Source organism: Haliotis rufescens, unplaced genomic scaffold (assembly GCF_023055435.1).
Source record: "Haliotis rufescens isolate VD_foot unplaced genomic scaffold, xgHalRufe1.0.p SCAF_4, whole genome shotgun sequence".
Classification (NCBI taxonomy): Eukaryota; Metazoa; Mollusca; class Gastropoda; order Lepetellida; family Haliotidae; genus Haliotis; species Haliotis rufescens.
Window position 1 is genome coordinate 64,702,115 of NW_025964112.1, and position 121,896 is coordinate 64,824,010.

General features: G+C 42.3%; 1 protein-coding gene across 1 annotated transcript; it reads left to right on the top strand.

Annotated features, from left to right (window-relative positions):
• The first annotated feature begins 79,615 nt into the window (after positions 1–79,615).
• LOC124152907 lies at positions 79,616–119,527 on the top strand. Its single transcript, XM_046525986.2, has 2 exons — positions 79,616–80,673; positions 118,490–119,527. The coding sequence occupies exon 1, from the start codon at positions 79,851–79,853 to the stop codon at positions 80,661–80,663; it is 813 nt and encodes a 270-aa protein (XP_046381942.1). The 5' UTR covers positions 79,616–79,850; the 3' UTR covers positions 80,664–80,673; positions 118,490–119,527.
• Positions 119,528–121,896: the final 2,369 nt, after the last annotated feature.

Genomic DNA, 121,896 nt, shown 5'->3' on the forward strand with positions numbered 1-121,896 from the left:
TACTGAAATATTTAATACCGCTTTTATTATTCTTCAGTTCTAGGAATAACTGTCAGCCAGACATCCGTATCCGTCCTCGGTGAGGCGAACTCCGCCGATGTCGTCACATTCTGTTCACTTCCAAAACCTTGGACGACCCATGTGAACTTGTGTTGACCAAGGTATTGTCTTGGTTAGCCTTGGTTGACCAATGCCAGCGCATGTTAACTGATTTACGTCATACTTCGGTTAACCAGAGTTGTCTTTACCCACTGATCCCCCGGGGTGCGATGTCTTCATCAACCCAAACTTGAAAGAGGGGTCGGGTGGACAGGCTCGCTGGCTTGGTTGATGCATGCAATCGTATCCGAATTACGTAGATCGATGCTCATGATGCTAATCACTGAATTGTCTGGTCCAGACTCGATTATTTACAGAACGCCGTCATATACATGTAGCTGGAATATTGCTGAGTCGTAGACACCACACAAACACACCTGTGCGATACTCTGGTTACAAGCATCCATTGACGTCATCGTTGAACCTTAAAAGTTTCATTTATTTAACCATGATTAAAAGCATTTTAATGAATATGAACTAGGTATATGTATTCTCTGATACGTGAGGGAAATTTAACTTACTGTTGTTTATAAAAATTAAACTTTATAATCATTTAATGCGACTTTGATCATTTTGCATACGATGTGTAGCCTACCCATTATTTCGAAATTTCTTATCGTTTTTAAATGTATTAAATAAAGGCAGCTCAGTCAAGCAATTATACGCTTGTCAAACAGTCATAGTTTGTGTTATATCAATACGCATGTCTGTTGTGTTTCCCCTTCTCATGGCAGTCAATTAGTTTATTAGTGGATTTTATTACGAGTGGTGCCCTTAATCATCCTTAATTAACAACTGGTTAACAGAAATATGGTAACCTCGGTTGACCCAGGTCCCTCAAACATTAATAATCAGAGGAATGTTGAAATAAAAGGTTACTCTGCTGACGTCGTCACTGAGAGCCGAGCGTTTGGTGTAAGGTGAACACCGCTGATGTCGTCACTGAGAGCCGAGCGTTTGGTGTAAGGTGTACACCGCTGATGTCGTCACTTGGAGCCGAGCGTTTGATGTAAGGTGAACACCGCTGATGTCGTCACTTGGAGCCGAATGTTTGGTGTAAGGTTTACACCGCTGATATCGTCACTGAGAGCCGAGTGTTTGGTGTAAGGTGAACACCGCTGATGTCGTCACATGGAGCCGAGCGTTTGGTGTAAGGTGTACACCGCTGATGTCGTCACTGAGAGCCGAGTGTTTGGTGTAAGGTGAACACCGCTGATGTCGTCACTTGGAGCCGAGTGTTTGGTGTAAGGTGTACACCGCTGATATCGTCACTGAGAGCCGAGCGTTTGGTGTAAGGTGTACACCGCTGATGTCGTCACTGGGAGCCGAGTGTTTGGTGTAAGGTGTACACCGCTGATATCGTCACTGGGAGCCGAGTGTTAGGTGTAAGGTGAACGCCGCTGATGTCGTCACTTGGAGCCGACCGTTTGGTGTAAGGTGAACACCGCTGATGTCGTCACTGGGAGCCGAGTGTTTTGTGTGAGGTGAACACCGCTGATGTCGTCACTTGGAGCCGAGTGTTTGGTGTAAGGTGAACACCGCTGATGTCGTCATTTGGAGCCGAGCGTTTGGTGTAAGGTGAACACCGCTGATGTCATCATTTGGAGCCGAATGTTTGGAGTAAGGTGTACATCGCTGATGTCGTCACTGAGAGCCGAGCGTTTGGTGTGAGGTGAACACCGCTGATGTCGTCACTGAGAGCCGAGTGTTTGGTGTAAGGTGAACACCGCTGATGTCGTCACTGAGAGCCCAGTGTTTGATGTAAGGTGTACACCGCTGATGTCGTCACTGAGAGCCGAGTGTCTGGTGTAAGGTGTACACCGCTGATGTCGTCACTGAGAGCCGAGTGTTTGGTGTAAGGTGAACACCGCTGATGTCGTCACTGAGAGCCGAGTGTTTGGAGTAAGGTGAACACCGCTGATGTCGTCATTGAGAGCAGAGCGTTTGGTGTAAGGTGTACACCGCTGATGTCGTCACTGAGAGCCGAGTGTTTGGAATAAGGTGTACACCGCTGATGTCGTCACTGAGAGCCGAGTGTTTGGTGTAAGGTGAACACCGCTGATGTCGTCACATGGAGCCGAGCGTTTGGTGTTAGGTGAACACCGCTGATGTCGTCACATGGAGCCGAGCGTTTGGTGTAAGGTGAACACCGCTGATGTAATCACTTGGAGCCGAGTGTTTGGTGCAAGGTGAAGACCGCTGATGTCGTCACTTGGAGCCGAGCGTTTGGTGTAAGGTGTACACCGCTGATGTCGTCACTTGGAGCCGAGCGTTTGGTGTAAGGTGAACGCCGCTGATGTCGTCATTTGGAGCCGAGTGTTTAATGTAAGGTGAACACCGCTGATGTCGTCACTGAGAGCCGAGTGTTTGGTGCAAGGTGAAGACCGCTGATGTCGTCACTTGGAGCCGAGCGTTTGGTGTAAGGTGAACACCGCTGATGTCGTCATTTGGAGCCGAGCGTTTGATGTAAGGTGAACACCGCTGATGTCGTCACTGAGAGCCGAGTGTTTGTTGTAAGGTGAAGACCGCTGATGTCGTCACATGGAGCTGAGCGTTTGGTGTAAGGTGAACACAGCTGATGTCGTCACTGAGAGCCGAGCGTTTGATGTAAGGTGAACACCGCTGATGTCCTTACTGAGAGCCGAGCGTTTGATGTAAGGTGAACACCGCTGATGTCGTCACATGGAGCCGAGCGTTTGATGTAAGGTGAACACCGCTGATGTCGTCATTTGGAGCCGAGTGTTTGAAGTAAGGTGAACACCGCTGATGTCGTCACTGAGAGCCCAGTGTTTGGTGTAAGGTGATCACCGCTGATGTCGTCACTTGGAGCCGAGTGTTTGGTGTAAGGTGAACACCGCTGATGTCGTCACTGAGAGCCGAGTGTTTGGTGTAAGGTGTACACCGCTGATGTCGTCACTGAGAGCCGAGTGTTTGATGTAAGGTGAACACCGCTGATGTCGTCACTTGGAGCCGAGTGTTTGTTGTAAGGTGAACACCGCTGATGTCGTCACTTGGAGCCGAGTGTTTGGTGTAAGGTGTACACCGCTGATATTGTCACTTGGACCCGAGTGTTTGGTGTAAGGTGAACACCGCTGATGTCATCACTTTGAGCCGAGTGTTTGGTGTAAGGTGAACACCGCTGATGTCGTCACTTGGACCCGAGTGTTTGGTGTAAGGTGTACACCGCTGATGTCGTCACTTGGACCCGAGTGTTTGGTGTAAGGTGTACACCGCTGATGTCGTCACTGAGAGCCGAGTGTTTGGAGTAAGGTGAACACCGCTGATGTCGTCACATGGAGCCGAGCGTTTGGTGTTAGGTGTACACCGCTGATGTCGTCACATGGAGCCGAGCGTTTGGTGTAAGGTGAACACCGCTGATGTAATCACTTGGAGCCGAGTGTTTGGTGTAAGGTGAAGACCGCTGATGTCGTCATTGAGAGCCGAGCGTTTGGTGTAAGGTGAACACCGCTGATGTCGTCACATAGAGCCGAGTGTTTGGTGTAAGGTGAACACCGCTGATGTCGTCATTTGGAGCCGAGTGTTTGATGTAAGGTGAACACCGCTGATGTCGTCACTGAGAGCCGAGTGTTTGGTGCAAGGTGAAGACCACTGATGTCGTCACTTGGAGCCGAGCGTTTGGTGTAAGGTGAACACCGCTGATGTCGTCATTTGGAGCCGAGCGTTTAATGTAAGGTGAACACCGCTGATGTCGTCACATAGAGCCGAGTGTTTGTTGTAAGGTGAAGACCGCTGATGTCGTCACTTGGAGCCGAGCGTTTGGTGTAAGGTGAACACCGCTGATGTCGTCATTTGGAGCCGAGCGTTTGATGTAAGGTGAACACAGCTGATTTCGTCACTGAGAGCCGAGCGTTTGATGTAAGGTGAACACCGCTGATGTCCTCACTGAGAGCCGAGCGTTTGATGTAAGGTGAACACCGCTGATGTCGTCACATGGAGCCGAGCGTTTGATGTAAGGTGAACACCGCTGATGTCGTCATTTGGAGCCGAGTGTTTGATGTAAGGTGAACACCGCTGATGTCGTCACTGAGAGCCCAGTGTTTGGTGTAAGGTGATAACTGCTGATGTCGTCACTTGGAGCCGAGTGTTTGGTGTAAGGTGAACACCGCTGATGTCGTCACTTGGAGCCGAGTGTTTGTTGTAAGGTGTACACCGCTGATGTCATCACTGAGAGCCGAGCGTTTGATGTAAGGTGAACACCGCTGATGTCGTCACATGGAGCCGAGCGTTTGGTGTAAGGTGAACACCGCTGATGTCGTCACTTGGAGCCGAGTGTTTGGTGTAAGGTGTACACCGCTGATGTCGTCACTTGGACCCGAGTGTTTGGTGTAAGGTGAACACCGCTGATGTCGTCACTGAGAGCCGAGTGTTTGGTGTAAGGTGTACACCGCTGATGTCGTCACTGAGAGCCGAGTGTTTGATGTAAGGTGAACACCGCTGATGTCGTCACTTGGAGCCGAGTGTTTGTTGTAAGGTGAACACCGCTGATGTCGTCACTTGGAGCCGAGTGTTTGGTGTAAGGTGTACACCGCTGATATTGTCACTTGGACCCGAGTGTTTGGTGTAAGGTGAACACCGCTGATGTCATCACTTGGAGCCGAGTGTTTGGTGTAAGGTGAACACCGCTGATGTCGTCACTTGGAGCCGAGTGTTTGGTGTAAGGTGTACACCGCTGATGTCGTCACTTGGACCCGAGTGTTTGGTGTAAGGTGTACACCGCTGATGTCGTCACTGAGAGCCGAGTGTTTGGAGTAAGGTGAACACCGCTGATGTCGTCACATGGAGCCGAGCGTTTGGTGTTAGGTGTACACCGCTGATGTCGTCACATGGAGCCGAGCGTTTGGTGTAAGGTGAACACCGCTGATGTAATCACTTGGAGCCGAGTGTTTGGTGTAAGGTGTACACCGCTGATGTCGTCACTGGAAGCCGAGTGTTTGGTGTAAGGTGAAGACCGCTGATGTCGTCACTGAGAGCCGAGCGTTTGGTGTAAGGTGAACACCGCTGATGTCGTCACATAGAGCCGAGTGTTTGGTGTAAGGTGAACACCGCTGATGTCGTCATTTGGAGCCGAGTGTTTGATGTAAGGTGAACACCGCTGATGTCGTCACTGAGAGCCGAGTGTTTGGTGCAAGGTGAAGACCACTGATGTCGTCACTTGGAGCCGAGCGTTTGGTGTAAGGTGAACACCGCTGATGTCGTCATTTGGAGCCGAGCGTTTAATGTAAGGTGAACACCGCTGATGTCGTCACATAGAGCCGAGTGTTTGTTGTAAGGTGAAGACCGCTGATGTCGTCACATGGAGCCGAGCGTTTGGTGTAAGGTGTACACCGCTGATGTCGTCATTTGGAGCCGAGCGTTTGATGTAAGGTGAACACAGCTGATTTCGTCACTGAGAGCCGAGCGTTTGATGTAAGGTGAACACCGCTGATGTCCTCACTGAGAGCCGAGCGTTTGATGTAAGGTGAACACCGCTGATGTCGTCACATGGAGCCGAGCGTTTGATGTAAGGTGAACACCGCTGATGTCGTCATTTGGAGCCGAGTGTTTGATGTAAGGTGAACACCGCTGATGTCGTCACTGAGAGCCCAGTGTTTGGTGTAAGGTGATAACTGCTGATGTCGTCACTTGGAGCCGAGTGTTTGGTGTAAGGTGAACACCGCTGATGTCGTCACTTGGAGCCGAGTGTTTGTTGTAAGGTGTACACCGCTGATGTCATCACTGAGAGCCGAGCGTTTGATGTAAGGTGAACACCGCTGATGTCGTCACATGGAGCCGAGCGTTTGGTGTAAGGTGAACACCGCTGATGTCGTCACTTGGAGCCGAGTGTTTGGTGTAAGGTGTACACCGCTGATGTCGTCACTTGGACCCGAGTGTTTGGTGTAAGGTGAACACCGCTGATGTCGTCACTGAGAGCCGAGTGTTTGGTGTAAGGTGTACACCGCTGATGTCGTCACTGAGAGCCGAGTGTTTGATGTAAGGTGAACACCGCTGATGTCGTCACTTGGAGCCGAGTGTTTGTTGTAAGGTGAACACCGCTGATGTCGTCACTGAGAGCCGAGTGTTTGGTGCAAGGTGAAGACCACTGATGTCGTCACTTGGAGCGGAGCGTTTGGTGTAAGGTGAACACCGCTGATGTCGTCATTTGGAGCCGAGCGTTTAATGTAAGGTGAACACCGCTGATGTCGTCACATAGAGCCGAGTGTTTGTTGTAAGGTGAAGACCGCTGATGTCGTCACATGGAGCCGAGCGTTTGGTGTAAGGTGAACACCGCTGATGTCGTCATTTGGAGCCGAGCGTTTGATGTAAGGTGAACACAGCTGATTTCGTCACTGAGAGCCGAGCGTTTGATGTAAGGTGAACACCGCTGATGTCCTCACTGAGAGCCGAGCGTTTGATGTAAGGTGAACACCGCTGATGTCGTCACATGGAGCCGAGCGTTTGATGTAAGGTGAACACCGCTGATGTCGTCATTTGGAGCCGAGTGTTTGATGTAAGGTGAACACCGCTGATGTCGTCACTGAGAGCCCAGTGTTTGGTGTAAGGTGATAACTGCTGATGTCGTCACTTGGAGCCGAGTGTTTGGTGTAAGGTGAACACCGCTGATGTCGTCACTTGGAGCCGAGTGTTTGTTGTAAGGTGTACACCGCTGATGTCATCACTGAGAGCCGAGCGTTTGATGTAAGGTGAACACCGCTGATGTCGTCACATGGAGCCGAGCGTTTGGTGTAAGGTGAACACCGCTGATGTCGTCACTTGGAGCCGAGTGTTTGGTGTAAGGTGTACACCGCTGATGTCGTCACTTGGACCCGAGTGTTTGGTGTAAGGTGAACACCGCTGATGTCATCACTTGGAGCCGAGTGTTTGGTGTAAGGTGAACACCGCTGATGTCGTCACTTGGAGCCGAGTGTTTGGTGTAAGGTGTACACCGCTGATGTCGTCACTTGGACCCGAGTGTTTGGTGTAAGGTGAACACCGCTGATGTCATCACTTGGAGCCGAGTGTTTGGTGTAAGGTGAACACCGCTGATGTCGTCACTGAGAGCCGAGTGTTTGGTGTAAGGTGAACACCGCTGATGTCGTCACTTGGAGCCGAGTGTTTGGTGTAAGGTGTACACCGCTGATGTCGTCACTTGGACCCGAGTGTTTGGTGTAAGGTGAACACCGCTGATGTCATCACTTGGAGCCGAGCGTTTGATGTAAGGTGAACACCGCTGATGTCGTCACTTGGAGCCGAATGTTTGGTGTAAGGTGTACACCGCTGATGTCGTCACTGAGAGCCCAGTGTTTGGTGTAAGGTGATAACTGCTGATGTCGTCACTTGGAGCCGAATGTTTGGTGTAAGGTGTACACCGCTGATGTCGTCACTTGGAGCCGAATGTTTGGTGTAAGGTGTACACCGCTGATGTCATTGACAGCTGCGTGTCTAGTTAAGGTGTACTCTGCTTACGTCGTCACTAATACCCGAGTGTTTTCTGAATGTCATCATTGACAGCCGAAATTACTGCACTTGTATATCGACGCAGTATACTGCCTCCGAGCCGACCAAGTACTTGTTTTATCCAATTAATGCTAGAGATAATTTTAAAGTAAACTATTTAAGTAAAACTAAATGTTGCACGGAACTTCAGTGGTTTATGATTGTGTATCTCTGATGATAATGATAAGAAGGATGATCATAATATATTTCAAATGATGCAGAATTACATTTACAACTGGCATTGATCTCTGTGAATGGCTGGCTTCTTTCTTTGTAGTTTCTTGCAGTTTCCTTTTGGAGAATCTTGGTTTGTTGCCAGCAAGTGAGTTGAGGTGAAATGGGGTTTAACGTCCTGTCCAAGATTATTACGCTTATAAAGTGACGTGCGTGTGTGCTTGTGTGCATAAGTGCGTGTGTGCGTGTGTTTGTGTGTGTTTGTGTGTGTTTGTGTGTGTTTGTGTGTGGTTTTGATTGTACTATACCAGACTAATGCCTATTTTATAGTGCTTCCCACTGAGGTACCATGTCGCAGTTTAACATGAATACCCCTCTCAGACACAGTATACTGACTCCGAGCCGACCAGTCCTTGTTTTAGCCCATTAATGCCTAGTGCCATTCAGGATCACAGCAAGTACCATCTTTTAACGTCTTTTGGTATGACGCGGATCGAATCCCCGACCTGCTGCTCTACGGGCAGGCGCTCTACCTCTAGACCATGGAGGCGGTCGGTTTCTAATAGACTCTATAGAAGACTCATGGAGTACACATCGGCGTCCATCATATTAGAACGGGGGCCCTTCAGCCAGGCATACAACGTGTTGATAACAACACAGTGACCGGTGATTATGTAATAGTACAGAACGATGCACAATCTCATTACAAAAAGATCTTTCTTAGTTCTCGCTGCGGATCTGAGAACATCGCATTAGGTGTGAGTGGCCTCAAAAGGTGGAGGACATTCTTACCCTCTCCGCGAACACCTTGTGTCAGCCTTGATTTTCAGTGATCCATTCATATAAATTTTACCTCTATTTTGCCTTTTACTCCGAATGGAATCTGTTTGGTCGGATAATCGAGGCTGGTTGACCTTTATATTTATCTGGTTTCATTGATAAGTATCTACCATATTAGATATGCACAACTACACCAGGAGCAAGTAAGCGTACATTTGCACCACCATCCGACAAACTTGCAAATTTACCCGATAGGCAAATATATGTATGTAGGTAAAACCTTTTTAAGTGTCCACTTTTGCATACCTTTGTAAATACACACGTTTGTGTTTAGAAAGGTATGCATATGAGTACAGATATTAATAGATCTTATGTCAATTATTTTACTGCACTTAGTTCAATACAACATGTCATTTTGTTTCATACACAATATCAAGTTAATTATTACACAATACACTATTTTAATGCAGCATTTTCATTGTTTAAGCTCACCTTGCCACTGTTAAGGAGTATACTATAACAGTTATGTTAATTGTCACTTCGTTTTCTTAACGCTGCTGCTCCCACAAGGTGTGATTCATAATAGTATCGACTGGCGTCAAGCCATCAATTCTGGCCTCTCTCGAAGATATTGTCATCCGACCATGTATCAATAGGTTCAGACACATATATTGATTGATTTCGAAGTGTTTCTGCCTACTACATAGCGTTGTAGGCAATACCGCACCAAGAAGCAATTCAAAGTCTTTGCCCTTCCTATACAAATCAAACTATATGTAAAAGCCTCATGGCTCACAACTTTGAGCACCTTAGTGACAGCTTGATTTGTATACTCCCCGGGGAGCTGAGAATTATTACTTTGTGAGTTCGGTATATTACACAGGGATAGTAATATGCGCATTTGGAATATGCACGTAGAATATAGTGTACTAATTAACCTTGCCACAAATTGCATGAGATATGCTTATAATGTCAGTAGTTCATCCTCATCAACATACAGTCCCAGGGGTTTCCGGGTTCGAAGAGGTGATGTTGATGCAGCGCTGGTCATGCTATGTGACTTCATGTATTGCGTGATATCGTATCCCCGAGGGGCGGGACGTTGCTCATGATGTCACTCACTGGTTGATCTGGTCCAGTTTCGATTATTTACGTCCGCGAGGATATAATGAGTGAGTGAGTGAGTGAGTTGGGTTTAACGCCGCTTTTAACAGTATTCCAGTTATATCATGGCGTGTCAGCTTAATGTGGGAGGAAAGCCCGACGTGATTCAGGTCTCAGACGTTTACTACTTCGGTGAAACCCACGAGCACGGGTATGGTGCTGACAAACCTAGAAACATAATTGGGGCTCACCAGGATTCGAACCGTCAATCATAGGTTTCTGGCGTGCCCAAGGGACGCAACTCTGCACAGCGAATCGCGGCGCCTTAGACGACTGGGACACCCGTGCAAAGAGAGGATTTATCAAATTTTAGCACATGTGGAATAAGTGTCAAAGATCGATAATTCATTTACTAACAAGGCTGATGGAGAGAAGATGGCTGCTCAAGTAACGTTGTCCTGTCGGCGTTTGTTTGTTTTCACGCCCAATCTCCCCTCGAGCGCGTTACACGATAACACCCTTCTTTAGGAGGGGAATGTCTACATAGATCGCCACTGATATGAGCCTTGGGTCATCATCATCCGTCTTCAAGTGACCTGCTGACTTGGTCAATGCATCCAGATTCCATCAATGGCGAAGGAATGCGACCCTGTAAAGCATAATGTTCTTCAGCAATTGTGGAACTGGAGACCAATTTCAAACTGGGTGTTAAGATTCCTCATCAGATCCATAACATGTGGAAAAATCAATAAGTTTAGAAAACATGGTGTTAAGACTTAGAGCACATCTTTCACTGAAGTAGCTTAGCAGGGGTAGAACGGTACTGATATAGCCAAGCCCCAGGAGCTGCAATAGATCTCCGATTTGAAAAGGCTATGTGTTTGATACGCAATATTAAAACTGGACGTGCAAGGGAGTATGCCGACCGCAAGAAGGACATTGGCACCTCTTCATAAGTATGATATTAACCTGGTAATGGATCGGAGAAATGTGACAGATTTTAGTTCTATTGGTTAAGCATAATTCGAAAAATAAGCTTCTGGTAAAACACGGTAAAAAGGCTCTTTTCTTAACACCATATGAAAAATATGATATTCGGTTCGACATGAATATTTTATCCTCGATGTATTCAATGTAACGGTAGCCTGTACAGGGTTCTGCTCTATGCTGACTATGTGGTGCTGTGGAAGATGATGACGTCAGCCAATGATAAGTGATGTCTTTCCTTCCCACAACGGTAGTTATCAGTGAATTCCGATAACTTATTAATACTATCACTAATATACCCTCGGAACATTGTGTTTAAATATCCTGCTAATGATAGTTTTATACGTATTTTCTGTTTTAAATACTTAGCAACAGACCTTTTATCTTTTATGGAGCAAACATCAATATGTACCGATTCATGAATATATTATTTAGAGCAGTAATTTCAAATGCAATATTTCATAGTCGAGTTTGAGTGATGCTTACACTATAAATCCAGATTTAAACATGTCTTGGATCAAACTGTTTTAGGGACTAGTACAATTTCAAATTTGAGTTGAATATCTAAACATGTCTAGTTCCACGCATATCAGGATTCTAAACACAAACCGAGACACGTTCCCTGTCACATAACGTTCACACCCTCAGAGTGGCTTCAAAGGGCGGTGGTTGCTTGATTCCCAACATCGGTACAATGAGTGAAGCCCATTTCTTGTGTCCCCCGCCGGGATATTGCCGGAACGTTGCTAAAAGCGGTGTAAAACTATACTCACTCACTCACTCACTCACTCACTCACTCACTCACTCACTCACTCACTCACTCACTCACTCACTCACTCACTTTCTCACTCACTCACTCACTCACTCACTCACTCACTCACTCAAATGTGTCGATATCCTTATGTTAAGATTTCTGTTTAAAATCTAAATATGTTTAGCTCTGAATATGTTTACATTCTAAATCAAACTCTCAACACGTTCCATAAGACCCCCGAATCGGTTACTTGACCAGCCAGAGCTGAAAAATTATCATGGTTCAGACTGTTCCAAACAAAATAATTTGTTTTTCAGGTGTTTTCAGGCCCATAGATTAAAAATGATAATCTGGTTTTGTAACTGTTGCTGAAAAAGTATCTCGATACAAAATACCAGCCGTATCCCCGGATGAATTCTATGTACATATTAGGTAAATGCATTTATTGCAGTATTTGGTAACGATTTCTATATAAACATTAGGCTAATGGATTTATTGCAGTATCTCGAGACGATTTCTATATACACATTAGGTTAATTCATTAATTGCAGTATCTGGAGACGATTTCTATATACACATTAGGTTAATGCATTTATTGCAGTATCTTGAGACGATTTCTATATATACATTAGGTTAATGCATTTATTGCAGTATCTTGAGACGATTTCTATATACACATTAGGTTAATGCATTTATTGCAGTATCTGGAGACGATTTCTATATACACATTAGGCTGATGCATTTATTGCAGTATCTGGAGACGATTCCTATATATACATTAGGCTGATGCATTTATTGCAGTATCTTGAGACGATTTCTATATATACATTAGGCTGATGCATTTATTGCAGTATCTGGAGACGATTTCTATATACACATTAGGTTAATGCATTTATTGCAGTATCTTGAGACGATTTCTATATACACATTAGGTTAATGCATTTATTGCAGTATCTTGAGACGATTTCTATATATACATTAGGTTAATGCATTTATTGCCGCATTTGGAAACGATTTCTATATACACATTAGGCTGATGCATTTATTGCAGTATCTGGAGACGATTTCTATATACACATTAGGTTAATGCATTTATTGCAGTATCTGGAGACGATTTCTATATACATATTAGGTTAATCCATTTATTGCAGTATCTGGAGACGATTTCTATATACACATTAGGTTAATGCATTTATTGCAGCATTTGGAGACGATTTCTATATACACATTAGGTTAATGCATTTATTGCAGTATCTGGAGACGATTTCTATATACACATTAGGTTAATGCATTTATTGCAGTATCTGGAGACGATTTCTATATACACATTAGGCTGATGCTTTTATTGCAGTATCTGGAGACGATTTCTATATACATATTAGGTTAATGCATTTATTGCCGCATTTGGAAACGATTTCTATATACACATTAGGCTGATGCATTTATTGCAGTATCTGGAGACGATTTCTATATACACATTAGGTTAATGCATTTATTGCAGTATCTGGAGACGATTTCTATATACACATTAGGTTAATGCATTTATTGCAGTATCTGGAGACGATTTCTATATACACATTAGGTTAATGCATTTATTGCAGTATCTGGAGACGATTTCTATATACACATTAGGCTGATGCTTTTATTGCAGTATCTTGAGACGATTTCTATATACATATTAGGTTAATGCATTTATTGCCGCATTTGGAAACGATTTCTATATACACATTAGGCTGATGCATTTATTGCAGTATCTGGAGACGATTTCTATATACACATTAGGTTAATGCATTTATTGCAGTATCTGGAGACGATTTCTATATACACATTAGGTTAATGCATTTATTGCAGTATCTGTATCTTTGTACACTTAAGGTTATTGCAAAGTATGCAAATGAACATGTGTCAATACAAAGCCTGATATTGTGAACTGAATTGTTTTAAGTTATGGATCTCTCTACCTGTCAAAACACGGGAAACATTTCTATACAACACAGGAACTTCTTTTCCATGAGCATTTTGTTAACTGTGTGCTGGAACATGCTTAACCATGGTTTTGGAAACACTTGTCTTTTTTATTTTGGACCATCCGTCTGAAAACAAATATACTACTTAAAAAAGGTTAAGAACCTCCCGATCCTTTCAGTTTACTATAATTAATCTGTGATGTCACCCGATTCTTTAGTATTACTATGGTTCATCCGTTATGCCATAACACATTAACTATAGTAATATGAAAAAATCGGGTTGTTCTTAACATTGATTGAGTAGTATACATGAATATGAATTCTCCGGGGTAAATTGTTGATGGGCTGACATTCTTGGCTTGGGAAAATTATTCGCGCTAACAAGAAAATTTATCTGCGTATGGAAGTTTTGTAACCAGCAACACTCAGAGGGTCCGCAGACCAATCATTCTGAGATAAAATAATGAGGCTACCTTTTGGAAGCAAAGCAAAGTTCAGCAATAATCCTGTTTCATTACACGCAGACATTTCATAAAATTTCATTCGTGTTTTCGAGTGGATAATTCCGCTTGTCATTACAGCCTATACTGTATGGCCTTGATGCTACCCTCGCAGACTTACGGCCTAACATAATATCCTTCACAGAGAAACTGCCTCATCATCAATTGGCACGCGAAGGGAGGCTTCTGTCTTTGCCAACTACATAGTAAAATACCCAAAGAACATAACGACCCAACATTAACTTTGGAGCCATTACGAATTGTTAGTATATCGTTTGTAATCGTGAGACTGGCAGACACGCTAGCTTACCATGATAAACCGGAGCTGAAAAGAACCGATTAAAACGCAGAGAACGCTATGCAGGGAAAGCAAACTCTTACAGAGAAACTGTTATTGTTAATTACTTCTGTCAATTTAACGTTAATGTATAGGTGTAAAATATAGAGTTTACATGTGACGTTCATTGTATTGACGTTTTAATGCAAATTGTCGATAAAACGGAGTTTTCCAGTGAACTAAATGCATTTGGTGTTGAGGAATAATTACTTCGAGGTATACTTTGTTGTCTCTTGAGTTATATCAGAGCCAACGGTGAATGGATCTTGCTGAAAACGATTTAAACCATTGTAGACTAGTTGATAGAGTAGAGGTTGGGTTGATTATAGAAAGGTTATACAGGGAATACGCGGGCAATCTGGTGGAATGATCAGTGCACGTTTGTCACCAATCGATTCTCATTTGTCACTTGGCAGATGAAACTGAAACCACTTGTATTATTAAACCAACATTGGCTCGACATGTGTAATGGAATGTGACATCATATGCTCATTACACGAGGATTCCATTATGAGAATAATTCTTCTGAAAAATTGAATAATTGTATGGACTGATTGTATACGAATTTGCTTTCAGAATGTTTTGGTTTAAAAATTTACAAAAACGCAGCCTTAATAAGTTAGTGATCGGTGCGAAATTCAATAGAATGATTTATTCATTGGTTCCGCCATAAGTGTACACATGAGGCGTCCGTAACGGAGCATGGTGTCGTTTGTACCTCCTCTCAAACACCGTATTAATTGTGCCAGGAATGTTCAACAGTTTGAATACACGTGTTTACCTAATGCAACCACTTGCGACATCAAAGACGATGGAGGAGCAGCGAGGCTCTCGGCGGCAAAATACTTTCTTCACGAGTTTAACGGAAGTTCAGCTTTGGCCTTATTTGTGCAACATACACGGGGTGCTTTGTGAGTGACACGTGCTGACATTTTCCTTGTCCATTTCACAACACTTTGATTACCTCAGACCCTACATTGATGATTTACACCAGGATATCAACAATTGAGTTCCATTAAATCCACCGTGAATACCTTGCTCAGCTATTCAGGGCATTGCCGGTATTGATCTGCACTAATGGCATATCAATATGTTCAAAGCATTCAATGTTGATTTCAGGTTTTTAGACGCGTGTTTTAATCTAGGCATCTCTATACAAACACAAATTAACTTTATCCTCTTTCAGTTTGTACAAGACCACCTATAGCCCAACACTTAGCAGTTTATGTGAAGCCGTTACCACGAGAATACGATACACCAATAGGAAGAGAAGGAAGTCTTGTCCCTGTTCAACAAAGATAAACCTGACACCAAGGTCACCTACACACGAACCATTTACCATGTATGTGTGTGTGTGTGTGTGTGTGTGTGTGTGTGTGTGTGTGTGTGTGTGTGTGTGTGTGTGTGTGTGTGTGTGTGTGTGTGTGTGTGTGTGTGTGTGTGTGCTCAGCCTGTTATTTAACTTCCTGTGAACCTTGCCGTCCATGCCCACATATCATCTAACCTCCCGTGAACCAGATCGTCTGCCGTTCTGTAACACATTCTTTGTAATGAATACGTGTCCTGTATAACCTAGACGCTATGAACACGTGTCATGTGACATCCTGCTATGTCTAATCGCCGAGGACACGTGTGGTCTTCCTGTTATGTCTACTCGCCGTGAACACGCGTGGTCTTCCTGTAGCGTCTAATCGTCATGAACACGTGTGGCCTTCCTGTAGAGTGTAATCGTTGTGAACACGTGTGGCCTTCCCATAAAGTCTCTTCGCGTGGACACGTGTGGCCTTCCTGTCAAGTCTAATCGTCATGAACACGTATGGCCTTCCTGTAAAGAGTAATCGTCATGAACACGTGTGGCCTTCCTGTAAAGTCTAATCGTCATGAGCACGTGTGTTCTTCCTGTAAAGTCTAATCGTCATGAACACGTGTAGCCTTTCTGTAACGTCTAATCGTCATGAACACGTGTGGCCTTATTGTAACGTCTAATCGTCGTGAACACATGTGGCCTTCCCGTAAAGTCTAATCGTCATGAACACGTCTGGCTTTCCTGTAACGTCTAATCGTCATGAACACGTGCGGCCTTCCTGTAAAGTCTCTTCGCCGTGAACACGTGTGGCCTTCCTGTAAAGTCTAATCGCCGTAAACACGTGTAGCCTTCCTGTAAAGTCTAATCGTCACGAGCACGTATGGCCTTCCTGTAAAGTGTCTTCGCCGTGGACATGTGTGGCCTTCCTGTAAAGTCTAATCGTAATGAACACGTGTGGCCTTCCTGTAAAGTCCAAATGTCATGAACACGTGTGGCATTTCGGTAACGTCTAATCGTCATGAGCACGTGTGGCCTTCCTGTAAAGTGTCTTCGCCGTGGACACGTGTGGCCTTTCTGTCAAGTCTAATCGCCGTGAACACGTGTGGCTTTCCTGAAATGTCTAATCGTCATGAACATGTGTGGCCTTCCTGTAAAGTGTATTGTTGTGAACACGTGTGGCCTTCCTGTACAGTCTAATCGTAGTGCACAGGTGTGGTCTTCCTGTAAAGTCTAATCGTCATGGACACGTGTGGCCTTCCTGTAAGGTCTAATCGTCATGAACACGTGTGGCCTTCCTGTAAAGTCAAAATGTCATGAACACGTGTGGCATTTCGGTAACGTCTAATCGTCATGAACACGTGTGGCCTTTCTGTAAATTGTAATCATCATGAACACGTGTGGCCTTTCTGTAAGGTCTAATCGTCATGAACACGTGTGGCCTTCCTGTAAAGTCTAATCGTCATGAGCACGTGTGGCCTTCTTGTAAGGTCTAATCGTCATGAACACGTGTGGCCTTCCTGTAAGGTCTCATCGTCATGAACACGTGTGGCCTTCCTGTAAAGTCCAAATGTCATGAACACGTGTGGCATTTCTGTAAAGTCTAATCGTCATGAACACGTGTGACCTTTCGGTAAGGTCTAATCGTCATGAACGCGTGTGGCCTTCCCGTAAAGTCTCTTCACCGTGGACACGTGTGGCCTTCCTGTAAAGTCTAATCATCATGAACACGTGTGGCCTTCCTGTAAAGTCCAAATGTCATGAACACGTGTGGCATTTCTGTAAAGTCTAATCATCATGAACACGTGTGGCCTTCCTGTAAGGTCTAATCATCATGAACACGTGTGGCCTTCCTGTCAAGTCTAATCGTTATGAACACGTGCGGCCTTCCTGTAAAGTCTCTTCGCCGTGGACACGCGTGGCCTTCCTGTAAAGTCTAATCGCCGTAAACACGTGTGGCCCTCCTGTAAGGTCTAATCGTCATGAACACGTGTGGCCTTCCTGTAAGGTCTAATCGTCATGAACACGTGTGGCCTTTCTGTAACGTCTAATCGTCATGAACACGTGTGGCCTTCCCATAAAGTATAAAAGTCGTGAACACGTGTGGCCTTCCTGTAACGTCTAACCAACTCAGAGCACCATCAGGTCATTACAACACCAACTCACGGCACCATCAGGTCATTACGCAACCAACTCACAGCACCATCAGTTCATTACATCACCAACTCACGGCACCATCAGGTCATTAAACCACCAACTCACGGCACCATCAGGCCATTCCACCACCAACTCAGAGCACCATCAGGTCATTACACCATCAACTCAGAGCACCATCAGGTCATTACACCACCAACTCAGAGCACCATCAGGTCATTACACCACCAACTCACGGCACCATCAGGTCATTAAACCACCAACTCACGGCACAATCAGGCCATTCCACCATCAACTCAGAGTACCATCAGGCCATTACACCACCAGCTCAGAGCACCATCAGTCATTACACCTCGAGCTCAGAGCACCATCAGGCCATTACACCATCAGATCATTACACCACAAGCTCAGAGCACCATAAGGCCATTACACTATCAGGTCATTACACCACCACCTCACAGCACCATCAGGCTATTACACCATCAGGTCATTACACCGCCAACTCACAACACCATCAGGCCATAACACCATCAGGTCATTACACCACCATCTCAGAGCACCATCAGGTCATTACACCACCAACTCACAGCACCATCAGGCCATTACACCACCAGCTCAGAGCACCATCAGTCATTACACCTCGAGCTCAGAGCACCATCAGGCCATTACACCATCAGATCATTACACCACCAGCTCAGAGCACCATAAGGCCATTACACTATCAGGTCATTACACCACCACCTCACAGCACCATCAGGCTATTACACCATCAGGTCATTACACCGCCAACTCACAACACCATCAGGCCATAACACCATCAGGTCATTACACCACCATCTCAGAGCACCATCAGGTCATTACCGCACCAACTCACAGCACCATCAGGCCATTACACCACCAACCCAGGGCACCATCAGGTCATTACACCATCAGGACTTTACACCACCAACTCAGTGCACCATCATGTCTTTACACCATCATCTCACGGCACCATCAGGTCATTACACCACCATCTCAGAGCACCATCAGGTCATTACATGACCAACTCACAGCACCATCAGGTCATTACACCACCAACTCAGGGCACATCAGGTCTTTACACCACCAACTCAGGGCACCATCAGGTCTTTACACCACCAACTCAGGGCACCATCAGGTCATTACACCACCAACTCAGGGCACCATCAGATCATTACACCGTCATCTCACAGCACCATCAGGTCATTACACCACCAACACAGTGCACCATCAGGTCTTTACACCACCAACTCAGGGCACCATCAGGTCATTACATCACCAACTCACAGCACCATCAGGTCATTACACCACCAACTCAGGGCACCATCAGGTCTTTACACCACCAACTCAGGGCACCATCAGGTCTTTACACCACCAACTCAGGGCACCATCAGGTCTTTACACCACCAACTCACAACACCATCAGGCCTTTACACCACCAACTCACAGCACCATCAGGTCTTTACACCACCAACTCAGGGCACCATCAGGTCTTTACACCACCAACTCAGGGCACCATCAGGTCTTTACATCACCAACTCACAGCACCATCAGGTCATTACACAGCCATCTCACAGCACCAACAGGTCATTAAACCGCCAACTCACTGAACCAACAGATCATTAAACTATCAGGTTGCTCTTACAACCAGTATTTTTAATAAGATGTTCATGATAGTGGACGTACACACTATCGTTTAGCCATGAACTGGTACAATACAACAATAGATATGCCCACGCCGATATTGCACATTTTGTCATATTCTAAGACATCATGAAACACGAATGAATTTGCTAAGTCCTGTTTTAAGTAAATTCAGTTTAACTGAATGGTCGCGAAGCGAGGGACCATCAAGTTTTTATCTTCCCAATATGGCGTGGAGCTAACTGATTGTAAATGACTGATGAAGGCGTACGTGTATGAAGCGTTCGAGAGAGACGATGACTGAATGTCGTCCACATTGGAACTTCACATGGAGCATGATTGAGTTAACACACAGTGAATTAGCACCGTCCTCCCAAATTGCTGCACATGCCAACACTTACTGGGTGTCCTTAACATTATATCTACAATATGTCAATATTTTTTATCTATGAAAAAGTAAAAGGATCTTTTTTATCTTCCCACATCAAACTTATTTTTATTTTTTTTATTTTTCATGTCATTCATAATTGTTGTTATGTCAGTAATGGACGAATCGTCTCGTCATTTCTAACTAACAGTGAAACTTAACTGCCACTACCTTCACAGATCGCGTCACCTTGACATTCATATCATAAAGAAGGTTTTCTAATTATAAATCAACTGGGAAAGGAAGCTATCTCATTGTACAAATTATCTGTCGCTAAAGGTACATTTCTTACGGCTAAGGTAATTATTCTATAATGCTCAAAGGAAATCTGCCTCGAGCTGAGTGTCTTCAGGTTTGTAAACTAAACGACAAGTATACTCCACAACAAAAGTTCCTGTGACACCAATATTTTTGTGTATTTTTCAAACAAGTAAAGATTGGTTTTCAATATTGTAGTACATGTATGGAATCAAGTCACAAAAACGCAACTGCTACAGAAAAGCATGCATTCCATGCAAAAGTTGACTTTTGTACAAGCCCCATGCATTTCACTACCCAAGAATGGGTATAAAAACGTGCGTTAACGGGATTCCATATGCATTGTTTAGCATTGTGCTGACAACAGCCACTCAGAAAAACAACAAAATTACGCAATTATTCAACATTACGAAATGCCACACTGTCCATTTTGACAGGAAACCACCGTCAAGCACGTCTACAGTGGTGCAGACAGCGTCTACGCTGGACGGCCATGCAGTGGGGACAAGTTCTATTCACTGACGAGTCTCGTTTTCATCTCAGCCACAGCCATGGACGGATTCGAGTGTACCGACGTCGAGGTGAACGTTACGTCAATCATTGTGTCATGGATGAAGATCGGTTCGGGGGCACCAGCGTTATGGTATGGGATGGGATTACATCAAGACAGAAGACCCATTTGATAGTGGTCGAGGGAAATCTCAATGGACAGCGCTAGAGCGACGAGATCATCGGCCCTTTTGTTCTGCCGCTTTTGCGACGTCATGGCCCAGGCATTACCTTCCAACATGACAACGCCCGGCCTCACATTGCTCGACTTGTTCAGGACTCCCTTCACCAAAACAACGTGATTGTCATCCCCTGGACGGCTCGCTCCCCTGATCTCTCACCAATCGAGCACATGTTGGATGAGATGGATCGGCACCTTTCACGTCAACCACGTGTTCCACAGACACTCCAGGAACTTCGAAACATGCTCCAGCAGATATGGACAGATATCCCACAGGACCTTGTGTGACGTCTGGTCCATTCCATGAGACGAAGACGTGTTGCTTGCGTCGCAACCAGAGGTGAACACACACGCTATTGATTTGTAAATTGACATTTTGGCATGTTCATGTTTTTTATTTTTATGAAATCACGCATTTTCTGAAGTCAGTATGGCAAATTAAACCATTTGAACACTTACAGGAGTCTTTTATCTGTTGCAAACCGAACTTATTTCAGATTTGGAAAAAAACATAACTTTGAATTAAATCTTATTCAATGTCACAGGAACTTTTGTTCTTCAGTATATATACATGACGAATTGCACGCAGGGCAACCTGCGCTGTTAAAAATGTGTTTTGATATTAAGCAGATGATAAGCGGTTCAGCTTTCTACGTGTTCAGAATTGAGAGGAAAATCTTAACGGAAGACTAACTCTGCGTGTTTTAGGGTATTGCAAATCTCTTAGGATCTAAAATTGGGGCATAAACTTAGTGGTTGTCGGTTGGTTTGTTGTTTTACGCCGCACTCAGCAATATAATCTAGCTATAAAACGGCGGTCTGTATCTAAATAATCGAGCCTGGACCAGACAATCCAGTGATTGATATCATGAGCATCGATCCACGCAATTGGGATCGATGACATGCTTCAACCAAGTCAGCGAGCCTGACCACCCGGTCCCGTTAGTTGCCTCTTACGACAAGCATAGTCGGCTTTTACGGCAAGCATGGGTTGCCGAAGACCTATTCTTCCACGGATCTTTACGATTCTATAAACTTAGTGTCGTTCCATAGTTATCTCCCTTTCGCGAGTCAACAGGATGTGCATATCTATGTTTCGAGCAGATCTTCTTGCGTATCAGTTGGTATGTCAAATTCATGCGCCTTTATTGGGTGAGTTGGCTTCAACGCCACTGAGAACAGTATTTGATATAGAAAGGTAATCATAGGACAATTGAAAGGAATGCTACGAAAGAAACTTGATATTGCGTGATAGCATTTTCAAGAAAAATATAAGCTGATACTGTCATTGAGTGATCAAACACACTGTGATATTATATGTTCTGACCATACAGGAAGCAGGATAGAGGAGGGTATCACATGTTTTGTTGTGCTCTTGGGAATTAGAGTTTTTCTATAAATAACTCGACTTTTCATTGTTTCGCCGGTACCACTTTTCATTTGTTCGTTCTTGATGAACTGCAAGTTGATGATAAATATTCCACATCCACCCATGCATCTTCATCCAGGGGTGGTGTGCAGGTCAAGCGGTGTTTAATATTCGAAAATATTAAAATGAGCTACTGAGCCATTCACGATGCCATTACTTCAAAATGTGTGCCATTATTTTGCACAATTTGATGTTCCCTGAAAAGCACACTTGTGTATAACTGGTTCCAGTGTTGGTACGTGCCACGAGCTTAGCGCTTTTAGCACTGGTTTAGGTAAACAGAAATCCAGTCAAAGTTATTTAACTGTTGCGTAGGGATACTTATCCTTTGGGTGACAGCTGCTAGAAATTTTAAAGGCGGTTAGAAATAAGATCTAGAGACGTTTGCACTAATTCCGATAATAATAATAATAATAATAATAATAATAATAATAATAACGCAGTGTTGATTGTACGATTCCGACGAGCTTGTGTTCATGAATCAATATCAAAGAGTAATGATACCAGGTGTTTGCGACCAGGTGTTTGCGAAAAGGTGAGCGAATCCTGCCTCGTCGGTGGCACCCGTCACAAACACATGCAAAGTCAAGCTAATTGAACACCTGAAAAACACGGCAACATATGGCACAAAAAGGGAATTGCATCGGACATCATATTTGTCACTGATGCCTCAAATTTGGAAATGTGCTCTACATGTCTACCATAAAACTTTTTGAAAGCTTTACTGACGCCTTGAATGTTGTAACATTGATTAAAGAACTTCTGTGCAAGAGCCATATGACACTCTTTGAAATCTTGGTAGAAGGAGCATGCTCGGTTGTATCTCAAAAGTTGTGAAATGTAAACACCAAAGGCTGGAGCTGCTGGAATATTGCTCTATATGAATGGAAAATTCACTATTGGAAAGTTGAAGTCATCCCTCTTGTCTTACAGTATTGCGGAGAGTGTTTTGTCACTCTGAATCTTTATGCATAGATCTAAATATGAAACAGAAGAGGCGGTCTCACTGGTCTCCTTTATTTCTAGTTCAGGTGGGTAAATCAGTGAAGGTGGGAATTGGCTGTTTGATTGTCATTGAACGATATCAGATCATCGACATACCTGAAGCTTAAGCTAAACTTCTCAGCCAAATTATCTTGTCTTGACTTTGCCAATCCGAGCAGAAATTCCAAGTCATCTGCATAAAGAAACAGATCCACAAGAAGGGGAGCACAATTGGTGCCCATGGGGATGCCTATTTCTTGCCTAAATGTCTTACCCCTTCATTTTACGTAGATGTTATCAATGAGGAAGTCCAGCATTTCACACATTGTTTTCTCAGTAAACTTCAGATGGCGTTTGCTTTCATTTTTCACAAATTGTCCCGAACCTCTGAAAACAGATACGTAACTGTATCTGTGTTCACAACGTTTTGTAACAAAAAACCCATGGATCAAGGAATGAAGTTTTTCCTGAAGTTTGTCATGTGGGTTAGTGGTGCACAAAGTTGAAAAATCAAATGTTTTGACAGAATGGAACTTGGTTCTTTTCTGAGATTGCGAAAGGTCAGGCAAATCCTTTTGGGGTTTTTAGAATCCACATGGTATTATTTCCACTTGTCTCAAATAGTTTCTGTGAATATAAAGAAAATCCTTCCTTGATTGTATTAAGGATTATCGTTAGCCTTTGAGACAGGGATTTGGTGGTACAGTGCTGGACCCAGCAATATATCTCTCTTTGTATGGAGCTTTGGAATCAAGTACAAGAGAGGAATGGACATGTCTTCAGATTTTTGAGTCAAGTCAAAAGTTGACTACTGATTGATGGCTTCCTCATTTAACAAACTGGCCTTATATGTCATTTATACCAACACTGCAAGTTGTTTGATCAAACAATTAATGTAGCGATGCTTACATATAATAGCTATGTTATTTGAGGCCTTGTCAGTGGGAACAACTTCAAACTTTTCATGTATGGCAGCCATACTTTGGATAACAGCTGGCTTGGACAGAATGGGTTTATTCCTATTCCGTTTCCTCTTTTAAAGATGTGCATTTTACCAATGACAACAGCACGCACTGACTTAACCCACACTGAAAGACATTCAACAGGTTTCTCTTCTCTTTTGGACCTTTTTTTGGCATATTCATCGACAGCATCCATAATGATTTTAAAGCTGTGATACCAATTGGTACGAGGTTGCTCACGGTATCTTAGTCCATAGTTGAATAACTGACGAAGGTTGTTATTGTTAAGAATAGAGAAGTCACCGGTGATTATATGACCTGCAGATTGATAGCAGTATGATGAGAGTCTTGGAAGACACAAGTAGTGGAATTTACATCATGAGCTGCCAAGTCCAAGTTTTGGCCTTCGTCCTTTCTTTGTGACCACGTCTTTGGGATGCCGGAAACAGACTCAATACATTGACTATAGCAGTTCCTTGGTTAAAAAGGCTACCAACGTCTTATATTTTGTCATTACATCCATATGGCATTGCTGTACACAACAGTCGAATCCAATAATTTTCTCTGGACATTCTATAAGGTCGACTGCATTTAAGGCTATTAGTGGCGTGGTATATTTTATCCAATATTCTAACTTTCATGTAAAAGATTAAGTGATTTCATACTTGAAATGTTGGTAGACACAATTGGATACATTTATGTTGATGCCTGACCTATGCTGGCTGACTCGTGTCGATAATTCCTGTTGTGTCTCTCCAACACAATTCAATCCACAATCGGTACATTCAATGCCATATATGACGTTTTAGTTTGGCATGATAGGTCTTCAAAAGGTTTTGTGCGGTATGTTTTAGCTGTAAAGGTAGATTTGAATTCAGGATCAGTTTTCAAAATAGGACAAGTTTGGAATGTTTTGTTCCACACGAATAGATACTGCATGGAGATGAGTTTTTGAAAGAAAAATGTCCTCCAATTTTACTGAACATTTTTTGATGATGTTTGTGAATGAATCTTCGTCTTTTAAATAGAAGTTGCCTTCATGTTGAACATATGTCGATTTCATGACGTCCAGAAGGACCAACCGAGGACTGCAATCTGAACCAAAGGGTAAGAAAGACATATCCAATTCGAAACTCGGAATATTACGGTTTATCTTTCCTTTGGGAAAAGAGTAACTGTATCCTAAAGTTGCGTAAATGTTATATCATTGAAAATAACAGCAACATATTTGGTCATTCGTCTGATCGATGTTTTTTCATAACAACTTCATGGACAAAATCCATACCTGGTAACAGGAGAGAGGGCGACACCCCTAAAAGGGGTGTGGTGTTACATCTTATTTAACAATGTCAATATTGTGTGTGACCACCATTTGCCTTGATACATCTGAGGCAGTGGCGGCAACAGATGATTGAAAACAGCCCGGCGGATGATGCCCACGTCATGAATCGATTCGATTACCAGTGTAAAAGTCTCAATACATGCGGTAATGTTTCAAGCGGAAATGTCGAAAATCAGGTATCACAAGATCAGTTAAATGTCATAAAAATATAGTAAGGAAAATATTCGGCAAAAACAACATCCGTAATCTAATAACAAAATGGTACTGCGCATGTACATATACAAATGGGTTAGTATTGGAAATCATTCGAATTGGAATATGGTTGTCGTTGCTGAAAACGTTAACGCCAGAGAATAATAAAGTCTCGAATATCTACGGAAAAAAAATCCATAGGGCGTAAAAGTTAAATATTGATGAGAAATATATGAATGGGTCGGTGAAAATAAGTGTTGACACCAGGTTTATGGGAAAAGGCTAAGCCAAGACGGTAGCATTAGCCGTGTCGTACATGTATACGCTTTTCACAAACAATGAGTGTTTGTTGGTTAATGCCGCACCCAGTAATTTCCTGCCATTGGAAGGCGGCCTGGAAACAATCGAGTTTGGACCAACCGATCCAGTCATCAGTATTATGATCCACGTTGTTGGGTATGATATCTGACTATCTTCTAAGTCACCAAGCCCGACACATACGTTTTAATGCTGCTTGTGCGGGTGCTACTGGTAGGGCAGGGCATGCGTACCCTTTCGCGAACAGCTGGTGTCATCACAGTGATCCATTCACATAGTTTTCCCTGTTAATTTGCCTTATGCAAATGTTGACAGTGGACAAACGAACACAGGGAAGACGGAAATACGCGTTATGACAAGGTGTGTTGTGGCGAGCTGAAAATACGAATTTCTTGCAAAGAAGTTATGGAAGATAGACACAATTTTATGGATAACAACTTCTTTAATACTGTAAAAAGCGACGTTTCGGTATAGATCCTTATACCTTTGTCAAGCAAGACTGAATGAGGGACATAGTGCAGAATATATATAGCAAGTGGAGGATTAACAGTAGAGGATTAACAGTAACAACAAGGGCATACATGAGTGGGATAACATAGTGGGTGTGACAACAAGGATGATGCTATCACAACACGATGGACAGAAAACACATAGCTAGTTGCTGTCGGATTTGATGGTGGAGGTTTTATGCTCTTTGATTCTAGTGTTGATTGGGCGGGAGGTTTCACCTACGTAAGATTGCCCGCAGTTGCTGTCAACTTTGTAGACTACACCTTTAACCTCTTGGGGTTTAGATGTGTTCCTGCCGTTGGCTCTTAGCAGGGTGTTGAGGGAGTTGGAGCTGGTGAAGTGGGTGTCGATGTTGGCTTGCTGTTTGAGGAGGCGGCTGATGATGTGGGAGGCTTTTCCTATGAACGGGAGGGCGATGCGGAGGGGCGCTGATTCGGGTTTAAGGGCCGCATGTCTGGGTGTGGGATAGAGTACAGAGGCGACCCCAAACCTGAGATCGTACACCTCCGCCAAGTCTTCACCCACCTCAACAATTATCCGGCCAAACTAGTCGACAAAGTCATCGCCTCTGTACTCTATCCCGACCCCAAACCTGAGATCGCACACCTCCGCCAAGTCTTCACCGACCTCAACAATTATCCGGCCAAACTAGTCGACAAAGTCATCGCCTCTGTACTCTATCCCACACCCAGACATGCGGCCCTTAAACCCGAATCAGCGCCCCTCCGCATCGCCCTCCCGTTCATAGGAAAAGCCTCCCACATCATCAGCCGCCTCCTCAAACAGCAAGCCAACATCGACACCCACTTCACCAGCTCCAACTCCCTCAACACCCTGCTAAGAGCCAACGGCAGGAACACATCTAAACCCCAAGAGGTTAAAGGTGTAGTCTACAAAGTTGACAGCAACTGCGGGCAATCTTACGTAGGTGAAACCTCCCGCCCAATCAACACTAGAATCAAAGAGCATAAAACCTCCACCATCAAATCCGACAGCAACTAGCTATGTGTTTTCTGTCCATCGTGTTGTGATAGCATCATCCTTGTTGTCACACCTACCTATGTTATCCCACTCATGTATGCCCTTGTTGTTACTGTTAATCCTCTACTGTTAATCCTCCACTTGCTATATATATTCTGCACTATGTCCCTCATTCAGTCTTGCTTGACAACGGTGTAAGGATCTATACCGAAACGTCGCTTTTTACAGTATTAAAGAAGTTGTTATCCATAAAATTGTGTCTATCTTGTCATCCGCCAACTTCTAAGTAATGCCTATCAAAGAAGTTATGGAAGAAAATGTATGATTGTTATTTCACACCCGTCCAACAGAACCGTCCTACGTCTGCGTGTCACGTGATCCTTACTGCATTATTAACCCCATCCCCAACTCCCCACCCCACCACCCCCTCACCCACACGCACCATCCCTGTCAAGAAAACACGCCCCATGGTCGTATGGTCGTGGGAACAGGAAGGTGAAGTCTACACAATTATAAAATATAAAAGAATTTCAAATGAGTTACCTTCATTCCATGTAAATAATAAAAGTCACATTTAACATTTCACGGAAGTTCTGGCTTAGACCTTTTAAATGGGTTTACGAGGGTCGGAAGTAATTACTTAATTTCCTACCACAAATCTCTCATTGTGGGGACAGAGCTGTTGATCGCGGTCAAAGTGGCGTGTTGTTTGACACGGGAAGCTTGCTAAAGGATCAATACCAGGATTACTTTTTGTGCTCTCGTCCATGCAAATATGTCTCCGAGCTGAGATGGCGATGTGTGCATCCTCCATTATAGTCCCCCAAACGAGTCGTAAAGAGCTGCAGATTTGGTAATGAACACGAATCCCACCTGACTTGTGACTTGTGACTGCCATAGGGGAGTATGTACGCTAGAATAGCCGACCTTTGTTGAAGATATGTATATCGTTCACAGCTTTAATTTGTTATTTTCTGAGCTGATTGTCCACGGACATTTAACACAGTAGGCTTGACATGAAGTAGGTGCTGTGGTTTCTATTTGAAAGGCACGGTGATGCATACCGTGAGATTTCCTAGGTACTTTTAGTTCTTTATTGATAACTGTTACTGTATGCTTGGGTGGACAGATGGCAACTCTTGGTTCATACACGTTAGTATTGTGCTCTTTAGCGGCCAGACGTATGCTGGGATTGATAAATGGTGCTTCTTGGATGAATGTGTCGTTGTCATAATTCCTTGTACAAGCTGCACTCGAGCATTTCACTCGTAATATAGCATCCCTTAAATGGAGAAGCAAGACTCCACTCTATTACACTCATCAATTCTGACCATAGTCCTTATTTAGATGCACACAATTACCTGGGCAATCTGGGTAAATCTGTCTACACTGTCTGGGTATTGTGTCCAGCCAAGGTTAACACCATGATGCACACACGTCAGTGTTCTTCTATTCATTGTAAAAACCTTGGTATTGTTCTAAAAGCCTTGTTTCACACACGTCAGTATTGTTCTATACCTTGTAAAAGCCTTGTTTTACACGTCAGTATTGTTCTATAACTTGTGAAAGCCTGGTTTCAAACACGTCAGTATTGTTCTATACCTTGTAAAAGCCTTGTCTCACACACACCAGTATTGTTCTATACATTGTAAAAGCCTTGTTTTACACGTCAGTATTGTTCTATACATTGTAAAAGCCTTGTTTCACACACGTCAGTATTGTTCTATACCTTGTGAAAGCCTGGTTTCAGACACGTCAGTATTGTTCTATACCCTGTGAAAGTCTTGTTTTACACGTCAGTATTGTTCTATACATTGTGAACGCCTGGTTTCACACATGTCAGTATTGTTCTATACCTTATAAAAGCTTTGTTTCACACACGTCAGTATTGTTGTGTTCATTGTAAAATCGTTTGGTCACACACATCAGTATTGTTCAATTGTACATTGTAAAAGCCTTGGTATTGTTCTATACCTTGTAAAAGCCTTGTTTCACATACGTCAGTATTGTTCTATACCTTATAAAAGCCTTGTTTCAAACACGTCATTATTGTTCTATACATTGTAAAAGCCTTGTTTCACAGACGTCAGGATGGTTCTATTCTATGTAAACGTCTTGTTTCACACACGTGAGTACTGTTCTATATCTTGCAAAAGCCTTGTTGCACACACGTCAGTATTGTTCTATACTTTGTAAAATCCTTGTTTCATACACGTCAGTATTGTTCTATACCTTGTGAAAGCATCGTTTCAGATACGTCAGTATTTTTCTATACCTTGTAAAAGCCTTGTTTTACACGTCAGTATTGTTATATACCTTGTGAAAGCCTTGTTTCAAACACGTCGGTATTGTTCTATACATTGTAATGGCCTTGTTTTACACGTCAGTATTGTTCTATACCTTGTGAAAGCCTGGTTTCAAACACGTCGGTATTGTTCTAAACATTGTAAAAGCCTTGTTTCACAGACGTCAGTAGTGTTCTATTCTTTGTAAATGTCTTTCACACACGTCAGTACTGTTCTATATCTTGCAAAAGCCTTGTTGCACACACGTAAGTATTGTCCTATACCTTGTAAAATCCTTGTTTCACACACGTCAGTTATGTTCTATACCTTGTAAAATGCTTGTTTAACACACGTCAATAATGTTGTGTTCATTGTAAAAGCCTTGTTTCACAGACGTCAGTATTGTTCTATTCTTTGTAAACGTCTTGTTTCACACACGTGAGTACTGTTCTATATCTTGCAAAAGCCTTGTTGCACACACGTCAGTATTGTTCTATACTTTGTAAAATCCTTGTTTCACACACGTCAGTATTGTTCTATACCTTGTGAAAGCCTGGTTTTACACGTCAGTGTTGTTATATACCTTGTGAAAGCCTTGTTTCAAACACGTCGGTATTGTTCTGTACATTGTAATGGCCTTGTTTTACACGTCGGTATTGTTCTATACCTTGTGAAAGCCTGGTTTCAAACACGTCGGTATTGTTCTAAACATTGTAAAAGCCTTGTTTCACAGACGTCAGTAGTGTTCTATTCTTTGTAAATGTCTTTCACACACGTCAGTACTGTTCTATATCTTGCAAAAGCCTTGTTGCACACACGTAAGTATTGTTCTATACCTTGTAAAATCCTTGTTTCACACACGTCAGTTATGTTCTATACCTTGTAAAATGCTTGTTTAACACACGTCAGTAATGTTGTGTTCATTGTAAAAGCCTTGTTTCACACACGTAAGTATTGTTGTGTTCATTGTACAAAACGTGTTTCACACACATCAGTATTGTTCTATACCTTGTAAAAACCTTGTTTCACACACGTAAGTATTGTTGTGTTCATTGTACAAAGCGTGTTTCACACACGTCAGTATTGTTCTGTTCATTGTAAAAGCCTTGTTTCACACAAGCTAGTACTTGTTGTGTTCATTGTACAAAACGTGTTTCACACACGTCAGTATTGTTCTATACCTTGTAAAGGCCTTGTTTAACACGAGTCAGTATTGTTGTGTTCATTGTAAAAGCCTTGTTTCACACACGTAAGTATTGCTGTGTTCATTGTACAAAACGTGTTTCACATACGTCAGTATTGTTCTATACCTTGTAAAGGCCTTGTTTCACACGCGTCAGTATTGTTGTGTTCATTGTAAAAGCCTTGTTTCACACACGTAAGTATTGCTGTGTTCATTGTACAAAACGTGTTTCACATACGTCAGTATTGTTCTATACCTTGTAAAAGCCTTGTTTCACACACGTTATTATTGTTGTGTTCATTGCTAAAACGTTGTTTCACACACGTAAGTATTGTTGTGTTCATTGTACAAAACGTGTTTCACACACGTCAGTATTGTTCTGTTCATTGTAAAAACCTTGTTTCACACACGTTAGTATTGTTGTGTTCATTGTACAAAACTTGTTTCACACACGTCAGCATTGTTCTATACCTTGTAAAAGCCTTGTTTCACACACGTTAGTATTGTTGTGTTCATTGCTAAAACGTTGTTTCAGACACGTAAGTATTGTTGTGCTCATTGTACAAAACGTGTTTCACACACGTCAGTATTGTTCTGTTCATTGTAAAAACCTTGTTTTACACACGTTAGTATTGTTGTGTTCATTGTACAAAACGTGTTTCACACACGTCAGTATTGTTGTGTTCATTGTACAAAACGTGTTTCACACAAGTCAGTATTGTTCTATACCTTGTAAAAACATTGTTTCACACACGTTAGTATTGTTGTGTTCATTGTACAAAACGTTGTTTCACACACGTCAGTATTGTTCTATACCTTGTAAAAGCCTTGTTTCACACGCGTCAGTATTGTTGTGTTCATTGTACAAAACTTGTTTCACACACATCAGTATTGTTCTATACCTTGTAGAAAGATTGTTTCACAAACAACAGTATTGTTCAGTTCATTGTAAAAGGCTTGTTTCACACACGTCAGTATTATTCTATACCTAGTAAAAACCTTGTTTCACACACGTTAGTATTGTTGTGTTCATTGCTAAAACGTTGTTTCACACACGTAAGTATTGTTGTGTTCATTGTACAAAACGTGTTTCACACACGTCAGTATTGTTCTATACCTTGTAAAAGCAGCCTTGTTTCACACGCGTCAGTATTGTTGTGTTCATTGTACAAAACTTGTTTCACACACATCAGTATTGTTCTATACCTTGTAGAAAGATTGTTTCACAAACAACAGTATTGTTCAGTTCATTGTAAAAGGCTTGTTTCACACACGTCAGTATTATTCTATACCTAGTAAAAACCTTGTTTCACACACGTTAGTATTGTTGTGTTCATTGCTAAAACGTTGTTTCACACACGTAAGTATTGTTGTGTTCATTGTACAAAACGTGTTTCACACACATCAGTATTGTTCTATACCTTGTAAAAGCAGCCTTGTTTCACACGCGTCAGTATTGTTGTGTTCATTGTACAAAACTTGTTTCACACACATCAGTATTGTTCTATACCTTGTAGAAAGATTGTTTCACAAACAACAGTATTGTTCAGTTCATTGTAAAAGGCTTGTTTCACACACGTCAGTATTATTCTATAGTCAGTAAAAGCCTTGTTTCACACACGTCAGCATTGTTCAGTTCATTGTAAAAGCCTTGTTTCACACACGTCAGTATTGTTCTATACCTTGTAAAGACCTTGTTTCACACACGTCAGTATTGTTTTATACCTTGTAAAGACCTTGGTTCACAAAGATCAGTGTTGAGATAAACATCGTTAGGGGTTTCATTCATTGATAAGTACTGTGCTATTCAAATTATTAAGTGCTTGGTTCACCGCCAGAGTGTCGTACAATTTAGTGTCTCGTATGTTACTACTGAGCTCAAAGACACATCTACGTATCGTACTATTCAGGGGAAGGCCTTAGCTCCTAATACAAGTGAACGCCATAATCCACATGTCTACGTGAACGCTTTGGGAAACATATCTCTGTAGGGTCTAAAGCACGCGAATGCCTTGCACACACATCTCTGTAGGGTCTAAAGCACGCGAATGCCTTGCAAACATATCTCTGTAGGGTCTAAAGCATGCGAATGCCTTGCACACATATCTCTGTAGGGTCTAAAGCACGCGAATGCCTTGCAAACATCTTTGTAGGGCCTAAAGCACGCGAAAGTCTTGCAAACATATCTCTGTAGGGTCTAAAGCACGCGAATGCATTAGCAAACATATCTCTGTAGGGTCTAAAGCACGCGAATGCCTTCCACACATATTTCTTCAGGGTCTAAAGCACGCAAACTTTGGCACACATATCTCTGGAAATATAAAATGTGATTTGTTCAAAATGTTATCAAAGAGAATCATATCGGTGGAGATGGTAAGACAAGAAGAAGTGTTTTGCTAAATGTCATTCTGGAGGTCTGCGAGGTAAGCAGAACAATAACATCTCCCCTTACCTAATATACAATAAACTTTTCTCAAACATGTCTTTGAACTTTAAAACAATTTGAAAACGTAGATTATTAGTTTCTGGTTTCAAACAATATGAACTGTTGGCATTTGTCTTGACAGTCGTATCACTTGCTTAAGTCCCATTTCTTCCACGAGGCGGCTCACACAGATTTTGGAGGTCAGTATACTTAGCAACTCATCACAATGTTTCTAAATCAAGAGACGTCAGAGAAGCAACAACCGGAAAATATATTGCATATAACAATAAAAAGTGATGTTTGGATATTCTGAAAAACGAAATGACGTTCTTAATATTCAAATAACAGTTGTCAAATATAATCGTTTCAAAATAAGAACGTTTACGGATAGTCCTCGATGGGAATTGTTACAAAGTGAAGTTATAAATGCATAGATAAATTTATAACATAGAAAAATTCATTTGCCCTTTCTACTTGTAATAACACTATGAAATTGTGGTATTTATGTCTTCTTCTATTTCAATAACTATTTCCTATTTGTGTTGTCCATGATACGAAGGTAAAGGTTACGCTTCTTTTGTTGCAACCAATAAAAGTAACCACTGACCCATTTCAAGACGTGCACTTACGAAGTCAACGGATATTTCTTAACATGCCCCTATTATCTACTACTTAGTACTTAGTCTACCCTTAGACTTGTTATGAACCTATTGTACAACGTGAGTATATATGTTTATGTACACCTGCACAGAATACCTAAAAACACAAAAAAACATACTTCATAACAAGGTCAAGATGGAATTCAGTTTTTTGGTTACATTGTGGTAACTCACCATACATAACGAAAACTAATGTCTCACAAAATATGCTATCATTTTCTTCATTGTAACTAATTCATATACAAGTTAAGATTAACGTGACCACTTATTTAATTAGCACTTGTTAACTATGTTAGTATGACAAATGTTATATCCTCAGCCACGTAATGACTAGGGGGCCTTGATGCATTGTAGTACTTTTGTATCATCATTGACTATATTTAACTCCTACTTGTTAAATTACAACATTACTGATCTCCTTGCTGTTTCGTCTTGATGAACTCAAATGACCTCGCACTATTTTATAGCTGTCAAACAGAATCTAAAATGAAATGAAACATTTTATGAACGTGCTCCAAAAGGGACAGAACCACCTTAATAACTCATAATTCATAATTCATAAATTATTCCAAAACAAATTGCAATGGCTTTGATGCAATGGAAGACTTCCGTGATAGCGACACACCTCTCCGTGCTTCCTTGTCAACAACACAGCCGCGGTATAAACGAGTGCGTGGCTTCTTCGTCACTGCGAAATCACCACGACGCTGTGAGGCTGCAGGCCGTGTGTCCTCCCAACGTCGCCGCCATAGATAGGTGTGTTGGGCAATTAGAAGCATTGTAGGTGACAGCGGGATGGTGTCAATATAGTACTACATCACTCAATAACATCGATGAATTACGCACCTGAATGAACCGGACTCAAAGTACCATGGAAGAGTAAAGACTAAGATTTCTTTTGATCTCCTCGCTCGTACGCTGAATGTTAAACCATTCTCGTGGTCTCTAATTCTGTACCCGGATCAATTATTAATTTGCGATTTAAAGAGCGTTGATGCCCAAGTTTCCATCAGCACTAATTCGGTGGTATTTTGTTGTAGTGAATGTGTTCTTGGTATAGGTAACTGAACGAGAAGCGTGATTGTAAGCAGCCCTATGGTTAGGCTGTGGGTCCTACTCCTTGAATCACTGCTGATTGACGGTTGGCAAAACAGTAATAGCTTCCATTCTAACGCAGCCATATTGTTAGAAATGTTGACTGCTGAAAGGGTTTTGCAACATTTCAAAACACCTTGTGATTAACAGACGAAAGATGTCAGAGATTAATGACCACGTCACATTCTAAATATTCTCGATAGCAGATTAAAGAATCAGGGGCGTGATTGACTTAAGGGAAGAAAGTGAAACAATTTGCCTCATGGAAAACAGTTTGTTTGCATCACATAACACCGGGTGGCTGTCTTTCTTTGGCCGTGGACACTGTGTCACATCGGTTAATAAAATAAAACCCAGGACAGACCTTAAGGTGTGTGGGGGCGATAGGCCGAAAAACCTAATAAAACAATAGCTTTTTCGATTAACTTGTTGATTTCATCTAAATATTAGGTAGGCGGGGAAAATTATATTCAATATAAATGTTCAACAGGTTTTAATTATAGTATCTTATAATAGTAACTACATTCTCTTTACCTACACTTATTCCTTGTCGGCGGAACAAAAAACAACTGCATATTCGTGAACCAAATGTGGGGCATGTGAGGCGTATTATCTTTTTGTCAATGTATGCTGAGAGATACCAGATGTAGCGTTTACTCTTTGTGGGGAAAATGCAGTGGGACTCGTGACGTGTTCCCTGCCGGCTCATACATACGTTGTGCTTGACCTTTATGCAGTAGTGTTTCACATGGCAGTACGTAGTCCTAGCGTACCGAGACCACAGATAATAGTGTTTCACATGGCAGTACGTAGTCCTAGCGTACCGAGACCACAGATAATAGTGTTTCACATGGCAGTACGTAGTCCTAGCGTACCCAGACCACAGATAATAGTGTTTCACACGGCAGTACGTAGTCCTAGCGTACCCAGACCACAGATAATAGTGTTTCACACGGCAGTACGTAGTCCTAGCGTACCCAGACCACAGATAATAGTGTTTCACATGGCAGTACGTAGTCCTAGCGTACCCAGATCACAGATAATAGTGTTTCACATGGCAGTACGTAGTCCTAGCGTACCCAGATCACAGATAATAGTGTTTCACATGGCAGTACGTAGTCCTAGCGTACCGAGATCACAGATAATAGTGTTTCACATGGCAGTACGTAGTCCTAGCGTACCCAGACCACAGATAATAGTGTTTCACACATGGCAGTACGTAGTCCTAGCGTACCCAGATCACAGATAATAGTGTTTCACACGGCAGTACGTAGTCCTAGCGTACCCAGACCACAGATAATAGTGTTTCACATGGCAGTACGTAGTCCTAGCGTACCCAGATCACAGATAATAGTGTTTCACACGGCAGTACGTAGCCCTAGCGTACCCAGATCACAGATAAAAGTGTTTCACATGGCAGTACGTAGTCCTAGCGTACCCAGACGACAGATAATAGTGTTTCACATGGCAGTACGTAGCCCTAGCGTACCCATATCACAGATAATAGTGTTTCACACGGCAGTACGTAGCCCTAGTGTACCCAGATCACAGATAATAGTGTTTCACATGGCAGTACGTAGCCCTAGCGTACCCAGATCTCAGATAATAGTGTTTCACACGGCAGTACGTAGCCCTAGTGTACCCAGATCACAGATAATAGTGTTTCACATGGCAGTACGTGGTCATAGCGTACCCAGATCACAGATAATAGTGTTTCACATGGCAGTACGTAGCCCTAGCGTACCAAGACCACAGATAATAGTGTTTCACATGTCAGTACGTAGTCCTAGCGTACCCAGATCACAGATAATAGTGTTTCACATGGCAGTACGTAGTCCTAGCGTACCCAGACCACAGATAATAGTGTTTCACACGGCAGTACGTAGTCCTAGCGTACCCAGACCACAGATAATAGTGTTTCACACGGCAGTACGTAGTCCTAGCGTACCCAGACCACAGATAATAGTGTTTCACACGGCAGTACGTAGTCCTAGCGTACCCAGACCACAGATAATAGTGTTTCACATGGCAGTACGTAGTCCTAGCGTACCCAGACCACAGATAATAGTGTTCCACATGGCAGTACGTAGTCCTAGCGTACCCAGACCACACATAATAGTGTTTCAAACGGGAGTACGTAGTCCTAGCGTACCCAGACCACAGATAATAGTGTTTCACACGGCAGTACGTAGTCCTAGCGTACCAAGATCACAGATAATAGTGTTTCACACGGCAGTACGTAGTCCTAGCGTACCAAGACCATAGATAATAGTGTTTCACATGGCAGTAGGTTGTCCTATGGTACGCCGCCAGCAGACGCCTGCAGTGTTTCACAAGACACTTTATTGAACAGTATTCCGGCGGGTGGCTTAACTTAAGATACAGTAGTGCGCTTTAAAGAACTTGATATTTTATATAGTTTAATTTCAACATTTGATACTGTAAAAAATATGACACTTTTTTGCCATTGAAAACGACTCTAAAGAGTCGCGTTAACATGGTTCGAGGTGGGCATTTGGTGCATGCGCATGTTGACACCAGGTGTCAAGCAACAATAACATGCATATATTTAAGCAAAATGCTTAAAACAAAATTACAATCTGGAAACAAGTATTTTTATCGTCCTGGGATACACTGACAACTGCTAGTTCGACGCATGGTGTTTGACTCGTTGTTGCCGTGGGTGGGGAAGTAACAGTTTCCCTGCCATGTGCTCGTCACTTGCAGGGCAGAAGAACAACACAAAAGAACTCTTTAGCAGCGGAGATAGAGTAAGGCACGAGCGGCCCTCAATGGCTCTTCGAGTGGGAACTAGATTGAATTAAATGCTAACGCAAACACTGGAGCCCCTCGGCTCGGTCCGGACAGCTCGGCAACTCCAGAGAAGTCTTGTTTAAGGGTCCTTCGACAACGCCAATTCCAGTCAACCAATTTCAGGCACTATTTTTTATGTACAAAGAGTAAATGGGTTCCTGGTGAATTTAACACGTGCGATTTCCCACTTTGATCAGTGATCGGTACATGTAAGAATATTCGCATTGCCCTCTACAAAGTCAGAATTGCATTCTATTCAATCTGTTGTCACTAATGTTTTCAAAGAAAAGAATGTCAGTTGACTTTGGAGTAGGGTTTGCTAAATCAATGTTCAGCATATGTCTACAAGCATAAAAAAGGATGTTATACCTCCTCATCATCCGCTGTAGTGTGCAGCACAGTCTCTGAACCACTTCAACTGTACTGTTCTCGTGATGCATTTTCCATTTAGAAGATAAAGTCATACACGTTCATACTTATGTTAAAGGACAAAGGAGAAACATAATTTGTTCAGGCCCTTCGTGTGTTTATATTTTGCTGAAAAAATATTTTTATGAAAAAGTATGTTTCTATATTGCGAGGATGGCGAAATTGTGACGGCTTTTGGACAGAGATCGGTGGAAAAAGGCAACGGTTGGAGATCAGGATTTGGGAAAGAGGATGAAAGTTATAGGGTATAGGGTGAACAGGTGGCGTATCGGGGCCAGTGGCTTGGTCACAAGATGACGACAAGGGGGAAGGATGGGAGACAGTAGGAAGGTGGAGACGGGGGCCAGTGGTTGGGTCACACGATGACGACAAGGGGAAGGATGGGAGACAGTAGAAGGGGTGGAGACGGGGGACAGTGACTGGGTCACAAGATGATGACATGGAGAAGGATGGGATACAGTAGGAGGATGGAGACGGGGGACAGTGGTTCGGTCACAAGATGACGACAGGGTGAAAGATGGGAGACAGTAGGAGGGTGGCGACGGGAGACAGTGATATGGTCACAAGATTATGACATGGGGAAGGATGGGAGACAGTAGGAGGATGGAGACGGGGGACAGTGGTTCGGTCACAAGATGATGACATGGGGAAGGATGGGAGACAGTAGGAGGGTGGAGACGGGGGACAGTGACTGGGTCACAAGATAATGACATGAGGAAGGCGGGGAGACAGAAGGAGGGTGGAGACGGGGGACAGTGGCTGGGTCACAAGATGACGACATTTGGAGGATGGGAGACAGTAGGAGGGGTGGAGACGGGGGACAGTGACTGGGTCACAAGATGACGACATGGGAAAGGATGGGAGACAGTAGGCGGGTGGAGACGGGGGACAGTGGTTCGGTCACAAGATGACGACAGGGTGAAGGATGGGAGACAGTAGGAGGGTGGCGACGGGGGACAGTGGCTCGGTCACAAGATGACGACATGGGGAAGGATGGGAGACAGTAGGAGGGGTGGAGACGGGAGACAGTGACATGGCCACAAGATGATGACATGGGGAAGACGGGGGACAGTGACTGGGTCACAAGATGGCGACATGGGGAAGGATGGGAGACAGTAGGCGGGTGGAGACGGGGGACAGTGGTTCGGTCACAAGATGACGACAGGGTGAAGGATGGGAGACAGTAGGAGGGTGGCGACGGGGGACAGTGGCTCGGTCACAAGATGACGACATGGGGAAGGATGGGAGACAGTAGGAGGGGTGGAGACGGGAGACAGTGACTGGGTGACAAGATGACGACATGGGGAAGGATGGGAGACAGTAGGCGGGTGGAGACGGGGGACAGTGGTTCGGTCACAAGATGACGCCAGGGGGAAGGATGGGAGACGGTATGAGGGATGGAGACAGGGGACAGTGGCTGGGTCACAAGATGACGACAGGGTGAAGGATGGTAGACAGTAGGAGGATGGAGACGGGGGACAGTGGTTCGGTCACAAGATGACGACAGGGGGAAGGATGGTAGACAGTAGGAGGGTGGAGACGGGGACAGGGGTTCGGTCACAAGATGATGACATGGGGAAGGCGGGGAGACAGTAGGAGGGTGGAGACGAGGGACAGTGGCTGGGTCACAAGATGACGACAGGGTGAAGGATGGGAGACAGTAGGCGGGTGGAGACGGGGGACAGTGGCTGGGTCACAAGATGGTGACATGGGGAAGGATGGAAGACAGTGGAAGGTAGTGGAGATGGGTGGCACACAATGAGGCCAGGGGGACAGTGAGGGGGGGGGGGGGGGGGGGGCACACAATGACGCCAGGGGGACAGTGATAGGGGCCACACAATGACGCCAGGGGGACAGTGATAGGGGGCAAGGTGAAGGACAGGAGACTGCGGTGGTGGGAATAGGGTGACGATAGGTGACAGTGGCAGGAACACACGACGACAGCAGGGGGACAAAGTTTGGGGGCACACATTGACGGTAGGGGGACAGGGTCAGAGGGCAAGGGAACGGATTGGACACATCGGTCGTACAGAACTCCGACAGATTATCAATATGTCAATTGTATTCGCGAGGCCTCATTTTAAAAAAGGCAACCTTACTTCACTTGTGCGGTGTCAGCACAATGCTCGTGTTGGTGTTATAATCTGTAAACATTGGCTCCTGGTGAGCTAAATATTGAATGCGGCTGAGAAACTCTGATATTGGTATGATGTTGTGTGATCACTTGATTGTTTTGCTTCTGTTGCTTCCTGAGTTACACTATCTCTTTCACCAATTATAGGCTGAAACGTATTTATCAATTTTGAAACAAATCCCATAAGACGGTAACATAATATGGATGCCCTTTCCATTTGATTTTAATGTCCGTTGGAAGGAGATTATATTGACTTCGTTGAGTAAAAAGAAACCATCTCATTTGTTCCGACGACAGAATACATTAAGATTGTGGGCACGTTTTTGTTGGTTATTCATATGAGCTATTCTTGGAATGCACGTGAACTATTTGTAGACAATCAAGGCCCCATTAAACAAAACAAGCTTAGCTAATGTTCACCTTTACCACAAAGGTCCGATTTAAGGTAAGTGGGTGAGTGATTGAGTGAGTTGTGTTTAACGCCGTTTTTAACAGTATTCCATATATACCAGTATATGGGTATTGTGCTGACAAACCTAGAAACATAATCGGGGCGAACCGGGATTCGAACCCACAATCATAGGTTTCTGGCGTGCCCAAGGGACGCAACTCTGCACAGCGAAGCGCGGCGCCTTAGACGACTTGGCCACCCGTGCCCACAGATTTATGACCTCGCGTGCTGAAACTAAGACTCGATATGATGTAAAATACACGTCAGTTTAGGATTTCTTTGCCTGTTCCTAACTCAGTTTGTGAGTTCACATTTTTTGACCGATTTACATAATCGTCAAATGCAATTTCTCAACATGAACGGTTTCGAAACGTCAACCACATTGTAACATACGTTTCTTAATAGCATGCATACGAGTTGTTCAGAATCCATGTGTTAGAGCTCTATTTAATTCATTCTTGGTAAAATCAAGAAGCACAACATACTCTTGATAGGCAAAATAGAGCAGTTCCTCCTCAGCTACCAAAAATGAATCCAATCGCGGAAAGAATCTCACGGCAAAAAGGACCAATGCCTCGACAGTTTATCTGAATGATGCATTTCGTGGGACAGGATACGGTCACCTTGTCGCGAACACCTGGTACATGTATCATCACCATGTAATAGTAATTCACAAACACATGCTCATGACATAGCCGGAATCGTACAATCGACTCTGACTTTGGCAGAGATTCCTTATGAATATGGAAAGTGTTTAATCTATTGATTGATTGTGTCAGTTTTCTTTGTACACAAGCGGAAACGAAGTAACTGTGCTTCATATAAAGTTCAATGAAAATAAAATCATTCTGAAATTAAATAAAGCATCTTTCAATACATATTAATGAAGGTATCGATTTGGTTTACACATGCATGTTCATGCACGGCGCATAACTTGGATGTTTGCGTGTTTGTTTGGATCATAATACTCACACGCATATTTTTTTAATGTGATCAGCACACAATGATTTTGTAGCTATCAGTTGCTCAGTTTGACTGTAAATAACGCTTGCGCAATGCCACGGCCTGCCGAAACTACGCACTGTGGCTATGCTGCAAACAGGAATGGCTTAAAACGAAGATGTGAAACATTTAATGTTCATAGAAACACAACATCATCTCTTTGGGGGGCAACACTCATGCCGTCCACATGACAACCGGCGTCACGTCAATAAGACAACCATATTCGGTTGGTGCATCTACGGAATCGACACCAAAATGTCACATCAACAGCTTGAACAATTCCTTGGTTGATACCAATCAGTGGCAGAACCGGATGCATCCGGTTGAGGAAGCACAACATATGGCCCCGACGTCCAGCGATACGCCCAATTGTCCTTTCACGTCACCGTCAATCACGCCCAGATTGGTGTAGACAGTATCTGAGGTTCAGGGACAGGACTAAAACAGTATACTGTTTACAGATGTGTCCAGGTTCCATCTGGACGCCTCTGATGGTCGTACAAGGGTCCACAGGTGTCCAGGAGAATGTTTTATTAACGCATTACTCAACGTCGTCAGTTTGCCAGTGGATTTGTCACGGACATATAATTCAGGAGAGGACAACTCTTCATTGTTAATGGCAATTTGAACTGCGTATCCTACCGGGAAGTCATCGTTTAAAATCATGTTTTACCCTTTGTGCAAATGCATGGGCTTAATGTCACGATGCAGCAGGATGAAGCCCGCCCACATGGTGCACGCGTTGTAACAGTCCGTTTGAAGCATCACAACATTGCCCTACTGCCATCGCCGGCTGTTTCTTCAGACCTCTTCCCCATAGAACATGTCTGGGATAAGATGGGAGGACTAAGAAATCAGTCTGAAACCAATTAACAACAAAGAAATGATATACAGTAAACACTTTCTTTATAAAACGAACAAGGTGTACAAATCAAAACAAATTACTGCACAGCAATTACAATGGCAGGAAACAATAAAGTGGTAGTACAAAATTCAATGGCAGTACAATTGCAATGACAGTATAAAATATAATAGCAGGTCATAATATTCACCTAGCAGCAACAAACAGTGGTCAAGCTTCCAAAATAGGCCCAGGCCGGATATCTAGGATGGACACAATGATCTTCACACAACGGCTGGTCTTGATGTAATGTTAGATGAAATGTGAGACGAGAGAGGCACGTACTTGCCCCTTATATAGTCTAAATACCTCATAGAAGTTTCTATACAGTGTTGGACGAGACAATCTGTTCCGGAATATTCTAGATTGCGCTTGACTCCAAAAAACATCTAAATGTCAACTGAATCTGGGCAGAAACAATCTAATATAATTACAACATCGTTTAACAACAAATTACTCTGACATATAACAATGGCGAGTACGTTATGGCCTTTGGACTGCGGGCAGAGATACTGTGGCCATCGAGACAGAGATGAAACGAAGTGGAAGATTTGTTTTTATTTTTGTTTCTCTTAAACCCACGTATTCGGTACAATATATCCGTGTGGCTTCAGTTGGCATGGACAGGCCTTGTTGGCTGTCTTGCTGATTTAGCCAGATTTGTAAATGTGACAATTTGGTTCATGTCTATATGTTCAGCAAATAAGTAATTTTATTCTGTTTAAACCTGGCTGTCTTTTGAGTGTGGTTTGAAAATCGCATAAATTGATGTATTGACTTAATATAGAACACCTATGGTGACCCATGAGGGACATTGAATTGTTTTCGCCCTACCTTTGTGTTTTTCGATCTATCTGCAGAAACTACAGAACTGTGAACCTGGATAAAAGTCAACCAGAATGAAAACTCTCTTGAAAAACCAAAACGTCTAAAAGTCAAATGAAAATCCCAGACTACAGGAACATTACAAAAGCAACTGAGTATCTGAAAACTCCATCAAATAGAAGCCAAACAGCAATAAATCAGCATAAAACACTCTCTTGACATGTCTTAAAGTCAATTGAAAATGACAGAAGAAAAGAATATTAAAATATTCAGAAAACCGGAAGCCATCTCGCGGTGATGTAATATATTTCTACGAATATATTACATCGTTGTGAGAATATTTACACCCCGGTGAGAATAACTTTTGATAGTTTTAAATTTCCTTAATACTTTGAGGTTTCATTTGATTTTTCGGTGTTTCAAACTTCAAAGTTCACTTTTCTGTTTCATGTTTGTTTGTCAGAGTTTCTGGGTATACTTCGGGTACGAAGGCACGCGATCAACCACATCACTGAGCATGATCATCGATACATTTGGTCGCCACGCAGATGACTGGGGACAGTCTTCTGTGGTGTGTTGTCTTGTCTTGATTCTTCTGAACCGGATCCATAAGCGGGTTCAAGATCTAAATGCGGTGGGATAGCCGAGCGGTTAAAGCATTAGCCCATCTCGCCAAAAGTCCGAGTTCGATGACCCATATGGTTTCAAAGTGTGGAGCCTATTTCTGGTGTTCCCCTTAGTGATATTGCTCGCTTAAGAACGGTGTACAATTATGAAACTCACTGGTGTGGGTGGTCATCGAAGCAATGAATAAAGTGGTAAACATGAGTCTATTGATTATGCGGCGTAAATGGTGATGGAATAATCATAGTGGCGTCAATAACGATATCATCACAATTGGGTTACTCGTGCATAACGTAAACTTATTCACTACTAAAATTTCATTCCTTACTTTCATGTAACCTTTCAGGGCAGTCTGGTTCCCTTGGTACGCTGCGCTGGCGCTAAACCAGCCTAGTTCCCTGGATATGCTGTGCTTGCGCTCAGTGTAGCGCCAGCGCAGCATACCCAGGGAACTAGACTGGTTTACTGGGGTGCCTTGGACCTATCACCTCGTCCTTGAGGAAATGAAGTGAGGTGAGGTGAGGTGAGGTGAGGTGAGGTGAGGTGAGGTGAGGTGAGGTGAGGCGAGGCGAGGTAAGGTGAGGTGAGGTGAGGCGAGGAGAGGTGATTTGTTTGTTGTTTAACGCCGCACTCAGAATATTCAAGCTGTATGACTATAAATAATCGAGTCTGATCCAGACAATACAGTGATTGACCTCATGAGCAGCGAGCCTGACCACTCGGTCCCGTAAGTCGCCTCCAACGACAAGCATAGTCGCCTTTTACGGCAAGTATGAGTTGCTGAAGACCTATTCTACACCCGGATCTTCACGGGTCGAGGTGAGGTGAGGTGGGGTGAGGTGAGGTGAGTATGCCTGTGCCAGGCAGGGTAAAAACAAGTGCCTGTTTGAATGACGCGGCCGGGGATCGAAGCACCGACCTTCCGTTCTCTGGGCAGACGTTCTATCCACTAAAACACGGAGGCGGCCGTTTGAGCTGAAAGCTCTGCTCGTCGTTGTGCCTGCGAAGCCAGAGAAGGTCTTCCCCATCGTGTATTTGTAGTTGTATTGTTTCAATGTTTGTTAAGTGTTCCAAAACAGAAATACTGATGTTTTGTCCTTCCTTTCTCCCCAAGAACTAATCCTCCGGAAAGAGTGAGGATTACTAACAACATTACAAAGAGTACAGGAAGTGTGGACAGAACTGCTGATGTGCTTTGCATTACGATTTACTGATTTAGTATTATCCTGGATTACGTAAGAGCGGTGTAGTGGCTTGAGTCTCACTCTCACTAAAGCTCAGTGACAAAAACACACAAGACTGTATAAAAAGAGGGATGACTTCAACTTTCCAACAGTCAACTTTCCCTTTATGTCGGGCAATATTCGAGAAGCTCAAGTGTTTGGTGTCTACGTTTCACAAAGTTTGACGTACGATTAAACATGCTCTTCCTACGAAGATTTCAAGGAGAGTCAATTGACTCTGGGTCAAAAGTTGTTTGATTTCATTTACAGCATTCAAGGCCTCAGTAAAGCTTTCAAGTTTTGTTTGTGGTAGAAAGGGGTCATTTCCAAATTTGACGCATCAGTGATCACAATGATGCCCGGTGAAATTACCTATTTAACATATGTTACCTAACGCGTGTTTCTTCAGATGAACAATTGACTTTCCCTTTCATGTGTTTGTGACGGGGGATTCATAAACACATCATTGCGATAATCGGAAACGTGCAAAGAGATGTCTAATGAATATGGAAATGTTTTTGTCACTTTTATTACTATGACTCTGTGAACATCAAAAAGGTATTTGCTGTTGAGAGTTGAGATTGTCTGTGTAAACATTGGAATGTTACTGAATCGTAGAATCTTCATGTGACGCCATTCTAAATTAGTAAAGCTGTTGTTTTGCACTTTGTTCTTCGTGTGTCTCTTCAATGACATTTAGCTTTCAAATTAAATTCTCTCCATTTCTCTACATATGATTATGTCGGATTTAGATTGTAATAATTTTGAACTGAATCAGATTTGAATAAGACACTGTGATGTTTGCAGTACACCCGCTAGTCATGATTAATAGACAATTCTAAATTAAGAAGTTGAGTAATTGCCTCACACAAACAGTTCATATTGCACAAGGTCTACTGCTTAAACTCTTTCGGGTTTAGTAAGATTGATGGTGTCGTTATCGGCAGGGTACTCCAGAAAGGTACCCCATGTACCTTTTTTGAATATACTAATACATATTTACCCAAGGTACTTTCTGTATCAGTTTACACGTACCCTTACAGTGCAAGTGAAGTGAAGAGAGTGATTGACGAAAGACGTCAGTTATCATGTTTTGTAAGTAAATATGTTTGTATAGGTGTACATTGTCCAAGTTCAGATCTAATCTGTTCCCTGACATTTATTTTCTAATCAAACGGAGAATCTGTCGAGGGTCCTGAAATACGAGCGTTGAGCAAAGTGGTATAAGACACCAATTAGTTGAGGCTTTTCCTGTTTACCCCTTTATACATCTCGACAACATATCGTCTACGTGTCTCTGTAGGTATAGGGTTTCTGTTATACAAATTGTAATTGAATATTATGTTTACGAAATTATCGGAACTGTTTTTTATCACTAAAAACTGGCTTTGCAGATTATTGTCACGTCATCGTCACCATGACGTCACAATCAAATGACATCAATAATTCCTCTGCCACTGATGCTGCATGGCTGTTCGTTCTGGACTCAAGACAGTGCTTATACTGTTTGTTTACAAGCTGAAAAAGTTGGAGAAATGACCTAAATCACACCCTCGTGTCTTTCGACCCTCGTGAGTGTGGAGTGTGTAAAATATACAGGGGTTTAAGGTTGGACTGTGAGAAACATGTAGGAGTTAATGAGTGAACTGTGAGAGCCATGCATGAGTTTAAGGTTGGACTGCGAGAGACATGCATGAGTTTAAGGTTGGACTGTGAGAGACATGCATGAGTTTAAGGTTGGACCGCGAGAGACATGAGTTTAAGGGTGAACTATGAGAGGCATGTAGGAGTTAAAGGGTAAACTGTGAGAGATATGTAGGATTTTAAGGGTGAACCGTGAGAGTCATGCATGAGTTTAAGGTTGGACTGCAAGAGACATAAATGAGTTTAATATTGAACTGTGAAAGACATGCATGAGTTTAAGGTTGGACTGCGAGAGACATGTAGGAGTTTAAGGTTGGACTGTTAGAGACATGCATGAGTTTAAGGTTGGACTGCGAGAGACATGCATGAGTTTAAGGTTGGACTGTGAGAGTCATGCATGAGTTTAAGGTTGGACTGCAAGAGACATAAATGAGTTTAATATTGAACTGTGAAAGACATGCATGAGTTTAAGGTTGGACTACGAGAGACATGCATGAGTTTAAGGTTGGACTGTGAGAGTCATGCATGAGTTTAAGGTTGGACTGCAAGAGACATACATGAGTTTAATATTGAACTGTGAGAGACATGCATGAATTTTAGGGTGGACTGCGAGAGACATGCACGAGTTTAAGGTTGGACTGTTAGAGGTTTGTATGAGTTTAAGGTTGGACTGCGAGAGACATGTAGGAGTTTAAGGTTGGACTGTGAGATACATACATGCGTTTAAGGTTGGACTGTGAGAGACAGGTATGAGTGTAAGGTTGGACTGCGAGAGACATGCATGAGTTTAAGGTTGGACTGTGAGAGACATGCAGGAGTTTAAGGTTGGACCGCGAGAGACATGCATGAGTTTAAGGGTGAACTATGAGAGGCATGTAGGAGTTAAAGGGTGAACTGTGAGAGACATGTAGGATTTTAAGGGTGAACCGTGAGAGTCATGCATGAGTTTAAGGTTGGACTGCAAGAGACATAAATGAGTTTAATATTGAACTGTGAAAGACATGCATGAGTTTACGGTTGGACTGCGAGAGACATGTAGGAGTTTAAGGTTGGACTGTTAGAGACATGCATGAGTTTAAGGTTGGACTGCGAGAGACATGTATGAGTGTAAGGTTGGACTGCGAGAGACATGCATGAGTTTAAGGTTGGACTGCGAGAGACATGCATGAGTTTAAGGTTGGACTGTGAGAGTCATGCATGAGTTTAAGGTTGGACTGCAAGAGACATAAATGAGTTTAATATTAAACTGTGAAAGACATGCATGAGTTTAAGGTTGGACTACAAGAGACATGCATGAGTTTAAGGTTGGACTGTGAGAGTCATGCATGAGTTTAAGGTTGGACTACGAGAGACATGCATGAGTTTAAGGTTAGACTATAGAGTCATGCATGAGTTTAAGGTTGGACTGCAAGAGACATACATGAGTTTAATATTGAACTGTGAGAGACATGCATGAATTGTAGGGTGGACTGCGAGAGACATGCACGAGTTTAAGGTTGGACTGTTAGAGGTTTGTATGAGTTTAAGGTTGGACTGCGAGAGACATGTAGGAGTTTAAGGTTGGACAGTGAGATACATACATGCGTTTAAGGTTGGACTGTGAGAGACAGGTATGAGTGTAAGGTTGGACTGCGAGAGACATGCATGAGTTTAAGGTTGGACTGTGAGAGACATGCAGGAGTTTAAGGTTGGACCGCGAGAGACATGCATGAGTTTAAGGGTGAACTATGAGAGGCATGTAGGAGTTAAAGGGTGAACTGTGAGAGTCATGCATGAGTTTAAGGTTGGACTGCAAGAGACATAAATGAGTTTAATATTGAACTGTGAAAGACATGCATGAGTTTAAGGTTGGACTGCGAGAGACATAAATGAGTTTAATATTGAACTGTGAAAGACATGCATGAGTTTAAGGTTGGACTGCGAGAGACATGTAGGAGTTTAAGGTTGGACTGTTAGAGACATGCATGAGTTTAAGGTTGGACTGCGAGAGACATGTATGAGTGTAAGGTTGGACTGCAAGGACATGCATGAGTTTAAGGTTGGACTGCGAGAGACATAAATGAGTTTAATATTGAACTGTGAAAGACATGCATGAGTTTAAGGTTGGACTGCGAGAGACATGTATGAGTGTAAGGTTGGACTGCAAGGACATGCATGAGTTTAAGGTTGGACTGCGAGAGGCATAAATGAGTTTAATATTGAACTGTGAAAGACATGCATGAGTTTAAGGTTGGACTGCGAGAGACATGTAGGAGTTTAAGGTTGGACTGTTAGAGACATGCATGAGTTTAAGGTTGGATTGCGAGAGACATGTATGAGTGTAAGGTTGGACTGCGAGAGACATGCATGAGTTTAAGGTTGGACTGCGAGAGACATGCATGAGTTTAAGGTTGGACTGTGAGAGTCATGCATGAGTTAAAGGTTGGACTGCAAGAGACATAAATGAGTTTAATATTGAACTGTGAAAGACATGCATGAGTTTAAGGTTGGACTACGAGAGACATGCATGAGTTTAAGGTTGGACTGTGAGAGTCATGCATGAGTTTAAGGTTGGACTGCAAGAGACATACATGAGTTTAATATTGAACTGTGAGAGACATGCATGAATTTTAGGGTGGACTGCGAGAGACATGCATGAGTTTAAGGTTGGACTGTTAGAGGTTTGCATGAGTTTAAGGTTGGACTGCGAGAGACATGTAGGAGTTTAAGGTTGGACTGTGAGATACATACATGAGTTTAAGGTTGGACTGTGAGAGACAGGTATGAGTGTAAGGTTGGACTGTGAGAGACATGTAGGAGTTTAAGGTTGGACTGTGAGAGACATGCATGAGTTTAAGGTTGGACTGCGAGAGACATAAATGAGATTAATATTTAACTGCGAGAGACATGCATGAGTTTCAGGTTGGACTGCGAGAGACATGCATGAGGTTATGGTTGGACTGCGAGAGACATAAATGAGATTAATATTTAACTGTGAGAGACATGCATGAGTTTCAGGTTGGACTGCGAGAGACATGCATGAGTTTAAGGTTGGACTGTGAGAGACATATAGGAGTTAAAGGGTTAAGTGTGAGAGACATGTAGGAGTCTAAGGGTTATTGTGAGAGACATGTAGTAGTTAAAGGGTTAATTGTGAGAGACATGTAGGAGTTAAAGGATGAACTGTGAGAGACATGTAGGAGTCTAAGGGTTAATTGTGAGAGACATGTAGTAGTTAAAGGGTTAATTGTGAGAGACATGTAGGAGTCTAAGGGTTAATTGTGAGAGACATGTAGTAGGTAAAGGGTTAATTGTGAGAGACATGTAGTAGTTAAAGGGTGAACTGTGAGAGACATGAAGGCGTTTAAGGGTGAACTATGAGATATATTCAGGAGTTAATGGGTGAACTGTGAGAGACATGTAGGAGTTAAAGGATGAACTGTGAGAGACATGTAGGAGTTTAAGGGTGAACTTTGAGAGGCATGTAGGAGTTAAAGGGTAAATCGTGAGAGACATGTAGGAGTTAAAGGGTGAAATGTGAGAGACATGTAGGAGTTATAGGGTGAACTGTGAGAGACATGTAGGAGTTAAAGGGTGAACTGTGGGAGACATGTTGGAGTTTAAGGGTGAACTGTGAGGAGTTAAAGGGTTAAGTGTGAGAGACATGTAGGAGGTTAAGGGTAATCTGTGAGAGACATGTAGGAGTTTAAGGGTGAACTGTAAGAGACATATAGGAGTTAAAGGGTGAACTGTCGGAGACATGTAGGAGTCTAAGGGTTAATTGCGAGAGACATGTAGTAGTTAAAGGGTTAATGGTGAGAGACATGTAGCAGTTAAAGGGCGAACCATGCGAGACACGTAGAAGATAAAGGGTGAACTGTGAGAGACATGTAGGAGTTATAGGGTGAACTGTGAGAGACATGTAGGAGTCTAAGGGTGAACTGTGGGAGACATGTTGGAGTTTAAGGGTGAACTGTGAGGAGTTAAAGGGTTAAGTGTGAGAGACATGTATGAGTTAAAGGGTAATCTGTGAGAGACATGTAGGAGTTTAAGGGTGAAATGTAAGGGACATATAGGAGTTAAAGGGTGAACTGTGGGAGACATGTAGGAGTTCGGCAGATATGAGAGACAGATTATTCTCCTGTTTTGCCGCTTGTAGTATATACTCCCAGGTGTTTCCCACATATATGCGTCCTCATTGTTTATCTAGTCTCCCTCTCCCTCCCCTCAGTCCGGTCCAACATGAGCTCTCTGTACCTTATGTAAAGGAGTCAACTTGTGTGTATCTACCGCGTGGGGCACTGCCGTCATTCACACCGCGCACCTGTCAAGAGGACACCTTTGATACAACGCCAATGTCTGATCTGCCGTACAATAGCGGCGTGCTGCCTTTTGACATTTGTACCGAGACACGTCTATTTAATATGCCTTTTATGTTTCCCATCAAGTTAGGCACCCCACATAATTCTCTCCTATTTCTAAATGAAAGTTGCCTAATTAGTTCTTATTGCCAAAGTTGTGATAAAGTTATTTATTCTGAGAATGAAACATTTCTCTACGAACGGCTTATTTCTGTCCTGAGCGTTTGATCATTGGCAACCTCGGGTATCGTAACACAGTCAAGGTAGGGAGTCGGCCTCGACAACACCATCAAACTACACTTAACGAGGACAGTTACTTCACTCATGTCATGTCTCTTACAGTCCAACCTTAAACACATGCATGTCTCTCGCAGTCCAACCTTAAACTCATACATGCCTCTCACAGTCCAACCTTACACTCATGCATGTCTCTCGCAGTCCAACCTTAAACTCATGCATGTCTCTCGCAGTCCAACCTTAAACTCATGCATGTCTCTCGCAGTCCAACATTAAACTCATTTATGTCTCTCGCAGTCCAACCTTAAACTCATGCATGTCTCTCACAGTCCAACCTTACACTCATGCATGTCTCTCGCAGTCCAACCTTAAACTCATGCATGTCTCTCGCAGTCCAACCTTAAACTCATGCATGTCTCTCGCAGTCCAACCTTAAACTCATGCATGTCTCTCACAGTCCAACCTTAAACTCAGGCATGTCTCTCACAGTCCAACCTTAAACTCATGCATGTCTCTCACAGTCCAACCTTAAACTCATGCATGTCTCTCGCAGTCTAACCTTAAACTCATAGATGTCTCTCGCAGTCCAACCTTAAACTCATGCATGTCTCTCACAGTCCAACCTTAAACTCATGCATGTCTCTCACAGTCCAACCTTACACTCATGCATGTCTCTCGCAGTCCAACCTTAAACTCATGCATGTCTCTCGCAGTCCAACCTTAAACTCATGCATGTCTCTCGCAGTCCAACCTTAAACTCATGCATGTCTCTCGCAGTCCAACCTTCAACTCATGCATGTCTCTCACAGTCCAACCTTACACTCATGCATGTCTCTCGCAGTCCAACCTTACACTCATACATGTCTCTCGCAGTCCAACCTTAAACTCCTACATGTCTCTCGCAGTCCAACCTTAAACTCATGCATGTCTCTCGCAGTGCAACCTTAAACTCATGCATGTCTCTCACAGTCCAACCTTAAACTCATGCATGTCTCTAACAGTCCAACCTGAAACTCATGGATGTCTCTCACAGTCCAACCTTAAACTCATGCATGTCTCTCGCAGTCCAACCTTAAACTCATGCATGTCTCTCACAGTCCAACCTTAAACTCATGCATGTCTCTCGCAGTCTAACCTTAAACTCATGCATGTCTCTCACAGTCCAACCTTAAACTCATGCATGTCTCTCGCAGTCCAACCTTAAACTCATGCATGTCTCTCACAGTCCAACCTTAAACTCATGCATGTCTCTCACAGTCCAACCTTAAACTCATGCATGTCTCTCACAGTCTAACCTTAAACTCATAGATGTCTCTCGCAGTCCAACCTTAAACTCATGCATGTCTCTCACAGTCCAACCTTAAACTCATGCATGTCTCTCGCAGTCCAACCTTTAACTCATGCATGTCTCTCACGGTTCAACATTAAACTCATTTATGTCTCTCGCAGTCCAACCTGAAACTCATGCATGTCTCTCACAGTCCAACCTTAAACTCATGCATGTCTCTCGCAGTCCAACCTTAAACTCATGCATGTCTCTCACAGTCCAACCTTAAACTCATGCATGTCTCTCGCAGTCTAACCTTAAACTCATGCATGTCTCTCACAGTCCAACCTTAAACTCATGCATGTCTCTCGCAGTCCAACCTTAAACTCATGCATGTCTCTCACAGTCCAACCTTAAACTCATGCATGTCTCTCACAGTCCAACCTTAAACTCATGCATGTCTCTCACAGTCTAACCTTAAACTCATAGATGTCTCTCGCAGTCCAACCTTAAACTCATGCATGTCTCTCACAGTCCAACCTTAAACTCATGCATGTCTCTCGCAGTCCAACCTTTAACTCATGCATGTCTCTCACGGTTCAACATTAAACTCATTTATGTCTCTCGCAGTCCAACCTTAAACTCATGCATGTCTCTCACAGTCCAACCTTACACTCATGCATGTCTCTCGCAGTCCAACCTTAAACTCATGCATGTCTCTCGCAGTCCAACCTTAAACTCATGCATGTCTCTCACAGTCTAACCTTAAACTCATAGATGTCTCTCGCAGTCCAACCTTAAACTCATGCATGTCTCTCGCAGTCCAACCTTAAACTCATGCATGTCTCTCACGGTTCAATATTAAACTCATGCATGTCTCTTGCAGTCCAACCTTAAACTCATGCATGTCTCTCACAGTCCAACCTTAAACTCATGCATGTCTCTCGCAGTCTAACCTTAAACTCATAGATGTCTCTCGCAGTCCAGCCTTAAACTCATGCATGTCTCTCACAGTCCAACCTTAAACTCATGCATGTCTCTCGCAGTCGAACCTTAAACTCCTACATGTCTCTCACAGTCCAACCTTAAACTCATACATGTCTCTTTTAGATCACGTTTCAGGCCGCATGGCAGGGTACTAAGGGTTATTTGGAACAAACTTGGTATGAACCTGCTCAAACCCCCTTTGGATGCAATGTGGTGGCCTTCTGATCCTAGGTCGGACGCCTTGGTCGGACGCCCTGTCCACATGGTCAGAAGGCTATCCCCGTCACCCAGCTGGCTTGGTAAGGATGTCATCTAAGGGATGACGCCACGTCCTAGTAAAATATGAAACTGAACATTGAGAGGAAACGCTTCCTATTGAACAAACAGTGAAAGAAACACGATATATGGCAAACTAATCTCAACCCCATATCTTGATGATTAACTTCATCTTTTCATTGTTAACATAAACACAACCTATAAGTCACACATTGGCTGTCAGATTTTGTCAAATCTCAAGATACAGAAAAAGCCAATTGCTGGTTATGGTGGGACCGGATTATTTAACCACAAATCATCACCAGCTCCAGGACCGCCTCAGCATTGCAACACACGGCTGTGCCAGACTCTTTTATATTATCTCTATGATCCTGACATACTCCATTAAAAAAAACATGGCACCCAAAATGGCCTGTAGCACCTGGCTACTTGATCTACATAATTGGCCTGTAGTTTGACAGAGCACATCCTTTCTTCCCTCTTGTGCTTTTAAGGTATCATGTTCCAGTCATCTGTGATAATGGTATACAAAATCAAAGAAGGATTTGTACAAACCGGATGATTTAATTTGTCCACAGTGCAACGATCTTGACACAGGGCTGTGATAGGGATCGATCTGAATCCGCTAGGCTGCGATATTAATAATCTTCCAAACAACCTATTTTCTAATCATTTTTAAATGGCCGTCTTAGAAGGAGGTAGAATGATTTACTCACCAAAATGCGCTTTGGCTAGCATTTGCTCAACACGAAAAATGTCTCGACTCTTAAGTCGCGTGTCATATCCGTGTAGGTATTGACGCGCCTACCTGGAAGTAAGTAGCTCCTTACAGTGATATGATGGATGATTACACTCCTATGACATTTGTGTAGACATCAATTAGAAATTCGATTTGTAAATGTTAAGCACCTTATTTCAGTCAAGTACAAATAGCAGCAAACTTGCCTGTCATTCCTAGTGATGCTGATTGATAAGTACAAGAAACTGTACATCGGTCTTAGTGAAACTGATTGATAGGTACACCAAACTGTATATCAGTCTTAGTGATGCTGATTGATAAGTACACCAAACTGTATATCGGTCTTAGTGATGTTGATTGATACGTACACCAAACTGTATATCGGTCTTAGTGATGCTGATTGATAAGTACACCAAACTGTATATCGGTCTTAGTGATGCTGATTGATAAGTACACCAAACTGTATATCGGTCTTAGTGATGTTGATTGATAAGTACACCAAACTGTATATCGGTCTTAGTGATGCTGATTGATAAGTACACCAAACTGTATATCGGTCTTAGTGATGCTGATTGATAAGTACACCAAACTGTATATCGGTCTTAGTGATGTTGATTGATAAGTACACCAAACTGTATATCGGTCTTAGTGATGCTGATTGATAAGTACACCAAACTGTATATCGGTCTTAGTGATGTTGATTGATAAGTACACCAAACTATATATCGGTCTTAGTGATGTTGATTGATAAGTACACCAAACTGTATATCGGTCTTAGTGATGTTGATTGATCAGTACACCAAACTATATATCGGTCTTAGTGATGTTGATTGATAAGTACACCAAACTGTATATCGGTCTTAGTGATGCTGATTGATAAGTACACCAAACTGTAAATCGGTCTTAGTGATGTTGATTGATAAGTACACCAAACTGTATATCGGTCTTAGTAATGTTGATTGATAAGTACACCAAACTGTATATCGGTCTTAGTGATGCTGATTGATAAGTACACCAAACTGTATATCGGTCTTAGTGATGTTGATTGATAAGTACACCAAACTGTATATCCTTCTTAGTAAAGCTGATTGATGGGTACATTAAACTGTAAACAATACCGAACTGTTATTACAAGGTGATTTCTAAACTGAAACGCCGAGTTACACTAAGGAACCGACGATCAATGATTCACAAATACAGCTATGCTGCCACTATATTGTTTCAACTGTAGATTGTCTGTATCGAATTGGGGGCACGGGCGGCCAAGTCGTCTAAAGTGCCGCAATTCGCTGTGCAGAGTTGCGTCCCTTGGGCAAGTCAGAAACCTATGATTGTGGGTTCGAATCCCTTTCACCCCGATTATGTTTCAAGATTTGTGAGCACCATACCCGTTCTCGTGTGTTTTACCAAAATGGTAATCGTCTTAGACCTGCATCACTTCTGGCTTTCCTCCCACATTAAGCTGGCATGCCGTGATATAACTGGAATACTGTTAAAAGCGGCGTTAAACCTAACTCACTCGCACACTCACTGTATCGAATTGACAATCTACTGACCAACTTTCGGCAATGCAAATGTTGAGCTCCTACTTAAACTCTAAGCACGTGTCTTACGTACTGACTACAATAATAACATCGCATAAAATACACGTGCATTACGAATATAAGGGCCAGTTGAAATGCTGTATATGAAGTCAGATAACGCACGTGTAACTGAACAAATGGCTGAATGTCAAGGTATGCGTGTGTCATCTGACTTGAAATAACCCAATACATAATACAGAAACACACAGTGTTAGGTTAACAATCATATAAGGCAACACACTGGGTTAATACATGGCAGCAGCAATACATATCTGGTCCTATAATGTATATGAGTACACTCACAAATGTCATCAATGTTGGAGTGGATCGAAACAGGTCGTGCTCCGTTCTTGAATACAGAACAGTGTCGGAAGCGTGCAAAATTCGGTGTTTACAACATGGCATCCAATACTTACTTACCAAGTAGATAAGACACAAGAGGCCTCGATTAGCCCTCTTGCCACCAGCCCGCCTTCCAGAAACTGTCCCATCGCGAAAATTCGAGAAACGACCAAGCCTGTCAATTTTCATAAAGAACAACCAAGGGCGGGTAACTCTAATCACTAGTTGCTGTCCACAGCACTCGAAATTTTACGAGCGCGTCAATCATTTGCTGCCACTGACAATTGCTACAAATCAACAAATACATTTACATCGGGCTCTGTTGCCACATAACACTGTCTAAGGCTATTGGTGGCGCTAATAGATAATGAAATACACTCAGCGAGTAATTGTTTATTTGTTGTTTAACGCCGCACTCAGCAATATTCAAGCTATATGACGGCAGTCTGTAAATAATCGAGTCTAATCAAGACAATCCAATGATTGATATCATGACCATCGATGGAGCATTGGGATACGATGACATGCATCAACCAAGTCAGCTAGCCTGACCACACGATCCCGTTGGTCGCCTCTTACGACAAGCATAGCGAGTTATTGAAAGCTTATACTTGGCATGCAGTAAAAAACTGCTGCAGCACAAAATTTGATCTGCTTTGTTGTCGCGTTAAACGTGTATTTTAAAGACATTAATTATGTCCTCGTGAATTCGAACTAACAGCCCCCTGAGGATACGTCAAAGAATAACACTGAAACCTCTGTGTACCGTATACATGTTAAACGAGGACACATCTGCCTGTGTATTTGTATATGTTACAGGTTATGACGTTCATAGGCAATGGTGGCACGTGGTCCCAGCCGCAGGTCACCAATCAGGTGAAGTTAGGCAACGTTGGTCGCCGAGAGCACTTGGGGATGTGTGACCGTGAGCGGCAGCGTGGCTCCTGATAGTTTCTTGGGATTCGGTATTATTATTAACGTTCCGAGCAGAGGCCAAACCTTCGCGTCAAAGACAAGGAACCAGGAACAATTTGTCTTTAGCAATGGGCAGTGGCACACGCGTCATGTTATTATTAAGATCAAAGCAGGAGGATAACCGGAAGAAACACATGTGTAATAAGTATTCTACTTGTCCTATATTATATGGTGGCTACTACATGCATGTCAAATATGATGTATATATAATAGAGCGGAGTGGACATATAGCGTCAGACTGTGCATCACCCAAGGAAATATACATCACACCATGAACTATTCATCACTCTTGGAAATATACATCAACCCCTGAAATATACATCAACCCAGGAAATATATAACACTCCCGAAAGTATACATCACTCTAGGAATTATGCATCATTCCAGGAATTATATATCACCCCATGAAATATACATCACTCTAGGAAATATACATCAACCTAGGAAATATACACCACCCCATGAAATATACATCACTCTAGGATATATACATGACCCTAAGAAATATACATCACTCCAGGAAGTATACATCACTCTAGGAAATATACATCACTCTGGGAAATATACATCACCCCAGGAAATATACATCAATCTAGGAACTATATAAAGTCCAGAAAGTATACATCATTTTAGGAAATATACACCGCCCCATGGAATATACATCACCCTAGGAAATATACATCACCCCACGAAATATACATCATCCTAGGAAATATACTTCACCCTTAGATGTATACATGACCCTAGGAAATATACATCATATTTGATGAAGTGCAGGAATAATCTATTTGATAGAATAATTCACGTTATCTTATTAGTTACGATACTCAGTGCAATATTCTGCTGGCGTTCTCACCGCGCTGAAACAATAAAGTAGCTATCACACCAGCTGATGAAGTAAAGTATTAGGACACTCGTATGTAGACCGGATCAGTCACTAGCATTGGTTGGTCGTCACTATTACGTTATGTACCTGCTGAAAACGTTTGCTTTGGCTGAGTCGATTTGTATGAGTTCAGTTAATGTGCCACATGGACGAGGTCTTTGTAGAAGGACAATAAATCCAACATAAATACCTGTATATATTTGACCAATCTTTCAAAGCATTTAAATGCAGCAACAGGTCTCCTGTTACTCGTTTCGGAGAAGGATGTGACCCGTAAAAAATGGAAACGATTATTGTTTTCTTTCTCAAATAACACCAATTAGTTATTGATTTGGTGTCAGTCATAGCCTCTTGGAAATGGAATTTCGATAACATGTGTTGAAATTTCCACATTTATAAAATGCCATTATTTTCAGTTCAACTAAAGGATAAACCGGCAGTCTTTGCAATTTTGGGGTTTCAAACGCAGATGCGATGCTTGTAAAGTTTGATTCAAATTTGAACCCTGTTGCTGAAGCGTTTGGTTTCAATTGAAAGTTACAGAAGAATCAGAAGAAGAAGCTTAAGGATGGTAAGCGATGAACATGACGTGGCAGTGGGGAGCCCCCCTCTTATTCAATAGGCTCTTTCAGTCGTTTTGTGTAAAACAGTTGTCATGATGTAACAGAGTTTGAATCAGAGCATTTATCAAATAGTATAATCTTTCAGAAGAACCTACCTGTGGGGTTTAAAGTTGGAGTGATTTCTTTCACGGTCATCAGCTACATGTTCATCCAAAGTAGACACTTTACCACTGGCTTCCCAATCATGAGACAGGGATCTACAACTTCAAGGTGAATCAATGATAGCCATAAGAAGAAGGATTACCATTAGTTCTGGCTTACATTATGTCCCACAGCAGATGGACGTATTAATCACACGGTCAATAAACTGCCGGGCAAAAGAAAGTAAACACATTTGAAAATGGATTGCACCAAAAAATTAAAAACGGTAACAAAACGTTACTAGACTGGAAACTGTCGCCGAAACACTGCAAACCTAGCGTCTACAACACAACTATGATACCGAATCGCATGCATCACCATCGAGTAACCATTTGCGTCATGCTTAGCCACCAACACACGTGGATGTATACATTCTTTTGCCCGGCAATTTAATAACAGTGTGATTAATACGTCCATCTCCTGTAGTAAATAAAGTAAGCTCAAACTTACTTAAGGAAAACTTTCTTCAAATGGCAATCATCTGTGGGATAATGGATGGCCAATATTTGTCTTTCATATATTTGCAAACGAATCAGACCTACATGGGACGCCTTCAACTGGTTCAATCCCGGTAGTTTTCGTAAACTCTCTGAAACCGACAGAGAATCAGTTGAGGTTTAATTTAATGATCGAAAGAATTTGAACTAGTTATCTGTAAACCATATAATACATTTTTTCGCCGATTAAGAATTAAAAAGATTTTGGCAGTTAAGAAACAGACATCATTATTACCCATTATAAAACAAAGCTTATACCTTATGACATATCTAAAAATATATCACATTTAACGACACATTCATTAAAAAGCATAACTCTAAAATCATCAGATAATGGGCAGTGAAATAAAACGTGGCATTCATCTTCAACACAATTTTTGCAATGGAAGCATGTTCTTTTATTGATTGGTACATTAATGTATCTACCAGTTTCTATTTTTAAAGGGGCAATACCACATCTGAAATTCGCTAAGGCGGATCTAAAACACCATGGAATATTAGATAAAACATAATTTTCTGTACAATAAAATTGTTTAAAGCAGCGATATGTTCCTTACTTATTAAAACCACTATTTCAATTTTCCCGTAAAAACATATCACTCTGCTTTCTCAAATAATCATTCATACACACATCTTCTACAAATGAACATAGAAACGACTTGTTAACAGGACAATTTGTATTTAAAACCTGAGATAAACCAAATTCACAAAATTGTATTCTTTTGTATTCTACAATTCCAATTTCTGCAATTATTTGCAGCACAATCATCAGCCCAAACCAATACATACTTATTAAGTCTACACCAATGTCTAGCAATACAAATCGAGTGTCTAACAATCACCTACATCACAATTAACGGCTACATTTGGAGCATATTTACCAATACCAAGATAAAATCTTATTGCCCTATGATGTACAGAATTGACCGCAGACACCTCGTAATTGCCCCCTACTTCAATACAGGCCATACCATAGTATCACACAACTTTGTATATGTATTGAAATGCATACCACCAATACTTTTAATTTTAGATATAAGCAAGCCCACCACCCTACCTGCTGACGTAGCTGCTGCACGTGCCATAGTGGTATAATCTATATGCGCTGTTAGCAGTAAACCAAGATAATTTTAACTACTAACAACTTCTAAACTATTGTTACCAACAGTAAAAACAGACTGCGTCTGCACCGGATTTCTAAAATGTACAACTTTCGATTTTTCAGGATTTATTTCTAGCTATATTTCGCAGCACCAATTGTGAAGTACATCTAAAAGTAGATTACGATTATCTTCATTTTCAGCCAGTATTGCAACGTCGTCCGCATATCCTAAAGCTGCACTATTCATGGCACCAACCTTTATACCAAGATTCAAATCTTTCAGTGAACATAACAAATCATTGATAAAGATATTAAACAAAACTGGGGATAATACACAACCTTGTTTCAATCCTCTATTGACATTAAACCACGATATTAAGAAACCATTCACTCTGACACAACACTTCACATCTTTTTCAAAGATTGTAGATTCAAACATTTTACTACCGATACCACACTCTGAGATTCTATTCCATAGGATATTACGATTTATGCAGTCATATGCTTTCTTGAAGTCTATGAAGGCAACATAAGAGGACAACTTTTTGGATTTTCTAGTTTCTATAATTGATGTCAGGGACGATGCATGGTCTACAGTTGATCTATACCTTATGAAACAATTTTGAACGTCGTTGAGAATATTGTTAGATTCTGTCCAAACTTGTAACCTCCGATTAAGAACACTGCAGTACAGTTTGTACAGTGCCGTTGTCAAAGTGATTCCTCCATAAGCCAAAGAATTTCTAGGGTCCAATGATGAACATTTTTTTATTGGATTAATGATACCACGTGGCCATATTTTTTTGAATTTTACCGGTTTTAAAACACACAAGTTAAAAACATAATGTCGAACTTTGATTACAGTCTCTGATTTAAGAACTTCCACTGAAATTTCATCCACACCCACAGCTTTACCTGTATTTACTTTAACAATGGCAGTCCGCACTTCAAACAGGCTTATAGCGTCGATGAATAAGACATGATTATTATTGTTACGTATATCCGTACTGATGGGTTCATTTTCACACACACCAGTTAAAAGTACATTTTAGTCAGATTTCCATGAAACGTCGCTTTTTACAGTATTAAAGAAGTAGTTATCCATAAAATTGTGACTATCTTGTTTTCTGAGATTGCAAAAACTCAAGCAAATCCTCAGTTTTGAGAATCCACGTGGTATGAATTCCATTGTCTCAAATAGTTTCTGTGAATATAAAGAAAGTCTTTCCTTGATTATATTAAAGATTATGGTTAATCTATTAGACGGGGATTTGGTGTTACATTTGCTGAACCCAGCAATATCTCTCTCTTTGTACTGATTTTTAGAGAGTTTTGGAATCTAGTACAAAAGAGCAATGGATATGTCTTTAGGTTTTAGAGTCAACGCAAAAGTCCATACAGCTGCTGAACAAAGGTTTGTTACATTGCTATGTTTACATGGCTATTAAGACTTTACACACATATTACAAGTATATTTATACTTTTATTGCAGCACTATTTGGTATCAGAAGAAAGTACATTCAATAAGGAGTATTACCCCCTTTTGCTTTTCGTAGTGCCTTTATTCGTTTAGGCATCTATTCCAAGAGACTGCGACCGGTATCTTTTGAGACAGAATACCAATATTTCTTTACCAAATTCCAGAGCTCCTGGCTTGATGTAGGCATTTCCCTAGCAACTCTCTTGCCAATAATGTCCCAGAGAGTCTCAATAGGGCTCATGTCAGGGGAATCACCAGGCCATTCCAATAACGGTATGTTTCTGACAGCCAAAAACATGAGTGCTCTTGGAAAAATGGGCAGGGGCTATATCTTGCTGAAATATGAATTTTTTACTCGGAAATACAAAGCTTTCACACTCTGTTTTGAGGTCATTGATGATCTCAGTCTGATATTTCTGGGAATTAAGAGTACCATGCACCTTTTAAAGAATTCCGGTACCATTTGCTGACATGAGTCCCCAAACATGAACCTGGGGTGGGTGTTTTACGGTCACCTGTGAACAATAACTGCGGTATCTCTCATTTTGGAGACGTCTTACTTTCATCCTACGCCTATTACTAAAACATCTGAAAATATATTCGTCGGAGAAAAGTACACGGTTCCAATCTGCCACTCTGAAATGTGCGTGTGCTCTTGCCCAGTCCCATCTCAGTTTTCTCTGCCTTGCATTCAGAAGGGGTTTTCTACAAGGGACGTAACATTTTAACCCAAATTGTTGTAGACGTCTTGAGATTGTCATGTGACTGATCCGCAAACCCAACATTTTTCCGCACAATACCCCTCAAAATGTTGAGAGTTGAGAATCTGTTTATCATACACTGTTTGCGTATCAATCAGGCTTCTCTTTCAGTTGTGCATCTTGGTATGCCAGACCTGGGAGCATCAATAACATCTCCTGTGGCATCAAATGTTTTCCTAAACTTAATCATACCATGTATTGTGACACTGCAATTGTATTTTTCGGCCATTACTTTCTGAATTTCCTTCCATTTCAGTCCAGTGTGCCTGAGGGTGACAATCCGGGTTCTTTCACTAAAAGTTAAATTTCTTTGCTTTGTCATATTTGCTGAAGCAGATATTGGAAAAATCCGTTATGTAAGACAATTCTGCAAAAGAAAACAGATACAATCTTTTTTGGTTATACCAATTTTTAATGACACCGGACATCAAGTCATGAAACCCTTTGTACAGTGTAGGAATATTGTAAGTATCTTTATATTAGATTTCATAATGAGTATATAACATGCAAAGGCAATTTATGTTTCGAAGAAATATGCAGTTTAATTGTTACATAAACATTTGAAAGTACATGTTAAAAAAAAAATGTACTCACCGAGACAGACTGGCGATACCTGTAGTATTTACCTCCGCAACTTGAGCAGTAATTGTAATGCATCCAGAATCTAACTTAATGTTCTGCATAATACCAACATTTTTTTACCTTATTTGCATGTACAATGTGTGGACTATCTTATTTTGACAAGAAAAGACCATCTTTAATACTTTTGGGGAAAACGAATGCAACAAATGTTACGAAATATGTGAATGTAACAAACTTTTGTTCAGCAGCTGTAGTACTGATGCATGATTTTGTCAGATTTCTTCTTCACTTAACATACTGGCCATTCATAAATTTTGATGTTCTAAATCATGTAATATTTTATAAATTGGTAGTGCTAATTAATAACTTAGATTGTTAGTGGCTGTAACCTCGAGGGGGGTTGAAGTGGCGTAAAATTATTGTTCCCCGACGATGTTATGTACGTTCCACATCATTGAAGTATTTTTATGCATGCAAGGCTTTAAAACGTAGTATATTCGTCATTTTAATCTTTGTCTTAATTGGTACACTGTCACCAGTGACTGAAGGAATGATATAAATCCTGCTGGGGTCCATGCAGGAAGCAAAAGTACTGTAAGTCCCCATGGTCCCTACTATGGTGATCTCCCTTCAGTTACTGACGATCTCAAGCCCATTTTCATATTGTGTTGTTAACTAATACGTTCTGCTTTAAATTGTCTTAACTAGTTTTAAATCGAAGCTGTGATCTTCTAGTTATTGTACCGTCCTTAATGACAGGTTTTTATTTAGTCTGAAGGGCTGAAATATTGCCAATGTGACGTTCAATATTAACTCACTCACTTACTTTAATGTGGTATTATTTGACATGTCTCTAAGTCCTTTGATCAAACAATTAATGTTTGTTTGTTGTTTAACGCCGCACTCAGCAATATTTCAGCTATATGACGGCGGTCTGTAAATAATTGAGTCTGGACCAGACAATCAAGTGATTGACATCATGAACATCGAACACTGGGATACGATGACATGCATCAACCAAGTCAGAGAGCCTGAACACCCGATCCCGTTAGTCGCCTCTTACGACAAGCATTGTCGCCTTTATCGGCAAGCATTGGTTACTGAAGACCTATTCTCTACCCGGATCTTCACGGGTCTAAAGTTAATGAACCACGATGTTGAACGGTTGGTTGGTTGGTTGGTTGGTTGGTTTGATGTTTAACGCCGCACTCAGCAATATTCCAGCTATATGACGGCGGTCTGTAAATAATCGAGTCTGGACCAGACAATCAAGTGATTAATATCATGAGCATCGATCCACGCAATTGGGATCGATGACATGCATCAACCAAGTCAGCGAGATTGACCACCCGATCCCGTTAGTCGCCTTTTACGACAAGCATAGTCACCTTTTACTGCAAGCATGGGTTGCTGAAGACCTAGTCTACCCCGGAATCTTCACGGGTCCGATGTTGAACGGATCTTCACGGGTACAATTGATGTAGAGATCCTTTCACGTTATGGTTGTGTTTTCTGAGGCCTTGCCAGTGGGAACAACTATATAATTTTCATGTAGGACAGCCAGACTTTGGATAACAGCTGGCTAGCACATAATGGGTCTATTTCAACTTTGTTTCTTCTGTTTCAGTTTGTGCATTTAACAGGTTCCTTTTCCCTTTCGGCCCATTTTAGCATATGCTTCAACTGCAACCATAATGGGAGGAAATCCCGAAGTTCAGTGTAAAGGGCATATCTGTTACTATCTGACTGAGCAGAATGGCTTCTTTTGAAAAGATACATGATTAATATTTATAATGTGAAAGAATTTACAAAAACAAAATCTGCTCTAGCAGTACACCCCATCCCTTGTTCTTGTCAAGCCGAATAGTTTACTACCTTTTGGTATTAAAACTGTAAAATGTTTTAAAAGAATAGCAACCTATATTTAACAATCATAATGTGAGGGCGTGGATTGATTAACGTGGCAATTCTTCATGATAGCATTGTATTGTGCACTTTTGCACACATTTATTTGTCTGATGATCCTCTTGTGACGCATGTCAAGACTTATGATGAAAACAAGGCATTCCACAGTTTTCTTAAACGAGCCAAGGATGTGGGACATAATCTCAATGTCAGTATTGTTTTTGTTGATGGTTGTGTACTGCTGGACGGTACAGAAATGAGTGTCAACCAAGCGAAGTGCCTTATCAAACCGGTCCAGAATCAGTTTTTTTAAGGAGAGGCTTCTTGAACGACCACTGCATCGAGTTAATGTGCAGTGTGTCGAGAAGATCAGCAGCCCAGCAGAGTCCTTCGCATGGATGAAGTCGGCTGGCCTGAAAAGTGAAACAGAAGGTTTTCTGTTTGCTGCTCAGGACCAGTCACTTTCGACTCGAACCCGTCCAGACCGTCGTTTGGTCAGTCCAAACCAGACCAACAAACCTGATCTTGTCCTTTTTGATAAATCCAATTAAATCATTTATATCATTGAATTTTCTGTCCGTTTGACACTAATGTGATTGACAAGATTGAGGAAAAACATGGCAAATATGCTGACCTCGCTTTCGAAATGTCACGCTTGCATCCCAAGTACAAACTTGTCCAACTGCCCATTGTTCTTGGTGCCTTCTGTTTGGTACCTCCCAATCTGTTGACTGATATTGGGAGAGTACCCGGGTTTGCTACCAGGAATACAGCCCTTCTGACAATCTGGGTAATGCAGAAGGCTGCACTGTTGGGGTCCCCTCGCATTTTCCGAAACATTCTCGGTGGGCTTGACGAGGCAGCGCTTCCTTGGAAGTCCCATTCGCTGTCTGGGCTGCGTGTAGAGGGGGCAAGGGCCCTGAGCTGATGATGAGCCTAACCAGCCTGACTGTGCCAGGATCACCCAAACCCACTTTGCTGCATTTTTTTTCATTTTCATCTGTAAATACTAATAAGAATAACTTATGTAACTAAGTCATAATATCAATACGCCAAGACTTTATGCACTATTTTTATGCTGTTTAATCCAAGTTTTATGCAGATCATTCCATTTACATATCTTTTGTACCGAGTTAATGACTTACATATTGAATTTATGGTTATATATACAGGCTAAAACAACATATATTAATTAGAATATAATCAGAATATTGGCAACGTAATCTGATACAACGTTATCGTTCATCTTCAGCATAGATATACTGAATGGACATACTTGTAACAAGCGTCCAACGTACAAGAACCTTTTCACAGAAATATGCTGTTTCTGCCTCGTGAAACTGCTGAAATAAATACGAAAGTACTTCAAGATGCTCGTTCTCTAAACCCAAATGCCATTATTCCCCATTAGTCTACTTTTATAAAAAAAACATAATAAGCATTAATATGTCACTTATATGTCACTGATCCAGATTCTTCCTCAAATCAGTATATACTCTCAGTGGTGGGTTATCGTGTGGGAATACAGTATGTCTACTAGAGTGTTCTAGTCTCACGTCATACGTTTCATAGACCATGTTTTAGCAAAAGTATTATTTGCCAGCGTTAACCTATCCGAGGAATGTCACCTTTCTATGCTCATGTTTGTACATTAATATGTTATAAGTTCGAAACTGTTTTAAAAATTGCAGACAGTCTGTGCATTTATTCACACGACGATCTCCATCGCGATTTGCATGCTATGCAGTGCTGTTGAAATAAATATTTGCAGTGGGACAAAGAACGTGGACCACTTGTACCAATTCCCTTTGTTGAACTACAATAAAATATGTTCAGACACATCTAGTAAACACTATTAACACACTACACGGATTGGTACACATTATAACAGGTGATAACAACGAACGCATTATAAAGATAGCAAATACAACACGCATGCGGTGTTAAAGGGGTACACACTCCACACACAACAGGTGTGGTAATGAGACGTAATATTGTCACAAAGGCGCGTTTCATTTATTTGTATGGCACATTGTAATATAGGTTCGTGTCAACTGTAATCTATTTCGTGGCTGCCATTCCTTGCGAATCAGCCAATTCTCACCCAATCCTTACTCTATAATAGCTTCAATCAATATGTTCCTCCTCTTCCGTGCCTACTCCCTGGTCGACCCGTGAAGATCAGGGGTAGAACATGTAGCAGATATGGACAAATATCCCACAGGACTTTGTGCGACGCATGGTCCATTCCATGAGACGAAGACGTGTTGCTTGCATCGCAACCAGAGGTGGACACACACGCTATTGATTTGTAAATTGACATTTTGGCATGTTCATGTTTTTTTTATGAAATCATTTTCTGAAGTCAGTATGGCAAATTAAACCATTTACTAACTTTGCGTGTTTTAGGGCATTACAAATCTCCCCGGATCTAAAAGTGGGGCATAAACGTAGTAATTGTCAGTTGGTTTGTTGTTTTACGCCGCACTCAGCAATATATTCCAGCTATATGACGGCGGTCTGTATATAATTGAGCATGGACCAGACAATCCAGTGATTGATATCATGAGCATCGATCCACGCAATTGGGATCGATGATATGCTTCAACCGTCTTCCATGAGACGAAGATGTGTTGCTTGCATCGCAACCGGAGGTGGACACACACGCTATTGATTTGTAAATTGACATGAAATCACGCATTTGAACACTTACAGGAGTCTTGTATCTGTTGCAAACCGAAATTGTTTTAGATTTAGTGAAAAACATAACTTTGCATTAAGTCTTATTTAATGTCAAAGGAACTTTTGTTATTCAGTATATGTCCATAGTTGCCCAAACTTCCTCAGCTGCAGAAAGGCCCAGTCACGCCCATTTTAGACAGATTTTCGGCATAATAGACTTTTATTGTGATAATGATAACAATTATCTTAATAATTTTTTCCGGGTTCCGCCTCGATCGCCGATACACAAGGTCGAGGGCATGTTTGTAAACACTAAAATTAGTATCTATCTGACCCATCATATTTATCATCCCAAAATGGCCCCAACGTATACCATTGTCTTAAGAACATTATTTGCTTGTACATATTATCAATAGTATTCGTATTGACACATCTGAAGTTTGAGCAGCGTTGGTATGCACCGTCAAGTAGCATCAATCCCGAGTTTGCTGATGTCTGTATGCTTCATTGATCTGGATGTAAATATGTCTTCAAAGTATATCGTACACAACAATGTCTTCCTACGTCATTCCTTCCATGTTCCGTACTGTTTATATTACCTCTATTTCTACAAAAGAGAACCTTCAAATTGTCTTTGGTAGCAGGACAACATATTCGTCATGATTCTTAAAAAATAACATTGGAGCCTTTATTTCACGATATTTTCTTTTATTCACAAGAAAGTACACAATATATTCGGCACAAGAACAGTCAAATTCAAATCATACATAATTTCAACAAGGCCACGACACAAGAAAAATACCAGTATGTAAATAATTACATTAGACCCTCTGAAACGCAAACGAACACACACATACACTCACACGCACGCACACACACACACACACACACACACACACACACACACACACACACACACACACACTCGCACTCGCACTCACACATATTCTGTTTTTGAGTATATAGTGTATACCTGGTGCGTTTAATTCCATAATACACTGACTAGAGAGTGTTCATCTTTTTCACTGTCTTTCCGCTAACCTGTCATGCCTGGAGAAATTGGAGATTGCTATGGTGTTAATAACGGATAATCTGATCATTAATATGGATAACTCCGACGTTCATACAGCATTACCCTCACTCTATGAAGATTATACTCCATTGAACTCATACAAAGTGAAAATATAATCTTAAATCTAATATAGCTTAATTTTCAACTTCTGAATTACACATTTTTCATATTCACACAATCAGGTTATAGGGGTTTAATATCTCCTACACACGCCGTTGGAACGGATACACTTATCAATGTTATGATATAAGCAGTGGAAACAGATCACTGCAATGGTGTAAGAACTGGATAATCAATTTCGTTTTCGGTTGAAACTAAATGATGTTTACATATTAAAATTAATGTATTCATCTTTAAGTTGTGGGTATTATAAGTGACAGGTTTTGTGCAGTCTAAAACATTTGCGTATTTTACTTGTGATTTTGGGTGACTCATAAGATCTTAAAGAAACGTATTTCAAATTAAATGAATCACCGAATGGTAAATTGTGCTTGAATTGAGTCTGTGTGTCACATGTCCAAGATGTGATGCGCGTCGTCGAGTCTGTCACTGGAGGACGGGAGTGTCGGAATACTACCGCTTTACTGGAGGGAACATTGAATTGCTATTGTGTCTGCCATTTATTTGATTTCAACCAGACATATTAAGTAAAAAAATAAAGTATTTTGATATTCTTCCTACAATTTATTTGTATTTAATCATAGTTTATTTTCATTTTAGAATTAAGTGGTATTGGTACTTTGTAACTTGTAATCTTTTATACATGTAAAATAATCCACTTGATGATGCAGGCCAGGCTCCCGTTCCACACAACAATCTTTGCGCAACGACGATCGTCAGCCTACGTTAAAATATGTTGCGATCATCTTTGCGCTGAGATCACTTTGTGGGACTGGGCCCATCGCTGGTGTCGTTTCAAAGTTTGATTTGTGTGAGGTGAGGTGAGGTGAGGTGAGGTGAGGTGAGGTGAGGTGAGGTGAGGTGAGGTGAATTACTGCACTTGTATGGCGACGTGCATATACGTGTGTGTATGAGCGTGCGTGAGTGCGTGTGTGAGTCCGGGTGTGCGTGCGTGTATGCGTGCGTGCGTGCGTGCGTGCGTGCGTGTGTTTGTGTGAGTGCGTGCGTGTTACAGTGCTAGCCCACTGAGATACCATGACACAGTTTAACATGATTACCACACTGAGACGCAATATACTGACTCCGAGCTGACCAGGCCTTTACCCCTTAATGCCGAGCCGAAGGCAGGGTAACAACAAGTACCATATTTTTACGTATTTTGGTATGGCGTGGCCAGGACATTAGTGAGAAGAATCCAAGTGGTTTTGACAATATTGTGATACTACACAAATGCACACGTTACACAGGCGCAATAGAAGACCACACAGTGGAGTCAATAACAAACACGATACTCGTATGATTTCAGTGATTCACAGTGATCCATTCATGTAACTGTCACCACCATTTTGCCTATTACACCCAATGGAATCTGTTTCGGCAGATAATCGAGACTGGTTATTCTCTGGCGTTGATGTTGTATATAAATATTTAATATTTACCAAAACATTTGAGACAGGTATGTCATCCATCCCTATTGCCAGGCAGGTGCTGACATTCGCTCGTCTCTGTCAACTGCTTCATGCTGTAACCCGCTTCTGGTAAAGTTCTATTTATCTAAATGTGCAGGACAATTTTAAGCGAGAACACCATTTTTTCAAATTAAATCAATTATTTAGTTTTGAATGCAAATTCATGTGGAATGGTTTTGAATTACATTTTCTGTTCCTGGCCCTACTTCAATAAAGGGCCGTCAAGTTGATGTTCGTGGGCGCGTGTGTGTGTGCGTGTGTGTGGGTAGGTGATCGTGTGCGTATGTGCATGCATGTGCATTATTTGTAACAAGTAACATATTCCCAAAATTCTGGGACAAAATCAAATTTGCCCCTAGGATTAATTACAAGCATGATGGAAAATGTGTTAACAGTCCAAACATCATGATTTGGCTTCTTCTTTCAGATGTAATGATTGTTTGTCGTAAATCAGTGACTGACAACAATGTCTAGATTCCGGGTTACAACAGGTCGCCAGCTACTGGAGGCGACCAGTGGGTCGGGAAGTCAGGCAGTGTGACTTGGTTGAGAGCGTTCTTGTCCCCTATGGCGTGGATCGTTGCTCACAATATCGATAACTGAAATGTCTGGTCCAGACTCGATTATTTACAGGCCGCCGTCATATAGCTGGACTATTGCTGAGTCCGACGTGTAAACAAACAAATAAATATCAACCAAACACACACACACACTGTTTGATCACTGGCTCACCTTTCAGCACCAAGTCGTCAATATTAAAGTCAAGCACAAAATAACAGTATGAGGCAGCTTCACACAAACATGGGCGAGACGCCATTCCGTTGTCCTTTAGCGATATTCAATCAATATCACAACAGGGTACACGGATCGCTCTCCCTTGGGTTGATTAGTCACTGAAATACAGACGTGAATTAATTAAACATCAACTTGAAAAATGTAATGAACATGCAACGCGAAATATAGACAATGAAGAACGAGGCGTGGTAAATTTCACGATAAAACATTGTTCTATCATGACGTCATTTTGGGAGATTCGAACATGCGCTCGCAACTTGATGACGTCGCATAAACGCAGATAAACGCGATGGCCGAACGACCGCATCAAAAACCCGGAGAGATATGACAATCGGTACAAAAGGTACAGGTAATCGACGCGAGGATTGTGAGAATATCCGGAAAAATCCTCCTGTGTAAAAATGGACTCTTCCGACACTGCCGAGGTCGGATTCTATTGAGGGAGTCATATATTTTTAAAGCTTTACATTTTATCATCATTTTCACACAGGCTGTACATAATGTTGATTTCCATATAAAACACAGTTCAGTTCAGACTTTCGTATATATTTGACGATTTTATATTTGAGTGAGACTCTGAACAGTACAATACATCATTGTTTCGGTTTTGGTTTAAATGTTTAAGATTTAAATACCATATCCATGAGCTTACTTCCTGATATTGAGGGGTGAAATGGTCTTTAATAATAAGATTATTTCACCTTTTAGCGACTCACATGCACGGGGAGTACATATTGCTTGTTCCAATCCGGACTTATGCCGCTTTTCTATTGCCCACTGAGATACAATAACGCAGTTTAACATGTAACTCCCTACATCAACTAGACCACTGAGGCGGTCACACCCCGGTAAAAGAAACTGAACACAGTGTTATGTCCAACAGTTCTGATATCTATGACTGTTCCAACGTAATAACTACCAATACTAGATATGAAGATCTACGGCATCATGGGGTCACGGGGTCAGACATGTTGATTTATCATAGTAGGATGTGGAGGAGGTATGCCTGCTTCGTTGAACATTTTCCTTGATGCATAAAGAACTGACTGGTAGATTTGTGAGACCAAATAGTACATAATTAGCATTACCAGTCAGCTAGGAGGATTTACAGGGGGAAGATTAAAGGGTTGTGGTTCTTTGACTGAAGGTCTGATGTCGTGTTACAGTCTTCAAACGTGAACCTGTAGCAAATTTACATTGTAACGTTGTATGATACTGCAGAGAATCCGATCGAATCGGGACTTTAAACTTCCATTTTATCACATACACCCCTCGTTCGTGCGTTGGCTGTTTTACAAACGCTTTCCAAGACGTATATTAATGGTGGTTATATTCATATGGTCTTACTTAAAGTATTTGTTTCTTGTTTAACGCTGCTCTCAGCAGTAGTACAGCTATACTGAATAACAAAAGTTCCTGTGACATTGAATAAGATTTAATGCAAACTTATGTTTTTTTACCAAATCTGAAACAATTTCGGTTTGCAACAGATACAAGACTCCTGTAAGTGTTCAAATGGTTTAATTTGCCATACTGACTTCAGAAAATGCGTGATTTCATAAAAACATGAACATGCCAAAATGTCAATTTACAAATCAATAGCGTGTGTGTCCACCTCCGGTTGCGGCTCAAGCAACACATCTTCGTCTCATGTAATTGACCAGGCGTCGCACAAAGTCCTGTGGAATATCTGTCCATATCTGCTGGAGCATGTTTCGAAGTTCCTGGAGTGTCTGTGGAACACGTGGTTGACGTCGAAGGCGCATATCCATCTCATCCCACGTGTGCTCGATTGGTGAGAGATCAGGGGAGCGAGCCGGCCAGGCGATGACATTCACGGTGTTTTGTTGAAGAGAATCCTGAACAAGTCGAGCAATATGAGGCCGGGCGTTGTCATGTCGAAAGGTAATGCCTTTGCCATGTGGATGCAAAAACGGTAAAACAACAGGGCCGATGATCTCGTCGCTCTAGCGCTGTCCATTGAGATTTCCCTCTACCACTATCAAACGGGTCCTCTGTCTTGATGTAAACCCACCCAATACCATAACGCTGCCTCCCCCGAACCGATCTTCTTTCATGACACAATGATTGACGTAACGTTCACCTCGACGTCCATCGCTGTGGCTGAGGTGAAAATGAGACTCGTCAGTGAATAGAACTTGTTCCCACTGCATGGCCGTCCAGCGTAGACGCTGTCTGCACCACTATAGACGCGCTTGACGGTGGTTTCCTGTCAAAATGGGACGTCTGGCGGGTCTTCTGGCGACAATCCCTTATCATCTGAGGCGACGACGTACGGTTTGTGAAGATATTCGTCGAAGGCCAGGGATGCTATTTGCAGTCACTGTTGCTGGCTGGAATCGATTTCGTAGGTGTTTTGTTCGAATCCAGTTGTCTTGTCGATTATTGGTTACGCGTGACCTGCCACTCCGAGGATGGTCTCTGACTGCATTCATCTGTTGCTAACTTTGCCATAAACACCAAATGGTGTTTCTGTGGACGTTAAATTGTCTTGCAACATCACGTTGACTCGATCCTGCTTCAAGCATACCAATGGCTCGCAGACGCTCATTTTCGGACAGGCGTGGCATTTCTGAATATTGAATAATTGCGCAATTTTGTTGTTTTTCTGAGTGGTTGTTGTCAGCACGATGCTAAACGCTACATATGGAATCCCGTTAACGCACATGTTTTTATACCCATTCTTAGTGAAATGCATGGGGCTTGCATAAAAGTCAACTTTTGCATGGAATGCATGCTTTTCTGTAGCAGTTGCGTTTTTGTGACTTGATTCCAATCATGTACTACAATATTGAAAACCAAACTTTACTTGTTAGAAAAATACACTGAAATATTGGTGTCACGGGAACTTTTGTTGATGAGTATATATGATGGCGGCCAGTAAATTATGGAGTCAGGATTACACAAACCAGTGATTGACGACACGAGCAGCTAAAAAACAACAACCTTCACATGTTTTCAATCAATTATTAAGAAATGTCAATTTGATTAATCCATAAACTACCCAACCTTATCATTCCACTTGTGAAAGGTTGCATTTCATGATTTAGTAGGTCAAGAGTTAATTGATTTCACAAAACCTGTTCCTGGTAACTGTAGTACTGGTTATATTAACTTCGAACGTAAACTCTTTCCGTTATTATGATGTACAGATTAAAATTTAAAAAAAGCAGCAAAAAGGGTTTAGGTGACCCTGGTACAGTCAGGCTGGTTAGGCTCATCATCAGCTCAGGGTCCTTGTCCCCTCTACACGCAGATCAGACAGCAAATAGGACTTCTCCGTGAAGATCCGGGGTAGAATAGGGCTGTATTCCTGGTAACAAACCCGGTAACTCTCCCAATGTCAGTCAACAGATTGGGAGGTAACAAACCTAAGGCACAGAGAACAACTTGGTACTTAGGATGCAATTTGCTGGACCGATTTGATAAGGCACTTCGCTTGGTTGACACTCATTTCTGTATTGTCCAACGATCAACAAAATCAACAGTGACATTGAGATTGTGTCCTGCATACTTGGCTCGTTTAAGAAAACTGTGGAATGCCTTGTTTTCATCATGAGTCTTGCGATGCTTCACAAGAGGATTCTCAGACAAATAAATGTGTGCAAAAGTGCACAATACAATTCCATCATGAAGAGCCTCTATGTTAGTTAAACAACGCCCTCTCATTTTGATTTGTAAATAAAAGACAATTTAGGGAAGAGCGAGGGATCTATTGTCTCGCATGATTCTTCGTGTGAGGGTGTTAATGTCGTGAATTTCTTGTTTCGTGCAATCAACAACACCACAATTATACGAGAGACCTGGTACAGCCTAAGTATTTGTGGCTTTAACTTTATTGCGAGCGTTCAGCACCAGATTGAAGACTGACCGACTTTCTTTCTTCTACCTTGCCACGTTTCAGATCGAGAATGTTGCATTTGTCGAACCCAAAGGACATGCCAATATCATTAGACTAGACAATTAGAATCTGTTATTTCAGTGGATTCTTCTTTGGCAAGAAGTTCATCTATGTAAAGGATGTGAGTAAGAGGTGTTGGGGATCTGTGGTGCTAGACAAAATCCTGAAAGAAAAGCTAAATGAATCGCCCTGAAATAGTCCTCTTCTAATCGAAATGCCCAAGCGAATACATCTCAAGTTGAGTTGACCAGGAATTCATAAAGAAAATTACACAAGAAGTCGCTCGAAGAAATAAAATGCATGTCAGTGACTTCAAAATCCATTAGAGAGGAAAAGAATTATAAGCTTTAGTGTAGTCTATCCAATATCCAATATCCAAGTTACGGCGGTAAGTTTTAGCCTCTTCAAGGATCATTCTTTGAACCAACAGCAACCCCAACATCCCGTTCTGTCTTCTTTCTGATCCATTAAAATGATATCATTGGAAACAGTACGATGATACCCTGTAAATAATTCATATTGTGTTTTCAGACAAGTAATTGGGCGGAAGATTTTGGGATCAGTCAAATCACAATTCTTTGGAAGAATTAGTGTCCAACCTTTGCACAACCAAGGCAGAACATCACCTGTATCCAAAAGAGAATTTAAGTGTAGTAATGTTTTTGGGATACAAGGAAACAGTATCGACTACTGAATTCGAATACCATCAGGTCCTGTTGCCGTATTAGAGCTGGACTTTAAATTACATTTTTCAAGCATTCGGGTGTAATGAAACACAACAATGGTGACCTTATTTTGCACAATATGTACAATATCATTGTAATGCTCTACCTATGGTTACTCGAGGTTACAGTTGCTGGGTATAGACCACAACTGTTTCAAAAACCTTCCACTGGAATCCATGGTGAGTCTTTTCTCATCACTGCCATTGGTTGTATTTAATTGCCTGTAAAGCTTTTTTTCATTAGAATTGAACAGTTTATTGATTTCAACAGTTTGTTTTATGGTATTATTTATCATGTCTGACATCTTTTTCATTCTGTCCAAACCTTTGACTTTACCTTCAGAGAAGCAAGAATTTTATGCAGAATGTTCTCTTTTATTGACTTGTATTTTGTTTTTCATTTTTTCCTAATTGATTTTTGTCGTTTAGACATTGATTGCCCCTGGGAACGTAATTTCAAACAAAGTTCTATCCAGTATATATCTTCCTTTGCTTCATTTAGTTTGTTTTTAACCGGTTTTTCTTTTGATGATGTTGTTTATTACCCTTTTATGGTTCAATGTCTTTGGAATCAGTTTGGAGTTCCTAAAGTGTTCGAGCAGCAGCATACACACAACAGTTAATGCCACGCAAAGAACAGTGCCCATTGAGAGTGGTAGAAATAATTTGTCATTTAGTTTATGAAATTGATTCTGTGGAAATAATTGGTTTAATTGTTTTATTGGCCTCCGGAGGTTTCTCAATCAGTAAATCACATATTTGATTATCAAATGACATGAACAAAATATACAAGGGGTCATTAGAAAGATCGTCGACAGAAGAAGGGGTCGGAATAGGAGGAACACTCAAAATCTTCGAGGCCAACATCAGGGACTTCATTTTGTGAGCCTATGAGTGGGTCATCAGTGACAACTGCATCAGATAATTTAGTGAGAATAATGCGAACGTCCATGTGCAATTTCGGGTTTGCTACTGTTGAGACTGAGGGTTCATGCAAGGGTGCCTGACGAGTGTTGGCAGTAAGCTAACCAACCTCACGGGGCATTTACATCTTCAGTCGCCAGAGCTGGTCGCGAAAAGTCTGCTCCGTCAGGTCTGCATACACTGGCATGATTTGTCCCAATACTGCTTCAATAATTTGCCATTTATTCGTGGTAGTTTTGAACATACTGTTGCTTTCGCACACCCAAGATTTCAGTTTGTGCATCCACGATATTCTTGGATGGGTTCTGTGCCTCCCCCTAGGGCAAGTCCCATATCAAGTTTGGGTGGTTTTCTCCTCCTTAACGTGACCATCATCATTAAAAACAAGTTATTGAAATTTACTATGAAAACAATACTATATTTTGATCTGAAAAGGCAGAGAGTATTGGTACAAATGCTAGTTTACTCATTCCTCAACCAATGGTAGTCAATTCAGACCAAATTTTAACCAGAATTTCCGTTTTGGGTTTGCAGCGTTTTTCCATGTTTTCATTGTCGTGATTTATCTGCTCAGGAGAAAGTAAATTTTGTCATCAACGAACATGGAACGTAATACCATAGTCTCACTTCTGAACACGGTCATCAGCTACCCATGCTTTCCGTAAGAGGCGACTATGCTTGTCGTAAGAGGCGACTAACGGGATCGGGTGGTCAGACTCGCACACTTGGTTGATGCATGTCATCGTATCTCAATTGCGTGGATCGATGCTCATGATATCAGTCACTGGATTGTCTGGTCCAGACTCGATTATTTACAGACCGCCTTTATAGCTGAAATATTGCCGAGTGCGGCGTTAAACAACAAACCAACGAACTAACCACTTCTGAACACCAGGGGCGGTCGAGTAGACTAGTGGTTGAAGCGTTCGCTCGTCACGCCGAAGACCCGGGTACAAATCCCGACATGGGTACAATGTGTGTAGCCCACTTCTGGTGTCCCCCGCCATCATATTTCTGGAATATTGCTAAAAGCGGCGTTAAACCGTAGTCACTCACTCACTCACTCTGAGACCATCGTACACCTCGTACCCACCCATCGAACACACCAACCCTCCTCTCCCCGAGCGCCCCTCCCCCTCTGAGGACAAGTTTTTGTGTGACCACAGCTGCCTTTTTTCATGACCATTTTATCACCCTGATAAAATAGTACTGATAATTGTTCATGTTGAAGTCCATGAATTGCGTAAGTCATCATGACGGCGTCCGTCCGCCCTGACGCCGTGTCACATGGTGGCTGGCTGATTCTCACCTCACACATCATCCTAAGTCTGAGATAGATGCTCCATGGTCACGTGGTCCGCTCTCTGAACTCTGAATGTGTACTGGGTCTGCATACAACCATGATACCTATTCCCTGGACATTTCACCTTTATTCCCAATTATAAATTTATGAGACTTGCACTTTTAATAGTAAGGTAAAACTAAAACAAAATTGAAGTTTGTGTGAACGTAATTAATTATTGAAATTGGAAAATAATTATGAACTATTCTTTAAATAAAGTATCTGAGTTTGAAGGAGCAGTAAAGTTGCAGAAATCCTGCCCACGAACGCCATACAGCCCGATGTCGTGTCGAGATGGAAGAATCACTGGCTAGCTGCAACTCGCACGCATTTCGCAATATGTACCGAATTAATTTAGATAATTCATCATGTAAAACAAACCCTTTGCCATGTTGACAAATGTCATAAGAATATCAGAATTTGATATTTGATGAATAAAATCCATTATGCTCGGATAATGCGATGATATTTTCGATATTCAACACAATGTAGTCAGCGATTTAATCACGTCAGTAATGGTCAAGCACTTGAATTAGCAGGGAAATCAAGACAGGACAAACTTTCCAAGCCATTAGCTTTTCCACGGGTGTGGGTTAAGTTTCAAATATAAGGGAGGATGCGCGCCAATGATGGAACTGTATCTGTAGGAGAATGGCTTGTTCTGCTAATCAATCTCCCCAGCGAGTGTCCTCGTAGAGAGCGTGCCGTCCTCTCGCGGTATACCTGCCGAGCACTGGCTGCCACGCTTTCAGTATTGAACACTTTGCCTACCTTTCAGTCGCACTATACATGTGAATTGGTCGCCGGCCAACACTGATCTCAAGGCGTTATTTGCATAGCATTCAAAGGCAAGTCACGTGATCTGCCTTCATCCTCCCACTAGGAAAGAGACTATTTAGTCTCCAGTCTGCAAGGATTCCTCCATTAGGTGCACGATGTTGAGCTGGAAACTTCCCCCCGCCCGGCCCAAGGTAGGTTTCGCATGGGTACTTGTCATCACAGCTTGGGCCAGTGTCGCCAGCAGTTTAGAAGCAGGCATCACAGGTCTAGGATCAGGAGAAGACGAGGACTTATCGGCAGTTAGTGACAAGCGAGCAGCATTTAGTGCTTGGGCCGGAAAAAGAGACTTTCTTGAAAACTTTCCTGAAAGTGATTCTAAGGAAAAGAGGCCGGCGTTTAGCGCTTGGGCCGGTAAAAGAGACTATACCGAAGGCGATAAACGGGCGGCATTCAGCGCCTGGGCCGGCAAGAGAAGCTTAGGGGGTGAACTTGACAAAAGAGCTGCTTTTAATGCCTGGGCCGGGAAAAGGGGCACAGGGGGTGAACTTTTACAAGATAAGAGGGCACCCTTTAGCGTTTGGGCAGGGAAGAGAGATTTCGAAGGGAGTTTCCCCGAGGGCAAAAGGGCAGCTTTTAATGCTTGGGCAGGTAAAAGGAGTACACCGGGCGACCAAGAGTTATCTGACGATAAGAGGGCCGCCTTCTCCTCCTGGGCAGGAAAGCGGGACAGCGGGGATTCCCAGAGTGAAGCCACAGACGAGTTCGACTCCGACAAGAGGGCTGCCTTCAGCTCTTGGGCTGGCAAACGATCAGTTACCGAAGCGCGACTAAACCTAAAACTGTTGGACTGGTACCTGTCGAGAGCTCTGGCCAAGGTGATGGAGAAGCGGAAGTTTAGTGTGTGGGCAGGGAAGAGAGACCGGTACAACAACATATTTCGTCGGAGGTTCGGTCCTTGGTCCGGCTAACCAGCTTCAGGTGAGGGCATCAATAGTCAACGTATCTTGTTAATCCGTCAGTAGCATATTGTCCAGGTTCTCCGGTCTTCTTAATTTCAGCCTCTTGTTATGGCATTAACTAACACGCATCTTTAACAAAATACTCAGAAGTGATTTCTCTGGGAAGAATATTGAGAAAAAAAGGAATCAGTCTTTCACTCACGGATGACTTAAACACTGAAGGAAATATGTAACATTTCTAAATAAATGCACAGAATTGAAAGGAAATATGTAACATTTCTAAATAAATGCACAGAATTGATAGTGATGAATAGGAAACGTTTCAGAAAAGAATAAAGAATTTCATTTCTCAATAATGAACTTAAGCACGGATATTCACGCGCAACAACCTTGATGCAGTCAATTTGTACAAATTTAACATTATTTCCCGAGTATGGGTAGTCAATTCATCACAATAAAACGCTCCCAACTCGACATATGCCATCACGCATATCGGAATACAGGATTAACTGTGAAATGCTGCAATCATGTTCTGAAGTTTCACCCTTAAATATGTTTGATGAAGTCAAGAAACCTGGCGGTAGTGTCTGTAATGTAATCACATAAGATTTCACTTAGTTTTGCAGCTAGACTTAACAGGAGTCGTGTGTTTTTGCTCAATTAGTATCTAATATACAGCCGAACAGACTCGTGCGCCGTTGACAGCATAAAATATTCATTGTAGCATTTGATACATCTGAATATCTTAAAGAACTGTTGAAAGTACGAATGACTTTATGTGATAATAATAATAATATATGGAAACATTTTCTATTTTTCGACTATATGAATTAATATTTAACCTTGACTTCACTTGCAAACTTGAAGATCCGGGATAGAATAGGTCTTCAGCAACTCATGCTTGCCGTAAAAGGCGACTATGCTTGGGGTAAGAGGCGATTAACAGGATGTGGTCAGGCTCGCTGACTTGGTTGATGCATGTCATCGTATCCCAATTGCGTGGATCGATGCTCATCACTGGATTGTCTAGTCCAGACTCGATTATTTTCAGACCACCGTCATATAGCTGGAATATTGCTGAGTGCGGCGTTAAACAACAAACAAACAACCAAATGACGTCCTCTGAATGAGGGGGTGGAGGTTATATTTTCAGCTCGGTAGAATGCATTGTGAATGATCAACATACTGTTCTGAACTTGATTACGAAGATCTGTATTTCTACTTGTGCCTTACACAGTTTTAATATACCAAACAAACTATACGGAATATACCCGCTTTATAGCTAAATGGTAATGCAAGGTTAGTTAGATTGCCTCGGAAATATAGAAGAGACAAAGTAGATAAGATATTTATTGATAATAACTTCTTTATAATACTGTAATAGCGACGTTTCGGTATAGATCCTTATGTCGTTGCCTTGCATGACAACGGTATCAGGATCGATACTGAACGTTGCTATTACAGTATAATAAAGACGTTATCCATAAAATAATAGTGTCTACTTTGTCATCCGTTAACTTCCAAGAAATGCCTATCGAACAATTCAATATGGAACAGAAATGTGATAAGAATTGGAAATAAGGATTAAAAATTATATATGAGAAAACTGCAAAAGACGTTTTTCAATTACGGGTTGTGTCTTCCAGAGGTAGATAAAATCAAGTTCACACTGTGTATGGTGGTATTTTCTGTGTTGTGATTATATTCCATTACTACATACGTGATAACCGGTTGCAGCTCCAGCAACATCCGATAGCCCTTGTTCACTGATGCAAAGAATTATAAAGTGGGCGAAAAAAGCCTACAAAATATTATTCTACATAAAATACGACATTAATAATTCACTTCGCGGAAATATCACTTTTATCTGAACGGTATTTCCCCATGAAATAATCGTTAAGTATCACGCGATAAACTTCAAGAGGAAAACCTGAGGTCCGCCTTCAGTGTACTCCTGTGTGACCAACGACAGGTGCGTTTTCGCATTACGACAGGTGGGTCAGGACAGGACACGTTCGCGAACACCTGGTGTCATGACTAAACGTTGACAGTGACTCTTGACTTTTGAAATTTGGAAATGTTTTAATATATTTCTGTCGGAATAACATGTGCCCCACTAAAGTGGGTAATAGGCGACTAACGGGATCGGGTGGTCAGGCTCGCCGACTGGGTTGTTGCGGTCATATCCAAATTGCGTGGATCGATGCGCATATCAATCACTGGATTGTCTGGTCCAGACTCGATTATTTACAGACCGCCGTCATATAGCTGGAATATTGCTGAGTGCGGCGTTAAATAACAAACACTAAAGTGGATTGGATGGTCAGACTCGGTGACGTTGATGACACGTGTGGGTGGGGCGTTGTTCATCAATCACTGACTTGTCTGGTTCAGGCGCAATAATTTCGGATTCAAGTCGAATTGATATTTTTCATGTTAAAATGAAACAAAGGTTACGTTATTTGATAAACCAAGTTACTGATATCTCAGAAATAAATATCATGCGTAGAAAACAGGGATAGCAGGGTAGTCTAGTGGTAACGGCATGCGCTCGTCACACTGAGTGTGAGTGAGTTGGGTTTAACGCCGCTTTTCACAGTATTCCAGTTATATCGCGGCGTGTCAGCTTAATGTGGGAGGAAAGCCCGAAGTGATGCAGGTCTCAGACGTTTACCACTTTGGTGAAACCCACGAGCACGGGTATGGTGCTGACAAACCTAGAAACATAATCGGGGCGAACCGGGATTCGAACCCACAATCAGGTTTCTGGCGTGCCCAAGGGACGCAACTCTGCACAGCGAATCGCGGCGCCTTAGACGACTGGGCCAACCGTACCCCCCGTCACACTGAGATCCGGGTTCTGTTCTCCCTTGCGGTGAGTGAGTGAGTATGGTTTTACGCCGCTTTTAGCAATATTCCAGCAATATCACGGCGGGGGACACCAGAAATGGGCTTCACACATTGTACCCATGTCGGCCCTTGCGGTGAGTGTGCTGGAATATTGCTACAAAAGACCGCACTCCAAACCAACCCATACTGTCAACCATTACCTTCATCGTACCTAATTCTGTATACAGTAACTACGGTTATAACGAACCCAAAGGGGCCACTAATTTTAGTTCGTTATAATCGTAGTTCGTTATAGGCATATATACAGCATAACTACAGCAAATTTTAGGGACAAAAAAGTAAGTTCGTTATATCCGTCAGTTCGTTATAAGCGTGTTCGTTATAACCGTAGTTGACTGTAGTTAAATGTACATTAGGTCACATACCACTCATGAGGTAAGGTGAAATGGAGTTTCGGTGCGTTCAAAATAAACTCACGTATACGGAGACGTGAATTCCCATGTGTGGCTGTTTGTATTAGCCCGGATGTATGCCGGTTTTATATTGCCAGCTCACTGAAATACCATGCAGACGTTTAACATGAATTTACCACTCATACTGTATACTGACTGCGAGCCGACAGTCCTAGTTATCTCCCCTTAATGCCGAGTGCCAGACAGGGTAACAACAAGCACCACCGTTACCACGGTGACGGCATCGCCCCTGCCTTCCGATCACCAGACAGACTGTATACCCCCTACGTACCCCCACGGAAGCAGTAATATGCGTATATAATACTCAAATCTGTCAGTGTCTGTAAGGTATACGAAGTACATATATTAATGTAAATTTATTTGGCGAAAAATCCATTTGTCATCATCACTGATCGCAATTTCATTTTTTAGAGTAGCATTGAAGAACATTATACGTCTGAATACATCAAGTTTAACAGTGACTTAAGGCGAGAAAGCTTACCCACTACATTATTGATGTGACAGTGTCTAGGAATATGAACCTTACATATATTTTCTTTCCTGCCGCAGGGCAAATAAATACGAGCAGCCCCGACTGCATTGTAGGGAAGCTGTGCTCAGTGTCTAAGTGCGTAGGGCTAGGAATCTCAACGTCAATCATCATTTTTAAGCACCCAACTCTTGAACGAGCAGATTATTTGGCAACTTTACACATAGTTGAGTCAGTGATTGTCTGACTGCCTCAAAGATTACTCTAAGTTTGAGATGTGTCATCTCGAAAACTTGAATATATTTGGCACATATCCAAATATCGTTTTATGTAAATTTAAAAAAAATAGTTTGATGTCTGGTATATCCAAAACTTTATTCGAAAAGTTATAATTTCATATTACTTGATCGAGTTTTTTATTTATCAATCTTGACATCTGATGCTACGAAAACGCGTGCGTGAAACGTTCAACGTTTAACAGGGATACTTCACAGGAAAACCTTTCTTGGATAATAGCTCCACAGCTTGTATCCTATCCAAATGGTAATAGTAGACGTCTGTTGATTTAACATTTGGGGATATATTTACTGTTTACTTGGAAGATTGTGTGTTGGAAAACCAGCAGCCAGGACAGGTTAGCTATGGTAATATAACGAATCGGGTGTTGTTCATTCCGTACTGTAGTTAGTAACATGGGTTCCACACGCTCGCAACCCGTGAAGATCCGGGGTAGAATAAGTCTTCAGCAACCAATACTTGTAAGGCGACTAACGGGATCGGGTGGTCAGGTTTGCTGACTTGGTTGATGCATGTCATCGTATCCCAATTGCGTGGATCGATGCTCATGATGTCAATCACTGGATTGTCTGTCCAGACTCGATTATTTACAGACCGCCGTCATATTGCTGGAATATTGATGAGTGCGGCGTAAAACAACAAACAAAACAATCAAATCCACTCAGTGGCATTGTCGACATTTACGTACCTTTACAATTTGCAGCACGCAGGTGTTTCTCAGTATGATCGTGTATGTTGGGACAGACAGAGATATATACATGCTTAATGAATGCCGCTAATAGCCTTCTGCAAGTTAATGTCAGGTTTTCGATAACAGGAATGTTTAATTCAATATAACACTTCTACAGTAAGAGATAATTTTTCAAGTCGAGATCAGATTTCTGCAGCCTTAAACCCGGTGTGGAGAACAGAAGCCGTGTCTATATGTCACGTCGTACTTCTGCTAATATTTCATACATTATGCAAATAAACATTAATATTTTAAAGATTAGGCTCTCTGAGGGATTAAGAATTTGGCGATACAAGTAATTGAATGTCATGGAAATTTTAAAGCAAGATTAGACTCAAGTGTTGTATCCAGGCAAACACTGTTTTGGGTCGAATGCGTAGAATGTCATTGGGAAACGAAATAAACTTTGGTATAAATGTGTAAATTATTATTGGAGATGTATTTACGTCAGCAAACACTTTTCAGTATGGCTGTCACGTTGGCCTAGACACACGTGACACATGTACACAATACATGGGCGGATACAGCTTTTTTGAAAAGGGGGGGTGCACAATTAAGATCTATTTACTGTCTTTGGTGGTAATTTATACAGAAATAAAGATTTTTTTCGAAATTAAAAAAAAGGGGGGGGGGGGGGGGGGGGCGGTGCGCACCCCCCCCCCCCCCCCCCCCCCCCCCCCCCCCCCTCTGTATCCGTCCGTGCAATACAAAGCGAATACAATGTAGATCCGTGAAGATCCGGGGTAGAATAGGTCTTCAGCAAGCCATGCCGTTAAAGGCGACTATGCTTGTCGTAGGAGGCGACTGGGATCGGGTGGTCAGGCTTGCTAAATTGGTTGATGCGGTCATCGTATCCCGATTGCGTAGATCGATGCTCATGATGTCAATCACTGGATTGTCGAGTCCAGACTCGAGTATTAACAGACAGCTGTTATGTAGCTGGAATATTGTGCCGAGTGCGGCGTTAAAAAAAACAAATCTTCCTACATTGCTCACGGCCATTATGTTATGTTCTTCGGAGCGACTGTCAGGCTAAGAACATCGGCATGACTGAATAGTGAGTGAGTTAGGTTTAATGCCGCTTTGAACCGCATTTCAGTTATATTACGGCGTGTCAGCTAATGTGGGAGGAAAGCCTGACGTTATACAGGTCTGAGACGTTTACCACTTTGGTGAAACGCACGAGCACAGTGGTGCTGAAAAAATCAAGAAACACAATCGATCGTAGGTGTCTGGCGTGTCATAGCGACGCAACTCTGCACAGAGAATTGCGGGGCCTTAGACGACTGGACCATGCGTGCCCCCTCAAAATTGATAAACCGGTATTCGAATCCAACGATCGTGGGTTTCTGGCGTGCCCAAGGGACGCAACTGCACAGAGAAAATATTGCGGCGCCTTAGATGATAGGGCCATCACGTAACCGAGGGATTTAGCTATCTAGTATCTGCAACTTTAGTGACATTAAGGACGGCGGGTCTTTTTTCTTTCACTCTCTCTTTTTATGTATTGGATAGAGCCCGACTGAAAGGCGATAAGGAATTTCAACGCCCGAGGCGGTCTATTGGCCGCAGAGGGGCACAAACCGACAAAGATCACGTGGGCCACGAACGCGTTTATGCCCGACGATGCAAAACCGCAAACTGAGGCTCACACCCCTCTCGTCCGAAACAAATCGTCCGACCTCGTTTCGTTACGCGTGCGGAGTCGTTACGAGGATTACGACCCGTCGAAGCAGTGGTGATGACGCACCCACGTTCTTTGATGCCAATTTAGCAAGATCGGCTGTGAAGGAGATTGAATTGGCAGCAATACAGAATACACAGAAAATGGTGATCAACAATGCGATCAGCTTGGACAGGGGAACTGACAAAAACGATTCTCATAACATGACAAGTGTATTTTTAAATAGAATGTACCCGTGAAGATCCGGGGTAGAATAGGTCTTCAGCAACCCATGCTTGCCGTTAAAGACGACTATGCTTGTCGTAAGAGGCGACAAACGGGATCGGGTGGTCAAGCTCGCTGACTTGGTTGATGCATGTCATCGTATCGATGCTCATGATATCAATCACTAGATTGTCTGGTCTAGACTCGATTATTTACAGACCGCCGTCATATAGCTGGAATATTGCCGAGTGCGGCGTTAAACAACAAACAATCAATCAACCAGCTTTTACGATGCTTTGAACAGTATTTAAGTGTTATCACTGTATGTAAGCTTCATTTTGGAGGAAATGCAGAAGTGTTGCAGGTCTTAGATATTTAACGTTTGTGAAATCCCCGAAAACTGTTTCGTGAATCTGAAACTAGAGACCAAGATCATTGGATCATAACACACCAAAGGGACGTAACTCTGAATTGCTGCGCCTCAGACGACAGTGCCTGAAACATCACTGCGTGGGCTGACCGGAGCTGTCAGCCAGAGACTGTAACAAGCATCAAATATTTGGACAAAGGAAAATAGCCGAACACTGAAGCCGATTAGCTGTGCACATATCAAATGACAAAGGACAATATTTGACAATTTCAAAATTTCTCTCATTTTTTTATGTGCCGTCTGTGCTTCAACCAACACCACGTGTCTACATCTTCTGTATTCAACTAAATCCCCAAATATGAATTATATCTTGAGGCATGTAATGAACAATTATTCGATATGCCCGTGGCTTCCAGTAAATCACGTATGTTATTTCCTTTTCACTGATGCTAATAAGAAACAGAGTCAGCTCAAGTTTGGGCTGAATATAGGATATCAGAGTATTCATCTGCAAGCGCTGTAGATGTTCTCATGTGGCTTCAGTAATGGCGAAAGTACATTGTATTCGTTTGTTTGTTGTTTAACGCGGCACTCAGCAATATTCCAGCTATATGACAGCGGTCTGTAAATAATCGAGTCTGGACCAGACAATCTAGTGATTGATATCATGAGCATCGATCCACGCAATTGAGATACGATGACATGCATCAACCAAGTCAGCGAGCGTAACCACCCGATCCCGTTAGTCGCCTCTTACGACAAGCATAGTCGCCTTTAACGGCAAGCATGGGTTGCTGAAGCCCTATTCTATCCCGGATCTTCACGGGTCTACATTGTATTCGCTCTGTATTGTGGGTCTAGGACGCACACAGTGATTATGTTTATTATGTGTATTGCTGCACGTGGCACTAAGTGCACGTGGGAGAGAAGGTAGGTTTAAGATTATATTACGCTACACTGATGGAGTCGATTCTCATCAAGAACCTGGATACATATCGAAGTTTGTTTAACTCGAATAATGCATGTTATCCTCTTCTCTACACCAGTTATATCAATGTTTTCCTAACTCTTTTTTAAAGGGTTGACAACCTAAATCTAATTAATATCTGCGCCGAACGTTCTTTGTTTGTTTGTTTGTTTGTTGTTTAACGCCGCACTCAGCAAAATGGACAGCTATATGACGGCGGTCTGTAAAAATCAAGTCTGGACGAGACACTCAAGTGATTGACTTCATGAGCATCGATCCAGGCAATTAGGATACGATGACATGCATTAACCAATTGAGCGAGCCTGACCACCTGATCCCGTTAGTCGTCTCTTAAGACAAGCATAGTTGTCTATAAAGCCTCCAACAGACATTATATATCACGATAAACATGTTACAGTCACAATTTGTCTTATTGGAAACATTAAACGTGTTGTAATCACCACCGAGCGTGATATAGCCGACGCTGATGTGTTGTAGTCTACGGTGAATGTCTTATGACCACCGTTGAACGTGATATAGCCGACGTTGATGTGTTGTAGTCTACGGTGAATGTCTTATGACCACCGTTGAACGTGATATAGCTGACGTTGACGTGTTGTAGTCTACGGTGAATGTCCTATGACCACCGTTGAACGTGTTATAGCCGACGTTGATGTGTTGTAGTCTACGGTGAATGTCCTATGACCACCGTTGAACGTGTTATAGCCGACGCTGACGTGTTGTAGTCTACGGTGAATGTCCTATGACCACCGTTGAACGTGTTATAGCCGACGCTGATGTGTATAATATATGTTTAATGTGTTATAACCCGCGCTGAATGCGTTATGGTCTATAAGGACAGGTGTCAGGGAAGCGTTTATACGAGGTTTGGGAATTTCTTCTGAAAAGAGGAGTCAATTAGTCTTCAGGTAACAAACAAACACTTTTTTTTATACAAATTGTGTGAGTAGAGGGTGAGTGTACATTTGGACACTCTTATCCTTTTCGCGGACACTTGGTGTCATTAATTATGGTGATCTATTCATATAATTTTCACCGCTATTTTGTCTTTTACGCCCCATGGAATCTGTTAATCGCGACGGTTCATCTCTGGCGTTGACGTCTTATATTCTATTGATGTGAAATAAACAATTGGGCGACGTGATTGGCATGTGATTGGCTGTGCAGTGGGTGGGGCCGCACCACCTGAGCACCCAGGCGGACACGCCAACAACAATAACATCTGGCTGAAAAGGAAGTTCTCCAACAATAGGAGTTCAGGATAACAAGCTTGCTTGTCTCATTGATTGCTAATAGCCGTCAGCATATGCATACCCCAGCTCATTTACCCAGGTGTGACTTCCCCAAGTATCCGATATCGCCAAGGCCTCATTCAGAAAGAAGACTGGCTGATACATCCCCAGTCCACTCCGGTGACATCCATGACCACAATATGAGCCCCACACCCACGTCTTTGGTAAAAGTCGACGGGATTAATTAACCTTAATCTATTCATGTGTTCAGTAACCGTATATGTTCTGCCTAAATGCAAATAAGGACACTTCAGACGCGGATTAATTAACCTAAATCTATTCTAATAATTAGTAACCGTATAGAAGATTTTCGGCCCAAAATGGAAATAATATATATTCCAAGTTGAACCCAGTTATATCTTACATAACTGTCTATCTGATTATCCACTCAAGACACAGCTGCCGATCGGCATTGTTTGAATCGGGTCACCTTTGGACGTAAATACGCATATAACACGCATTAATGCTTATCAAGTAACTATTACGGCCTGATGGAGATGGTTGCTGTTGCTGTCTTTCAACAAAATCCCCGTCGAGGTCCACACGCTTCTGCCAACAATGCTGGAGTGCTTGGACCCCACTGGTGTAGAAGACGTACTCCTGGTGGTGTAAAACGTCATGCTGCATAATGTTCACAGGAAGTTTTGGAAACGATGGGCGGTGCCAAATCTGAATGTTTAATTTGCTCAGTTTTGGGTCGCAGCCATGACAACAACGAACATGTCCTGGTGGAAAAAACCGTACCATCAGTTTTTTCGCGAGGATTTGCCCCAGTATTCTCACGCAGTTGCCAAAGCATGTTGACATAATATTGACCACTAATAGTCTGACCGTTCGGGAGCTAGACAACCAGTCCATTGGAATCTCTGAAAACCGAAGACGTCACCTTGCCAGATGATGGAACGATCTCTGATTTCTGCGAAGAAGACGTTATCCATGTTTATCAACAGGGAATACCTAGTCACCCTGATGCTTGCAGACTTGGAAGTATTGTACTTACACATACAAACAGTTACAGGTGTACTGTACATCGTTCGGAGTTAGATTGAGAACTTTTCGTACCATTGGAGCTTAGGGTTTGGGATCTGCATGGATCTGTCAGTGTGTGATTGTATGGAACTGTCAGTGTGTGTATGGATCTGTCAGTGTGTGATTGTATGGATCTGTCAGTGTGTGGGTGTATGGATCTGTCAGTGTGTGGACATGTGGATCTGTCAGTGTGTGTATGGATCTGTCAGTGTGTGTGTATGGATCTGTCAGTGTGTGCGTGGGTGTATGGATCCGTCAGTGTGTGGGTGCATGGAACTGTCAGTGTGTGATTGTATGGAACTGTCAGTGTGTATGGATCTGTCAGTGTGTGATTGTATGGATCTGTCAGTGTGTGGGTGTATTGAACTGTCAGTGTGTGGGTGTATTGAACTGTCAGTGTGTGTATGGATCTGTCAGTGTGTGATTGTATGGAACTGTCAGTGTGTGGGTGTATGGAACTGTCAGTGTGTGTATGGATCTGTCAGTGTGTGTATGGATCTCTCAGTGTGTGTGTATGGATCTGTCAGTGTGTGTGTATGGATCTGTCAGTGTGGGGGTGTATGGAACTGTCAGTGTGTGTGTATGGATCTGTCAGTGTGTGTATGGATCTGTCAGTGTGTGTGTATGGATCTGTCAGTGTGTGTGTATGGATCTGTCAGTGTGGGGGTGTATTGATCTGTCAGTGTGTGTGTATGGATCTGTCAGTGTGTGGGTGTATGGATCTGTCAGTATGTGTGTATGGATCTGTCAGTGTGTGATTGTATGGATCTGTCAGTGTGTGGGTGTATGGATCTGTCAGTGTGTGATTGTATGGATCTGTCAGTGTGTGTGTATGGATCTGTCAGTGTGTGATTGTATGGATCTGTCAGTGTGTGGGTATATGGATCTGTCAGTGTGTGTGTATGGATCTGTCAGTGTGTGTGTGTGTGTGGATCTGTCAGTGTAAGGCTGTCCGGATCTGTCAATGGGTGTATGGATCTGTCAGTGCAAGGTTGTATGGAGTTGTCAGTATGTTGGTATCGAAGCTAACTATTATTTCTATTTCTTGAAAGAGTACTGATACATTTAATCTAAGTTGAACATGAGCACTTCAAGCAAGGAATGCAGATGTAGCCTTGCAGTAACAATAAATAATGTAAGTCAAAGGAAACGTGCACAATTATTATGAGAAAGTTTTTCTTTATCATGCAACGCTATCCCTTCAATAATAGATGCGTAAGACGTAATGTCTCTGAATGAAAAAGCTGTAGAAATATAGTATTTTTATTTTATAGTATTTAATTTTTTTATGAATATACTACTACATCCACATGTCCCATTTTCAATAAAAAGTATTTGATGCCATGTCTGTGTACACATCGAGAAACATCTATCTACAACGTATTGGCGCATGTACCAGTAGCCTTCCGAGCAACCAGAGACAGCACCCCGAGGGTACATCATTTGCATATTTATCGGATTTGCTTATAGCATCGACGACAATGCCAGTTGAGGTAAATAGCAGAAGGGAATCGCCGAGAGCTCTTACCATGTGTGTATAACTAACCCTGAACTAAAAAGATCAAATACGTCTTTATATTATCGTTATATTTTCGAATTGCTAAACTCGAAACTCTGCATCTTTGAATTTGTTAACATCGAAAGAAGAGATCACACAGGGTAAAGTTTCTAATTGTGCCTTAATGTTGCGGAAGGATGGGGAGCGAAATACATTGTGACAGACATCGAGGATGATTGGGTATACATTGGGTTAGCTTTGATTTGCAAAGTATTTAGGGATCGACGAAAGGGTCATATGAATCATGGATTTGAACGTTCATAATTATTACGTCTCGTCTGACATTTACAGGTTCGTGTTTTGGCTTTTTGTCATAAATACTTGAATACCCGGATATCCCTACGGCCCTATACCTGTGATCAACACGTCACGATACGTCATGAAAACATAGTTCCCGTAATGTGTTACTTTCCAGGAGATGAAGATATGTATGTTTTAGTTGTTAGGAAACTAAGCGGGCAGATCCATAGATCCTTGCACTCTTAAACTGATCATGTTCGCGATATCAAAGAGATTCGTTACACCAGGCAGTTCCTATCGGTGTCGGTATGGATTACTATAATAGATGCAGCTACAGGCAGTAACGCGGATAATCCCGTACGCTCCCCGGATGGCAGGATAGTCCCCCTCGATGGAAGTACTGACGGAAGATGCGGTGCATTCAGACTCATCTTTCATCACAGGCGTGTGATGTATGATAAGGATAATTTCTATCAATCCTTTTAATTTCGCTGCAATACCATTCGGGTTTTGACACTTTCTCCGTGAATTCTCCCACACAGTTAGCAGCAATCTACCACCGAGTTATGTCGGCTCATTGGAGCGTTGGGTCATGACACTCTTAGGATTCTTAGCATCTTGGAGGATACGGTGAGACCAAGGTGTCACAATTCGCTTTGTGCAGAGTTGCGTCCCTTAGCCGTGCCAGGAACCCGTGAACATGGGTTCGATCCCCGACTCTGTTTCCAGGTGAGTCAGCACATACCTGGGTTCCAGGGTTTCACCAAAGTGGTCAACGACCTGCTGTACTTCGGGCGTTCCCTCCCACAAAAAACATGCCGTGGTGTGACTGAAATCCTGGCCAAAGTGGCATTGAACTCACTCAATCTAACCATTTTGGTTACCCTTTCGGCAGTAACAGCTCTACATGTACCTGCTGACACCCCACTGTCAGATTCATGGTCAAGGTCTGTAGTTTGACTAAAAAGCGAGAAAACCAACTATTTCCATAGCGACAAGAAATCACTGCTAAAAAGAGAGCCGATTAAAACAAGGAGTGTCAAAGCATGTATTGATGAATAACTATAGAAAAAAGTGATCGTACAAGTCACCGCTCACTCACTCACTCACTCACTCACTCACTGTATATGTGTCACCGTGATTCACTCTGGGATTTCGCCGCTGGAAACGCAATTTGCCGATATAATATCCACTGAAAATTGACTATAATAGCCAATGAGATAGGATTGTTCTTTAGATTGTATTGATTCGGGTTAAATGCGTGGAACATCCCATAAGGCCATGAAACTGCAGCAATACGAGGGACTGATTGATAGATTAGATTCATAAGCCTTTCACAGGTTAATTAGACTAAGTATGGTAGGAATGTTATCTGTGGTATTACACCTGATGGCAGTGGTAGCGGATATAGAAACAGTAGTAGTCTAAAGTAGAAACAGCAGTGTGTTTCTCACTGTCGTCATGGCGGTACTAGAGTAGAAACAGAAGTGTCTCTCACTGTCGTCATGGCGGTACTAGAGTAGAAACAGAAGTGTATCTCACTGTCGTCATGGCGGTACTAGAGTAGAAACAGAAGTGTGTCTCTCACTGTCGTCATGGCGGTACTAGAGTAGAAACAGCAGTGTGTCTCTCACTGTCGTCATAGCGGTACTAGAGTAGAAACAGAAGTGTCTCTCAATGCCGTCATGGCGGTACTAGAGTAGAAACAGAAGTGTCTCTCTCACTGTCGTCATGGCGGTACTATAGTAGAAACAGAAGTGTCTCTCTCACTGTCGTCATGGCGGTACAAAAGTATATGCGGTAGTGTCTCTCTCACTGTCGTCATGGCGGTGCTAGAGTAGAAACAGTAGTGTCTCTCACTGTCGTCATGGTGGTGCTAGAGTAGAAACAGTAGTGTCTCTCTCACTGTCGTCTTGGCGGTGCTAGAGTAGAAACAGTAGTGTCTCTCTCACTGTCGTCTTGGCGGTGCTAGAGTAGAAACAGTAGTGTCTCTCTCACTGTCGTCATGGCGGTACAAGAGTAGAAACAGTAGTGTCTCTCTCACTGTCGTCATGGCGGTGCTAGAGTAGAAACAGTAGTGTCTCTCTCACTGTCGTCATGGCGGTGCTAGAGTAGAAACAGTAGTGTCTCTATCACTGCCGTCTTGGCGGTGCTAGAGTAGAAACAGTGGTGTCTCTCTCACTGTCGTCATGGCGGTACCAGAGTAGAAACAGTAGTGTCTCTATCACTGCCGTCATGGCGGTGCTAGAGTAGAAACAGTAGTGTCTCTCTCACTGTCGTCTTGGCGGTGCTAGAGTAGAAACAGTGGTGTCTCTCTCACTGTCGTCATGGCGGTACCGGTACAAGAGTAGAAACAGTAGTGTCTCTCTCACTGTCATCTTGGCGGTGCTAGAGTAGAAACAGAAGTGTCTCTCTCACTGTCGTCATGGCGGTACCAGAGTAGAAACAGTGGTGTCTCTCTCACTGTCGTCTTGGCGGTGCTAGAGTAGAAACAGTAGTGTCTCTCTCACTGTCATCTTGGCGGTGCTAGAGTAGAAACAGAAGTGTCTCTCTCACTGTCGTCATGGCGGTACCAGAGTAGAAACAGTGGTGTCTCTCTCACTGTCGTCATGGCGGTACTAGAGTAGAAACAGTAGTGTCTCTATCACTGCCGTCATGGCGGTACTAGAGTAGAAACAGTTGTGTCTATCACTGTCGTCATGGCGGCACTAGAGTAGAAACAGTAGTGTCTCTATCACTGTCGTCATGGCGGTACTAGAGTAGAAACAGTTGTGACTATCACTGTCGCCATGGCGGTACTAGAGAAGAAACAGTAGTGTCTCTATCACTGTCGTCATGGCGGCACTAGAGTAGAAAAGTAGAGTATCTTTCGCTGTCGTCATGGCGGTACTAGAGTAGAAACAGTAGTGTCACCCCCTCTACCTTGCTTGTGTTTCTGTCCAACTGGTTTCACAAAATCTATTCAGTTTGAGAAATTATGATAGATTAAAGCTCTGTTAAAAATCGCGCTGTCGATTAAAAAGTTTTTCGTTGTTCGTAATGGAGGGATATCAAATTGAATCCTTTTCACGCGAAACTATTACCAAAGCGATTTTTCCCTAAAACGGAAGATCCAAGATTAGATCGAGCATAATTCAATGAGATTTCATTCATTAGTTACGAACACTGAGAAGAGTTCGATGGAGTACATTTGTACAAAGAGCAAGAGGAACACTGACGCGGCTTTTTCCCTAACAGCATTTACGGGAAGAAATAGTATTGTCATTTTGTTTACAAGAACAGAATAATTATATCAGTTGTACAATTTAGTGTCCGAGGATGCCGGAAAAACTACAGAATTACATTCAAGTCGGTGACTGTTGAAACTTCTTATTGGGAAGATTACCGGCGTTAACGAGTACAGACGGAAATGCTTGCAAAACGAGATATTTGCCTATTCACGGACGTTCAGCATCAAAACACAACGCTTTTTTCTGCAGTTGATCAGCAAAGGCGGCAGCTGGAGTGGCAAAAAGATTTCATTACAGAGAGGCCCCGCTGAGGCCAAATGTTTTAAATTGGTCTGAACAATTTACACTTGATAGATATTTGTTTCGGAACGGATGTGAAAGTGATGGATGACTCCGTGTCGCTCGCGTTGAGCGGGTTAAAACCATTACTTCATCTGCTGGCGTCAAGTGCAGGCTTATGTTTCTGACATCACTTGGGGTGTGTTGTGCAGCCCGATGGGTGATGCCGTCGCTTGGTTTCATTCCCTTTTAGGTACCCAGAGAAACCCGTTCTTGGCACAACTCACGTTTACTAAGGGGGGTATGGTGGCTTAGCAGCAATAACCGCAACTCATTTGTACTAAGGGGGTATGGTGGCTTAGCAGTAATAACCGCAACTCATTTCTACTGAGGGGATATGGTGGCTTAGCAGCACTAACCGCAACTCATTTCTACTGAGGGGATATGGTGGCTTAGCAGTAATAACCGCAACTCATTTCTACTGAGGGGATATGTTGGCTTAGCAGTAATAACCGCAACTCACTTTTACAAAGGGGATATGTTGGCTTAGCAGTAATAACCGCAACTAAATTTTACAAAGGGGGTATGGTGGCTTAGCAGTAATAACCGCAACTCACTTTTACAAAGGGGGTTTGTTTGTTTAGCAGTAATAACCGCAAGTGGATGAGTGAGTGTTTGGGCGAGTGAGTGAGTGAGTGAGTGTGTGTGTCTGTTTGGATGGGTGTTTTGGTGAGTGAGTCAGTCAGCAAGCAACGTTCCAGAATAATCACGATATACTGCAAATAGTCGAATCTGGGATATTAAACCTAATGGTTGATAGCTCGAACAACAGTCAGCGCCGTCGTGTTATGATGAAACGCATCCTTCAAGGACACATGTTATAACCAACTGCGCTCATCTTAATCGAATGTCAAGGACGTTTTGGAAATCCTCTGCCCGGAGCACATCTTCGGTGTTCCTAGTGAACAAAGGGATGAGGACAGGGAATTATCCAAGCTCCATAAAACGTGACATACGCCATGGACGTAATGATCTATTTCAATAATATATTTAACGTCAAACTGGAGTTAGTATCAATGCATCAAACATGTCCTCTTCTTTAGTTTTGTTTGATCAAATTTAGTCTGGAAGCAATTGATTGCGTAATGGATGTCCCTACACGGACGTAACATTCTCTTGGGTCGAAGGTGACAATATTTGCCAAATAAATAATTTGCCAGAACTGCAATTTTTCCGCGAAGCACAGACGCCATCCATATCGTAAGTAGATAGATCAATGTTCGCCGGAGATCTCGGTAAAAAATCTTCCTTTATTTCTCATGTCAAAGTCAAAGTTAAGGATATTTATTGCATGTAAGGCCTCCGGCCCACATACAAGAGAGTTACAAATAAGTAGTTTACATATTTTTATATATTCTTGTTTAACAATTTGTTTCTGGGGGAAATTGCACTTTTAAAATATATAGCCAGTTTAAATATGACAGCAGCATCTTTTGAAGAAAAAAGAGAAATAAAAACAGGTATAGGATAATTGGACAGATAGCGTTCTGGTATATACTTTCTTCTTAGGTCTGATAATCATCATAATGGTTTGTATAGAGTTTCCCCATGTCTTCAATATGAAGATCACAAGGGCCAAAAAGGCCATATTTTACTTTGTCTTCAAATGAACGGCCCCTAAAGTAATTTATTATCCTGTCTGTTTATGATTGTATCTGTAGGGTTTTGTTCCGACAATTCCTCTTGGTGGATTAGTGGTAAACGATTGCTTGGATAACTTACTTTGGTCTTCACCTATCTCCTTGTTTCTCGCACCTGCACGTGTGAATGTCTCCCTGTAATCGACCCTGTTCTGTCATATTAGCTTGAAACAATTTGCTGCGACTGGACCATGTAGGGATTCCAGAGCGTCCTAATGGCCTTCATAAAGTGTTTCACGCTTGTTGCGCTAAGCTGCGGAGTCTCTTGCCATGCGTTCAGATAGAGGCAATTATGACATAATAACCTTTATGCTATATTATTACCGCTTCCACTAAACTATCGCTTATGCGTCAGTAGGAGAGAGTATTGCCTCGAACAGGGGCCTGGTTCCTAGTGAGAGACACATTACACTCATCTCCTTCTCTCCTATTTGGTCCTCCAGTTGACAGACAGTTGTCACCGAGAGCAATAACGGGCTGCCCCCGACTGTGGAAACAGCTCAGGGGGATCTGATGCTATGCATGATGAGGTTACCTCCAGTCGGATCCGTCCTCATCTTGCCCAAACACCCCGCAGCTAAACTTGGCATTTCTCTACAGCTTCTAATGATAATTTTTCGATTTTGATTTATTCCTAGAAACCCATGTCGCTCTCATAGCAACAGAACCTTTAACCAGTTAGATACATTATATTTGAAAGAGAAGCACAAGTATTCCAACAAACGTTTGGCGGTCGCCGTGATGCGCATTGACAGGCAGCAGAACGGACTGTTTTAATTGTTGCCAGTGGGGCTTGCAATATATATGTGTATAAAGCAGCCATGTATATCATATATTCTGTAAACGTGCATGGAATAATACCACTTTATTCTTTATACGTGCATGGAAGTATACCATATAAGCTGCATACGTGCATGGCATTAGAACTTCTATACTGTATACGTGTTTAGGAGAGGTTTCTCTCCCCCTTTCTCCCCTTCACTCTGACCCCCCTCTCTGTCTCTCTCACTCTCCCCTTTCTCTCTCTATATATCCTTCTTTCTTCCCTCTCTATCTCTCCCCCTCTCTCTCTACCCCCTCTCTCCCTCTTTTTCTCTCGCTCTGTCGCGCTTCCTCTCTCTCTTTCTCTCTCTCTCTCAGACATACAGACATGGGTACACAGGAAGTCCGTGTTTCTGGACCTACACTGACAAATCGAGACATGTTACCCACAGTCTGAATTCACTTCCTACATTTCTTCAGCATAGCCATATACATTTCAATGATAGATGAAGCTTGATCTGCGTGCATTGTATTGCACTAACAAGCTGACCAAAATACTTCTTTCACTTGATACCGTCTGTAAACGTGAAACTGTAGCGTTTCTTCCATTTTGTAATCTACAATTACCATGAAATCCCTATTGTTCTTGTGCGTGGTGTATTAGTCAATATCCCAAAACAGCATTTATATTACGATCTGAATGAAACCCCATTCGTTTTCGTTCATATTCATCTGTGAAAGTAAACATGTCGCGTCTAAGGGGTGGTGTCACGGAAAGCGTGACGGTGGTTGTCACCGATAGCCCCCAGGTCGGAACAGGAGGTGTACTGCCCGCCGATTACAACGTTGCCATTGTGCATCTGCATATAAGGAGAGCATTAATTAGAGGAAATACATGTAACGCCTCGGATATCGATACATAATATCGACCCACAACAACTTCAATCTGGCTTTTGTTCAAACTCAATGACTTATTCCCAGTAATGTGCGTCGCGGTCTGTCTTAATTAATTGCGAGATGCTCGTACAATACCGTCCCCTTGAAACAACTTTATTAACTAGTGGAATTGCCGGCTGCATTCTTACGTGGGCTGTGGTTGTAGTCTTTGTTTGAACACTTGCTGCATATTTTGCCGGGATTGATAGGGACCCAGCCCGCCACAAAGGGAGCACAGATTAAAATATTGTAGCATACTTGTCGCCACACAATATGCACCGAAATTGATCAATAAGGATAAGGTATGAGAGTAAATGAAATGCAATAGTGGAGACAGTGATATGAATTGCCTTCCCTTCATTAGTCGGGAGTAGCAATGGGACTTTCATCTGTGGAATGAGAGACGCTAGTTGACGTTAAATGTGTCCGACTGTCAGGCGGATAACGCCGCCAGCAGCAGGCGACACATTGGCCATCGGTCCTGGTAATAACACTCATGTACCCTCAAATAAAAGATATAATATTTTGCATCCAAGGATCTGCTGTGGTATCATATGTATATACCGTATTCTACCGAACTGCTTAACGCATTCTACCCACATGTATAACGTGTATTTACTTAATAGATGGTGAAAAGTTAGTTTTGGAGTGGAATATTCTTTATCAAAACGTATCCTACTCATATGAAGTGCCTGTTCTACCAAGACGTATCAAGTGTATCTATCAGGTGTATCACGTATTCTACCCAGATATATAGCGTAGTAATTCTGTTTTGTTAACTTTACAAGTTATACGGAATTACCATTGGACGAGAGACCGGTCAGGTGACGGCGAAACTACACATTTGACGTTCCTACGTTTCCCACGGGACTGTAGGCTAGCAATGATGTAAATACTGACGGACAACTTAAACATTCTCGGCGAACACCCTTGGAGTTTCCTTCAATAAATATATACACCGTTGTTAATTATCAGTAAGATACTTCAATCTCTTACTCTGGGCTTTTGAAACATTCGAAAAGGTAATGTTTTTAACTGAATATCCTTGATAGAATATCTTCGCAACGACCCATCCTAGTCAACAAAACGAAGGCAACAATCGACTCCGGGCCGCGCCTAGGCCGACCGTCATCAGTATTCAGCTGTAGTATCGCAATGAACTTCAACGCCTTTTTGACAGTGACATATTTCATATCCCCTCTAAATGATGGGGCAATTCAGCGATGATGACATATACATATTTATCGCCAAAAGTTCAGTAAGACATTAAAACCTAGTGCATTTCTCCCTTCGCGTTGATCGTGTCGGTCATCTTGCTGTCTTGTACTTTAAGTAAATGTATAAGACGCAGTGTCACTTTGACAAACTTATTTCGGTATAATATCCCAAATTGTCTATCTAATGATGACATTATTCCAATGTATTTCTGTAACCAAACTACAAAGCATGTTACTGTAGGGCATTGTGAGGACCCATACGGTCATAGCAGCGCTCCTTTTAAGAAACTAGTTTTTTCGCGCTACAGCTGGTTGTTAAATGGTTCTCAGGCTACACTTAACGATACACGTACCCAATTTAATGGCGTACAATTTATTCGAGGTACCAAATAATGACGTACAAGATATCAGAACTGACGTTCATTATACTCAGATGTATAACATATTATTCTGAGATGGACAACGTATTCTATTCAGATGTGAAACATGTTCTACTCAGATGTACAACGTCAGTTGCTTTTAACGCCGTTTTGATCCGTATTCCGATATCACGCCGTGTCAGCTTACTGTGGGCAAAAAGCTCGGAGTGAGGCAGGTCTCAGACGTTTACCACTTTGGTGAAACCAACGAGCACGAGTAGGGTGCTGACAAACCTAAAAACATAATCACAACGACTCGGGATTTGAACCCGCGATGCGGCGCCCTAGACAACTGGGCCACCCTTGCCCCCAGAGGTGTAACATGCTCATGCATTCTATATGATTCTCCCAAGGTGTATAGCGTACTGTGCCTGTTAAGTTTACACGTTATACAACATTCCCATAAGTCACCAAACATGTCAAAAGATAATTTCGTTTTCTGTATTCCAAGACGAGTATGTTAAACAAAAACAAATGCCTTCAGTCAAACAATTAATACAGGGTACGGTTTAATTTTAATATATACTACTCAAAAGAAGTTAAGGATCACCCGATTCTTTCATATTGGTAATGTTAATCTGTCATGGCATGAGAGATTAACTATTGTAATATGAAAGAATCAGGTGATGCTTAACTTCTTTTGAGTAGTATATATTTTGTATAGAAATGCATAATACGCGCTTCTTTACTGTTGCAAGTGTACACTTAATACCTGATTCGTCTTGTAAGAATAATTAACAAAATGAAATTCTATAGTTCACAAACTTTGGACTTCAAATTCAATATTTTGTGTCATCGCGAACAAGAGATAACAATCTTGATATTATTTTTAACATTGCACTGACATACCGTCCGGATATCAGTATGCCAACTCCGCTTCAAAAGTAATTAAACCAAATGCAACAATAATCCCGACTATTAAAGGAAAAGGATGATGCTGATTTGAACCACGATCTCCTTGTCCCCATGGCAAATACAGTTTATGGAGATACCACACGAGTTGTTACAGATACATTTTATGAAGCAACTGGATTGTCCGTGGTATCTGGCTGATTGAAAGGGATATTAGATACCCCAGAAAGTATATCAGTTTCGTAAAAAGAGTATCTAACAAAAACGAATGTTGCCTTTACTTTATTACCAAAGATAAATGTCGATTTCAATGTAAATAGTTGACAATGCGTGTTCGCCTGACGGGCCATGATGATATGCCTCAACATGACCAGTGTTCTTTTTCTGTGCATGCTCATTAATAAAGTGCTGTGGTGTGTGCAAACACGGCAGTATCAAGCAGCATTATTTTAATCTGAGAATTGGTTTGAATATTGGTAATTGAAACATGGCTGCTTGTACAAAAAACAACCGCCAGATTATGTTAAAAGTAGAAAACCGCTTTTCTTGGAGGGACCGCCTCCGTGGTCTAATGGATAGAGTGTCTGCTCGGAGAGCGGAAGGTCGGTGTTCGATCCTCGCTCGCGTCATAAGAAAATAGGTTCAAAGATGGTACTTGTTGATACCCTGCCTGGTGCTCGGCATTTAGGGAATTGAACATGTTCTGGTTGGCTCGGAGTTATAAAACCGGCTCGTACAAGCATTCACACACACACACACACACACACACAAACAAACAAACAAACAAACAAACACACACACACACACACACACACACACACACACACACACACACACACACACACACACACACACACACACACACACACACACACACACACACACACACACACATCATTTTTCATCCTAACTGACATCCCTTGCCACTTTGGGAAAGAGAAATGTAGGATTATTATTCCGCCCTATACTGAAGAACTACTAATCAACAAAGAAAGTAACGGCTTCAAACAAAGGTCAATGTCAACGTGAGAATAAGAACAGATAACCGCGCTCAACTCACGTCGGTTTAGAATGAGATCATTACGTAATGTTATTGTTCATATTGTTCATTTTTTCTGACACGAAATCTAAAATCAGACACATTATTTTTATGGAGTCGAAATTACTCTGGATTTTTCTGGTCAGTCATGTGGTCTGTTCGTGCAGTCGTGTCATTCAGAAGTCGCCCCCAAGCGGAAACTGAGGCCACAGCCTCAGCAACTAAAGTAAGTCAATAGCCTGTAGCTGTTTCTAACATGGCTGTTTTCTCCATAGGAATTTTCACATTTAGTCAAATTGGAAAAGTGCTTGCAAACCCATAGGCCTCGGCCCATTACCCTTAGGTTTAAATTTGCATAGATGATTGCAGATCGATTTAATAATGTCTGTATTAGATCTAAATTGAGATAATTAGAATGAATTGAGAATTTAGTCTTCCATCATTTCCGTAAGCGTGTGAAGTGATAGTTTGGTTGAGCAAAGCGTAGTGCCAGCGTGATCCATCAAATCTGAACAGAATCAATCCTATACGACATACATGCAACGTGACATAAGATGCATTGTGTCTCTACCAGCCTCTTAAAATAAATGATCACTTTTAGCTCTGATTTAGACCGCCAACGTGAGGTCCTGGATAAAGCGTCTGCCCGTTGAGCGGAAAGTCGGTGGTTCGATTCCCGATTCATATCAAAAGACGTCAACAGATGGTACTTGTCGTTACCCTGCCTGTCACACGGTATTAAGGGAATAAAATAAGGACTGTGTTAGTGGGGTATCCATGTTACACTGCGGCATAACATCGGCATTAGTCCGGACCAGTACAGGCAGACCACATGTGACTGATAGTATTGTTTTATACCTTATGCATAATCTGATGTACATTACGCTGATATATAACACGTCCTACGCTGATGCATAACAGGCTGGTGCACGTGGTTTATAAAGTATAGTTGTCTCAACTTGTGAACATGCTCGTCACCGTATAAAGTTGTTATTTTCACGCTTGCTAGAGGAAATGTATCAATTCTTTTAAGACATAAGATCACAATAAAATGTCATTTGTCAAGAAACAACTGCACTATCTATGACGTATTTTGTACCTGGTTTTAGTCTGTTAAGCCGTGATTACAGTACGTGACAGCGTGACATTACTTGACAGCGTGACAGTACTTGACAGCGTGACAGTACTTGACAGCGTGACATTACTTGACAGCGTGACAGTACTTGACAGTGTGACAGTACTTGACAGCGTGACATTACTTGACAGCGTGACAGTACTTGACAGCGTGACATTACTTGACAGCGTGGCTGTACTTGACAGCGTGACAGTACTTGACAGCGTGACAGTACTTGACAGCGTGACATTACTTGACAGCGTGGCTGTACTTGACAGCGTGACATTACTTGACAGTGTGACATTACTTGACAGCGTGGCTGTACTTGACAGCGTGACAGTACTTGACAGCGTGACCGTACTTGATAGCGTGACAGTACTTGATAGCGTGACAGTACTTGACAGCGTGACATTACTTGACAGCGGGACATTACTTGACAGCGTGGCTGTACTTTCGTGAAGGTTGTGATGTGAAGGTTGTGATGTGAAGGTTGTGATGTGAAGGATGTAATGTGAAGGTCGACTAGTCCGATGACGTCATGGTGAACCGCTGGTGAGAGAGCGCTGCAGATGTAAAGATCGTGCACGTTCGGTATACAGAGCAATTAAACAATATGTATTTGAATGATATTAACGATTTCTGTAAATCATTATGATAAAACAAAGTTTGCTTTCATGGAGGGAATTTTTATTAGCTTGTGATTAATGATTCATGTAGTTTAGTGGGTTATCAATAATGTTTGCTAATTAATAATATACCAGCAGATGGCGCTGTCGGGAAGAACAGTTTCTGAATGTGACATCAAAGGGGATGCCACGCAAATGTAGATGATTTACTTGTCAATATATAACGAGGCTCTCGCAAGATGTCTCTCGTAAAACACACCTGCCTCATATAACTAAGAATATAATGAGAATGCATTGCAGGTTTTTAGTCCTCTCAATGTTTATTCTGTATCGGAAAACGGGTTCTAAACCGACGGCACGGGGTGCAAATTAGCCATAGCTTGTCTCTTGGGGTACTGGCTCTATCTAGGTGGGCAGTATGCAACATAGCCACAGCTTGTCTCTCGGGGTACTGGCTCTATCTAGGTGGGTAGTATGCAACATAGCCACGGCTTGTCTCTCGGGGTGGGGTGGTGTGATTGTGTGGGAGGGGCTGGGTGCGGCTCCGTTGAGTTTGGTAGTATGCAACGTAACCACAGCTTGTCTCTAGGGGTGGGGGGTGGGGGTGGGTGGGTGGGTGGTTCCGTGTAGGTGGGTAGTATACAACATAGGCATAGCTTGTCTCCCGAGGTGATGGCGCCGTGTAGGTGGGTAGTATACAACATAGGCATAGCTTGTCTCCCGAGGTGATGGCGCCGTGTAGGTGGGTAGTATACAACATATGCATAGCTAGTCTCCCGAGGTGATGGCGCCGTGTAGGTGGGTAGTATACAACATAGGCATAGCTTGTCTCCCGAGGTGATGGCGCCGTGTAGGTGGATAGTATACAACATAGGCATAGCTTGTCTCCCGAGGTGATGGCGCCGTGTAGGTGGGTAGTATACAACATAGGCATAGCTTGTCTCCCGAGGTGATGGCGCCGTGTAGGTGGATAGTATACAACATAGGCATAGCTTGTCTCCCGAGGTGATGGCGCCGTGTAGGTGGGTAGTATACAACATATGCATAGCTAGTCTCCCGAGGTGATGGCGCCGTGTAGGTGGGTAGTATACAACATAGGCATAGCTTGTCTCCCGAGGTGATGGCGCCGTGTAGGTGGATAGTATACAACATATGCATAGCTTGTCTCCCGAGGTGATGGCGCCGTGTAGGTGGGTAGTATACAACATAGGCATAGCTTGTCTCCCGAGGTGATGGCGCCGTGTAGGTGGATAGTATACAACATAGGCATAGCTTGTCTCCCGAGGTGATGGCGCCGTGTAGGTGGGTAGTATACAACATAGGCATAGCTTGTCTCCCGAGGTGATGGCGCCGTGTAGGTGGATAGTATACAACATAGGCATAGCTTGTCTCCCGAGGTGATGGCGCCGTGTAGGTGGGTAGTATACAACATAGGCATAGCTTGTCTCCCGAGGTGATGGCGCCGTGTAGGTGGATAGTATACAACATAGGCATAGCTTGTCTCCCGAGGTGATGGCGCCGTGTAGGTGGATAGTATACAACATAGGCATAGCTTGTCTCCCGAGGTGATGGCGCCGTGTAGGTGGATAGTATACAACATAGGCATAGCTTGTCTCCCGAGGTGATGGCTCCGTGTTGGTGGGTAGTTCACAGTATACCCATAGCTGGCCCCTCTATTTGTTGTTCCAAGTACAGAAAGGACAGTCATACATAAAGTATTTTCATATGTTAAAAAAAAATAACCCTAATTTACTTTTCTATCATAATGTACTTTTCTGCTTTGGGAGCTTAATGGAGATGGTGTTTTGTGAGTTATTCTGTAGCTAAATGGAGCCGTAAGTCCGTTAGGGAGAATAAGAAATGGACTACCTGATGTATATAGCCTGTTAGAGACATATATATGGTGATGTGAACAGTCACTCCACGTCTTCAGAAAAACAGGTACGCAGTACGCCTTATCTCCAGCACTTGTTTAGCGCTAATCTATCTACATCTCGTACAGCTCCTATATATATATGTCATTATGACGTGGACGTAACAAGTGTTCATTCTATCAATAACAGGTTATCACGAAGTCTCTGTTTCTGCGTTGCTTTTAGTTTGGAGGTTTGGCCTCTATAACACGCTTACTGTCCATGTTCCTTGTCGTATAGTTTCAATATGACTCTGTGCTAAGTTGAAATTATTGGTTTAGCCATTTTGTGTTGTGTTTATAAGATATACATGTGAATGTTGTTGGGCTATAAACGGCATTTACAAAAACATAAATGTCTATGGAATCCTAGAAGGGATATTGCTGCGGTGTCCTTTCAAAATAACCTGACATGTGCCATTTTTTACCATTTGTGCATTGTTGCGTTGGGGCGGTCGGGTAGCCTTGTAGTTAAAGCGTTCGCTCGTCACGCCGAAGACCCGGGTTCGATTCCCGACATGGGTACAATGTGTGAAGCCCATTTCTGGTGTCCCCCGCCGTGATATTGCTGGAATATTGTTAAAAGCGGCGTAAACCTATACTCGCTCGCTCGCAATAATATTGTTACTTTTACCGAAGTGCGGCGATGCGAAAACGGCAATGTCCTTTATAGGATTCCATACACATGGATAACAAAATCCTCACTAGCTACAGTTTCAATTCAAAAGGAAATCTGCCCAATACGACTACACGGGAACACGTGCGTCTCCAACAACCTTGGTGACGTCACATCTTACATCGACCACAACCCTGCTCCCGACACGGTGTTGTTAACACTACAAGCCTCAAGTACCAACTACCACGGCAGTACGGGCGGCATATGTGAATATTCTCACACATAACAACTACAAAACTATTTTTAATTACCTGTTCAATAATTAAGATACGGTTGAGTCATCATATGAAATATCAAATGATGTTTCAAATAAGAGCACTTTGCTTCCTTTGTAAATATACACTCGTCGCGCATCACACGTAACGGTCCTTTATCACCAAGCAGATATCTTTACTGAGCCTCGCAGACCGTGTAATATTGCATGCCTCGTTTGCCATCACGAGTGGGCGCCACACCTCGGCTGCGTCAGCCGTTGAAGACACAGCCGATATAAGAGGCGCCGGCGTCACGTTATTTCCTTCATCAGTGGTGGCCTTACGCCCCGTCACCCTTACATTATGACAGCAGCTTCCACTCCAGCGGTGGTGTTCACCGTTGATAAACCTACCTAACGATACGTACATGCATATCATCACATCACATAATTCAAGCGGAGAACTAACTCCCATCGACAGTAACTTCCTGGAGTAAAATTGGAAATACTTGGAATAATGATTTTCGAACAGATGTTGAACAACAGAGATTTTAGGAAATTACAGTTGTAATATCTCAATGTGTGTAGTATTAAGATATTAATTCTAGAGAATTTGGCAGATGGATTTTAGCGAAATTCAGGATGCTGTGATGCTATTATTATTATTATCTATTTATTTTACTGTTGCAACATCGGTATAGGTCTTGCGAAAATATATTGAGTACATTTATGTGTATAATCTAGGTTTATTTGCATTATACGAGATGTCAACGCCTAATGCGCCGCCATGACAAAGGGTAATCGGTTGTCAGGAAGTTAGTATCTGATACAAACGAATCCCAATGTTCCGACTGGATAACCACGTTTCTCTTCAAACCGTCTGTATATCTTATCTATAATGGTTAACGATTAACATTATTCATTAATTTCATTTCGTCTATTGGTACTATCGTTAGTGTAGTTTGGCATTAATGGTACTATTGCTTTTTATATTGCAATCGATGGACAAATACGATGCAACGATGCACTCTTCAGGACACAGAGGCTCGTTCCCCCAGCCAAGACAGTGTTCCCTCACGTTACCAATTAGGGGTCTAAATTTATTAGAAATCCAGAAGGAAAAATCGACAGAGTTGTCTCCCCGTTCTACACTCCACTTCCGGCGCAGAAGTACCGCTGTAGTTTATTATGTATTTCTTCAAATAGCGCATCAACAAGTTCATCACACGTCTCTGTTGTGCAAAAGTGCGTGTAGGATTCGCTGATTGTTGCTGTCAGGGTGTATAATGTAATCTTATATTATGTAAGCATGTATAATGTGATCATGTGTGATCAAACAGGGATATTGCAGCCAACTCTAGCTATCTATTGGAGGAGGTTCATGTTACTACGCTTTCTTGCCGTGCCTACGTTTTACCTTTACGTTTCCACGTGGCGGTTTGACCTTGACGTTTGACCTTGACTGTTTTACCTCAACCTTTTACCTTGACGACGTACCTTACCGTTTTACCATGACGGTTTTACCTCACCGTTTTACCTTGACGATTTACCCTAACGTTTTACCTTGACGATCTACCTCAACTTTTTACCTTGACGATTTACCTCAACGTTTTACCTTGACGATTTACCTTACCGTTTTACCTTGACGATATATCTTGACGATTTATCTTAACGCTTTACTTTGACATTTCATCTCGGTGGTTTTACCTTCACGTGGCGGGTTTGCCTTGACGATTTACCTTTACGTGGGCCGAGGAGATAAAAAACAACATTTGCTGAGACATCACACAGACGTCAGGATTGGCGTCATGTTCTTCACGAGCGCTGTAAGAGTCAGTTCAGCTTCACTACCCAAATTTATCATTAATGCGTAATGACCAGACGGTTTAGCTTGATCGTCGTGATTATCGATATGTCTAAAGATCAGGCTTTAACATTGTCTAAAGGTGCTCACTAATGTTCTTGGCATATTGTTATGAGACATCACCAAACGCAAGACAGAAAGGCGCAGATGGTGATTTTGAAGAACTAAATAAGATTTCGGAGTTCTCATGCATCGAGTATGAAGCCCACGCTATGGAGTACCTGTGGCTGTGAGTTGAGGGGGTGGGTGGTAGGCCAATGAGGCCGGGGTAAACATCTTAAACGTACTTCGGGTTTGAAGGATACGGGAACGTACGTACTTGTTTAACGAATCGATGAAAGAAAGTTTTCAACAACAGAAAACATGCATCCATGGCAACATCTATGGTACCCGAGACCATAATTGGACACTTCTCTGACCCGGAGCTCGGACACTCCTCTGATCCGGAGCTCGGTATACAGTGACAATTAGTCACTCGGCCCTACACCTGGTTTAATGATGCTACATATACGATGTCCGCGTATTTGGCAGGTTTCCACGGTAACCCCTAAACCACGTTGGCCTCCGCGCAAACATGAAAACCACAAACTGCTGATGAATTTAAACACATTGATACAGAAAAACAACAACAACAAAAACAAGTTATCGCGTCTTTAAGATATTTATTTCCGGCAAGGACAAGACAAAGCGTTCTTGGCGTGTCTTTTTGTTTAGTGAACGAATAGCCTTACAGACAGTTAAGTTATATATACTACTCAAAAGAAGATAAAGACCGATTCTTTCATATGACTATGGTTAATCTGTCATGGTATATGGCACGATCTGCTCGGGCACGACTATGTACAGCGTAGTGGTAGTATTTAGTTGTATCACGGCCGTTTTGGTGAAACGTGTATGATGCTGATAATTCATGGATTAGAACCCGTGGCGTGCGGATCCGTGCACGATAAGGGGACGCAACTCCACACAGCGAATTGCGGAGACCACTTGGTGACCTAATATGTTACAGGATTTAACAGTTATTTGTCAAATGCAAAGGCACTACATATATGCTCGCCTTATATATTCGAATGGACTACAATAAGTGTGTTTGTTTGTTGTGTTCCATCTAGATGACGTCTGTTTGAAAATAATCGGGTCTGGAACAGACAATCCACAGTGATTGACACCATGAGCATCGATCTACGATGACAACTTATCATCCAAATCAAGAGCCTGACTATCCGATCTTTTTTAGTCGCCTCTTACTTAACTTCACTGGTTTCTTACAAGAAACAGCACGGGGGACTACTTCTCCCCCGTTATATTGCTGGGGTAGTGCTAAAAGCGGCGTAAAATAATCTTCACTCACCTATGTACACTGGTTTGTCAACAGGTCCATTAAGTGAAGGACATGAGACACGATTGTATCGCCCTGAGGTTTGAAAGCACCTCGTGTCACGTACCCCTTGGAAGCTGGTACCGTTATCTCCGCGGCCTTGACATTGCCCGACACTTGATAGGTGGGATACGTTTATCGAGTGGTGAAATGAAGTTCGGTTTCATAAATCAATTAATCATGTTTACTGGTTTACATATATGAACCGTCAATCGACACCCTGACTACACTTCGCCCTCGGCTGTTACCCGAGCTCATTCTTCGTGCATGGCCGCGAAGTGTGGGCAGTTCGATCCTGACATGGTGATGAAGACAACATTGCCGCTCAACATAATTTAAAAAAAACTATTTTAGATATAATATCATTAAATTGAACACATGTCTTTCTAGAGTGGCATCTGAAGTGTGGGTTATAGGCGTGGCTTGGAGGGTCAGTATTGACAACTCCCCGGACGAGAGTGACATCGCGGAAATTAACACGCCCTCCTATAGGCATGAGTAAATTCATATATGACAGAAAAGTTGATGATGTTGAAGTCGGGGTTGGGAATGTTGACGATGAGTATGTGCCGCTCCTGTCAATTCAATATTTAACCGCAAGCATTTCTTGATAGTTAACCATATTCAATATATGGATAAAACTAAATACTGCTCCCACATGTTATGATCAAGTTATATCTATTTCAGTCTCTATTTTTGCGCTTCTGTGCATTTACATGTTTTTTACATGTAACATTAGTGTCAGATAGACTATGATTGAGAGACTGTTTTTTATTTGATTTCATTCTCGTTTTTGTCGATTGTACACTTTGTAAATCTTTAATAAAATAATCTTCTGCGTTGGAAGCGCGGTTTTTGCTGGCTGAAGATGCGCCTCGTCTTGGAGGAAATTGTTTTAAAAACAGGTATATGCATTTTTAACGATTAACGTCATAGTTTATAAAAATATGTTTTAACAATATTGTATTATTGATTCTCAACACATGCATACTCTGAGAAGTTGGTGTCAAGCTACGTTCAAATAATGTCCTAATTTGTTTTCTGTTTTTGTTTACTTCTGTTTTAAATAGCCAGAAAAACATCTCTCTAAAGATGCCATTTAAGACGTATACGTTCTTCACATATTTTGGATACGCTTTTACAGTAGGGTTAAACGTGAAAGCTACTTGGGCCGTGATCTGCTGTGTCACAGCTAATGCTGCTCGGATCGATCACTCTTGCTGCCTCCGTGTAGTGAAATAGCCACTGTCTTGTACCTATTACCCGCGCCTGCTTACCGCTTCAGCGTGGCAGGCTGTACAAGTAAATCTGTCACTTCGCGAAATCATTGTCTGAAAGGTCGGTAGCAGATGCTGGCGTTAATATGTGTGCGCTATAATCCTGCTTTAAGGGGCCTCTAGTACTGGTAATGTATGTGTGTATAAGTGCGTGGAGAGGACGTGTAGCGCTAAGCAGTAAAGAGGCTTCGGTGTGATAGGTCAACGAAAGGGTTTAAGGGTGGAATGCATGTTCTCGGCATATTGGCAACATTACCTGGACTTAAATACCTCTGAGCCAACATCCAACATTGTCAGTAGACACCATCATATGGGTACAGGGAAGAGCTTTTCTTTATAACTCTATAACTTCTACTGGTGCGTGCGTGTCTACTATAGGGTGCGTGTGTGTCTACTGTAGGCTGTTCGTGTCTACTATTGGGTGCATGTGTGTCTACTGTAGGGTGCGCGTTTCTACTATAGGGTGCGTATGAGTGTAGTGTAGGCTGTTTGTGTCTACTATAAGGTGTGTGCGTCTACTGTGGGGGTGGGGGTGTCTACTGTAGGGTGTGTGTGTCTACGTTAGGCTGCTTGTGTCTACTGTAGGGTTCATGCGTGTGTCTACTGTAGGGTGCGTGTGTCTACTATAGGGTGTGTGTGTGTCTGCTGTAGGCTGATTGTGACTACTATAGGGTGCGTGTGTGTCTACTATAGGGTGTGTGTGTCTACTGTAGGGTGCGTGTGTCTACTATAGGGTGTGTGTGTGTCTGCTGTAGGCTGATTGTGACTACTTTAGGGTGCGTGTGTGTCTACTATAGGGTGGGTGTGTCTACTGTAGGGTGTGTGTGTGTCTACGTTAGGCTGTTGTGTCTACTGTAGGGTGCATGCGTGTGTCTACTGTAGGGTGCGTGTGTGTCTGCTGTAGGCTGATTGTGACTACTATAGGGTGCGTGTGTGTCTACTATAGAGTGCGTGTGTGTCTACTGTAGGCTGCTAGTGTCTACTATAGGGTGCGTGTGTGTCTACTATAGGGTGCGTGTGTCTACTGTAGGCCGCTTGAGTCTACTGTGGGGCGCGTGCGCGTCTACTATAGGGTGCGTGTGTGTCTACTATAGGGTGCGTGCGTATCTACTGTAGGGTGCGTGTGTGTCTACTATAGGGTGCGTGCGTATCTACTATAGGGTGCGTTTGTGTCTACTATGGGGTGGTTGGGTGTCTACTGTAGGCGGCTTGAGTCTACTATAGGGTGCATGCGCGTCTACTATAGGGTGCGTGCGCGTCTACTATAGGGTGCGTGTGTGTCTACTATAGGGTTCGCTTGTCTACTAAAGGGTGCGTGTGTCTACTATAGTTTGCGTGTGTCTATTATAGGGTGCGTGTGTCTACTTTAGGGTGCGTGTGTCTACTATAGGGTGCGTGTGTCTACTGTAGGGTGTGTGTGTCTACTATAGGGTGCGTGTGTCTACTATAGGGTGCGTGTGTGTCTGCTGTAGGTTGCGTGTGTCTACTATAGGGTGCGTGTGTGTCTACTATAGTTTGCATGTGTCTACTATAGGGTTCGCGTGTCTATTAAAGGATGCGTGTGTCTACTATAGTTTGCGTGTGTCTACTATAGGGTGCGTGTGTCTACTTTAGGGTGCGCGTGTCTACTTTAGGGTGCGTGTGTGTCTACTATAGGGTGTGTGTGTCTACTATAGGGTGCGTGTGTCTGCTATAGGGTGCGTGTGTCTACTATAGGGTGCGTGTGTCTGCTATAGGGTGTGTGTGTCTACTATAGGGTGCCTGTGTCTACTATAGGGTTCGTGTGTCTGCTATAGGGTGCGTGTGTCTACTATAGGGTGCGTGTGTCTACTATAGGGTGCGTGTGTCTATTATAGGGTGCGTGTGTCTACTTTAGGGTGCGTGTGTCTACTATAGGGAGTGTGTGTCTACTATATGGTGCGTGTGTCTACTATAGGGTGTGTGTGCCTATTATAGGGTGCGTGTGTCTACTATAGGGTGCGTGTGTCTACTTTAGGGTTCGTGTGTCTACTGTAGGGTTCGTGTGTCTACTATAGGGTGCGTGTGTCTACTATAGGGTGCGTGTGTCTACTATAGGGTTCGTGTGTCTACTATAGGGTGCGTGTGTCTACTAAAGGGTGCGTGTGACAACTATAGGGTGCGTGTGTCTACTATAGGGTGTGTGTGTCTACTATAGGGTGCGTGTGTCTACTATAGGGTGCGTGTGTCTACTATAGGGTGCGTGTGTCTACTTTAGGGTGTGTGTGTCTACTATAGGGTGCGTGTTTCCACTATAGGGTGTGTGTGTGTCTGCTGTAGGCTGATTGTGACTACTATAGGGTACGTGTGTGTCTACTATAGGGTGCGTGTGTCTACTATAGGGTGCGTGTGTCTACTTTAGGGTGTGTGTGTCTACTATAGGGTGCGTGTGTCTACTATAGGGTGTGTGTGTGTCTGCTGTAGGCTGATTGTGACTACTATAGGGTGCGTGTGTGTCTGCTGTAGGCTGATTGTGACTACTATAGGGTGCGTGTGTGTCTACTATAGGGTGTTTGTGTCTACTATAGGGTGCGTGTTTCTACTATAGGGTTGGTGTGTGTCTGCTGTAGGCTGATTGTGACTACTATAGGGTGCGTGTGTGTCTGCTGTAGGGTGCGTGTGTCTACTATAGGGTGTTTGTGTCTACTGTAGGGTGCGTGTGTCTACTATAGGGTGTTTGTGTCTACTATAGGGTGCGTGTGTCTACTATAGGGTTGGTGTTTGTCTGCTGTAGGCTGATTGTGACTACTATAGGGTGCGTGTGTGTCTGCTGTAGGGTGCGTGTGTCTACTATAGGGTGTTTGTGTCTACTGTAGGGTGCGTGTGTCTACTATAGGGTTGGTGTGTGTCTACTGTAGGCTGCTTGAATCTACTGTAGGGTGCGTGCGTGTCTACTTAAGTGTGCGTGCGTGTCTACTTTAGGGTGCGTGTGTGTCTACTTTAGGGTGCGTGTGTGTCTACTATAGGGTGCGTGTGTGTCAACTGTAGCGTTTGTGTGTCGAATATAAGTTGTGTGTTTCTATTGGAGAGTGTATGTGCCTACTGTAGGCTGTGTTTATCTATTAAATGGTGGGTAAGTCTCCTATAAACTGATATCTTGTTATAGGCTGGGTGTCCACTTTAGGGTAGGTATGTCTGCTATAGGGTGTGTGTTTATTTCAGAGATTGTCTACTGTAGGAAGCACGAGTGTCTGCTATACGGTGTGTGTTTGTCAACTTTATGGGTATGGCTACCATAGGGAGTATGTGTGTCTACTGAAAGGTGGGCGTGTCTACTCTATGGTGTGTGGGCCCAGTCTACGGCGCCGCAGTTCGTTCTCCCAGATTATTTCCCCAGATTTTCCATCACCACACCCGAACTGTAGGTTACAGTAAATGGTAAACCGATTCGTTACCCTTAGAGCTAACACGCCGTGATATAACAGAAATACCGTTGAAAGCTGTCTTAACCCCAACTCACTCACTCACTCTATCACTCACTACTACTACGTAGTGTTTTTGTCTACTGTAGTGAATGAGTGAGTGAGTGAGTGAGTGAGGGTATTGTATTGCGCTGCTTTTAGCAATATGCCAGCAATATGCCAGCAGGAGACACCAGAAATGTGCTTCACACATTGTAACCATATGAGAATTCGAACCGGGTCTTCGGCGTGACGAGTGATCGCTTTAGCCACAAGGCTACCCCCACCGCCCCATGTCTACAGTTAGAAGTGTGAGTCTTCTATAAAATGTGAGTTAGTGCTAGGTACTCACCTGATCCCTAGGTTCATTCGAGTGAGTGAGTGAGTTGTGTTGAGCGCCGCTTTTTAACAGTATTCCAGTTATATCACGGCGTGTCAGCTTAATGTGGGAGGAAAGCCCGAAGTGATGCAGGTCTTTGACGTTCACCACTTCGGTGAAACCCATGAGCACGGGTATGGTGCTGACAAACCTAGAAACATAATCGGGGCGAACCTGGATTCGAACCCACAATCATAGGTTTCTGGTGTGCCCAAGGGACGCAAGTCTGCACAGCGAATCGCGGCGCCTTAGACGACAGGGCCACCCGTGTACCCAGGTTCTATCGAGGTACCACTTCACTTCTATAGGGGTTGGGGGTATTCTAATGGTTTGAGCTTTTGCTCAGGTTCGATTCATCATAAAAGTGTGATATGTAAAACCAATATTGCTTGACTATTGCCGAAAGCGCCGTAAGACGACACTCATTCACTCACAATTGCTGGAAATGGTCGTCGCTCAATTATGCATCGCATTACTCAGTCATCACGTTGGTATCTCCCTTAATCCAAGCTATTCGCTATAAGACATATATTGTAATGCAACCACAATCCACGAAAATCATTGCTTTAGGACATAATTTGTATCGCGATTGCTTCATCTCTCTCACTGCTGGCAATATGTGTCTGTATGCCATATTCCAGCCTTTCGACATGCCGATTCAATAAGGGGTAGCGAGGATTGCATTTTATATACTTTTAAACATCATTCGAGTATTTTCTGTTCATTTGTATTCCCAGACATACAGGCTAATATGGAAGCTATGAATATCCCGACGGATAAACTAATTATCAGATTCAAATACACGTATTTTATAGCATTAAGCACTGGCCTAAACAATATTAGCTCTCAAGTAGAATTTCATTTTTTTCTGCCCGACTTAGTCTGCAATCGAGTCATCCCAATCCATTTCGTGAAGACTCTGCAAGAGAGGCAGTGATTAATGGCGGGCGTCATTTGATTGCCATAAGGGGGAGGTAATCCAACTAGGCCGTACACAGATACAGTTTGAGCTAGTCCAATAGCAGTGACAATCTTATAACGGTAAATTGCGCTGTGCTTGTCTTGAGGCTATTAGGTTTAGGGGCTACAACTGCAGTGACATTCAGCTAGAAGTAAATGATTAGGTTTTATCGCTATGATCAAACAGGTGTGAAAGCTCCTCACATCGTCTGCCCCCCGAAACAGCAGGTACAGATATAAGGGCCAGCGCACCCGCAAACACAGAGAGGACATTCAAAAGATACTTCATTTTCCGACTTGAAGATATTAATTTCGAATATCATGAACAGTTAAAGTACATGAACATGTCGGCTAAATGACGTTGGTTTAATCCAACACCAACAATTAATGACACACACATATAAGATCACGTCCCTGATTATTACACATATATTGCGACGTGCATGCACGTGTGTGTGTCTGCTTGTTCTATTCCGCACAAATGCCGGTTTTGTAGTTTATTCCGCAGCTTAACATAAACACCCCACTCAGACACAGTATACTGACTACGAGCCAACCAGTCCTTGTTTTAGTCCTTTAATGCCGTAGGCAGGGTAACAAGAAGTACCATCTTTTGACGTCAATTGGTATGACGAGGCCGGGGATCGAACCGCCAATCTTCCGCTCTCTTGGCAGACGCTCTATCCACTAGACCATAGAGGCGGTCGTGTATATACTAGTATACAATTAACCTGTCAAAATACATATTCCCTGAGAATAATGTCCCAATGGTACGGAAGCAAACGTGTTAATGTGTTTGCAGGGCGGCGACGACGCCTGTTAATCAGAGCGTTCGCTCTTCAGGTCCCACGTCTAGTGGTAGAGCGTCCGCCCCTGCCGCGTCAGATGGTACTTGTTGTTACCCTATCTGGTGCTCGACGTTAAGGGGCTAAAAGAAGAACTTGTCTGCTCGGAATTAGTGTACTGGTGAACTGTGTCTTAGTAAGGTATTCATGTTAAACTGCGGCATGTCTCAGTGAGCTAGCACTATAAATCGGCATGTGCCCGGACGCGAGTACAAGCAGCCACACACACACACACACACACACACACACACACACACACACACACACACACACACACACACACACACACACACACACACACACACACACAATAATAATCAAATATTTACAAGCCTTCTTTTATATATTTGGTATAACGTAGAAGTTAGAAGTGGTTGTAAAGCATTATGAGACACTTGTTCTGTCTTCCACCAAGGTGATCAAGTGGGTCCCTGTTTTTGCAATAATATTTCGTTTATCAACCTCTTTGATTCACTGACAGGCTTTATGCGACTACTAACGAGGCACGGGTGTACCTGAGATGTATCACAACCACAAAAAAATCACCATTTAACACTTGCATCTTTATTTTCAGGACCTGCAAACTGGTTACAGTCCTTGCTCCACTGCACAAGACACGTGCTACAGCTATCTAACCAATGACAGGCGTCGGAACATTGACCAATGAAACCAGAGCTAGTGAAACAATCCCGAATGACTCTTCGCCAACCCGCGTGAATCTGTTTACCCAAGTCCGTCACCATCAGGCCAACCGACCACATAGTTTCTGCTGACTTATTTTTATGAAAGGTTTTTGTAAAACACCACGACTGCTCCAGTGAATTATAATACCATGTGACCGGATATGGTCACACATTTAGTAAAATGCTCGTAAGTCCCAATGTCCTAACAACTAGATTTCAAGTTGTCTCACCATCAAGGAACAATACATGCCATCTCAATAATCTGTCCTGTCATCACGTACCTCCAGACCGACCCACATATATTGGAATAAGACTTCATAGAGTCCAATAGTATACTAACAGGCTGACATTCGTATAAAAGTTATTGTATTCATTCTCGTGTCGGAAGGTTGGCTGTGCTATGACAACTGTTTACATCCTGGAACATATGTTCATGAATAGCATCACAGCTCCCGCTGTTCAGATTATATAAGAATATATTGCATAAAATGTCATTATTTTCAAAAGCGATAAATAAATTAATCTTTGCATTTTTAGTTTGTTTTTCAAATTGTTAATGAGCCTCGTAAAAAATTAGGTAAATGGTATCACAAACTGCCCAAATATTTAATTGTGGATGTCATTCTGGTTCTTTGTGGCTGTGGCCTCAGCTATCCCGACCCCCACCACCCATACCACCAGCGACACCGCCCCCGCCACCACCGACTTTCGCTGATACCAGTGTCTGCTAACACTCGTTATGCATATATGTAATTCATTTCCTCATTGCAATTCATCGGTACGTGATCATTGTGATGTTTGATGGAGACTTGTACCAGCTGTGTATCTGTTCGTGCAGTTGCATGGTGATGCTGACCCTGTTGTAAGGTCGGTTATGAGGGCGCCGTCATGCCTTATCATTAATAAAATGAAGGACAGGTAAACTGAAAGTATGAATTATGTTTTCATTTTCTGTATGTTCAATAAATCTCGCCACCAAGCACAAAACGAGTTTCTGCAATTAGTAATGTGTCATTCTCCATGCGAAATGCGTACTAAATAACACGAGATAACTCCGTCTCAAGAAAATTCTTATACATTTTCGTTTTGAAATTTGTCCTTAGTCTAAGCCCTTCTACTTGAGTACATATGCACTCGTGTCATTATGTGTTATGTATTTGACTTTCCTGATATATAAGGGGCAGTCGGGTAGCCTCGTGGTTAAAGCGTTCGCTCGTCACGCCGAAGACCTGGGTTCGATTCCCGACATGGGTACAATGTGTGAACCCCCATTACAGGAGTCCCCCGCCGTGATATTTCTGGAATATTGCTAAAAGCGGCGTAAAATCATACTCACTCACTCACTCCTAATATATACATGCAATACAGGCGCTACGAGGAAATGATAGGTATTATCGTATACGAATCAATCATATGAGGTATTTTGCATGTGAGATCGAGCCAACATGGAGGCGGTCATATCACAGGGGGTGTAATAACCAGACCCGTATTACACCCCTGCCGGGTGCCTTCTGGCTGACATTGGGGACATTATAAGGGAGGCATTCGTAGTAATACAAATATCACATCTGTTGATATTGTTTATTGATATTGTTTATTCACAAAAGTGTTAGGCCGTAGGCCTATTACACAGAACTATTTACAGAGAGAGGGAGAAAAAAGAATTACCACTATTTTACATATATATCCATATCCATACACATTCATACACATGCACATGCATATATACAAATAAATATTTAGACTGTATATGCAATGAACGAAGTCGAAAAGCTTTGTAAACGTAGACTGCTAGATTTCGTATGATTTTAAAGTTAGTGGATGACATAAGAGCATTAAATTTATTTTTAGAAGGGGTTGTAAAATATTTAGGAGGAATGTATTCAGCTCTTAAATCACTATAAGCATGATAAGCATTGCATATAAGCATAAAATGATATTCGTCCTCAATAAAATTCGGGTTACAAATCAAACACAGTCTCTGTTCTCTAATTTCCTTAATATATCGACCGGTCTCAATTCGCAGCCGATGGGAGGAGCATCTCAACTGAGCAAGTGCAGCTCTAAATTTTGAAACATTTACTACATTGATATAGCTTTCTAAGCCAAATTAAATTTTGTAAAGAGAGTAACTTTGGAATTTAGTGCTAGATGAAACAGCTGCATGCCAATCTTGCTCAGATGAGGCTTTTAAACGGTTTACATTCCGAAATAAAACTTCTACTATTATTACTAAATTGCGTCCCATATGTAGCCAAAACCAAACGAAGAGAGAATGTGTTTGATTTTAGAGACCCAGTTGATCTTACCATTATTAACATCAAGTAATAATAATCTATAACATTTCTTAACTAATCTATTTTCAGGCAAATGTAAAACAGCTGTTAAAAGGGAGGCATTCGTAGTAATAAACACAGCACAGCTGTTATAAGGGAGGCATTCGTAGTTATACACACAGCACAGCTGTTATAAGGGAGGCATTCGTAGTAATACACACAGCACAACTGTTATAAGGGAGGCATTCGTAGTAATACAAATAGCACTGCTGTTATAAGGGAGGCATTCGTAGTAATAAACACAGCACAGCTGTTATAAGGGAGGCATTCGTAGTAATACAAATAGCACAGCTGTTATAAGGGAGGCATTCGTAGTAATAAACACAGCACAGCTGTTATAAGGGAGGCATTCGTAGTAATACACACAGCACAACTGTTATAAGGGAGGCATTCGTAGTAATACAAATAGCACGGCTGTTATAAGGGAGGCATTCGTAGTAATAAACACAGCACAGCTGTTATAAGGGAGGCATTCGTAGTAATACAAATAGCACAGCTGTTATAAGGGAGGCATTCGTAGTAATACAAATAGCACAGCTGTTATAAGGGAGGCATTCGTAGTAATACAAATAGCACAGCTGTTATAAGGGAGGCATTCGTAGTTATACACACAGCACAGCTGTTATAAGGGAGGCATTCGTAGTAATACAAATAGCACAGCTGTTATAAGGGAGGCATTCGTAGTAATACACACAGCACAGCTGTTATAAGGGTTGCATTCGTAGTAATACAAATAGCACTGCTGTTATTAGGGAGGCATTCGTAGTATTACACATCGTGCAGCTATTACGAGGCAGAAACTAAGGTGAGTAAATGATTCATATTTTTTGAGTTGACACAAAAGAAATACTGCTGATGTCCTGGCAAATCTCTTCAAGATACGAACAACAAACATGAAAAGCCTAACAAACATTTATTTTTATTTTTGACCATAATCTCCCTGCTTTTCATTACACTTCTCA

Coding starts and splice junctions, on each gene's coding strand:
- LOC124152907 (XM_046525986.2), top strand. CDS start 79,851: ATGTTGAGCTGGAAACTTCCCCCCGCCCGGCCCAAGGTAGGTTTCGCA.